Source organism: Artemia franciscana, chromosome 1 (genome assembly GCF_032884065.1).
Source record: "Artemia franciscana chromosome 1, ASM3288406v1, whole genome shotgun sequence".
In the NCBI taxonomy this organism is placed as follows: Eukaryota; Metazoa; Arthropoda; class Branchiopoda; order Anostraca; family Artemiidae; genus Artemia; species Artemia franciscana.
In genome coordinates this window covers 20,064,947-20,209,125 of record NC_088863.1, presented here as the reverse complement: position 1 = coordinate 20,209,125, position 144,179 = coordinate 20,064,947, and the positions used below count along the sequence as shown (strand labels likewise).

Here is a 144,179-nt window from a genome sequence, read left to right as displayed (position 1 = left end):
TGTTGTGGAATGGTGGGATAGGAACATTTTGGAAAGCCTTATGGCTATAATACTTCTTCCATAGAGAATTCTCTTCGTACAAAATACCCGCAGCAGAAAATGCGTCCTTTCTTCTCTACCCGAAAAATGTATGGATACTTCCTAAAATATTAATACTATACAAATGCTATACGTAAACATTGGACATCTTCTATTACTTTAAGACCTTTCCACAGGGGATGAGGAGGGTCAGGTTATTCCTAAGGCCATAGTTATTAGGCCTTTCAGTTGTGCTGAACGAAATTTCCATCTCAGAATTTTGATCGGACAGTTTTGGGGAAAAAAGTGGCACTGGAGGGAGCCTAGTTGCCCTACATTTTTGGGCCCCTTAAAAATGGAACCATAACTTTTAATTTCTGTTAAAATGAGCCCACACCTGATGTTTTACACCCACTGGGTCGTTACGATTACCCATGGAAAAAAAACACGCATCCGTGGTCTTTCTTCTGGTAAAAGGTACGAAATTCCACATTTTTTGCAGATATGAGCCTGAAACCTCTACAGTAGGGTTTTCTGATACGCTAAATCTGATGATGTGATTTTCATTAAGATTCTATAAATTTTAGGGGGTTTTTCCCTTTTTTGAAAATCAGCTGAATATCCTCAGGCTCGTAACCTTTGAGGAGTATAAATAAACTTAATAAGACTTATAAATTTTAAATCAGTATAAAAATTCAATTTTTCTGATGTATCCTCTGATTTCAAAATTACATTTTTTAGAGTTTCGGTTACTATTGAGCCGGGTCGCTCCTTACGTACAGTTCGTTACCACGAACTATTCGATGTACATATACATAAACATGTAACCAAATTTATCGCATTTTAGCGTCATCATTTTGTTTTTTATGTGTATATTCTATTGTCCTTTACTTGTTTTTTTTCTCTTCTGACTTGCAAACAAAACTTCCTGTTTTAATCCAGTTATGTGGCTTCATGATAAAGGATTTCCAACAAGCATACATATTTCTAAGAACTGTTGTAAAACGCTCATAAAAAGCATAGGTCGATTCGCTTCTTTAAACACTCTCAGCTGTCACATGAATCACAATGAGCCTTGGAAATGGGAAAGAAACTAGTCGCTTTTCTAAGCACGTTTCTTCATGTGACTTTGCAGCGGAAATAACAAGCATTCATTAGGATCATGGTTACATGCAAGCCTTTGACTTCATCAATATCTAAAAAATGACAGCCGAATTATGAGCTTTGAATGTCTATATTTGAAAGAAGTGTGAATAACAAATATGCCTAACAGATGTGACATATATCCATATTAATAATAAAAAAATATATAAATTATTACCACAGGCATTTTCTATCCGACCTATCGCGTGGAAATAACTCAAAGAAAAAAAAAATAACAACTAAGATTAACCAAGGGAAGGAGATAAAAACAAACATTTTTAGCCTAGGTTTAACGCCCGTTAGGAAAAAACTTCTTTGGGAGATCATATAAGACGGTCTATATCTCTCTCCAGAGACGTGCGTAGGAAAGGGAGGGAGAGAAGAGAGAAGTGTTAATAAGAAACATGCCTTACAGATTTGGCATATATCCATAATAAATATAATAATAAAAGAAATAAATTATTGCCACAGGTATTTTCTATCCAACCTCTTGCTTGCAAATAACTCAAAGAAAAGCAACAACTAAGATCAACCTAGGGTAGGAGATAAAAACAAACATTTTTAGCCTAGGTTTCTCAAAGGAATTTCTTTTTAACCTACGTTTGAGGGACTTCTTTGGGAGATCAGGTAAGACTGTCTATATCTCTCCCCAGGCACGTACGTAGGGGAGGAGAGGGGGAGAAATGTTGATAACAAATATGCCTAACAGATTTGACATATATCCATTATAGTAATAATAATAAGAAAATATAAATTACTGCCACAGGCATTTTCTATATGACCTTTTGCGTGGGAATAACTCAAAGAAAAAACAACAACTAAGATTAACCAAGAGGAAGGATTGGGAAGGAGATAAAAACAAACATTTTTAGCCTAGGTTTCTCAAAGGAATTTCTTTTTAACATACGTTTGAGGGACTTCTTTGGGAGATCAGGTAAGACTGTCTATATCTCTCCCCAGGCACGTACGTAGGGGAGGAGAGGGGGAGAAATGTTGATAACAAATATGCCTAACAGATTTGACATGTATCGATTATAGTAATAATAATAAGAAAATATAAATTACTGCCGCAGGCACTTTCTATATGACCTCTTGCGTGGGAATAACTCAAAGAAAAAACAACAACTAAGATTAACCGAGAGGAAGGAGTGGGAAGGAGATAAAAACAAACATTTTTAGCCTAGGTTTTTCAAAGGAATTTCTTTTTAACACACATTATGTAGAACCTTTTTTGGAAATCAGGCAAGACGGTCTACATCTCTCCCCAGGGACGTACATAGGAGAGGGAGGGGGAGAAATGTTAATAACAAATATGCCTAACAGATTTTATATACATCCATAATAATTATAAAAAAATATAAATTATTGCTACAGACATTTTCTATCTGATCTCTTGCGTTGAAATAACTCAAAGAAAAAACAACAACTAAGATTAACCTAGGGGAAGGAGACAAATCAATCATTTTTAGCCTAGGTTTTTCAAAGGAATTTCTTTTTTACACCCGTTATGAAGAACTTCCTTGGGAGATCAAGTAAGACGGTCTATATCTCTCTTCAGGGACGTACGTAGGGAGGAGAGGGAGATGATCATCGGCCAGACCTTTAAAATCCAAACTTCTCTAAATATAGAAGGCTTCTTTAAAAAGGCCGCTGGTTGCCAAGATCCTTTTCTATAACCAAAGATGAAAGAAAAATGTATCATGTTTAAGGGTCTATATAAGGCTTAGAATTGAATTTTCGAGTAAAACGACTATTATGTTCGAAAGAGCATAAAATATTACACAATCTGTAGTAATCCTTTGACTCGACCTCTATCTTTACTTAAACAGCGCTATTGCACTGACTATGTTTTCCGTTTCGACTTCATTTGACCCGTTGACATCAATGCTATTTATTAATATAAATTGTGATTCCGCAAACAAATCAGTTTGATAAAAATCATAAACAATAACTGTAGTACAACAAATTAAATATTACATAGACAAAATTCGTTCAAAATTATGAACAAATGAATAGCGCGATACCCAGGTTGTTTAGAATAGAGCCTGGTTCAATTCTAAGATTGAGCATCTTGTGCTGGACGTGGGGTTGTGGGAAGTGGATATGTACTGCAGTATTAGTTTTGAATCTGGCCGAAAAAGCCGAGTGTACTCGACATTTACCTTCGCCCACCGGAAAGCTTGTTTACGCTTTACTACTCTGCAGCAGCAGAGTCTGCAGCTAGTCTGCAGCAGCTTATTGCTATTATATTACTAGTCTGCAGCAGCTTATTGCTGAAAATTTTAGTAAAAGCCAAGCACTTATATTCATTACTTTTTGATAAGGGTTTATTGTTTATAATTTATTGCGCAATGTCTTAAAATTCACCAAGTATTATATTTGTGAAATAGTTACTTTTCTTCACTACCGCTTGAATAGCATCTACTTCAATAGCACTCCCTTTTGCCCCCTTCAATGAAAATACTATAACTGCGGTCCTGGTAACAAGTACAAAAGAAATTATATGTAATATAATTTGTTTTAGGAAAGCACCTAATATGCAGTAGGCGTGGAAAATGGGCAGCAACCAAACCATTGTTTGTAAAGAAAAATATAGGTTTCTTGAAAAGTCTTGGAAAGAGCTAATAGAATTAAACTGAATTCCTCTGATTTTTGGAACCAAATATCGCTAATACGTTTTTTGGGGAGTGGGCCATGGAAGGAGGACCAGAGGTTAATTCCCATGATTTTTGTAATAACATATCGTTAATTAGTCGTTAATTAGTTTGTTGCTTTTAATTCTTTGAGGGGAGAGGTCAGGCCATGGAGGGAAGGCCAGGGGTTAGTTCCAATGATACTTGTAATAAAAAATCATTGACAAGTTTTTTTGTGTGTAGGGGGATGTCGGCCCATCTGGGATATACAGGGGCCAGATCCGATGATTTATGGAATAAATGTCGTTAATAAATGGTTTTTTGGGAGGGGTTGGACCATAGAGGGAGGGCTAAAGGTCAGACTCCATTATTTTTGAAATAAAATACCATTAATAAGTCGTTGTTGTTTTCTGTTGTTTTTTTGGGGGGGCTTAGTAAATGGAGGGGGAACACGGGTCAGCTCCCATGATTTTGAAATAGGATATCTTTAATGTTTCTTTCTGGGGGAAGGAGCTAGGATATAGAGGGAGGGACAGGGGTTAGACCGATCGAATTTTTGATACAGCTTTTTCATTTATACAGCTATTTCATTTAAAATAGGCAAAAGATTATATAACAAAATTCAAGGGTTCACACAGCCCCCCAGATACCGGGAGCAAGTGTTGTAATTTATGCCCCGGGAGCATATAAAGTTTTTATGGAAGGGGTGTAGGTCGTACAAAAATTTGAAGAGGGCTTATTTATTGGAAATTTGAAGTTCTAGTTTCCCTTTTAGGAGTCAAAAGTGACAGGAGGGCAACTAGCCCCCTTCCCCACACCCTCTTTTCCTTCGAAGATCAGATAAGTCCGATCCCTATCCCAACAAAAAACTTACTAACGATATTTTATTCCAAAGCTTAAGGAAGCTGACCTTGCCCTCTCTCCATCATCTCCCCAACAAAAAAACTTTTTTGTTACATTCCAAAAATTAAAAGAAACCCCCCTTGACCTTCCATGACCTGACTCCCCCAAAAACACAACTTATTAATGATATTTTATTCCGAAACTTATGGAAGCTGACTCCTGGCCCTCCATGGCCTGATCCTTCTCCCCCAAAGAACCTTATCAATGATAGATCATCAGACCTGAATCCCGAAAACATTCGATTTCCAATTACTTGAGTCGCTTCCGGAGTTTATACGACCGACTCTTCCACAAAGACCTTATACGTCCCTGGGGCATAAGCTACAACCCTTTCCCGGGGCTCTGGGGGTATTATACCTTCTGATCACTTTTGACTCTTAAAAAAGTAACTATGAATTTCATGCTCAAATCAAATGGGCCCCATCCCCTGAAGTCTATACAACCACTCCTTACACCTGCCTATTTATTTGAACTATTTTTAGTAAAGTGGCTATCTGAAATTTTTATCAGATGTCTTTGAGAGAAAAAGGCTTTGGGGGGGGGGGGCTAGTTAAGTATGTTAGTAAGTGTAACGGCTCTAGACGACTAAGGTTCAAACCAGCGGGGCTGATATCATTTTTGTGGCCCTTCAGTCAGGAAGTAAAATTGGATGGGGCAGCCATCCTATGCTTTCACACATCTTTACTGCCTACCTTCCTTAGATTTCTCCAGGTACCCATTTAGATCTGAGTCGACTCTGGCTGAGCTTAAAGAGTCACGCCACCGACTTATGTCAAAATCCAAATAACCAGCCAGGCTAGGAATCGAACCATGGGAAAGAAAGTTTCGAGTGGATATTACACGGTAGATTTTACATGGGGAGGGAATGGGATTTCCTGTCAGTATAAGAAAAATGACTAAAACTTAAACCAATTTTTATTTTTATTTTTCTACTGAAAGTCAGGAGCAACGTCAAAACCTAAAAATTACAAAAACTATCCTGTATTGGGGGAGGCTAAACCTTCCCCAACCTTTGATTTTTACGCTAAAGTTTTAATTGTGTCAAAATTCCTTAATAAAGACAGCTCAAACACAAGGGCTGTTTAATTTGATTGAGGAGTATTTTTAAGGAAATTCAACACTTAGCGTAAACAGCAATGATTGAAGAAGGAGCGGCCCCCCTCATACATGAAATAGTTTTCGTCGTTTTTCAACCATTCGCGAATACTCAATTACTTCAAATTTTACCAGTATAAGCACTTCTGGTGACAGTGCAATAATAAAATATCACAATTACCCCTTTTATATATTCCCCCTTGCATAAACAGAATAAAATAAAAGGGTGATTGGGCAGAGCAAAACGTATAAAACTAACAGTATTATACAAGACTTGATAGCGCAATAACTTAATTTTTCTTGCGCACTTATTTGATTTAACTTAATTTTTCTTTACTCATTTTCCTCAACTTGCCTATTTTTTCATTTATGTATTTATAACTCAGATCAATATCTATGTTATGTAAATCCCTATTCATTTAGTGCCTCTTTTTGGCTTATATTCAAATATTCTTAAGCAAAAAAAAAAAAAATTACTTTTTAGTCGATTCCGAAAACGAGTTTTTTCAAAGATATTGAATTTTTTATATTTACTATTTACCAATAAAAGTAGCTGCACCCAATATAATTTATAGTAATACTCACAGTGCCGTTGGTAGCTGCATTATATACCAATAACACTGGTGATGATATAGTCTATTTGAAAGTAGTTTGTGGTAAACAGCAACGAGCAACTTTTGGTTATTATGGGCTGTAGTTTGCTCCTTACTAGATTGTAATTATTGTTGCAGCCATAATAGTCCCTAGATGGCTCAGACTAAACTATCTTAAGGGAGTTTTAATCATTTCAAAATAAGAAAAAAAATCAAATGGAAGTAAAGAACAATACAAAAACTTTAAACATTTAGAAATTCCTGCATATTAAGGAGGTTGCCCACTCCCCCCTTAATTCCTCACTGTTTAACCTAAAGTTTGAACTTTATCCCCCATAATGGAGAAACGAATGATCTAACACAAGAGCAAGCGGGTGAGATAAAAGTATTTTCCACGATACTTTAAGAATGGAAAGGCTTTACGTATTTATGTTTAATCAGAAAAATTTGGAGTTCTAATGCTTTCGGAGGATTCAACACTTCTGAAACAGTTCGTGGTAACGAACTGTAGTAAGGAGTGACCCGGCTCAATAGAAACCAGAACTCTAAAAAATATAATTTTGATACCAATAGTTACATCAAAAGAATTGCATTTTAATGCTGATTTTAAATATATAGGTTTCATGAAGTTTCGTCTTACGCATCAAAAGTTACGAGCCTGAGAAAATTTACCTTTTTTAGAAAATAGGGGGAAACATCATACAATATTAACGAAAATCACACGATCAGATTCAGCATATTGGAGAACTCTAATGTAGAAGTTTCAAGCTCGTATTCACAAAAATGTGGAATTTCGTATTTTTTGCCAGAAGACAGATCACGGATACGTGTTTGTTTGTTTTGTTGTTGTTGTTTTTTTTTATCCAGAGGTGATCGTATCGACTCATTGGTCCTAGAATGTCGCGAGGGTTCTCATTCTAACTGAAATTAAAAGTTCAAGTGCCCTTTTAAGTGACCAAAAAATTGGAGGGCACCTAGGCCCCCTCCGACGCTAATTTTTCCCCAAAGTCACAGGAGTCAAAAAATTCACCATAGTAAAAAAATCTAATAACTATGTCTTTGGGGACGACTTACTCCCCCACAGTCCCCGTGGTAGGGGCTGCAAGTTACTAACTTTAACCAGTGTTTGCATATAGTAATGGTTATTGGGAGGTCTACAGATGTATTCAGGAGAATTTTTTTGTTTGGGGGGAGGAGTTCAGGGGGGGGGGTACACGGGGGATCTTTTCCATGGAGAAACTTGTCATGGGGCTAGAAAATTTCAATGAAGGTGGCGCAGGATTTTGTAGGCAACTAGGCCTCCTACCCCGCTCCTTTTTCTCAAATCTTCCGATTAAAACTATGAGAAAGCCATTTAGCCAAAAAATTAATATGTAAATTTTGTTTTAATTATTCATGTGCGGAGAGCCAAAATCAAAACATACATTAATCCAAAAATGTTCATAAATTAAATAAAAAAACTAGGTTTTTTAATTAAAAGTAAAGAGTGATATTAGAACTTAAAACAAACAGAAATTACTCCGTATATGAAAAGGGCTTTTCCTCTTCAAAGCACCGCTCTTTACGCTAAAGTTTTTTGCTGTTATAAAACGTAGAGTTTAGAGAAAGAGTCAAACTTTAGCCTAAAGAGCGGGGCGTTGAGGAGGAAAAGCCCTTTTCATGTACGGATTAATTTTTGGTCGTTTTAAGCTTTAATATCGCTCCTTACTTTCAGTTAAAAATACCTGTTTTTTTTTATTTAGTCTGATAAAGACCGGCTATATTTACTGTAAGAACGAAATCGTATGAATGATTTTCAGCCATAGTAACCAAAAATTTATTAACGCTAAAAAAAAATGCTAGTGAAAGAAGAACTGACAAATGAAGTTTATTTAGGAATAGTAACTATGAATTTGATTAATCTTTATGGTAAAAATTTATTACGAAAACAGATTTATGGATATTTCGATAGATAATATAACAACAATAGAATATGGTGTTGGATCGAAACAGAAAGTGCACCATTGGAATTACTGTTCTCGAAAACCCCATTAAGGAGATTTTACATCCCCCCCCCTTGAAAAACAGGGAATATCACAACAAGGAAACAACAAGGAAAATCACAAGGAGTAAACCTGTAGAACAGCCTGATTCCAAATGACCAAGAAAATCTATGTTCTTGGGCCTAAAAAATCGTTGTTTATTAGAAGTCTGAGAGTCGTTTCAGAAAAATTTCCGATCTGCTCTAGGAGTCTGGACTGGGTGCATTTATATTTTCTAATCAAAATTTGACGACTGATGATTTTGCCGTAGAATAACTTCTCAAATTTATAAAATAATTATTCACAATATTTACTGAATATACTTTCTTTTTTGTATTGGACTTAGAAATCTTTGTTTCTAGTTTCTTTACTGGAAAACTTAAAATGTTTGAAACTTGCATTTGAATCAGGCAATTATTATAGCTGCAATGCAGGGAACATAGGTAACAGAAGATTTACAATTAGATTTCTGCTAGACAATTTCAATATTTTTATTTTTGTTGCTGCTGTCAAGTGTAATTGTAACTCTCATAAATAGTATAAACCTTGCATTAAAGTTTCAGCCATCTATAATAAAGGAAATATTCTGCTGATACTTTATGACTTTAAAATTATTTAAGGGTTTAAATGGATTTTATGTAGCAACAAAATGTGAGTGGATAAAGAACGGTAGAAATGTAGTTGTACACCATTAGGCATCTGATAGGCAGTGCACCAGTAGGCAGGGTTGCACTGATGTGTCTTCTTTTTCTTTTTTCTTCGCTACCAACGGGCACAGGAACATCATAGAAAGTTGCTTAAGGGCTCTTTGAAAGGACATTTTCTATGCATTTTGTAAGCATTATTTTAGTAAAGTAGGGACTGCATTTACCTTAAATAGCAAGGGATTATGGGAGAGGTCTTGCATATAAGGTCCTCGCTATATGGCGCTATTACGGTGGCAGCATTAGCTGCAACCTAGTAACGAGGAAACTAGGGCTCATTGCAAAGGAAAGCTTAAAGACGTGTTTTCTCAGAGACTGATTATTGACAAAACGTTTCCAATAAGCACCGCTTCAGAAATAAGAACGGTACTTGTCTTTATTTTAAGTGAGAAAAACTTCGATGTAGCTATACTTTAATTAAATATTTAATATACAGAGGTGGTTAGGGGTTAGGTATTTAATATAATGCGTTCTATGTGGTTTGGTTTCCATATTTCTTTGTCGTAGTTTCTATAATTTAGTTTTTAAAGTATTATATTATCATCATGTTTTTGGTGTACTTACTCACCTAATTTCACTCCACTCGTGTGTTCCGTTTGACAGAGAAGAACCACAAGAACTATTATTGAGATTCGACAGAAAATTAATTTGCGATTATGAAAACAAATTATTGGGAATTCGAAAGGGAGTCTGAAACCCCTCAAAAATGCCGTCAAATTGAATCATAATGTTAACTATTTAAATTGTGTTTTTTCAATCCCCATTCTAAACCCCATTCTAAACCACCCAGAGAAACATTGTGTTTTGCATTGATGGCAGTGATGCGCCTCCATATTTTCTATTTTAAACTAGTTTTAGCAGAGAAGATGGATTGTAGAGAGATGGTTAAATAGGAGGGTTAATGGGACGTACCATTTGCAAATTATTCTCATAGTACAATATTCTCACAGAATAAAGAGGCTTATGAGACCAATAATTACACTTTTGGTTTCATTTCCAAAATGGATAAAGCTAGAAAGCACAAAAATTGCAGTATTAAAATCACCATCTTTGAAAAGCCCTTAACTGTAGGTTTACATTTCCGAACAATGGTTGCAGCAATTACAGGAGCCTTGTAAAAAGCGCAATCCGTGACCAGTAATAACCCAATTTTTAAAGCAAATAATCGAACCCACCTTCGCGTGAAAAAAATTCAATTAACACTAAATCAGAAACAACTACTATTATACGCTTTCAACTGAACAATAGCTTTAATTAATTATTGAAAAAGAACGTAAAACATGATGTAAAACCAATTCGAAATAAAAACTGCAGTATTGAAATCCATATCGTTATCAACCCGTTTGCTAGAGCTTTGCTGTCCCCTACCTTAAAACACAAACACCATCTTGTTTTGAATATTTCCTTATGTTTATAAAAGTATGAAAAACTAGCGTTTTACTGAAAACAAACATCATACGTATGATAACACGCCCTTTTCGTTTCTACTGTACAAAAAGTCCATCATTATTTTGCGTTTTCGGTAACGCGCTACTTTTACATAATCCTTCAAACATAGGGAGGTATCATCGGTCGATTTATTTGCTCTAACTCTAGAAATATATCTTGCATAAGCTGCGAAACAATAATTTTTGTTTGTTTGAAGTTTTAAGTTTCCTCTTTAAATCCATTAAAAAAGTTTTATTTTTATTTTTGGTAAATGAACAGCGCCCTAAGAACTAACAGTCGACCACCGGACGGAGTTTATTATAAATATTCATTAAGTTTCCCAAGATAACTTGGATACTCCTGTTTGATAATTTAATATTTTTACGATCCGGACCAATTCTTATTCGATACACCTCTCCTTTCTCCTTTTTTTTTCTTTTTGAAGGAACAGATCAATCAAACTTACAATAGAAATAGTTCGGCAGGAAATTAATCAGTATTGGTTTCTTTAGTGTTTGAATTTTTTGACTTGAGGGCCAAAATATTAAGATAAATACTGATAAAAGCATTAAGATTACTATTGTTTGATATAGTCGGAAGTCCCAATTAATAAGTTACCCCCACAGTCCCAAAGGAAAAAAGCTGCAAAAAAAACAGAAATTGTAAAAAAATGACTCCCAATTATTATTTTTTTTACCTAGAAAAATATCATTTTTGTTATGTCTCAGTCAAGATGAAAGAGGTGCTTCAATAGCAGTTTTTTTAAGCCGCATACTTTTTGGGGGGATAGGAGGGGCTAGTGACAAAAACACAAGAAAGAAAATTTGTGACGAATACATAGGAAATTAAAGAAAGATTTAAACCAATATTAAGTTTTCAGTTAAATAACCTAAGGCCCATTTCCCTCCATGTGTTTTTGATATATTCCGAGCAATGGGCAGAAAAAAAATGGATTTTTTTTTTCTCTGTAACAATTAGGTTAGATATTTTAGACAAGCTACTATTTAAGGGTAGACAGGATTATCTTAAGGTACTTGGTCATTTTGTGTTTTTCTTATTGAACCTTTTTAGTTTCTCTTTATTCCTTTTGAGATGTAATTCTAACCATTTGACCTACCGCAGCTTGAGTTAACCTAAATAAGATTCTCTCACCCTGAGTAGATTTAAAGTTTCTATTTCTGGACTAAGGGATTTTCTTGCAAGTCTGTCAATAGATAAGCAAGTCGTTAATTTAATTTAAGGTAACGAGTTGAAGATAATTTATACTAATTTTAAACTGTCTGTAGTTTCATTTTGAACCTAAGCTCGAAAAGCAGTGTTTGTCTAATTTTTCATTTATCCGCTGAATTTGACGAACGGTTTCGAAACTTTTTCTTTCGGGCGAAGAATTTGAGTTTGAGCATATTTCGGTTTTTTAGCCAATGGTGCTGTTCCGTTGGTTTAAGGAAGGGAAACATTCAAATATAGAATTTTAAAATAATCGAATAAAAAACTTGTAGTATTTCATGAATGATGATATATTAAGCTCCAAACTATTAATTTCTGTGGCAAAATCAGTTTTCACACCATCTTTCAGTGTTGAAGTCTCTTTGCATTTTCTTTGTTTGCTAAGCATTTGTTTAGTAATTGGTGGTAGTTTTGTAAGTATATTTTTATGTTATTACTGGGAGTGCTCTTGCATTACCTTTGTAAAGAGTCGTAAAGCTTCAATCCGTTACTTTTTTCCCACGCACTTCTACGCAGGTCATAGAAGGTCCAGAGGGGGCTAATTTGATTGGGAAATGGAAGTTCTAGTACTATATTTTATAGCCAAAATTTATTGAAAGGCAAAAATGCCCTCTACTTAGAAAAATGGGGTCCAGAAAAGAGTCAATTTTAGAGGATAAATAACTTCAGAGGCAAAATCATCTTTAAAATATGGGTTGTATCGATTCGTGGAACCATGAAATGGGCCAAAAATTATTTTCTCCGTTCTGTATCGAAGTCTCAAGGTATGTAGATAGTCTCAAGAGGACCTTAGAGAGAACAATAAATTTACGAAGAAAAGTGCGGTTAGATCTATTCTTGGTGGAAACATCTTTTTTCTTTTTTTTTCAATACTCATATGCTTTATATCTGAAGGTCATATAGACAGGTCAATTAAAATTTCAGGACCGAGGGATTTTTAATTAAGAAAATAATGAATAGAGAAATAAATTTCATTGCAGTAATTTACGATGTCCTTTTTTTAAGACAACAAAACAGAACTCTCTTCGATAAGTGAATTCGAAATTTATTTATTTAAACATGTTCTTATTTAAATTGTATAAATTTTATCAATACATTTTTGGACTAAGAAACTTCTATTTTCAAATGTGCGTGAAGGATTGGGGACAGAATGGCTTCAGCGCAATGGAATACCAAATTTTTACAGACTTTCATTTCGTTTGAAAAATAGCCCCCCTCCCATCCCTGTTGAAATATTGACTGGATATTCCATTTTTGCAAAAAAATTAAATTACAATCCAACATTTGAATTCTTAAGCAGAAAATAACAAAAAAAAACAAAAAAAAACAATTTTACAAACATTCTTAATACTAACCAATAATAAACCAATTTCAATTAAAACTAAATGCAAATTAATTAAAAAAATTAAAAAGAAGCTTTTTAAAGGATTTGGAAAGAACGATATTAAAACTTAAGCCAAAAACGAAAGGAACTTGCTACCAATTAAAAATGAACGAACAGAAATTAAAATGAATAATCGCATCAAACATAAATATAACGGATGCTGTTTTATAATCTAATATAATAATATTATATAATCTTAAGACAAATATTAAGACAAACATAAATTAAAATGAATAATCCCGTTAAATTTAAAATAAACGAAAAGAACTTATAACAAACAGGCTAGGGGCTGGCGCAATTAAACCTACAAAAGGCCAGAGAATCATTTACATATTACTTAAAACAAATAAATATCAAATATTCAGTCTTTTATGACTATAAAATTGAGCAATCACAATTTCTGGAACTTCCTGAGATTGATACCATCATATATTATACAGTCAGTCTACTTTCATTAGTTCTTTCTTGTAATGCTGATTAATATGTCGTTTTTTGTTTTGTTTTTCTGTTGAAGCTTCTGGCAAACAAAAACCACACTAACACACTGTCCAAATGCATGTCTTTTTCAATAAAACTCAAATGACCCTAGAGCCAATTAGAGTTTGAAAGGGGGGAGGGGTTGATATCCCTCTTGGTTCTGAAGTGCAATTATTCTTGTGATATTTTTTCGTTTTGTCGTAGTTGATGTTATGAGAAGTAAAAAAACACACAGCTTGACATGCAAATTGTTTTGAGTATGATATTGTTTTGATATTGTTTTTGGTATTGTTATGATATTGTTTTGAGTACGATATGATATTGACTCTACATTGAGTCTCCAATGTCACACCCGAAAATTTTAAGAGAATTATTGAACCAGTAGAAGAGCTTGCTGAACGACAGGTATAAAAATAAATCGTAGCATATACTTCATTACGAGGACCAGGGAAATGGTAAGTCCTATTTTTCACCTTTTCCCCGAGCACAAGATTTGAAATCCCATTGTACCCTCCAAAAAACATACTTCTGTGAGTTATAATTCAATCCCCCCATTCGTGAGAAAAGACAGGGTGGATCCAAACTACGCATAAAACTTTTGACCAATGTAAATAAACCTACTAACTATGTGTAATAAGAAATACTCACTTGGCTTCAGGTGCCAATCGTACAATATCACCCCATCGTTTGCAGAGCTGAAGATTTATTATTGACTGGGAGTTATGGAAACTTATCAATTATATGCATAGATTACTATCTTATGTTTTGTAAATATATTTTGAACCAAAAGCTATGAAATATCCAGCAGAACTAAATCTACCTTTTTTAAATGACATTAATAAGGTTTCAATTACAAATCTTATAAACAATATTTTCTGAAACTTTATATCTGTCCCTGGATATCTGGTAAAGCCTCTATTTTCAACAACAGTTTCTAAAAGCTTTCTTTAATGATTAAGCATTGCAATTTAAATGAAGAGAAATTATTCCCCAGTTTCCAAAATTTCCAGATTCCGAATAGACTTTTGCTAGCAAGTACTGGTCTACTAAATTAAGGGAACGACATTGTGTTTAAAGAGCAAGTTTGTCGTATGCATGCTGTCAAGTATGCTGTCAATTGCAAAAAGCGTTTGGCATTTCTACAGAATTATACTAACATCACTGGTAGACACAGCATAAAGTTTAGGATAATTGTTATGTCGAAGTTTTGATACTATAGAAAAAATACTTCTGACACCTGAGTGTTTGAAAAAAATTTCGTGTGATTTTCACCAAATTTCTTTCAGTATCCTTAAGGTGGTTCTTAATAGAGAATTTTCACTTTTCTCGGCCCTTTTTTTGGTGGAATTCTTGTATTTAGTCTTTATATATTGGTTTATAACTAAAACTTTTGGCTACTAATGTAGCTTATAGCTGATTTTTGACGTATATTTCTATTTCTCTAAGATGAGATGTGCCGATTGCGTAGTGAATAAGTCAAATCTATTGAATGTACAGATTTCTTAAATTAATTGATCTTTAATACAGAAATGGGCATGTCAAATTTATTATGGATGATCCTTGTGTGTTTATTTGTGACCATTGTTTCAGGTTGATTCTTCCAGTAATGAAATTAGTTACACAAAAAATGAACTTGCAATAACAACTTCACTTTGGAGCAATATATATAGCATATATATATATATATATATATATATATATATATATATATATATATATATATATATATATATATATATATATATATATATATATATATATATATATATATATATATATATATATATATATATATATATATATATATATATATATCTATATATATAAAAATAAGTTGTCTGTCTGTGTGTCTGTCTGTCTGTCAGGTGACGTCATGGTTCTGTGTCGACTGACGTCATGAAGTTAGTTGTCGTCATTTTTGCTATGACGGTGACGTCATTAACGGTATTTAAGACATTTGTTCACGGAAAAATGTTTAATTGTAAAATGACTGAAGAACCTACAATGGCAACAGCCGAGGAAGCTGCTCAAAGAGTTTATGCCAAAAAACTTGCTGCTGATAGAGAAAGTAAGAAAAGAAAGCGTTCCGAGGAATCACAAGAACAGCAAGAAAACAGGCTTGCAGCTGATAGAGAAAGTAAGAAAAGAAAGCGTGCCGGGGAATCACAAGAACAGCAAGAAAACAGGCTTGCGGCTAAAGAACGCAAAACCGCGCAGTTAGATGAAAATCCACCTGGACAGCGAGAGTCAAAACATATCAAAACTGAAAATGATAGCGATGATGATTGGGTTTGGGATTTTGACTTGGATAAGGTCATCAATGCCTACCAGATTTAAGTTAAAAAAAAACAAAGGTTCGTCGATTTGTACTTCATAGTGACGCTGAAAAATAAAGAAGAAAAAGAAAACTGAAAAAAGAAAAAAGGTAAAAAACTAAAAAAAAACTAAAAAGAAAAAACACTCAAAGAGAAATTACAGACCGAGACACAAATGACGACCGAGACAGAGGGAATATAAGTGACGACCGGGAACCTCAAAGAGAAATTACAGACTGGGACACCCGGACACAAATCACGACCGGGACACAGGGAATATAAATGACGACCGGGACACAGGGAAACAACTACAACGGGGACGCCGGGGGCACAGGCGGGATATATAAATGACGACCGGGACACAGGGATTGTTCGAATAGAAATTACAGACCGAGACACCGGGACACAAATGACGACCGGGACACAAATGACGACCGGGACACCGGGACACAGGGAATATAAATAACGACCGGGACACTCAAAGAGAAATTACAAACTGGGACACCGGGACACAAATGACGACCGGGACACAGGGAATATAAATGACGACCGGGACACAGGGACACATCATTAGAATAATGAGGTATAGATCTGAATACGGATTGTTTTTCCCATGGACAATTATATGTTACATGTTCAAGAGTCAGTAAACCTGACAATCTATTTATATGCACAGACAATGGGACAGCGAAGAATGTTGTATATTCGCATGTTTTACGTAGTTAAAAACATATATTTATATCTATCTCTATTCACAGGTGGGACACAGGGATACAACTACAATGGCGCGTAACTAATATGGCGCGTAACGACTTACGCGCGCGGGGGGCTTGGGAGGGCGCGAAGCGCCCCACCAACTAGGTGTTGGGGTGGCGCGAAGCGCCACCCCAACAGCTAGTATATATATCTATATATATATAAAAATAAGTTGTCTGTCTGTCTGTCTGTGGATCAGGTGACGTCATGTTTCTGTGTCGGCTGACGTCATGAAATTAGTTGTCGTCATTTTTGCTTTGACGGTGACGTCATTTACCGGGACACAGGGAATATAAATGACGACCGGGACACTCAAAGAGAAATTACAAACTGGGACACCGGGACACAAATGACGACCGGGACACAGGGAATATAAATGACGACCGGGACACAGGGACACATCATTAGAATAATGAGGTATAGATCTGAATACGGATTGTTTTTCCCATGGACAATTATATGTTACATGTTCAAGAGTCAGTAAACCTGACAATCTATTTATATGCACAGACAATGGGACAGCGAAGAATGTTGTATATTCAAATGTTTTACGTAGTTAAAAACATATATTTATATCTATCTCTATTCACAGGTGGGACACAGGGACACAACTACAATGGCGCGTAACTAATATGGCGCGTAACGACTTACGCGCGCGGGGGGGCTCGGGGGGGCGCGAAGCGCCCCGCCAACTAGGTGTTGGGGTGGCGCGAAGGGCCACCCCAACAGCTAGTATATATATATATATATATATATATATATATATATATATATATATATATATATATATATATATATATAAGTTGTCTGTGTGTCTGTCGAATGACGTCATTTTTGTGTGTCTACTGGCGTCATGTTTGTCCACTGACGAAACTACAGACCGGGACATCGGGACACAAATGACGACCGGGACACCGGGACATAGGGAATATAAATGACGACCGGGACACTCAAAGAGAAAGCAACCGGGACACAAGGAATTTTCGATTAGCAATCACCATCAACAAAGTACCGGGACACAAATGACGCCCAGGACACAGGGAATATAAATGACGACCAGGACACTCAAAGAGAAATTACAGACCGGGACACAGGAACACAAATGACGACCTGGACAAAAATGACGACCGGGACACAGGGAATATAAATGACGACCGCGACACTCAAAGAGAAATTACAGACTGGGACACCGGGACACAAATGACGACCAGGACACTCAAAGAGAAATTACAGACCGGGACACAGGAACACAAATGACGACCTGGACAAAAATGACGACCGGGACACCGGGACACAGGGAATATAAATGACGACCGCGACACTCAAAGAGAAATTACAGACTGGGACACCGGGACAAAAATGACGACCGGGACACAGGGAAACAACAACAACGGGGACGCCGGGGAGACAGGGAATGTTTGATTAGCAATCACCATCAACAAAGCTCAAGGGCAATCATTAGAATAATGAGGTATAGATCTGAATACAGATTGTTTTTCCCATGGACAATTATATGTTGCATGTTCAAGAGTCGGTAAACCGAACAATCTATTTATATGCACAGACAATGGGACAGCCAAGAATGTTGTATATTCGCAAGTTTTACGTAGTTAAATATATATATATATATATATATATATATATATATATATATATATATATATATATATATATATATATATATATATATATATTCACAGGTGGGACACAGGGACACAACTACAATGGCACGTAACTAATATGGCGCGTAACGACTTACGCGGGCAGGGGGGCTTGGGGGGGCACGAAGCACCCCCACCAACTAGGTGTTGGGGTGGCGCTAAGCTCCACCCCAACAGCTAGTATATATATATATATATATATATATATATATATATATATATATATATATATATATATATATATATATATATATATATATATATATATATATAAATAAGTTGTATGTATGTTTGAGGACTGACGTCATTATAAGGATTGAGCATTATGCCGTCAGTTATGTATTTTGTATGTTTGTGTTTGACGTCATTATAAGTTGACGTCATTATAATTATATAAGGCTTTGTATATGATGTCATTATAAGTATATAAGGGTTGCGATTGAAAGATAATATTAAGTATAAATCCTACAATGGCAGAAGAAACAGCCGAGGAAGCTGCTGAAAGAGATAATGCCAAAAGGCTTGTGGCTAAAAGAGAAAGTAACAAAAGAAAGCGTGCCGAGGAATCACAAGAACAACGTGAAAACAAGCTTGCGTCTCAAAGAGAAATTACCAAAAAAAATCGTACCGAGGAATCACAAGAACAACGTGAAAACAGGCTCGTCGCTCAAAGACATAATGCCAAAAGAAAGCGTGCCGAGAAATCAAAGGAACAACGTGAAAACAGGCTTGAGGCTCAAAGAGATAATGCCAAAAGAATAAGTGCCGAGGAATCACCAAAGCAACCTGAAAATTATCACCTGGCATTCAGGTACAGCCCAGTCGATGATTATAGCTTGAGTAGATGTGTTCAAATCGGGACTATGTCTAAAATTTGTCCCTATTGCAAGGCCTTGAAATTTAATGGTGAAACAATGGGAATGTGTTGCACCTCAGGAAAAGTTAAACTTCCTCAACTGGCTGCACCACCAGAGCCATTGAAGACTTTGCTTGCTGGAACTACGGCAGAATTTAAGCGTTTTTTTTATCAAACATCAGTAAATATAACTCATGTTTCCAAATGACGTCGTTTGGTGCCCAAATCGAAAATCAAGATCAATTGATGCCTACTTTCAAAATAAAAGGGCAAATTTATCATAGAGCAGGGTCCCTTCTGCCATTCTTAGGTGAGAATCATAAATTTTTACAACTGTACTTCATCAGTGATAGTAATCCTGAATTGAATGCACGTTGCAAAATTTCTTCCGACGTTGAAATCACTATCGTTTCCCAATTGCAACCTCTTTTTCACGAAAATAACGATTTATTGCACCTGTTCAAAACAGCAATCGATTTGATGCCTACTGATACGCATAAAATTATTATTTCCGCTGACAAAACCCCTACTGGCAAACATGTGCGTAGATACAATGCTCCAACTATCGGCGAAGTGGCAATCGTTACGGTCGGTGATCAGTTTTTACCTCGAGATATTATTCTTCATAAGCGAAACGCTAAATTGGTAAGAATTGCTGAAACTCATCGATGCTATGATGCCCAACAATATCCTATCATTTTTTGGGATGGAGCCGATGGCTATCACTTTAATAATCAATTGATAGATCTATCCACTAACATACAAACGGATAAGAAATGTAATGCAATGAATTATTTTAAAATGCCGTCAATTTTTTCACCAATACATCGCTGATATGTATGCAAAGATTGAATCAGAACGTTTGCTATTTGTCCGTCTGAATCAGACCAAGCTCCGCTCTGAGCAATACATTCATTTGCGAGATGCAGTTGTAAATGACGGTACTACCACGTCGGAAGATTAACAATTGTACCTTAGTCATATGCTGGCAGTCCCCGTCACATGCATGAATATGCTCAAGATGCTATTGCGTATATTCGTTTCTATGGTCGTCCAGATTTATTTATTATATTTACATATAATCAATCTTGGGACGAGATAAAGCAGCTTTTACTTCAAGGACAATCGGCGGTTCATAGACATGACATTACGGCCGGTGTCTTCCGGCAAAAGTTGAAATCACTGATAAACTATATAGTAAAACTTAAAGTGTTTGGGTCAGTGCGATGCTGGATGTACTCAGTGGAATGGTAAAACCGAGGATTGCCCACACACATATTTTAATCTGGCTACATGATAAAATTACTTGTAATGAAATTGACGATGTAATTTCCACTGAAGAACCTGATGAAAATATCGATAAGGGCTTATATGATATTGTGGTAAAAAATATGATACATGGACCTTGCAGTGCACTGAATGAAAAATCACCATGCATGGCCAAAGGAAGGTGCACAAAGCAATATCCTCGACTTTTAGTACCCAACACAATTACCGGCAATGATGGTTAACCACAATATGGACGAAGATCTACTGTAGATGGCTATAAAACAGTAATAATAAAGAAGCATAACGGTACCACCATCGAAGTAGATAATCAGTGGGTTGTTCCGTATTCACCTTTATTATTAAAAACATTTAATGCACAGATAAACCTTGAATAGTGTAACTCCGTAAAGGCAGTCAAATATATATGTAAACACGTCAACAAAGGCAGCGACATGGCAGTTTTTGGCTTGCAGTCGGAAATCAGTGATATCCTTGAAATCGTAAAATATCAGGCTGGAAGATACATAAGCAGTAATGAAGCTGTTAGGAGAATTCTTTCATTTCCGATACATGAACGAAGTCCAGCTGTTGTTCACTTAGAGGTACATTTACAGAATGGACAACGTGTTTATTTTTTGGAATCCAACGTGCAACAAAGAGCCCTGAATCCACCGGATACAACGTTAACTGCTTTCTTTTCGTTATGTCAAAATGATTCTTTTTCAAAAACTGCTGTATACTGAAGTACCTTCGTATTACACGTGGAATGCTAGAATGAAATCATTTGAACGTCGAAAACAGGGTAAGTCAGTCGACGGCCAACCTACCATCCTTAAAGATACCGCTATAGGATGACTCTACACCATTCACCCCAATCAACATGAATGCTTCTTTCTCCGCCTGCTTTTGGTGAATGTACCCGGTCCGACGTCCTTTGAGTATTTGAGAACTGTAAACGGTACTCTACATGGCTCTTACTATAGTGCATGCCTTACCATAGTGCATGTCTAGGTCTGAATTTATTGGAGAATGATTAACACTTGGACAACTGCATCAATGACGCGTGCGAAACGTCAACTCCAAGTCAAATTCGTGCATTATTTGGAATCATACTAACAACTTGCTCTGCTTCAGCTTCTACAGAATTATGGGAGAAATATAAATTGAAAATGGCCGAGAAAATACTCCATCGAAAATGGGTAGAGACGTCAGATATGACCTTTGATTTTGTATCAGAAATTTATAACTACACTTTAGTTATTATTGAAGATTTGTGCGTATGTATGGCAAACAAACCTCCTCAGGATTTGGGAATGCCTTCACCTAATCGTAACGCTGCTGTTTCGACATGTGTAGAATTGTATCGAGAACAAAATTACAACACGAGTGATCTACTGTCGTATGTGCAAAATAATATTTCTAAGTTAAAGTTTGAGCCAAAAGACATTTATGATAAGATAATGCATTGTGTAGATAACAACGTTGGAGAAATCTTCTTTTTGTATGCGCCAGGAGGTACTGGTAAAACATTTGTGATAAAATTGATTCTGGTATCAATTCGATCAAAAAATGACATAGCGTTGGCAATTGCGTCGTCCGGAATAGCCGCAACGTTGCTGCCAGGTGGAAGAACTGCTCATTCCGCTTTGAAATTGCCTCTGAATATGCATTCTACAGAAACTCCCACGTGCAATATTTCCAAATTATCTGGGATGGGTAAAATATAGCAGCAATGCAAACTTATTATTTGGGACGAGTGCACAATGGCACACAAAAAATCGCTCGAGGCTCTGGAGCAATCATTACGAGATTTGCGAGGAAATTTGAAACCCTTTGGCAGCACATTAACATTGCTTGCGGGAGATTTCAGGCAAACATTACCTATAATACCTAGATCAACCCCTGCGGACGAAATGAATGCTTGCCTGAAAAATTTCAATTTATGGGCACACGTAAAGACATTAAAATTAACTATAAATATGCGTGTCCGATTGCAAAACGATGACTCTGGTGAAATATTTTCAGATTAATTGCTGGCAATTGGAAACGGAAAGCTCCCAGTAGACTCAATTTCAGAACGTATACAACTGCCTGCTGAATTCTGTAAGTTATTGACGTCCAAAAATGAATTGGTTGAAAAGGTATTTCCGAATATTCTAGCCAATTATAAAAATCATAAATGGCTCAGTGAACAAGCGATATTGGCAGCCAAGAATAAAGAATAAAAACAATAAAAACAATGGAAAACGTAATAGAGGCAACAATCTTGACAGGGCCTTTTGAGGGTAGGGCTGTTCTTATTCCTCGCATTCCCATGATTCCTACGGATCTGCCTTTTCAATTTAAAAGATTGCAATTCTCAATTCGATTAGCATTTGCAATCACCGTCAACAAAGCTCAAGAGAGATCATTAGAAAAATGCGGTATAGATCTTAATACAGATTGTTTTTCCCATAGAAAATAGTATGTTGCATGATCGAGGGTCGGTAAACCTGACAATCTATTTATATGCACAGACAATGGGACAGCGAAGAATGTTGTATATTCGCAAGTTTTACTTAGTTAATTTATAGTGTATATGTATATCTATCTATCTATCTATCTTTATAAAAATAAGTTGTATGTATGCATGTTTGTCTATTTGTAAAAAGAGGGTTTGCATATGACGTCATTATAAGTATATAAGGCTTTGTATATGCACAGACAATGGGACAGCGAAGAATGTTGTATATTCGCAAGTTTTATGTATTTAAAAACATATATATATATATATATATATATATATATATATATATATATATATATATATATATATATATATATATATATATATATATATTTATATATATATATAGCTAACTATATTCACAGGTGGGACACAGGGACACAACTACAATGGCACGTAACTAATATGGCGCGTAACGACTTACGTGCACGACGAGGGGCTTGGTGGGGGGAGGGGGGCACGAAGCGCCCCCATCAACTAGGTGTTGGTGTGACGCGAAGTGTCATACCAACAGCTAGTTATCTATATATAAATGTTATATACGTGTTTTTGTTTACTTTTTGTCGCCAGATGACTAATATTTTGTTTTAACTGAAATCTAAAAGGTAAATTTGATACCCTTCCTCTGTATCAGTCACAAAAAATACAAACTCCACCAAAATCATATACATTCTATGCGCAAGAGTAGACGGTAGCAAGGCGGATAATGATGATAGTAATGAAACCATTTTGGATCCCAAATTTTTTCTATTATTCTAAAAATATAACCTGGCTATGGAACAAAGGGTCCGTCAAGCATCAAATTTTATTCTAGCCTGAATCTGAAACTGTTGTCAGCTTGCTTACCAGCTTAAACGGAACTTTCCATTCGAAACCACAAACACAGCTCGAAGAAATTAAAGCTTGGAATAACAGGCTCGAGAAACAGCAGGGGTTAGATCCTCCCCTATATTAAAACAAAGCATGTGACATTAAAATAAATAGTAAAACAGTGCAAAACCAAAGGGTTGGCTCCCATAGCACCGACACTCTTACCATATATGTCTACCATTTATTCCATGTACCACTTAAATTCAATATAAACATTGCTTCATAGTTTGTGCTCTTTCATGAGCGGGAAAGCTGTTAAGTTTTTATAATATACTAGCTGTTGGGGTGGCGCTTCGCGCCACCCCAACACCTAGTTGGTAGGGGCCAACCCCCCCCAACTAGTTTTAGTTTTTTTAGTTTTTTTTTTACTTATGTCCTGGTCGTCATTTATACTCCCTGTGTCCCGGTGCTTTGTTGATTGCTAATCGAACATTCCTTTTGTCCCGGTCGCTTTCTCTTTGAGTGTCGTCATTTATTTTTTTCTTTTTTAGTTCTTACCTTTTTTAGTTTTTTTTAGTTTTTTAGATGAAAATTTTTTTTAGTTTTTTTCCTTTTCTTCTTTTTAGTTTTTTATTGGTTTTTACCTTCTTTTTTTTAGCTTTTTTAGTTTTTTTTTCGTTTTTTCTTTTTACTTTTTTTTTAGTTTTTATCTTTTTTTATTTTTATTCTTAATTTTATTAGTTTTCTTTTTCTCTTCTATTTTTCAGTTTTTTCCTTTTTTTTAGTTTTTTATTAGTTTTTAGTTTTTTTTGTAGTTTTTGCCTTTTTTTAGTTTTTTCAGTTTTTTTTTTAGTTTTTAGTTTTTTACCTTTTTTAGCCTAACCAGGATTTGAACCTGGGACCTTCATTCTCCGTTCTGACACCCTCTCTCACCGAGTGACTACTCCAGTATGTTCATTTTGGTGTTTTAAATGGTATATTATTAACCAAATTAATGTGTTTTACAATATACTAAGCATCGTCATAACAAAAATGACGACAACTAATTTCATGACGTCAGCCGACACAGAAACATGACGTCACCTGATCCACAGATCCACAGACAGACAACTTATTTTTATATATATATAGATTCAAATAAACACTTTTCCCGCAATTTACCAAAAGTCTTCCAGCCAGTGAAGATGGTAGCGAACTCTAAATAAAGGAAACAAACTCTATGGACAAGCACCGACAGGAATATATCGGTGTTAGGCTTCTTTCCCCCCACAGAAAGTCCCTCGGAAAATTTACCCCGCAAAAGTTCCCCCCAAAAATTCCTTCCCACACCTAAAATTTTCCTGGACAATTTTCCTCCATACTCCACCTTGATAATTTCGGATGCTCATTAAGGGAAATTGAAAGTTAAACTCACCTGTTTAAGTCATAGGCAATTCTATAGAATTGCCTATAGTAAACAGCCGTAAGACTTCAAGGCATTATTTATTTACCAGGGGCACTTCATTTGGAAGGAGTGGTTGCATAAACTCATAGGGGGCTCATTCGGTTTCGAATTAAAAGCTCTAGTGCCTTTTTTAAGAGTCAACAGCGATAGGAGGTCAATACCCTCCCCACGCCTGGTTTTCATCAAATGTATCCTATCAAAATTTTGAGATTGTCAGTTTATTCAAAATAGTCCAAAGGTCAAATAACTATACTTCTGCGGTTGACAACGCCCCCTCCTCCAATCTCCTTCGTTTTGTAATTTTCTCTTTCCTCCATTAGGTATATTCACAGAAAACCTCTGGACTTAAATCTCACCAATTTTTTTTTATTCTTTCCATAGTTTCTTACTATTTACAAACTACGATTACGAACTTGAGCGATTCTTTTGGGTACCCGTCGGACAGACCTTATTTCAAACAGTAAGCTGTATAAAAATGTAGTTCTGTCCCGCTTCCAAGTTAGTACAGTTGAGAGAACATTTGAGACGGCTAGGACACGTTCTGCGGAAGAAGGATGACAGGTTGTCAAACACCATCCTTTTCTGTCAACCGTATAGGGCCAAACGAAAAGCATATCGTCCCAAAATGGTTTGGCTGGAGGTCGTAAGGAAGGACTTAATGGAAATTAGCTTTGAATGGCTTGTTGCTGTACGTATATGTTAGCAGTAGCAGCAGCAGCCCAATGAAAATCATACCGTCAGGTTTAATCAAAGAACCCTACTGCAGAGGTTTCTAGCCCCTATACACAAAAATGTGAAATTTTGTATTTTTTGCCAGAAGAAAGATCATTGAGATGTGTTTATTTGTTGTTGATTTTTTTTTCGTTTTTTTTGTTTTCCCCATCGGTGATCATATTGAACCAGTCGTCCTAAAAGATCGGAAGAGGGCTTATTTTATAAGAAATCAAAACTTTTAGTGCCCTTTTAAGTGAAAAAAGATATTGAAGGGTAACTAGCCCTGTCCCACGTCCCTTTTCCCCAAAGTCGCCCGTTCAAATTTTTGGGATATCCATTTGGCTTAGCATAGTCGAAAGATCTAATAACTATGTATTTGAAGATGAATTGACCCCCCCCCACAGTCCTCGGAGGAAGGGCTGCAAGCTATGAGGGAAGTACACACATTTTTTGAGTAAGGGGGGAGTTTTTTGGAGGCGCGCTACGTGGAAGGTTTTTCTATTTAATCCATCATAGGCCCAGGCCGTCAGTATCAACCAGATCGGTTACGCCCTTTCCTCCCAATTTGATGATATTTTCTAATTACCTTTTAATCTATTCTTTCATACATAAAGATAATTAGTAGATTAAGTGCCTATTTTAAAGGGAAAAGGAAACATCCTTTTTAGCACCTACCTCGGTTGGGAACCATATTAGAGGTTGCAATCTATAGGATTAGAATAGATTAATAAGGCAAAACTAGTAAATGCTTTCATTACCCTTTTCTCCCCTGTTTTGCTACTTTTAAGTTCTTAACTCAAGGCGAATAGGGAATGCTGTTTTACAAAAACTTATAGAGACGGGGTGGAGGGTACCTTAAGGTCTATGTCATTACTTTGGCATGTAAAATAAATTACTAAGGGGCGTCAATTGTGGAAAGGGTAAAGTGGTTACCCTTTCTTCTAGATATTTTCACCCCCCCCCCTCCAAGGTCCTAAATATACCTTTTTGATATTTGGTATTTTCATTGAAAAATTAAAAAGAAATGCCTCTTCCATAGATTTTGACAAATGTATTTTGCCCTCCCTCCAACCCTACATTCCTGTAAAATGAAGCCACTGGATTCCTTAATTTGACAAACTCAAGCAAGGACAAATCGACTATTTGAGACATTCGTTCAATTTTTTAAGTTTGGTTTCGAGCTGATTATTTCCTTTCCTTAGACAGCCAATTTGTTACATGAAGAAAAACTTTGGAAAAGGAAGACAGTTCTTTCATAATCTTTCATATTCAAATGAAGGATCCATGATCATTGATTTTGTTGAGCTTCATTAGATTACTGCGAAGGGCTTACAACGAAAAGGAACTTTGAATACTTTTTTAAGGGTAATCTAATAAATGAGCCGTCAACATTAAAGGGTTAATGTGTCAGAAATCATTAGTCATGTAGATTATCTGTCTCTTTTTTTTCCTTTCTATTTCCGTAGGTAAATCATGATTTAGAATTTTATAGGAATCATTATAATAATTTAAACGGTAACAAAGGCGCGAATACTCTTTTAATAAAAGTTGATAAATCAAAAGGTAGCTGCCAATTGAAGATAGCTTCTAAAGTAGAAACATAAAAAAAAGTAGATAAATTGGGAAAAATTAAATAGTAATCGAAATAATGAAAAAGCCATTTTTGCCGTTTCTTCACGAAGAAAGCCGGAATATTCAATTTTCAGATAACTATAACTTTTCATAGAAGGGTTATGAATGAATTAAATCACAAATACGAATGTAATTTAACAAATTGTCAGCATGCATTTCAAAATTCATTAGTGTACAGGGTTTGGGTTTCCGAAAAAGTAGAGTTCAAGGTTCATAAAGAGTTTTTAAGTCTGACATACTTTCTATACAACTTTACAGAGTGTAGATACTGTTTTGGACAAAAAAGAGGAAAAAATGAAGAGTACTTGGATACAAAATATCATACCCTAACCCCGGGATAGTCCTCTCAAAGTATCTTCGGTCACATAAATACTTTTGAAAAGAACAAGAAAATAAAAAAGGAATTCGCTAGTACTAAAGGAGCCTGATTAATTTTCTAGAAAGTTTTGATCTAATATTTTATTTTATCTTGTGAACCAGGAGTAAATAAAGCATTCCTGTACAAGACTTGTTGAAACTAAACGCAACTACGCGGTATTTCACAAGTGTGTATCAATACCCATGGGTACAGCAGTGATTATTCTGATACGAGCATACTAGATTTTTCATACTTAAACTATTTCAGGGTAGTTAAAACTAGATGCGAAGAAGTTAATTTTGGTCGAAAAATGGATAATGTTGAAAGATTGTTGGAAATCTTTCTAACATTCAGAATACTTCAAATGGCAATGAATGAGAAGCAATAAATAACTTTTCGACCAGACGTATATGCAAATATCAATAGCGCAGTTATAAAAGACAAATTCGTTTTGCTGTTCAGCATTCCTACTCCTGTTGTGGTTGAAGTCACAAGCTGCGAAGGGTTTTTTAACCATACCTGTAAAGTATAACAGGCATTGAAGTGAAAAGTATCAGCTCTAGGCTTGATCAAGCCTATCAGTGTCTTTGCTTACAGTGGGTATGAAATCTTGGACATTTCTCCCTCATTTGAAGCAGTGTTGGGTCTGGAGTATTCCTGTCTCTTTTTTTAGCTAGACACCCATAAGGCTTGTAATTATTTACTTACCAACATTGCGTGCACAGTTTCAAGTACTTTTGAGAAAACCGAAAATTTTCAAACAGTTCGTGGTAACGAACTGTAGTAAGGAGCGACCCGGCTCAATAGTAAACGAAACTCTAAAAAACGGAATTTTGATGCTAAAAGAAACATCAAAAGAATCGGATTTTCATGCTGATTTTAAGTATATAAATTTCATCAAATTTAGTCTTTGTCATGAAAAGTTACGAGCCTGAGAAAATTTGCCTCATTTTGGAAAATAGGGGGAAACACCCCCTATAGTCATAGAATCTTAAGGAAAATTACACCATCACATTCAGCGTATGAGAGAGCCCTATAGCAAAAACCTGAAGCTCCTATCTACAAAAATGTGGAATTTCGTATTTTTTGCCAGAAGACAAGATCACGGGTGCGTGTTTATTTGTTTTTTGTTTTCTTTTTTTCCCCTGGGGTCATCATATCGACCAAATGGTCCTAGAATGTCGCAAGAGGGCTCATTTTAACGGAAATGAAAAGTTCTGGTGGCCTTTTTAAGTGACAAAAAAAATTGGAGGGAACCTAGGCCCCCTCCCATGCTTATTTTTTCCCAAAGTCAACGGATCAAAATTTTGAGATAGCCTTTTGTTCCGAATAGTCGAAAACCATAATAACTATGTCTTTGGGGATGACTTACTCCCCCACGGTCCCTGGGGGAGGGGCTGCAAATTACAAACTTTGACCAGTGTTTACATACAGTAATGGTTATTGGGAAGCGTACAGACGTTTTCAGTGGGATTTTTTTGGTTTGGGGGTGGGGTTGAGGGGAGGGGGCTATGTGTGAGGATCTTTCCTTGGAGGAATATGTCATGGGAGAAGAGAAACTCAATCAAAAGGGCGCGGGATCTTCTAGCATTACTATAAAAAAAAAACAATGAAAGTTTTTTCAATTGAAAGTAAGGAGTAGCATTAAAACTTAAAACGAACAGAGATTATTACGCATATGAGGGTTCTAAAAATAATTTAGCATAAAGAGCGAGGTATCTAGGAGAAGATAAATACCTTGCTCTTTATTCTAAAGTATTTTTAGTAATTTAAACTATTTATTCTACGGCCTTTCTGATTCAGGGGGTTATTCTTAAAGAATTGAGACAAAACTTAAGATTTAGTGTAAAGAGCGAGGTATTAACGAGGGGACAAACCCCCTCATAAACATAATAAAAATATAAGAATATAAAAGTTTGTTACGTAAGTTAATTCTTAAGTTAGGTATATTTTTTACTAATAAAAATGTTCGTTAAAAATTAAAAATTTTAGTTGCGTTTTTAAGTAACCGAAAAATTGGAGGGCAACAGGGCTCCTTCCCTACCCTTTATTTCTCAAAATCGTCTGATCAAAACTAAGAGAAAGCCATTTAGCCAAAAAAAGGATTAATATGCAAATTTTATTTTAATAATTTATGTGCGGAGAGCCAAAATCAAACATGCATTAATTCAAAAACGTTCAGAAATTAAATAAAAAAACTAATTTTTTTAACTGAAAGTAAGGAGCGACATTAAAACTTAAAACGAACAGAAATTACTCCGTATATGAAATGGGTTGTCCCCTCCGCAATCCCTCGCTCTTTACGCTAAAGTTTGACTCTTTGACACAGTTTTACTTTTTAAAACAATTAAAAGCTTCCGCGTAAAGAGCGAGGGATTGCGGAGGGGACGACCCATTTCATATACGGAGTAATTTCTGTTCGTTTTAAGTTTTAATGTCACTCCTTACTTTCATTTAAAAAAAACTGGTTTTTCCATTTAATCTTATAAAAGAAAGAGTCTGGGCACTCTTTTAGTATTTTTCTTCTGATTAACAAGAGTAAATAAGGATATAATAAGCATTGGATTAGCTATAATGTATGAGACTGTAAACCTTTCTGTTTTGTAACACTTTTTGCAAAGATAGGAATCAGGGAACATTGTTAAAGTTTGTCAGTTGTGACAAGGTAGTAACAAAGATGCTTTAGAATATACACCACGCCCGTATTCAGGACTCGGATTCCAATTAAGACGGACGTAGGCTATTCCCATTATATTTTTTTTTAATGTTTTTTTGGATCATAATGCCCAAAATTGTTTTTTATCATATTCAAAATCATATTTGAACGTGTGAAAACATTGATGCTTTTTGTGGAGGGGTGTGAACAAAATGAACAAACCTTAAAATGAGGGAAAATCACCAATGGTGGAAAAAATAACAAAAAGCTTATTATTTGTCTTACTTTTATTGCGATATTTCAGACAATATTTGCGAAATTTTAGTTAATAGCCTTTTGTTTGCGATTTATTCATTTGAAATTTTTTAAAAAAAGGACAGGCATTAGTGACACATAGTCAAAGGGTAGAACAATGTCTTCAATTTTTTCCTTCTTTTTTTTTGTTAAACAGTTAGTCAAAGTTGAAGCCATTTACTTATTTGAAAGTGTTTTGAACAGTACAATTTTAAGCTTTAAATTAGTAAAGTGATTGGTAAAAAATAAGAAGAAAGAAAAAAAAGCTTGCAAAATACAACTGGCTATATTCGTTGCTCTCTAAAATGCTTTCGGAAAACTACTAATCCACCTTTGGAGTAAATACTAGGGTTCCAGTTCCCATACATAAAGGGTATTTTCAGTTCGTTTAAAATTCTGATATGCCTCATTACTTTCATTTAAAAGGATCGATTAATTGAATTTGAGCAATTAAAAAAAATACTTTAAATAATTTCAGTTTACGATGGCTAAAGAAATCTTTTGAAACTGCTGAATAAATTTGATATTTCTATAACAAATATTAAAAAAAAAACATTTTGCTTTTATCAGCTTCATTCTTTTGAAATACCACGTATTATGAGACCAAGAATCGGTGGGCCAAAAGTCACTGACCCATTTCAATTTTAAATAACTTTTTTTTTATTTTAATCGTTATATGCATCAAATTTTAGCATCATAAAGTCAGGGCGATGGAAATTTATTTTCTATCACGTACATATACCGTATCACGCTATTTACCGTACGTTGTACGGTACTGAATTTCTCCATAATTAATTTCCAAGATCTGAAAAAAATTAAGAAAATAAAAAAAAATATTAAGAAATAAAAGAGGTATTCAAAAATAAAAACGGTCAGTGATTTTTGGCCCACCCTTTATTAGTGAATATGAGCTGAAACTTCCATTTATCTTCATGATTTGTCGCCGCAGGAAAAAAAAGAAGATCCAAAACTTCAACAAGGGGTGTACGGATAGGCTACGTACACACTACGTACACACAATGGAACACAATAGAGAATTCACAGCTCCAAACCTTTGTAATATCAAATCCTTTTTAACCTTAAGATGCCTTCAACCCTCAAAATACAACAATGGATATGGCACACAACTAGTTTGAAAGCCTTCCTTTCTAGAGCTTTTCAATGATGGGCAGCTTCAAGCTTCTGAGGCGTACTCAGTATTTATATCTTTTTATAATGGGATTACAAGACCTATAACTGGATCAGTTACTTGTTTTATTCCCCCCCCCCTTTTTTTAACCAAGATTTGGTGAACAAGAAAAGCTTCTAAAGTTCGATGAACTAGAGTGAACTTTCAGGATGACTTTACAGCCAAATTAGACACAATTTAGCCTAGTGTAACCTAACCATGCCCACGTCAATAAAGTTTATTGTTTTTACTTATTGTTAGTGTGCAAAATTAAGCTTGTACCCAAGTATCCATTTTATACCAAAAGTCAATGAAGTTGAATATTTTGCAACTTATTATATGAAAGACAGCCATTTTGTTCACCTAAACTAACAAAAGGATCAAAAAGCAATTACATTATTTCCTAATTACGACTCCTAAGCCGGAACTATTTTATAGTCCCTTTTACGGCGAGGCACTTTTCAGGGTCTAATTTAAATCCAGGCTGTCCATCATGACAACCTTAATCATAGGCTTACTTTGACAGGAAGAGCTGTAGGTGGAATTTTTTAGCAGGTCCTGCTGCTGCTTACAGCTGCGTTACCCGCTTTGATGGATGCTCCGAAAGTGCTCCAGCCGAAGAGGATTCCAGGATTCCTCGAGTTTAAGCTAGTAAGGTTTCAACACTTGAAGAATTGTTTCTCATTCGACATTTGAATATGGATACGACTGCAGTGTGTTTGTAGTGATGAGTGTGAAGAGTAAGTGTGACATGAATTTTTCTGTGATTGTTCAGTCGCTTACTAAGCACAGCGAGTAGATGCATGATTAAGTTGTTGCAAATTTGGATAAATAAACACGAGTTTATCATAACTCATTTTTGCCGAAAGCTACTCGAAAATTAAACCTAGGTGAACATGTTTTTATCACTTATCATGATTAATCATAAGTCATCCCAGAAAGTAAATTTTTGACCCCTTACTATTTGTACAGGAAGGTGGTGGAGGCGTGAATGTGTGACTAATATCGATAGAGAGGGGTCAAGGGTTCAACATTGTCAAAGTAGTGAGTAATTGGCTTGCTATATCGTAGATACTTTAGTTAAAGGTCGTTAATTGCGTTTTTTCCAACTTTTTTTTTGTTTAGTTCTAATTTCAGTGCCGGAAATTGTCTTTTTTGGCCAACCGTTCGGGGCTACATGGGAAGCAGGTCGTCCTCCTCCGGAGGGGGAGGATGTCATAAATAAAGATTTAAAGGAAATGGGAACTTCCTGGGAGAGTGTAAAGAGGGAGACCTCTAATAGATTGGATTCGAGGAGGAGCGTGCGTAGCTGTGTTGGCCTCGGGCGGCTTGGTGCTACGGTGAGTTATTATTAGTAGTAGTAGTATACCTGTTATACCAGTGATGAAATATAAGCTAGGTTATTGAAGAAAAACAGTTGTAGGGAGCAAAGAAGGGCTAGGGAATGTAGTCTTGACTGAATGCGCATCTGCAATTTTAAGGAATCTGCAATTATCATTTAAAAGGAGGTTATTTTTGTTGTTTCTCCAGGGAGGTTGAGTTTTTTTTTACTCTTCATCTTCTAGTTAAGAAATTGTCCTCTAGAATGAGAATTGATTGCTTAGAAAAGTAACAAATGTATTAAAAAGTTTTTGGTTGGTTATTTGGGTTAACGAGTAGGCTAGGCTATTTCCAGATTAATAAGCCTTAAAACATTTCTAAGCACTTTTAAAATAGGTATTCGAGCTTATATTTCAATGGAGATTAACACATTTTTAAATATTTTTTTTGTACACTTTTAAAGTTTATAAGAATTTCCAGCCAGGAGAAATTTATAATACTTATTATTCTTAAAATTACTGGCGAACATCCGAAAAGAATAGAAAACTTTAATCTGATTTATATCAATTAATAGCTTTGTTTTTATCAAGACAAAACTAAAAAGTTAATTTGCCTATAAATGACTGAAATCCATTTGTTTTGTTTTTGTTATTTTCAATGTTTCCACTTTCTCATTTTTTGAATCCCTAATAAGGAGCTGAAAAATCCCTAGAAATCTCCATCTTCAGTTCCAAAATCCCTAAAAATCTCCCATTTTCTAATTACTCCCTGAACCACTTCTCCCTATCTCATTTTACCCGTACCATTGAAAGGTAACATATTTTGGCTTCTTAGATTGAAGTCTAGCTATCACTACCATAATAGAATGTCTTGTCATGCCGTTTAAAGTGCTTTTTAATCATCAGCTAAATACAAATAGCTTCAAATATACTTCAAATAATATTAAGCAAATAGAAAAGAAAATGTAATACTGTAATGTAGATTAAAGTACAAGATGTTTAATACTGTTCAATCGTAACTTGTAAAACGTAATCAGACTCTATCTTCCCCTGATGTGTCTTCAGCATTTTTTGTATTATGGCTGAAGCTTTCACCGTTCTCGTGTGGTGAAGTAACTGATCATCTTCAAATTCCACACTTTCTTGAGCCCTTTTCATTCCATATTTTGTTTTTAGAATCCCCTGCAAAGTTTATGTTTTCAATTTATTCTGACGGTCAGTTTTTACTACTTTTACAGCACTGAAAAACCTCTCGACATAGACATTTGAAAATGGAACAGTGGAAACAAATAATACTGTCGGTTTCAGGCTAGGATACAAATTCTGTTCCGGTAGCATTTTTTTTTCACCAATACCAAACACCAGCAGGTCACGGCATCCATTGTTTTGACGTTTTCAATATCGATGAGGATCTGCCTCCTCCACTCCTGCTCGGTTTTGGTTCCGTCCCATGGGATCTGTCCATACTTCCTAACAAAAGGTAGCAGAGAGGCAGGCTGAAGTGATTGGGCTGACACTGGGTCAACCATTTCAGCATATTTGTAAATGTCGTCTTCGAAATGGAACCTTTTCTGTATCTGGCCTACTGCTTTGACATGGAACGCCTGTGCAGCTTTGAGAACTACTTCGATTGAATCAAGGATGACGGCGGTATCTGACCTTGACGTACAGAGGGAATCTTGTCCGTTCGGACCCAAGTAAACGCTTTCAAGGGAAAGTTAAAACTTCCGATTGTTCACATCGATTTCTAAAGCACTAGTTGATTCCACATAGTCCTTCTGCAGGAAGTTCAATGCTGAGACCAATGTTTTAAGCTTTGTCTATACCCCAAAACTAGAAATATTTTGGTTTCAAGAGCTCAAATTGTGCTTAAATTTGAATTTGCGACAGAAATGATTGTTATATTTGTAAAGAACGTAAAAAAAGACATCGAATGGTACTTTTATTGTAAGTAAAAAAAAAATGAACAACGAAAAATTTACCAGTTATAGTATGAAGGTTCATGATTTTCCCCTGGGTACGTAGGCTAGCCAAAAATACACAATCCATTTATTCCTACATGTGCCATTGTTTTTAAAAAATGGCTGTCAGTTTATTTGTCTATTAAAAACTAGGAGTAATGAAACGGTAAGAAAGGTGTTCGAATAGTTATAGCCTACCTCTATTATTCACATCAGTACTTATAAAGCTGGCTACAAGTTCGAGTTCAAGTTTTTTTGATTTTGCGCAAAAATCGTAAACATCATACAAGTACTGTGGAGAAAAAGAATCGTACATGCAATACTTTTCAAAAAAATTTACTACAGTAAGAACAGCAACGTACCCTATAAAACTATCAAAATATATTATAACTTTATTTATCTGACCTGTAAAAAAATGACTGGCTATCTACCAAATAATCTTATGAAAAAACAACCCAAAAATGACAAACCATATGACTCCATTAATCGAGAACAGTCCAAGCTGAAATTATTGTTTGAAGCCCGCATCAGCATGGAACTGTTTCAAATAGTTGTTTGTTGCTGGTTTGTTATTTAGGACTCCTGTACATCTCAAAATCTGTGTGGTGTTAAAATTTTTTAAGCAACTGAAGAAGTTCTTCTTTGTGATTCCAAGTTCAATTCGCAAGGAAACAGATCCTAAATCGAATTATCCTGCTTTTCTGATCAAGAATATGAAGATGATGAACAAATTAAAGGAAAACCCCTCAAAATTTCCCTAAAAGTCCATGGGAGAGGAAAAATCCCTAGAAAATCCCCAAATCCCTGAAAAAAAACTCTCGTCACTAAAAGACCAAAAAAATCCCCATTTTAGGGGGGAAATCCCCATAGTGGAAACACTGGTTATTTTGCTTTGATGTTCGACGGCAGAGTTCTTGTGACCAGTGCTTCCACAAAATCCGATTTTTTGTGTTTTTACCAAATTTCCCCGAAACAAAACTTGGCTCTCGGATATCCCACAGATAATTAATGATGATAAAAACTAAGAATTTGTACTTCTTAAAGACTTTGAATTTTTCAAGTTTGGCTTTTTGGTTAAGCTTCACGCATTTATGAACGTTAATTTTCTTGGGAAATTTTTTAGAAGCCATTTTTCTTCAGGGGTATGTTTGGGACCCCCCCCCCTCCCCCCAAAAAAAACAGTGTACTGGAAGCACAGCTTACGTTATGAAAAATTAGTAACAAATTTATTTATTGACCCAGAGGTACAAATCAGAGCGCAGAGTAACTCAATGAATAACTTGCATATTCATGTCTTGCATAGGTTATATTGCGTCTAGAAAAATGTGAAAATAAAAGACACAGAATGGATGAAAATGAATTTTTATTTTGAATTGTTGTGGCTGCTTTAACTTTGTTGCTGTTTGCGAAGTTAGCTAGATGCTGCACTTTGTCGCTACCGAAGTTATGCCAGCGTAAAAAGGAGATTAGGCTAGAACAGGAAGAAGCGAAAAAAAACTACAAAGAAGGTAAAAGCTTAGTCAAGGGAATATTTATCATCAAGATGTGTATTTTTATTTCATAAGTAAATACTAAAAATTAAAATAAAAAGAGAGATATTCTGTTGGAACTTTTGGTAGGACAAAGATGTCCCCCCCCTCCACTGTTTTTGTAAAACACCTAAAAGCCTGTCTAGGATAGCATAAAGTTTTTCACTGGACAAGGTAAATAATAACATAAAATTGAAGTGGAGCCTCAAGATAAAGGCTTGTGTCAGATATAAAAGTGGTGGAGGTTGGGACTCAAGCATATTTTTCCACCGAGACCTGAACATTTATACAATTTACCATATATATTCCTCTGAATTTATATAATTTCCTTTTTTTGTCAAACCGGCTTGTTTATTCCGTATATCTGTTGATTTTCTCGAAGAAACTTATATAGTTGCGTGTTTTCTCCTAAAACTGCCTAAGGTCATGTTTTGTTTTTTAAGAAAGTATCCCCTTGGAAATGCTATTTAAAATGTTAGATGTCTGCTTGACTTCAATTAAGCAAGCACTTCTTACGAATAAGCCATGCACATACACATCCAATTAATCAAAGGGAAACAAAATTAAGAAAATGGTATGCTAAAAAATGATAAGAGGGATAAAACTTAAGAAATATTGAGGTAACTAGATAAAAGTGCAAATAGAGTGGCGGTTAGAGAATTAATTTATCGGGAAGGTCATCAAAAAAAAAAGATCTCTATTGGCATTTTTCGCTCCATTAAGTAATTCAAATTTTGATCTTTTGGTGAGGACACATATCACTAACCCCTTCTTTTGGATCCACTCCTTAGTATTCTCTGTGTAATTTGACAAGGAATTAACGGTATGAGCCTAGAATTGGTGTTATTGAGAAGGAAACAATTCTTACTTTATAATACGCAGCATATTTGTAGTTAACAAATTTTGAAAGCGATTCAACTGTACGACACCTCCCCCCAACCCCTAATTTGCAAATATATACCCCAATTGTATATTTCTCATGCATTTTGCCTCGAATCACTCTTGTTTCAACCCTTGTACCCATCAGTTTAATCAACGCTGAAAACATCAAGAAACGGAAAAACACGGGAAATATGTAATGTGGGCTATGTATTTGCACATTAATGGGTTTGGGTGACGTATGGTGGAATTGCTTTCAAAATTTGTTACCTACTATTTTTCCGCATATTACGAAGTAAGAATTGTTTTCCTTCTCAATAGCTCCACTTCTAGGGGTATACCGAATTAACATATTGCTTAAAGATATTAAAATATTTAGATGAAGTCCGACTGAATGGTTGGAAATGATGCTGTGTATAATTATTATTATTTTTTTTTCAATTGAAGTTTTGATGTTTGACCTATAGACTGGTTAGTAATAGATAAAAGGCTAATTAAGGCGGTTAGAACATAAAAAGTCAAGAATTGAAAATGTTTGAATATGAACTAGCTTAGAATCCGTTACCAGTTTTTTAGAGCTCCTGTGATACTTTAAAAGCTGTTACCATCTAAAATTTAACGTCGAATTTAAATTCTTCCTTAAATTTTTGTACTCAGCATACTATCGATTGGTTCAATTCGTTTTCCTGTATATTGGCAGGCTCTAAAACACATAAGAGCAAGTGTCTTTTCTTTGGTATGCCATATCTCCTTGTGTCACTCTTAGAAATCGTTAGAAATTTAAGTTTTGTCATCAGAATAGTTTTGCCGTCAGTGAAAAAACAACAAACTTCGGTATAAGCATCTGTTTGTTGATAACAACAAAATAAATCTGAACTTATTTATTTATCTGAACTTATTTATCTTAAATTGTCAAAGCCGAGCTTCAGAATTTATCAGAGTATCGGGAACTAGAAATAGTGCAACTATTGCTTGCGTTAAAAAAAAGATAAAAATAAATAACGCCATCTAGCCTTTAGCATTGTTCATGAGTTTGGTGATTCTTTTGAGCTTAAAAACACCTTCCCACTGTATAATTTGACTTAAGGCCCCTTCCTGAACGCTTCCTTTCCAGCTCACCTAGGTTCCGACTTATTGAAATATTTTTCATTTGCAATTTTCCCCTAAAATGGTTTCAGAGCATGAATGTTTTGAGACGTATTCTGTCTTTTAAATAGTTAATTTAACTTAACTACCACAATCCTGTCTCTATTAGGCATTTAGAAATATGCAGTGGGATAAAACTTCAAATCTGGTCACCGGTTTTAATGCTGTAAGAGTACAGATTATTCTTGTCAGTTATCCAATTCTCTTTGAAATTTTCGACTTTTGATGAATTTGCCAGACTCTACAAAAACAGTGGTTTATACTAGTTTTGTTTTTCCTATCTTCCCATATTAAATGGCAGAGTATTCGAGCCTTATCAGGCTCCTATATGTTTTGAAACTAATTTTAAAATTCAGTTTTCTCGCGAAAAAGAAACAGGAAATGGATGCACAGAGCAAGTGGAAACGTTATTATCTGCATCATAGAGCAGCATGACAAAATATGATTGAGCTGCATAATCTTGGTATCTGTGATAATCTTCACGAAATCTTATCTAGAGCAAAAAATCGGCCAGCTGGTATTATACCAACCGAATTTACATGCTATAACGGAAAAACCCATCTTTTTTAAGTACTCTTAAGAGACAAAGAGGCCTGCGAATCGCTTACCTTTTACCATGCTGGCTGATGTATTTGACCTAGTTTTTGTTTTAAAAAAACAAGGAACAACAGTATTCAATCTGGGAAATATTTATAGAGAGCATTCGAGCTACTTTTGTATGTGGTATTCTTATATACGCCGTCCTGGTTGGGTAGTTGGCGCGCTGGCGTGGGAATTCTGTGTCCAAGGGGCACGGGTTCAATCCCAGTTGTGACCAGTTATTTAGTTTGGGACGGGGGTCAGTGGTGTTACTCTGTAAGCTGAGCCAGAGTCGACCCAACTCTAAATGGGTACCTGGAGAAATCTGGGGAAGGTAAGCAGGAAGGCTGTGCTAAAGCACAGGGTAATTGGCCCCCAGCCCCTCATTGCACTTCCTAGCTGAAGGGCCATGAAACATAGATCAGCACCGCAGGTTTGGACCTTAAGGGTCTAGTGCCATCTTACTTACTACTTTTTTACTTGTATACGCCGCCACTGTTGTTGAATATTTCAGATGCCGTTTAAAAAAAAATCAGTATGGAGTCATCAAAATGGTTTATTACTTTCGTTAATCATTAGGGTTACAACCCTTACAGGCAAACACTGGGAACTATTCTGGTTAAAAGCACCAGTTTCTCTTCCTTCACACCAAAGTATGGAAAATAGTTTTGAGGAGAATAACGGGGAGACCTTTAAAACGGCTCTAAAGGGTGATCTCCATTGCTCCCCTGTTTCTAATATATGATTAATATTTTTGAAAAATTAAAGGAGTAACTCTACTGCAATTTGAAGGCACATAATTTTCTTTTTTGGTACGTAAACTATGAATTTCCTCCACAGAGCAATTCCGCCACTTTCTACAATTCTTTGTTGAAAGTTTACTTCTACTGGAAAGGGCATAAATAAAGAATCTAATGGCACTACTTATATTTTATTAACACGCGGAGCCCTAAGTTCATATTTGCCATAGTCTTTGTAAACTCTACACTTTTTCTACTGTCAGCTCTGCATTGTTGCAGGGCTTGCCACCCCTAGTGATTTGTCACTATTTCTAGTGATTTTATATATTGCCTACAAAGAAAAATCACTAAATCAGCACATGAATCGCTAGATAAATGAATAAAATCATTAAAATAACCAAAAAATCACTAAAATTTAGTGATTTTTTTCACCGGGTGGCAACCCTGAGTGTTGCCAAGACTGTTATGACCACTAGTTGCCTAACCCTTGTTGCTTGATCCTTGACTCATTTTGAAGAGTACTGTTGCCTAACCCTTGACTCATTTTGAAGAGTCTACCCAACGTAGAAAGGCAACAATAATTTTGAAAGTAATAACATGCTGTGAGTGTATTTTTTATTGGGGGAAGGGGCTCTCACCTTTGAAATGCTTCCTTGTTTACAGCTTATGCCCGTATATCAATATTTTGTAAAAGTCCCTGATGTCACGCTGAATATAATTAGATAAAAAATAAATTTTAATAATTTGTTTTTAATTTTAATTCCCAAATTTGTCTTATTATCAACCAATCAATCAAATAAGTTGATGATTGATAATAAGACATATTTTGGAATTAAAGTTAAACGATAATTTATTAAAATGGAACACAAATAGAGAAAAAGGACTTATTTATTTAATAGTACAATTATGAAATTCTTTAGATGACAAAGTATGTAATAAAGCTAATTATGCTAATTTTCCATGCAGCAATAGACTTTAATTGCCATGTGCCTTTTTACTTAGGTTCTTTTTTATTATAGTAAACCGGTTTCATTTAATTCAAGTAAATTTTTCATCTCGGCTTAGCAATTTATTTAACACATTATATGCTTTTTATTAGTACCACAGTCGTAAATCATGAAGCTTCTTTTTGCGACGCCACTTGAGCGTAAGAAGATCTATCCACATGAGGCCAGTGAGGTTAAAAAAAATAGTCAGTGCATACACCCCCCCCCCCATTACGTACGTGCCGGAAGTTCAGAAGAGCTCAGTGATTGACTGAAATTGAAAACATTCCTTGTGTTTATGACATTTCATACGATCCGTATACTATCATATTTTTCGAGGCTGACCTTTGTTGACTTGTGCTAAACTGAGTATAGTAGTAGTTGTTGTAGTACAATATTGCAACAGTTATTAGTTGTGATATGGCATGCTAATTTTCCTCAAACTACTGAGAACAACTATTAAAAACTAAGTCTGGCTGATTATTTTTGAAAAAGTTGGAAAGAAGCATGATCCGCTTTTACTTTTTTCTGAATCCCCCCCGTAGTATTCTTCCCACAGGAAAAACTTAGATTCAGGTAGCTTGGTTCCGCAATGAGTTTTAATAGTAATAGCATTTTTGAGTTAACTGCATGCTGTTGCATTGTAAGACATTCAGGACTGCCACTTGAGCGCTAATCATTTTAAAATAACAACTTCAGACATCTATAATTTTAGTCTGTGACATATACAGTTAATATTTAAAACTTTTTGTGTTTAACTTGAGTCAGATTAAAAAAGGAGAACAGTCCCTTAAAAAAATATCTCGATTATGGAAGCGTTCCAAAACCCAATCATTAATAATAATTAATTACTGTTATAACTATCCCAAAAATTAACTTTATCCTAAAATGGCTCCTAAGTATAAACCCAGCCACTTTTATGTTCACCATTGGCCAAACGTTTTGATATTTTAGTTCTTTCTGTACTTATAATGCAAAGTTTTGACCAAATTGTTTTATTATCCAGAGTTTCGAACTAAATATGCCAGTCAGCTCCCTCCATATTACTCACAGCTGAGTTCTGAAACGCAAATAACAAATAATTAATTTTTATTAATTATAATTGCCTTTTGAAACTCACCTAAGTACATAAAACCTGGTTTAGACTTGAATAAAATACAATTTCCTTGTAAATGCTGATTAATTTGCTCGCCACTATTTTAGTCAAAGTGGGAATTTTGTAGAAAAAAATGGTGGTGACCTTGATTAACTCATAAATTTGAACATCCTCTATGCATTACCACCAGTTTTCGGTCCTAGTAGCCCATTTTCCTTTCTTAGCTATGTATATTGCTGTAAATTCCATAATATTCTTTTTCTAAGAAAGTTGGGTAACTCTTATCAACAGTAAATATCTGGATTTGTGACATGTTTATTCTCTTTTATTGCTCTTATTATCCCTCCCTTGCTGATGAAAAGCTATTAGGATAGTATTACAAGCAAGGATACATTCAGGGTGCTTTTCAAAATGAATAGGAAATAGAAAACTCACTTTGGTTTTTTCCTTTGCTGATTTTTCTGGAAAACCTTTTTACCAAATTGTATGTGCCACACTACGGAGGTATAATGAAAGAGTAGTCCCCGGATTGCACTAAGCTCTTAAAACATTGATAGTCCTTATTTTTTTCATATAAGTTGACATGGAATATAAAAATAGTTCTCACAAGAAGAGTAGCGCCCCCAGAGGAATTACAGTCAGGCCTGTCAGTAGCTCTAATCCGTCTCTATCACACTGGAATTAATTAAAACATTTGACCATATTCACTCTGAATAAGGAAATAAGTAGTTTTGACCATATTCAATCTGAATAAGGAAATAAATACTGCCGTGAGAAAAAAATTTCGGGTAATAAACATCAGTTTTTGCACCACTTTTTGTTCGTAATTTTCTCATAAAAAAACTGCTAATAACTCATAATGGCTTGAAAAAAGTTTCTGACCGATTTTAACAACTATTTTATACTAAATCATATCGTCAAATTATTGACAACTCAACTAACCACACGGTTCCTCCCTGCCATATGGTTTTGTGAAAGTGTATTCAGGTGCTAAGTTCTGTATATATGCTTTATCTAAGCACGAGCATATAAACTTATCTGTGGGGGGCATCAAATTCGTCAAAACAGTAAATCAAAATTCAATTTCAGGAAATTCTGGAAAAATTCTCTCAAAGTTTGAGATTTGAGGTTCATTCCCCGATACTTTTCCCCCTCGATTCATGTCTTAATACATGAGTTATAGAGGAATTCTTCTCTTGGGAAGGGGGGGGGAGTCCATTTTGTGTCACAATTTATTTCAAATCACCTAGGATTTTATAGGGGGAGGTTATAGGTACAGGCTTGTGAAGTGGGGTCTATTTATATTTATCTCGCTCAAATTTGCTAGTACTTTTGGAAAACATTCCTCGTTCCTCAATCAGTCTTTTGCGTGAAACGGTTTTTAGATTACTGACTGTTTTCTGTTATGATTCCGACCAAAGATATCTAAATTGGAGATTTCAATTATATCTATGGGGATAAAATTCCCCTTGGAAGCTTATCAGTTATGAAGTTTTGTAAGGTTCTCCTCCAAACTTGTTTATTTTATCGAAGTTTTTTTTTAAAAAAGATGATGGTTCTTTGAAAGTTTATGCATTAAAAGTTGGGCTCGCAGAAAGTTTTGATCACTGAGTGTTTTGTCTTTTTGAGCTTTTGAAAAATAGGGTAACATAAAGTGTCTTATTGACATTGCAGTGTCTTAGCATTTCAGTCCCCTTTGGCACGCAATATGTTCATCCCCTTACCTTTTGAGGCGTTTGGATGAAACTATGTCGTTAACTAGATTTCAAAACATGCTAATACGAGTAAAAAAGTAAAGTTTTCAATTGTTGGGTCTAGTAATAGGAACTGAAAGTTGTTCTAGTCAAGATCTGCAGAAGTACAAGTTTAGCAGTAAACTCATAAAATGTGTATTAATTGTAAGCTAAACCTAATAGTGTCAAAATAACAGTGTGTATTGTTGATGAACGGCAAATGCCACTCATTTTGTTCAATTGCTTTGGAACGAGTAAAAATGAAAAAGAAATACAAAAATTCAGGACGAATATTCAAAATAAGCACTTATGGAGGGTTGGGAATTCATGCCCGTGCTCCTTCTTCCAAAATTTTCAAGATCATTACGATTTGTCATAATAATCATTTCTTGTCGTTTGTGATCTTTTGAAAATTCCCCATTGACTGTTATTGGGTCTTTCCCAAGGTTTCACTTTTTCTTAAGAGTCCGGTATATATATATATATATATATATATATATATATATATATATATATATATATATATATATATATATATATATATATATATATATATTTATATATTTATATATCCCCCATTGACTGTTATTGGGTCTTTCCCAAGGTTTCACTTTTTCTTAAGAGTCCGGTATATATATATATATATATATATACATATATATATATATATATATATATATATATATATATATATATATATATATATATATATATATATATATATATATATATATATATATATATATATATACCTGATACCTGATTGCCAGGATATAAAATCCTGGCAATATACCTGATTTGAAATACAATTTTTTGGGTTAATAATTATGGATTAAACATGTAAATCTCAACAATTCTTTGACAAAGTGAGGGACTATCACATGTCTCTCAAAACTGGCTACACTCGGTCTTTTACATTGTCATGCTAGAAATTTGTTGCGGCGTTTAAGTGTATAAAATGGTCTAAAACGGGTCAGCTAAGGACAACCCCCCATTTAGAAACAGGTTAACTCACTGATGGATGTTATGAAAAACAGTTTGAATGGCTCAATATGAAACAAATATCAAAGTGACTTCTATAGCACCAAACGATTAACGACTAAATCATACATTGACAGTCAAAGAGTGGTGTAGCTACGAGGCAAGGGAGGGCAGCTATCCCCGTCTGCCTCCCTGTCCCGCAAACTCCGAGGGGATGTCAAACTGAGTTTTTTTTTTTTATTTAAACCGTAGTAGTGCTGGTGGGGGGAGCAAAAAAACTGGTATTGTCCGAGGGTGCTGAAAACCCATTCTATGCCTCTTTTGTATGCCTTTGCAATCAAGTTGCTTTAATTGAAAGTAACTTGGTTCCTATCCTCAGTGGACAGCAAAAACTAAGCATTATTTTTTTTTTGTTGCTACAAAAGTCACTTTAATTATAATACAGTTGCCAATTAGGTCCATCATAATGATTTACGTAGTAAACTTTAAACTTGTGACAAAACTTGTTTCCATAATTGGTGGATTATTTAACTAAATGTGTAAAACCTTATATAGGAAACCATTAAGAATATCAAATATTTTAATTGGAAACCTATCGATTTTTCTCTTTTTCAGAACCTTTCGCTAAAGATTCCAGCTCGATTTTCAATCCGTCCTTTTTTCATATTTGATTGCACAAAACGTCATTTTTCTTTCAGACTCCTGTCTATACGCATTTCCACTAATTGAAGACGTGGATAAATGATCCAGTTTTACCTGAACTCAATTTCAAACTCTTCTCTTGTTGATTTTTTCTTTTTTTTCTTCTTTTAGTGAAAGATACCGTATTAGGTGCGATAGCTCCCGCTAGGTGCTTTATTTCTTTTGTTGGATGAAAACTAGCAATTTATCCCAGCTGTTTGATCATGACATTACATGACGGATGACACCTTTTTGTCTGAGCTGCAACATGCGATTTGTCAGCGGCCAAAAAGATAGGAATAAGCCTCATGAATAAAATCTTTTGCCTATAGAATGAAATTTCGGTGGGACTCAGACGCTCTTGTGTCTGTGTGGGTGTTACCTATTGTGTATGCATAGATACAATCCATCATCTTTTCGTGTCACCTTTGTCTCTAGCAAAGGTTCCCTTGAAGGGGTTACGATAAGGTTTTGTTTTCCCTGCTGATGAACTGCTGGATATATTGCTAAACGAGTTCTCTTCATAACGCATAATTTGAAGATGAATTCTAGACTATGGAATAAAAATTTTGAATATAGAACTAGTAAAATTTCACAGTTTTAATATAGACTACTGGTACAATCCATCATATTTTTGTGTCATCTTTGTCTCAAACAAAGGTTCCCTCGTAGGGGTTACGATAAGGTTTGTTTTTTTCCTGTTGATGCATTACTGGAACGCTGGATATATTGCTAAACAAGTTCCCTTTTTTGATAACGAATTAAGTTGAAGATGAATTCCAGACTATTTGAATAGAGATTTTAATATAGAACCTGTCAAATTCTAATAATAAGATTCTGGTGAAAGAAATATGACAAGGTGAGCTTTTTTTCTGTCTTTGTTTAATATTAGAAAAGTGGAACAGTAAGCCGCTTTTCGAAAAAACATACGCTTTCTTCGAACAACCTCAGTCAACAACAAAATGTGGTTTGTTTTAAATCCCACCCTCCCATTCCAGGCTCTACCGTCGATAAATTTCAAAAAGCTTGTATTTAATCCCAAAACCTGATGTTCACATTACGATTCAATTCAATGTTTATGGTAATAAGCACTGCTCTATAGAGATTAATTTATTCATTTCATGCCATCTACAATAAACAAGAAGTATAGTTTCATATGATTCAAATAATTTTGTATGGTTAAGAATAGATCAGACATCTGCATTACTTCTATCGGCCCAATAATCCCAGGCCCTTTCCCTCCTATATTCGAAAACATTTCTGTAAGTAGCCTACGCGTGATCTCTTTCATCCAGAGAGCATAAATAACTAGATTTTTAAGCGGATTTCTCACTGTGTAGGGTATATAGTTTTCTATTCTAGGTGGTAAGTCGTATTACGTTAAGTGTAACCTTCCGTGCTTAAACATGTCTTTTCCCATTTGGCTAAAGTAAAAATCCACGTAACTCTTAGAATCAGCGTCTAAAATAACCACAATCATCATAAGCAAACTATTCAAAAGTTAAAGGTAAGAGTGTAAATGGAGATTCAAGTAGTGATCAAGCGTGAACTTTTCCAACAAGAGTTTACTAATTTATTATCAAAATATGTTAATTGCTTATCCAGAAATAACGTAAAAATCCAAGGAACCGCCATAGTCACTGTCTAACTAAATTATCACAATAATCATAGGCAAGCTATTCAAAAGCTAAAGGTGATGAGCAGAGATGTAGATTCAAGTTCTGATCTAGCCTAAAAGGCTTACTAGGAAGAATTTAATGATTTTTTATTAATTTCTTAATTGCAAAATTTACCTTCCAGAAATTGTTGCGCCTATAGACTTTTTCATACCGTAACATAAACAGACTCAAAACAAAATTTCTACGTAGAGTTTGATCACATACTCTAACGTAAAGTATTGAAGTTATGCTATTGTGAAAGGTTCAGCAGCATCAAACAGTTCGTGGTAACGAACTATAAGTAAGAAGTGTCCCGGCTCAATAGTAACCTAAACTCTAAAAACGGAATTTTGATACCAATAGATACATCAGAAGAATTGGATTTGTATGCTGAGTTCAAATATCTAAGTTTCATCAAGCTTAGTCTTACCCATCAAAAGTTACGAGTTGAGAATATTTGCCTTATTTTTGAAAAAACGAGGAAACGGCCCTAAAATTCATAAAATCATAACGAAAATCACACCATCAGATTCAGCATATCAGAGAACCCTACTTTAGAGGTTTCAAGCTCCTATCTGCAAAAATGTGGAATTTTGAATTTTTTGGCAGAAGAAAGATCAAGGATGCATGTTTATTTGTTTTCTTTTTTTCTTCTTCCCAGGGGTGATAGTATTGACCCAGTGGTCCTAGAATATCACAAGAGGGCTCATTCGAACGGAAATTAAAAGTTTGAGTACCCTTTTTAAGTGACAAAAGAATCGTAAGGTAACTAGGCCCCCTTCGGCGCTCATTTTTCCCACAAAGTCATCCAATCCAAATTTTGAGATATCCTTTTTGTTAAGCATAGTCGAAAAATCTAATATGTATATCTTTTAGGATGACTTAATCCCCCAAAGCCCCCGGGGGAAGGGCTGCACGTTGTGAACTTAGCCCATTGTTTTCATATAGTATTGGTTATTGGGAAGTATACAGACATTTTCAGAGGGGATATTTTCGGCTGGGGTGGTCACGGGAGAAGGTTACGTGGGAGGATCTTTCCCTGAGAAAATTTCCATAAAAAGAAGTTATTCAACTTAAAGTAAAGAGCAACATTAAAACTTAAAACAAACAAAAATTATTACGTATATGAGGGGGTTCGCCCCCTCGTCAATGCCTCGCTCTTTACGCTATTTTCTTAGTACTTTCAAAAGAGCTATTTATTCTAATTAAACCCTTTGTGATTCAGGGGGTATTCTTAAAGAATTGGAACAAAATCGTACTTTAGCGTAAAGAGAAAGGTATTGACGAGAGGCGAACCCCATCATTTACGTAATAATTTCTGTTCGTTTTAAGTTTTAATGTTGCTCCTTACTTTTAGTTGGAAAAAAACTTGTTTTTTTTATTTAAAAAAGCACTGTATGAAAGAACCACTACACTGACTGAATGTAATAATTGAACGCATTTATGTTTTATTCTACTATGAATGGGCACAAATTCATTTTACCTATATGACACACAAGTTGCCTTTTTGCTTGTGAATGGTTCGAGCTAATCATTTTGGGTTTGATCAGGTCCCTATATATGAAGAGTAAAAATTTAGCTTATTTGGTCATAAATATACATTCTTATATACTTAGTTAGGGGGTGGAGGGGAGACTTAGGCATCCAACCTATGGTGTGTCAAGAACTGATCTGACCAACAAGCCTCCTTATCTGAACCTGGCACCCGTGACATCTTTTATGCTTCTTCTATGCTTATAATCCATAGCTGTCCTTTCAAGTCCAGCAAATGAAGATATACATATCATTCAAGAAAAAAAAATGCAATGCAACTTCTATACAAATAGATAATTAGAATATGAACTAAATATAAGCGAATGACAGTTATTTGTTATATATTGTTATAATATGTACTTTGGCTCAAATATGAAAGTAAAAATTAGTAAGAGAATGACCTAATAAGTTTAAAATCTTTATATTTTTTGGAGTGTTCGGCTCATAGCCCCTCCCCCCTGCATTCGTGCTTACCTAATTGGAATCTAGAGAGCATTCTCACCAAAACTCAGACAGATGGGCCGAAATTTTTCGGGAGAGGGGGATATATCAGAGCAAATCCGACGAAATGACGAAAGTAGAATTGACCAGGACATTCTTGTACTGTGCACAGTCTTGGCTAGGCCACAACCTCTTAAAAAAAGCAAAACAATGGGAAACGGGGCAATAAATATTTCTTAACGATTCACCTGGCACAAATGTCATGTTTGTTTTTGAGGTGTTTGAACACACCTTGGGGTATTTTCAACAAGCTTATTCTATTGTTTGTTCTCACACCATTAAGCTTGTCCAAAAGAGAACGATCAACGCTGACATGATTGATTATTCATTTTCTCCAAGTATTCTGTAAGGCTGAAGAGTTCATTAGCCATATGCTAGGATTCGAAGCATTATTCTCTTTTCTGTCAGCTAAGAAGTTATAATTCTACTAACCCGCAGTATCTAGTAATTGCAACAAAGTAGAGTTTCCTACTTAATTAATTATAACTAATTTAGACTCATTTATTTCCAGAGACAGTTGTCCACCTAAGGTGTCATCCTGGAAGACCTGCATCTTGGAGATTCGTCCAAGAGAGCCCTTGTCAATTACAACCTGTCTCAGAGTAATCGAGTTCGTTAATCAGTAGCCATGATCACCCAGAGTCATTTGACTTTCTTTCATCTAGTTCTTATTGCAGTGACATTGACAAAAAGTGAGGATACCTGGAGGTTTGATTATAAAGAATATTGGGATAAATCTATTCGGGGATCTGATAAAGAGAATTTTAAAGGTGCCAATGTCAGGCATCATCATTCAAAACGAGCAAAAGACACACCAACACTCGCTCCCAGTATATCCTTTCATGATCTTGCTGTGTTATCTAGAGGAGAACGACCGAATCCTCTGGAGAAATCGATTGGTGCAATATTTAGTAAAGTTGCATTTGCTCCTCATGTTGCTAGATATGAAGAAGTTTTAACGTCATCAACGACTCCAATGTCAACAACACAAGCCTTCTTACCAAAATTTGTAACTCCAAAATTGGGAATCGACCTTGACAAATGGGGCTTCCCTGGTTTTAAGCCAAAAGATCCTTTTATAATTGAGCGAACAACGCTTATTTCGATAAGAAGTAGTACCAAAACTTCATTAACAACTCCTAAAACTACAACGATGATCGAAACCAGTACCACGAGTTCCGGTACTACAACAAGTTCCTCGGGTATGCCGACTACACCTCCTGTCACAGAGAAGCCGTTGATGAGAATAAATGTACCAAAGCCTGTTCATATAAAGGATAAGAATGAAATTAAGGATATCGAAGAATCCTTTTATGACCAAATAAATAACTCAAAAGAATTGCCGCTACAGCCGCCTCAAGTGTTAGAAGATATAAATGAAGATATCATTGATAGTAGAGAGGCTGCATTTCAAGTTCATATTTATACTGTCATAATACTTTATGCTCTACTGGGCATATATTCCATAGCAGCTTTTTTTCAATTGGCGGCATCCTTGGATTATGTTGGCCTTTTACCCCGAGCTGCATCAGTTGGGATTATCTTGTTTATGCTTTCTCTTGCGGTTGTGCGATTAGCACATCTGCTTCATGACCCTTACACTGTGGAGAAAAAGCTCCCGCCATATGGTGCTCTCCTTTTATTCGATGCTGGATTTCCTTGTTTATCATCAGCTTTGTCGTTGCTGTTTTGGTCCCTGATGCAAACCACCGAACTCCAGGTTGGTTCAAGTTTTCTAATTAAACCTAATACTTGGAATGTTTTCAATACTTCTACGGTTCCAGAACTTCTATTTTTTTTTTTTTTTTTTACACCCCGTTGAAAATTAAACTGAAATTGAAAAAAAAAAAACCTTGATTGAGAAATGGTGAGTACAGTCAAATCTGGGCTATGGCTTTTTCAATTATATTCTTTTTTATGTTTTCTAAGGTTAATTTTTTACTTTTTTGGTTAGCCTTAAGCCCGGGATAAAATATTCCTGAAAAATATTGGATCTGTGGGTTTTAGTCTGACTATACTCTCACACACAAAAAACTGCACATATCTAATTAAATAATTTTTGTCTCTAAACAAAAAAAAATTCATATGGCAAATTGACATAACATGTAAAGATGATGCAAAAGAATATAGTAAGAAACAAGGAATGGTACGTAGAAAAAATAGGTGTCATGTAATATTAGAAAGAATTCAAAAGGATTTGCGAAAATCCCATAAAGCAGGTATTTTTTAAAAGTGGGGCAAAGAGAGCCAATATTCGCGTTTAATCCTGTAGGTAGGTGACTTTTGTAAAAGAGTGGATAGCCATATGGTGAACAAATCTCATTCCAATCCCAGTATCACGAAAAATATTTTTAAGTTAATAATTTTAAATACTTGTTTTTTTTTGTGCTTTCGGTTACCCATGATGAAGTGATAAATTTCAGTCATTTTAGTAGTCATATTAATTTTTAAATTTAGCGAAATAGAAAGCCAAATTTAATTGAAGTAAGGGAAATTCTAGTGGGGAAGTAGGATGGTCACAACTTTTTCCAGTGTGTACTCGTGGAAGGGGTGAGTTTACTTTGAAAACAAAATTGCATTTTTCTCTCCTTTTTCGCTATCAATGAACAGTTTACGTAATTTGTCAGCTTAACAGCACCATAAAATCATTACCATTCGGCTCATGGACCAATAGCTATTACCCTGCCAAAAAGATATTCTGATTTCGGTCTTTTTATTCTTCTTTTACTATTTTCTATTGTGGGGAGGAGGAAGGTTTCTAGGAAGGTGGGTAAAGGTTCAAAATCTCTTATTCAACAATCCGGCGTAATGTTTAATTGTTTGTAAAGCTCCCTTCTTTTATTAGAATATGACACAATGAATTATCTGTAAAAAATATCATTAAAATCAAAATATGCGAGAAATAAGTTTTAATTAATTAAATACGCGTTGTTATCAATTGTTTTTCTATAGACTTTTCTTTATGTTTTTAAGTATAGGCCTACATTCTTCTAAAAAGTCTGTAACAAAAAGGATCTTTCTACCTTATGCAAATCCGATTTAGTTCCATTGTTAAAATCTGAAACCATAAAGTCTAAAAGTTAACGTGAAACTCAGTAAGAAAAGGAAAACATGATACCGTTAAAAATCATGCTCTGATTAAGTTTCATTTAGAAGGTTAGAAGTTCGCTTTAGTTGATACACAAGCGTAAACTATTTCGTAAACTATAAGCGTAAACAAGCGTTTCCAAACCGAGGGTTGGAAATTCCCAGGGTGTTTCGCAGCAGCATAAAAAGTATTTTATAGGTCAAAATTATATTTAAAAACTAACATGCGTAGACGTTAATTCGTACTTGAAGAAGACATGTTTATCATTTTCATCAGTAAATATTTGCATCTTATTTTATTGATTATTAGGATGTCAACACCAAGAGATGGTACATTTGGGGGAATAAAATTTGGGTTAACTTTTCCTTATACCCTCACCTTCTATATGATCGCCAGATTATTTTTATTTTTTTTTCATCTTCATATGAAATTAAAAAATAACATTACACCCCCCCCCCTTCGTACATTGTCAGGAATGTTTTTAAATTTATTTAATCCAGTAGCCACGTCAAAAGGCAGTACAGTCTGGTGCTGATGAAAACGAGGAAGAAAGACGTTATATTTACATTCAGATGACGCACCTTAAGTGTGAACGCTGCATAAAATCAAAGCCAAAACACTTCTCACTAAGTAGTGATGTCTCCCTCCCGACACTCAATCTTTCGTTCGATGCCAATGATAATAGTTAGGTTTATAAGGGAATTCCTTAAAAAGGGGAGTATAAATTTTTCAAGTTGTAGACAAACTTATAAAAGACTGAAGAATATTTGAATATCATGTAATTTCATATATTCAAGGCCCCTTGTTGGAGAGGTCACCCTGCCCCTTCCCTCACCTAGGCATACAGTCGTGACAAGACTAGCATAGCCTCAGCACAAATAATAAATAACAATTAAAAAGTTATATTATCAGGATCACGTTTCAAAACATTCATTTAGGACAATGATGAAAAAAATCACTAATCTATAATGTTTATCCATTCGTTTTTTGTTTTTTTTAGCTTTCTTCTGGTTTCAGTTACTGCCAGTTTAATTTTATTGAAACTTCTTTGTTCTTATTTCATTATCGTATGAAACTATCATTTTATAGAATATCAGGACGTTCTCTCAATCAGCTTAGTTTTCCGATTTCTTTCTCTTCACTAATATGGACGTCAGATCTGAGCAACCTCCATCAACCTGAAACCTATTTTTCTTTATTCTGTCCATTGATAAATGGCGTTTAATATTTCGATTTTTCTTTATAGAAATACTAATATCAATCACAATTCTATTGAGAAGTATTTCCTACTTTTATTAAGATTTCGGTAGTAAGACATAAGAAAATCATGGAATTTTTGTCTGTTTCTCCTTGTTATCCGTCTAATTACTTGCTATATATTTCACTTGAGCCCATGCTTCTTTTGTACTAATCTCATTAAAAATAAGAGGAAAAGAATAGTAATTTATCATGACTGAAGTCTCATTTTATATGTTCTTACTTTAATTAGCCCCTATTCATGTTGACTTTCGTATAAAAGAACCAGCAGCAAGAACTTCCCTTTTTTCATAGTTCCAAGAATCCGTGAAAATGTACTATTTCATCAATTTTCCTGTCCTTTTGTTTTGCAATTATCTTTCTTGTCTTAATTGGGACCTTCCGCTATGGGTTATGGGAAAAATACTAAAATGAAAGTGGCAAAAATAGTGTCGAAACTGTTTTACTCATCGGTTTCTGTCTAAATAGATCGGAAGTTGCTAAATTAACATGACTGGATTGTGATAGGGATTAAATCCTAACTTTCTGTTTGACTTTTGGCAACTAATGAAAGTGTCACAAAGTGCTAGTGTTATGGTCATCAGAGATCAATCCCCGATTATGAAGTAATTTTCGTGTATAAGCTTTATAACGTGAACACGAAGTGTAACTTTCTCTAAGTTGAACTCCACTATAATAGGCTATAACCTTTGCGCATTACTGGTAAAATATTAGGAAAAACAAAGTAGCCTACTCTTTTTAACAGTACAGGAATAGTTCCATACGCCCCGACACTTTAAAATTGGGCTGTGACCCTCAGTAGCTAAATTTGGCACCCCCGTACAATCCAGAACACACTCCAGAAGTTAAGTAGGGTTAATCATAATGAAACAGACCAAAACATGATGAAAATATAATACTTTAGTTTAATTAATAATGTAATTTGGGCTGTATATTTGGAAATACGGAAATTTCCATTGAATTGAATCCCAGTGTCTTGGAAAAAAAATCCCCTATTGTTTCTACTTTGTCTTTGTTTGATATGGAAAGGCAAAGTGGTCTTTGTCGTTATTTTTGACATTAGGGGGGTGGGGTAAAGTAACCTAACGTAATCTTACCCCCACCCGCACCCTAATGTGAAAATATAGAGTCCAGATTATACAAGTCTAATGCATTTTGTCACTTGTCTTCGTCGCTATGAAACCTGTTATCTTAGATCTTAGATTAAGCAAACTTCTCTTCTGAATTGAATGGGAGTGGCCCAAATTTTAACTGATTTTTCCCTGTTTTTTTACCCTCGTCCTGGGAAAAATCATATGACACCCCAAGGTTGGAACCCGCATGCACCTATGACTACATGCAGCCAGAACAAAAAATCATTACAGTATAATAAAATTATCCTTGCTCAAAAACAAGTAGTGGTTATTTATAAGGCAGGATTGACAGCCTGTGTTCCTTGGGTTGTGTACAAAAAAAAACTTCAAACTTCAGAATTCGAAACCAACAATGTTGTTCGCGTTATTTTTTCTGGTGAAATCAGCTAATGATTGTTTCTGAGACTTTTCGGTCTTGCGAATTTTACCCTCTAGAATGCGTAGCCCCTGTTAATCACAGATATAGACTACATCCCCACATGGACTGGACCTACCTTGCCCTATCAATGTCAAGTGTTACCCTGTCAGTGTGAACTGTTACAGATAATTTTGTTTGGCTTTGCCCACGCAAAATTAGTGGATTGAAGCGCTATCCATCTTTCTCTTAAGATTTATCCCCTGTATCCATTCAGATGATTTGAAACTTTGCCAATTACTAACTAGAAGAAACGACAACGTATACTTCTCCTGTATTTGAGGGTAGGTTAAATTATTACACATATGAGGGGGGAATTGGAGAATTTCCCTCTCCAAACTTGGACTTTAGTGTAAAGAGCAAGATGTTGAGGAGGGGGAAATCCCCCTCATATACGTAATAATTTCTGTCCGTTTTAAGTTTCAATATTGCTCCTTACTTTCAGTTGAAAAAACTTGTTTTTTTTTTTATTTAATTTCTGATCGTTTTAAATAACGCCAGGAAATTTGACTCCACCTCCACGGAAAAATCTCCCTCCCCACGGAAATATCCTCTAGGCAATTCAATCCTGGTGAAAACACTCTTAACACCTCCACGCGTAAAATTGAGTCGTCAGGAAAGCAAGACACGTGAAGAAACTTTATTTAAGAATTTTGGCGAATTCCCCGTTGATACAATTTTGCATGGAAAGTTCACCCCTGGAAAATTCACTCTCCATGGAAAATTATTCCCGTGCAAAGTCCCTCAGCAAAAATTCGTCCTCCCCTACCCACTGAAAAAATGTATGTATGCATACTTCCCTATAACGAATTCTATACGTAAGCAATGGGCATGTTTTATAACTTAAAACATTTCCCCAGGGGTTGTGGAGGGTCCTGTTATCTCCAAGGACAGGATTAGGCCTTTCTACTATGCTGGATAAAATAACAATCTCAGAATTTTGATCAGATGATTTTGGAAAATTTGTGACATGGGAGGGGGCCTAGTTGGCCTCCATTTTTTTGGTCACTTAGAGCTTTAATTAAAAAGGCACTTTAATTTTGTTCCTTCAAAGTTATTAGAACTTTTGATTTCCGTTAGAATGAGCCCTTTCCTGATGCTCTAGGCCCACTGGTTCGATACGGTTGCCCTTGGGTAAAAAAACCAACAACAAATAAACACGCATCCGTTATCTTTCTTCTGGCAAAAAGTACAAAATTTCACTTTTGCAGATAGGAACTTGAAACCTCTACAGTAAGATTTTCTGATACGCTGAATCTGATGGTGTGGTTTTCATTCAGATTCTATTAACTTTAGGGAGCGTTTTCTCTTTTTTTGAAAATCAGGTGAATTTTCTCAGGCTCGTAACCTTTGATGGTTTAGACCAAACTTAATGAAAGTTATATATTTAAAATCAGCATAAAAAATAAATTCTTGTAATATCTATTGGTATCAAAATCTTGTTTTTTAGAGTTTCGGCTACTATTGAGTCGCTCCTTACTTACAGTTCGGTACCACAAACCATTTGAAGCAAATGTCTATATTTGACTGTTTGGTCTTCAAATACATGTAGATTTATGGTACTATGTCTAAATAAAAGTAAAACTAATCAGTATGTGTGTGTGTGTGTATGCGTGTGTCTTTGTATAGATCAGAAATGACTTTTCACTTTTGGACCCCCCCCCCCCCTACTGTAGTACTTCGTACATTTTGACATTTTTGGCTTGTTTATAAGTGGTTGAAAAAAAGACCGGACAGGTCTGAACTTTTCAAGCACAGACACCTTTATGAATGCCATGATAAGTGAAAAGTATGCAGAACAGGAAACGAATACACATAGATCAGCAGTCAATCTACTTACACCAAATAAAGTTTCTTTTATGATCCGTGTCTCTTATTATATCACGAAATTAAAAAAGAGTGCATAAAACGAACACCCGGAAGCTCGAACACCCGTAACCATTCCGGAACCCCGGAATGGTTACATAGACTGCTATAGCCCACCCAGAATTTTTATTCGGAGGGCAGGGGGTGGATAGGACCTACTACCGTATTGAAAATATAAATAGCCGTTTTTGTGCAATGTTTTTGGGGGCAAGAGGGCGGTGTTAAAACACTATGCCTTATCCAGTGCGGTATTGCGGGTAGGATTTATCAGGTTTATTGGGACATGTGGAACAAAATAAATGCAAGTCGTTAATTTGTTATGATATGATATAAATAAAACCAGTAATGATAACAACAATAAAATAACAAAAATGTGCTAATAAGAACAGATATTGCACAATCTGCAGTATAAGCAAAAGACAAGAGGGAAGGTGGTTGAATCAAAAGACGAAAACGACAAAGATGGAAATAACAAAGCAATCCTGAGACAATACACTTAATGTAGTTGGGTACTATCATATAAGGTACGTGTGACTTGGCTTTGGTCTGGAACAATTCTTCCTGTGAAAAATATGATTTTTACTGTCACCCTTATATTTTCCTATAATTTTCTCATAAATCACCTGGTTTTTGGTCTTTTAACAAAGTTAATATGTCAAACAGTGGTCTGTTTTTGCAGCGGCTCCACCGTGAGACTGCAAAAACTTTTTAATCAACATCTTCCTGTTGATTGGATTTTTATTTGAATTATGGCTCTCAGAAATCCTTGTAGAATATGTGAAGCTTGTCACCCTGTAGCTTCCTGTGACACTCTTTGGCTAGAGTGCAGTGGCTTAATCTGTTTCTGAGGATGCTTGAATTATGTAGGCCTATCTTAGTTTTTTGATGAGATTTCTGGAGAAGTAAAAATTTAGCTGAAGGGAACTGGGGGGAGTTCCCCCTTCCCCATAGCAAATTATGCCCATATTTGAGTTTAATCTTGCTGAAACCTATCGTGGAAGCAGTAACTGGCACGAGACAATGACCAACATTTACATGGTACTAGTTATTGAGGAGCAAAATAAAAACCGAAAAGAAATATGCATCATCTTACAGATAAGGGATTGCCTCGAAACGAACACATAAGACTGGTACAAAACTTTAAGTGTCATAACATATTTATGGCCGACCTAGAATTTAAAGATCCGCTCTATCCAATAGAGGAGCACCCTCCCCCCTCTCTGTTAGATATTAGGTATATAGGACAAATATTTGAACCCTGAATCAGCTAAATTGAATTTCAAGATTCACCGACCAAATTCTCACTAAAAGCTGGTTCCAAAACTCATAAGCATTTTTTCCACTCTGAATTGGCGTTATGGTGCCTAAAGGTGTACTAAGCCTATAAAGCTGTATCTAAGCTCTCAAGGGAAATTCCATGGGGAATTCCTAAGGGGAAACTTGTCCAAAATATATCCAGAAATGTTAATGAGACCTTTAAGATGTAAATTAAGTATATTTCTGGTGGTGTACAAATTAATTGTGCTGGGATTCTAAACTTTGTAAGAGGTTACAGCACCATCGAGACAGCTTTAATACGAGTTTTGTGAAGCCAGTTAGTGTTGGGAACTCGCTTCTCAGAAGCTAGTTCGAATTAGTCTACGGTATGATGTCAATTCTCGTCATTGACTCTTAACTTTACACTATCAAAAATATGTGAAAATAAATAAGGGCCAATGCTAAAAAAGGACAAAAAATCTTAGGGAATGAAATAGTCATTATTTTGTAGGGTTCAACCTGGCCGAGCCCATCAAAATCTTTTATTTATGCCTGCTTGTTTTCTTTTTTTCTGGTGAAAACTGTCAGTTTTATTTGAAACGGTTGGTTCAACCTATTGCCATGAAAACTAATGGTTTTTTCCATATTTAAAAAATAGAGGAAATAGGAAAAATTATCAAAATATAAAACCTCCAAAATACTCTGTTTATTCCCTAAATTCAAACACACAAGCAAACACAAAAAATCAAGTGTGTTTTTCTTCACCAGGTGATTGGTTCATTAAATCGAGAACTACAAGTTTATTTTATTTACAAATTTTCTTTTTATTATCCCATATATTAATCAATTTGGCATCTAAACGCCTCAATTCACAATAGGAATATACTCATAAGTAACATTCGCCAGTAAAATTTTGTAAAAAGTTGAGGGGTAACTTTTGTAAAAGTTGAGGTTCAATGTTTATCTTTTAATTTTTTGTTGTATACACTTTAACTCTGCATCTAAATCTTAAATTACAGACAGGATTATTTGTTAACAGGGTTTCTCAATCCTAAAAACAAATAAACCGAAAAAAACTGGAATAGATAGAAATACTTGAAAAACGAAAATTACATTTAATTGCATGTCGGAATCCACTTTAATTGCAAATTCATGTTTTTCTTGAGTTATTACGTTTATTTAAAGTTTTATGTTTTCTTTGTAAGTCTGTTTCTCTGTGACTTTTATTAGTTTCTTTTTAGAAGCACTTATTTCAATTTGAGTTTTTTTCTTATGGAAAAGCTGTGTGGTCCATACAATTATTCGATTGTAATTTCCTGCAAGTAAATGACAATGAAACCATTTATTATCACGTCCTATTGAAGGTTCTCCTAGTCAAAGGATTAGAAAAACAGATTGACAATCATATGCTATTTAATTGAATTAACAAAAGGGAATAAATGAATAAACATAGGCAAAAATGACCAATAAGAACTCTGACTTTAAGCCCCAGCCCACTGTGCGTTTGGCCCAACTTTGTTCTCAAATCTGTTGACAAGCAAGCCATTTTGATGAAGATGTCACCACTTGCTAACAATTTTTATGTGCTTCAATTTATTACCGTCACATTTATTCGTTTGAACATTAGCCGCTAGTCTGGATATAAGACAGATAGCTAAGCTGGCTTCTCTAGCCAGCTCGTGAACAATGTCCTTTATACTATAGAACGTGGCGGGGAATAAAAACTCATTCAAAGTTTGACTATAAGTCTGCAAATTTTATTGCTAATTCTTATCCCGCGTTCAACATAGCTTATTGCAATAGTTTTTCGTCACCAACAGCCAATGGAAATGGTGCGATTTGAAAAAAAATGAATTTGATTGGCTGTCAGTTAAGACATTTAATTGAAATTGATTGCAATAAGCTATATTAAACATACTTTTAAATTTATCGAAAACATACGTACCTTATTAGTTCAGTTTCGGTTCATGGTTCTTTTTTAACAGCAATGGTGTCCATTTCGCTTCAAGCCATAGTGCTTGTTTGGTAATTCCAGTACCGAAGGGTTGATTGTGCCTTGTGTAGTGGCATCACAGATTGATGGCCAATAGGGCCATCGAAATTAACCGTAATTATTTGATTGAAATTAAAATATTTAGAAAATCATGTGGAGGTAGTTCAGAGTGAGGATTTCCTGCTGTTGGAATATATGAAGAGGCAGGGGATTATTGGGAAGTAAAATCATATGTACATGTAACGATTTTTACATAATAACTATTTTTTTAGTTTATTTATAAAATTTCATTTATAAATTTTATCGCCTGAAGCTATGTGTGATCCAAAAACGTATACATGCTGGCTGCTTGGATATTAATGTATTATTTCCTTGAGTGATGTCATTTATAAAATGGCGCTGCTCAAGTAGAGAAAATTTTCACCTAAAAGTCTTATAACTTTGTTATTTTGATTTGCCAAAATCTTATTTGATACATACAAAAACATGAGATCAAATAACAAGTAACTGTTATAAAACCCAAAGTACAAGAGAGCTTTTAATACTACCGTACATTAAGTCTCAAAAACATAGGTAAGGTGCTCCTGCCGTTTCAGTATCCTTACGTCTTTCAGGGGTTAAAGTCATCTTGAAAGTAACATTCTTTGATTTTTTGAATGACATCGAAAGACACTCCCAGCCAAAAAAAATTTGGCAGCCTTTTTCCTGCAGTTGCTCTTGCTGCAGTTTTTTGCTGGATTTAAATTAGGTCAGGCTCCACGTTGTAGATAAGCATCCAATCTCTCCCGTTTGCCTCTGGCTGAGTTTCTCCGAACTTGAACTGGATTGGGTTATGTTCACCCCGCCAAGGTTTACCTCTTGGAGTGTTACACGCTCGAAAACCATTGCTGGCCTTCCTGCTGCGCAGATCTGCCGAGATGTTGAAACTGCTGAGAATTTGTACCCAAAAATCATATCGACGATGTTATCATAATCCAGACACCTAAACTACTGCGAAAATACCAACCAAATACCTCCTTCATTATGTCATTGCTTTCCCTATCAGTCTGAGGTAAGTTGCCCTAAAAAAAGAAGTGAAAAAGAAACCAAGCTTCCTCTAATCAATCTGCTTATGGAAAAACGTTTTCCCCCTGAGAATCCGTGCGAATTTAGTGAGAATTTCTGTTCATTCACTACTGACTTCAGACTTCTGTTTTTATTTCCAATAAGAATATTGTTGTGAAAAGGCAGCCAAAGACCAGTTTGTGAGCGCAGACAGTTATATTTTGATTTTTTTTTAAGAGCATGAATCGTATTATGTTAACTTTGCTTACACACTTAAGCCTACACTTTGTTTACACACTTCAGCTTAAGAGGATTATCATTGCCTTCAGGGTAACGATATTCAATGTTTTTACGAGATCTAAAAATCCCTTGACCGCTTTATTTGCATCTTGTAGGTTGGGAAGATTTTGAAGTTCTTAAAGATGTTCTTTAAGTTCTAAAAAACATCCACCCGCGTCAAGGGAGGGGCATTTCCCCCCGGAGTTTTCCCCCTCCTCTGATAGATTGTGAGAATGGTTTTATTAGGGATTTTCGTTCACCCTGTTTTTTTTGTGTTTTCTTGGAATGATAAAAAAATTACATCCTAGATTTTGAAAAATACAGTCCTCCTCCTATATTTGTGGTATCAACATCCCTGGTGTCATCTCTACAAACACAAAAGCTTTGAAAATTAACAACCCTTTGAATATGAGGCCCAAGTTTAATAGGCTAGTTGAAATTGGGCCTACGATCACCGAGATTATAATCATATGTGTGTGTATATATTTACCTATACATATATATATATATATATATATATATATATATATATATATATATATATATATATATATATATATATATATATATATATATACATATATACATATATATATATCGCGTAGCAATTAACTGCATAAACACTCCTGAAGGCATCCCAAACTTAAAAAATAAAAGAAATAAAACCTATATAAATATTCCTAGAAGCATCATAAGAATTAAAAAAAAAAACAAACAAAGATAATCACCTTCGCCCAAACACCCTCAGGGTAACAACCACCATCCAAATACAACTCCATCTAAACCCATCCCTCCAACCTGCTTCTCCCTCCAGCCATCTAACCTACTCACATCCCCCTCCCCCACAAATATTTTATATTTACCCCCATATATATATATATATATATATATATATATATATATATATATATATATATATATATATATATATATATATATATGTATATATTATAAAAATAATAATATATGTTTAAATATATAAAGAAATTTAATTCATTTTCCCTTTTCAAGATTTGTTCAATATGCTTCACGTCTTTTTCTTGAAAATTTTCTGGCTGTAAATAAAATACGATTACTTCGTGACCATTAGGCTTGTCTCTTTTTGGGTCGTTAGGTTCCGAGGTGAACATGTATTTGAGGGAATGTCATGATAACAAATATCTTCTTTTTTCGTGCTTAAACATAAAGAATCAATAATAGTCAGGTCACGCTATTACTTGTGTGCATAAATGAATAAAGAATCAAACAATCTGAAAAGGAAAAGTAAAAATTGACAAACACTGAGGATTGGAATTGAAGGATTGAAAAACAAAACGAAATTAAAAAAAAAAAAAAATTAAGCAAATACTCTCAAAGATTTATTAGTGGTAGGCTATGACTCTTTCTAATTTTGTTTTTAACTATCATCTATAAAAATTTGATCTTCAATTACAAATGGGGAATAAGTAAATAATTTTAGAAAAGAAAGATAATATCACCTTTTTACTTCGAAATTTCGTTTAACTTAGACTGCTTAAAATAAAATCATGAATGTCTGGTATATTTTTAGGCATAATAGTAGGATTACTTAAGGTCATACTGTATTGATTTAATTTCTAAGAAATTCTAAACTGCTCTTTTTTTCCGTTGTGACTCCTCCCCCTTAGAAACAGTTGACTTCCGCATTCTCAATCAAAATCTTAGCCATACTTTTTTTTTATTTGACATCATTATTTGCACATTTCACCGCAATTTGGTCTTTGGTTACCTAGCACCAAGGTTTCATTAACTACGTATGATTACTTAAGGTGCTACGAGATTTAGTCACCTCCACTCTCTCAAATATGCAAATATAAAATTTCCTAGGAAATTTTAAACTGTCCTTTTATCAAAAGTTATCCCCCCCCACCAAAAAAAATTGACTTCCGCATCCTCAATAAAAATCTTGGCCACGCCATTTTTATTGGGCAGCATTAATTGCGCATTGCACCGCCCTCTGGTTTTTGGTTAACTAGCCCCAAGGTGTCAATAAAATAGTAGGATTACTTAAGGTACAACGGGATTTAGCCACCTCCACTCTCTCAAATGTGCAAATATGTGATGAATATATTAATTAGTGCTCCTAATCATTTAGTTCCTAAGAAATCCTTTACTGTCCTTTTTTCAAAAGTTAGTCCCCCCTCGAAAAAAATTGATGTCCACATCCTCAATAAAAATCATTGCCACACCTTTTTTATTGGGTAGTATTATTTGAACATTACACTGCCCTTTAGTTTTTGGCTAACTAGCCCCAGGGTTTCATTAAAATCGTAGTATTACTTAAGGTGCTACAGGATTTATCCACCTTCCCTCTGTCAAATGTGCAAATATATGATGAATGGGTTAATTAGCGCTCCTGACTATTTAGTTCTTTAGAAATCCTAAACTATCCTTTTTTCAAAATTTATTCCCCCTCCCCCCAAACAAATTGACTTCTACAATCTCAATAAAAATCTTGGCCACGCCTTTTTTATTTGGCAGCATTATTTTCCCATTACACCGCCCTTTGGTTTTTTTGTTAACTAGCCCCAAGGTTTCATTAATAGCTTCAGGAATTTAAATCACGATGAATTTTACGTTTAAGTTGATCTTGAATGTTGGGTGTTCTTTTAGCATAAGATCATGCTTATGGGTGTGATGTGTTCTTAGGTTAGCAGTCAAACTCATGACACTTATTTTGTCTGAATTGAAAAAAAAAAGTACTAGAATAGCCTATTGGTTCTTGTATGGTGTTAACTTAGTTTCAGCTTGTTGCTAAGCTTGCATCATAGCAAATAACCCCACTTTAAGTTCCTCTAAAGCTCCCTGGGGAATAATATTCCATCAAAGGATCAGATACAGGGGACAAATTTGGAGTGTCCTTACTTTAAACTAGGAACTTTGAATAATTGGAACTCATTCCGTTTTTGTATGTTACAGATATATTCTATACAAATGACTTTATTTCGTTTATTACAGATGTGGCTGTAGAAATGAACATAGAAGGAATTAATTTTTTTTTGTGTTCAAATAACCTTGAACAGGCTGTGGGCTAAATAATTTTTTATTGGATAGTGAGCCACAAGTAAGTCTGGCTTACGTGTTATAGCCCAGTGGATTGATCTATGCTTGGAAATATGGATTACGAGTTCGATTCCAGCTGCCACAGGATCAAGATGGATTAAACAAATTAATTCTAATAAAAGATATATGAATGACATGCACCACAGATGGCCCAGGAGGAGTTTAGTATTAACCTAGGCCCTAAGACTATTTAAATTACGTACAGACTTCTTAAATTATCTTAGAGCTATTGCATAATTACGATTGTTTTTATTAAGGAAATTAGGCTTATATTAAGTTAAAACGTTTCATTAAATTTCAAAAATGGAATGGACTGGCCCCTCAAAGTCAAAATCTCCAAAAGATCGGAATAAATTTCTTGCACATTATAGATATATTGATAATATCCAATGTAAGATGGAACTTTCAAAGAAAAATAATTAAAAAAAAGAGGTGTAAGCCTCTGGACTTCGTATAAGAAAAATGTTGTTGGGGATGTTTTGCCATTATAATCAACCAGGCAAAGTCGGCACGGATGATACATTTTAGACCCGTTTTTATTTCTTCATATTGTTTTTCTTTTTAATCTTGTCGTGGGTGATAAGTTCGGCCATTGGTCTTTTATGCATCAGAATGTTTTATCCATAAAATATTCTGCACTTGATCAGCTTTTCTAAAGAGATTTACATTTTCCTAAATATTTCTTTTCATATACTTCTAAGGGCTTTCGTCTTTAGCTCATTGTTAGCTCTCTTCCTCTTAAATTTACCAAAGAAAACAGTCGTGTGAACTTTTGCTTTATTTAAAGTAACAAGGCATTAAAATAATAACGCTTTTTGAACCCCTGGCACATCTTCAGTACATTCAAATATAAAACTGCTATTTTGTAGTGTTGCCAAGTTGAACCTTGAAAATAAATAAACAAAACTAATTAGTTAAATTTGACTACACTTTTCGTTCTTAAATATCCAAACATTAACAATCTGTTGATTTCAAAGGACACAAGGAGAGTTACAATGTCTTAAGCTGTTTTGTGTCATGTGCTTTTAGCCTTTTTTCGCTGAAGTTCACTTAAGCAAATTTTTTGCCAGCTAATACCAAAAATGGCACTTCTGCATATGGATGTCTTTCCATTATAAATTCAATCGCCGAGTTTTCCTGATTTTTTGAAGATGTATGCGGTAGTGTGAATTTTTACTTCAATAATATAATTACGACCAGCAACCGAAATCAAACAATCAGATTTTATTTTTAATGTCCTTGCTACTTCCTTTTTCTTGCGCAGATGCTGAACTCAGTCTGATTCGGAGTTATATTGTTAAATGCGACACAGAGAGATGTGCAAAAATTGAAAAGAAATAAACAACTGGATATGAAAAGGATTTTTTTTTTCAGATTTCCTTGGGAAAGCTTGGCTTCGATTATTCCTTTTTTCATATATCCAGCTTCTTTTGATTCGAAATCGTTATGTTCCTGGGATACCGATTAATGTCCTTCCTGTTAAAAAAGCTAGTAACCTATAGAATCTGTAATAATAAATAAAAAAATAGTATATCTTGTTTTATTTTTGCTGTTATGTTGCAAGAATTTCGCAAAAGAAAACTAATCTTTCTTAAAAAGAAAAAAAACCCATAGAAGTCGTAGTCAAGACCAGGCGAGGTTCCAGTGAGATAACAAAAATAAGACACAGCCAATGAATGATAATTGACTAAGATTCACCCACCCCCTGGTGGCCAGACAAAGTGGCTAAACCTGAAAAATCGACAATATAAGTGAGAAATATAAAGGCTCGTCAACCGTGACTTGTACTGTTCTGAATTCGTAACCATTAAACATCAAAATAGCTTCATGTTTCAAAAACCAACCTTTAAACTTTACTTGGGCCAATGTTATACTTATCAGCAATAAAATACACGTTGAGATGTGCATTATACGAAGTATGCTTGTTTCCGTACTGTCGGACATTTTCAGTGTCGGACAAATTATTTTTACTAAAATCTCTCATTCAGATCGCGTTAGACGAGGGTTTTTAAACGTTGGTTTTCATCATATTTTCCAAAACTAATGGGTTGAATTGATTTGGTCTATCAATTTTTCAGCATTTCATTTGCCTCTTGAAATATCTCCCGTTTTTTTTCTTTCGTGTTTTTTGTTGTTCTTGTATCAAACAGTTCGTGGTGACGAACTGTAGTAAGGAGCGACCCGGCTCAATAGTAACCAAAACTCTAAAAAATGGAATTTTGATACCAATAGCTACATCAAAAGAATCGCATTTTAATGCTTGTTTTAAATATATAAGTTTCATCAAGTTTAGTCTCACCCATCAAAAGTTACGAGCCTGAGAAAATTTGCGTTATTTTAGAAAATAGGGGGAAACGCCCCCTAAAAGTCATAGAATCTTAACGAAAATCACACCATCAGATTCAGCGTATCAGAGAACCCTACTGTAGAAGTTTCGAGCTCCTATCTACAAAAATGTGGAATTTTGCATTTTTTGCCAGAAGGCAGATCACGGATGCGTGTTTATTTGTTTTTTTTTTTTTTTTTTTTTTTTTTTTTGTTTTTTTTTTTGTTTTTTTTCCCAGGGGTGATCGTAAATACCCAGTTGTCCTAGAATGTTGCAAGAGGGCTCATTCTAACGGAAATGAAAAGTTCTAGTGCCCTTTTTAAGTGACCAAAAAAATTGGAGGGCACCTAGGCCCCCTCCCACGCTAATTATTTTCCCAAAGTCAACGGATCAAAATTCTGAGATAGCCATTTTATTCAGCGTAGTCGAAAAACCTTATAACTATATCTTTGGGACGACTTACTCCCCCACAGTCCCCGTGGGAGGGGCAACAAGTTACAAACTTTGACCTGTGCTTACATATAGTAATGGTTATTGGGAAGTATACAGGCGTTTTCAGGAGGATTTTTTTGGTTTGGGGGAGGGGTTGAGAAGAGGGGGATATGCTGGGGGAACTTTCCTTCGAGAATTTGTAATGGGAGAAGAAAATTTCCATGAAGGGAGAGCAGGATTTACTAGCATTATTTTAAAAAAAACAATTAAAAAATAAAAGTGAAAAAGCTTTTTCAGCTGGAAGTAAGGAACAGCAATAAAACTTAAAACAAACAGAAATTATTACCCATATGAGGGGCTCACCTCCTTCTAATACCTCGCTCTTTACGCTAAAGTATTTTCGGTAATTTCAACTACTTATTCTACGGCTTTTGTGATTCAGGGGGTCATTCTTAATGAATTGGGATACAATTTAAGCTTTAGTGTAAAGAGCGAGGTACTGACGATGGGGCGAATCCCCTCATATATGTAATAAAAACATGAGAATACAAAAGTTCTTTACGTAAGCTAATTTATAAGTTACGTAAATCTTTTACCAATAAAAAGATTCGTAAAAAATTAAAAGTTCTAGTTGCCTTTTTAATTAACCAAAAAATCGGGGGGCAACTAGGCTTCGTCCCCCGCTCTTTTTTTCTCAAAATCATTCGATCAAAATTATGAGAAAGCCATTGAGCCAAAAAAAATATATGCAAATTTCGTTTTGATTATTCCTCTGCGGAGAGCCAAAATCAAAACATGCATTGATTCAAAAACGTTCAGAAATTAAATAAAAAAAACAAGTTTTTTCAACTGAAAGTAAGGAGTGACATCAAAACTTAAAACGCACAGAAATTACTTCGTATATGAAAGAGGCTGCTTCCTCATCAACGCCCCGCTCTTTACGCTAAAGTTTTTTACTGTTTTAGAAAGAAGAATTGAGAGAAAGAGTCAAACTTTAGCGTAAAGAGCGGGGCGTTGATGAGGAAGCAGCCTCTTTCATATACGAAGTAATTTCTGTGCGTTTTAAGTTTTGATGTCACTCCTTACTTTCAGTTGAAAAAACTTGCTTTTTTTATTTAATCTACATACTTAGAAAGAAGACCCTTGATGATAAGATGGTCTTTGACACCTCTTGAAACCATATACAAACAAATATCAATAACTATAATATTAGTACCAGTATAAACATTAGTCTAATTTCTTGAGTAGAATTAATTAATGCTAGGAAATTATAATTATTAAAAATAGTACCCCTTCTTCTACTAACAACCCTTTAGTATCGAGCCACCTGGTACCGACACAACTGTGGATGTTCCTCCTCCACTCCAATCTATTCAGAGCTTCAATCTTTACCCCCTCCAATGAAATTCCAATTCCTTTAAATCTTTCCTTGTGATCTCCTCCTATCCCATTTGGGGACGACTTGTTTTTCGGTTGGCCCCTAGAGGGATGGCCAACAAGAATAGTCTTTGGCAATCTGTCATCCTGTATCCACAAAATGTGTCCTAGCCATATTAACCTTTCTCTCATTGTAGCGGGATAGAAATAGAAAGTAGGATAGAACTACATACTTTGTACTGCTTGCTCTTTCACATTCGATCAGGGTTGCCACCCGGTAAAAAAAGAAATAACTAGATTGTAGTGAGTTTTTTGTTGATTTTGGGATTTCGTTCCGTAATCTAGTAATTTATTTGCTGATTTAGCGCTACTTTGTTTAGGCAACATAAAAACTCACTAGAAATAGCGATAAACCACTAGGGGTGGCAACCCTGCATACGATCAGTCTAGCGGGTACTTAAAAACATCCGTATAAACTTCCTCTGGGAAACGTCTAACAGAAAACGTTATTAAGAATAGAAAACTAGAAAGTTTTTTTTTTACCTTTAACAGAATTTTATGAGCGGATATTTTGCATCAATTTTGGTCATACTTAAATAACATGTTTTGACTTATTTTTGCTATACTTCTTTTAAAAACGAAAATCCGTTGCTTAAAGCTAAATATATTGGCTACACTGTGCACTATGTATTCTTTCATTTTTCGTGACTTTTGTTAGGACAATCATAACTAAATTCTTTAGTTTCCTGTCATTTTTGTGGTTTATGGTAATATATACTTACGCTACAAACTACACAATATAATCGTGATTTCACACCGACTAAGTTTATACATATCTCACTAGCCTGCATAAGGGCTGTAAGAATATGAACTCTTTCCGATTTGCTGAATAATTTTAGCTAATCAATCAGTGAAAATTTTACTTGGTGTAAGCGAAATGTGGATAAACTAAAGAAAGTGAGGTTTAAATTTGGCAAGGAACCAAGAAACCATCAGCGCCACCTAAGAATTCTCTGATTGTGTGGGACGGCAACTCTGATGAGTCTTGCTTTACCAGGATTTAAATGAGAGCATTTATCTTTTTTCCCTTTTGACACTTTTCCAACGTCTTTTTTTCCCAGGGGCGATCGTCCCCTTCCCTGGTGGTGCCCATGCAAAGTGCTATTTTGTTGTATGATAGTTGAAGCTAAGCTCGAATTCATTTAAATATTTGTGCTACAAGGTCTGAGGGAAAAAAAAAACTTTAGAGATCAGTGTTTCCTTGTATACGCATAAATGTTGCAAGTTATAAAGGTTAGTCAGTTTTTTCTCTCTACTGGTTAAAATATTTCATCCCTTCATCAAACATTGATTTCCTCTTTATCTTTGTTTCTTAATAGACATTTGAAAATATTTATTGGAAATAATAGGGTTTTCTATTTTGTGGAGTAGTCATTTTGAATCGCGATTACACTAACAAGAAAGCTGAAAAACAGATGATTTTTACCAAGTCTTGAAGGGGAGAAAACAGTTCTACCAGTTCTGGAAAAAAAAACAATAAAAAGATTATTTTCTAAAACATACTAACAAATGAAGCATTAAAATATTGTTTTGGAAGTTTTTTTTAAATTATTTCATATCTTTTCTAGATGTATTTTTTCCAATAAATGAAGAACATGATTTATAACTTCTGCCCAAGCTCAATATTTTTGCACTGAGAAGTTTCTCTGTTTCTTTCTTGGTAAATAAAACTATCACCAACTGCTTCTGTAAGATGAAACCATCCATAAACTCTGACAGAGACAACCAAACTAATGGATTTTCAACTAACCCCTAAGACCATTTGTTCAGATGACATGCAAGATGCTAATTAAATTTCCCACCACGAAGAACACCTCTGTCCATTTCTTTTAACACCAATATTTTTTTTTTCTTGGGATGAAACACATTTTCTAATTTCGTATTTAAAATGCGTGAGAATCTTTTCATGTTCCTGCATCAGACCTCTAACAAAGTTGTCATACTAATTATCTCAAGGTATTCAATTACTCTACAGCTAATAAGCCATTTCTTCATTATATTGAATATAATCACATTCACAATTTGATATCCTATATAAGGTTAGATATTGCTTTTTTTTCTTTGTCAGCTGAAAGACTTAATTAATACTGCAAGCAGATGGTGCGCTAAGTTAAGTACAGGCTCGTCTTCTATCTAATAAACAGTTCAATTATATACTACAGTGAATGAGATCCTCCCAAAATATTTGGGACCCAAATTTGTTCCCAAAACATACAAAATTTTATGAATATGTTATCACACTTGCAGGCTGATTTAGAGAAGGATACAGCTTATAACCAGCCACAACAAATGGAAAATACAAGGAAGTATGTGTAAGCTGGGCTTCATCTGATTAAAATATTGGGGAAGGGGGACTAAGATTTGTTTTCTTTTTCTAATGAAGATACAAAAATAGTGTGTTTTGATATGTGAAGGGGTGGGCAGTTTTGTTGTTCTTGTTAGTGAAAATGCCAAAAAAGACAATTTTCAAAATCTAAGAAGCTCATGGAAATTTACCCCCCCCCCTTCCATTGACTGCCCTATTTATAAGTGCCCAATTTGAATCTCCCAAAGGATATGTTATTTAGGCAGAAAAACAAAGAGCAGGAAATTATTTTTTAAGGATTTAAAGATTTAATATTTATTCTGAAACATTTTTAAAAAAGGACAAAAATATACAAACGAAAATTGGCAAATTATAATATAAAAGTCAATTAAAGTCTTTTGATTTGAAACAATATTGTCCTGTTACAATTCTCGAGAAGAAACAAAAATGGATCGTAGACATTAATACTTCACACTGTCTTTCCCCAGAAGCACTTCTATTCCTTTCTCTTACTCCATAGAAATTGAATTCCAATCTCCTTAGAGATGTAGCCTAGTAGCTACATTTGCAAGAAATTAGCGATACTTAGTTTCCTGTAGCAAACAAGTCAACTTATTCAACATCCGTATAAACACAAGAAAAACCTTGTTTCCTTATTTGCAAGGGCAAAGATGTCCTCTTTCACTTGGTTACAATAAAATATTGTCCCAAGGCAATAAAGGGGGAACATCAATTAATTATTAGGGAGGGACGTTGAAGTGATTTCTAGTGGTAGAATTTCATCTGATATGTAATTACTAATTCTAAGAAACTTTACCTTTGTTGACTGTAAGTTTTGAGGTCCCCAAAGGTACCTTGTCTGTTAAATTGGATGTAATAGCACCGGAGTTCGATAGATTCCCAAGTAGTGCTTATATAATTCAGTTGTCAAAAGTGTCTTAATCAGAATCAGTTCTGTTCTTAGAGTCTTTTAAAGGTAAAAATCTAAAGACTATACTTTTATTATTTTTAATATATTAATTTGCTATGTCTGTAAACTCCAGTTTCATGTGACGTCATATACTGGACATGTGAAGCTATTACCTGCCAAACGAATTTTCGTCCCCTGGTTGCCTTCAGCCTACGTTATATTAAAACTATGACAATGTTTAGTAACATAACAGAGACTCTAAAAAAACAGAATTGTGATACCAATAGATACATCAAAGGAATCGGATTTTTATACTGATTTTAAATATATAAGTTTAGTCCTACCCATCAAAAGTTACGAGCCTGAGAAAATTTGCCTTATTTTCAAAAAATGGGGGGAATTTCAAAAATAAAAATTTGCTTTATTTTCATATTTTGACGTATGTTTATACATATATATATATATATATATATATATATATATATATATATATATATATATATATATATATATTCCGGTGATGTGCTGAAAACGGCCCCTGGACGTAGGGTCGAAATATTCACTGAATTGAATTCCACTGTCTTGAATATTTCCCCATTGTTTCTATGTTGTGCTTGTTTGATATGAGGCAGTGTGATCTTAGTCGCTATTTATTGCTACAAGTTGTAAATTTTGTTCATTCTTTACACTTATTATTGGTTATTAGGAAGTATTCAGACGTTTCAGGAGGTATTTTTCTTGTGGGGGGGTTAGGGCAAAGGGTTACGTGGGAGGATCTTTCCATTGAGGAATTTTTAATGAGGTAAGAGAATTTCCATGAGCATTATTTTTCAAAACAGTTAGAAATTAAATTAAAAAAACAAGTTTTTTCAACTGAAAGTAAGGAGCAACATTAAAACTTAAAACGAACAGAAATTAATACGTATGAGGTTGGTCTCCACGTCAATACTTCACTCTTTACTCTAAAGTAATTATAGTAATTTCAAAAGAGCTATTTATTCGAATTAAACGGCTTTTGTGATTCAGGGGACATTCTTAAAAATTGGAACAAAATTTGGACTCTAGCGTAAAGCAAGGTACTGACGAAGGGGTGAACCCTCTCATATACGTAATAATTTTTGTTCATTTTAAGTTTTAATGTTGCTACTTACTTTCAGTTGAAAAAACTTGTTTTTTTAAATTTAATAGCATAATAAGCCCATTAAGTGTTTGTTTCTAAATTTTAAATTTATGCATACATATATTTTTTTTAATTGTCTGAGATATGTACGCATAAAACGAGCAAGTTGAAAAATGGCATAAGGAAATTTTAAAAGTTAAAGTAATGCTAAAAGAAAAAGACAAGTTGAGGGCTGAATATCCGAGTGAGCGGTGGAAGGCAACAAGAAGCCCGCAAAACTTTGCTTTTGCATTTGCTTTTTCTTGAGGCCTACGAAGCGATCCTCCTGGCTACATAACCAAAATTAGAGAGGATTCAATTCAAAAATATTTACGGGGGAGGGCAAAATGCATTTTCAGTATCTTGGGGGGAGGAATTTGTCCTTTTTCCAATTTGTTCCATGAAAATACCAAAACAAGGCATTTATTGATGAAAATAACCCCCGAAAAGGTATTTTACAAAATCCAGGTGAGGGCAAAATATATAGGAGGATTAAGGTAGGAGGATCTAGATGATAACGTCCCCCAATTGAAGCAACGGGTGAATTGTCTAAATATAAATTATTAAACCATTTTAATCTTAGATAATTTCGAAGACCACACTGCCTTTCTATGACGATAAATAACGGTTCGAATATTGGTAAATCCTTTTATTAGACAGTGAAAAAACAGTAAAAAAATACACCTGATATTTTGATCAATCGTACGTTGATCTTCATCAGCAGAAAAACTCAAATTTCAGCAAATTTTGCGATTTTTTATATATTTTTATTTTTTTTTTATTTTTTTTTACCGTTTAATAAAAGGGTCTATACTTATTCGAACTGTTATTTATCCTTTTAATCTTAATAATTAAGGAAGTTAGAAATGAAAATAAACTTTTGATTTTGGAAATTTCAACATCCATGAAACAATTAAATATATTTAAAGGTCCTTTCGTTATCTCGATCGAAATAAAAGTTAATATAAGTCATTCAAAGCATTTATTCGTGATTTTCCTGAACAATGAGAAACGCATATCCATACTTTTACCTTTTGGACAACTGTACAATGAAGATGATCTTCTTCTTCTTCTTCCAGCTTTGTGCAACTTGTGTGGTCAGGGAGATGTTTGGCCAGTTTTATGATCATATAAAACAATGTAAAATTTGTTTTGCTTTTAAAGTCACAGACAATGCTTTGGAATTTATGGGCTGGATGGGAGTGTGAGATCTCATATGCTTGGTGGTTAGGTTATTTTCAGAGTATCAGCCCAGGCTAATCAAATATTTCGGAAAAGATGTGGGTGCTTGTGTATTATTCAGAACACACTCAATAAGTGAGGTTAAGTTAGGTACCTGTGTATTATTCAGAACACACTCAATAAGTGAGGTTAGGTTAGGTATCATCTATCACTATGCGTTCCTTCTCGTAATGTTCCTGTATAAAGTCATGTTGTGTCCATTGACGCACTGTTTTGTTATGGACGACAACCCCTTATTACAGCTTAGACTGTCAATCGATCTTATTAAAATAATTACATTTTTTTTCTCTCGATTTTATAGATAATGCCCAAGCGTTTACAGAACTTCACGTCCTTGGTGGTCATTTTGGCTTTTCATTATACATTCTTATTTGCTGCAGACATCTTTGGAGCGATTGCCAACATTCCGCCTCTGTATTTAGCCAATCAAGCCCTTTTCATACTTTGGATGTTGACTCTGTGTCTTGGCTATTTTGCCGCTTTTGGCCCCATCTCAAAAGCTTCCAAAGAACTTCAGGTGAGCTTAATTTGAGCTTTTATTTTCTAGGCTTCAATTTTCTAAGGGCTTCACACTTTTTACAAAAGAAAAGCTTATCTAGCGGAAATATATTTAAACAGCATCTTCGTTATACACAAGAAAAAAAAACATATACTTAGAAATGAATCGTTAGCAGTGGTAGCTTTTGGGCTTGTGCTCCCCTAAAACATTGTATTTTTTGCAAGCCCCCCCCCCTTCATGTGTTGTATTTCTTCTAAAAGGATTCTTCATTAAACAACTAATTTCTTCTATTTACCTTCCTTAGGAAGGGTCAGGACCTATCCATGTTCTAGAATATACGTAAGAAAGAGCTTTTTTATTAGGGGCGGGGGTTCAGGGAGATAGGGTACAACATCGAAACAAAGTTGAATTTTTCTGGAAATATATGAATACTCAGAACAAATGCTAAACATTTAAAGTTTTGATAGGTGACAGCCGTGAACACCTCAATCCCTTCCGCGTTCTCATCTAGTGAATAAACAGGAAAACATAATTATAGCTGATGAAATCCGATTGTCTTTAGTCTCTGTAGAACATTTACCCGGGGGGATATGTACAGGGACCCTGTGTCCCTTCCAAAAACTCATCACTTTCAGATGAGCAAATAATTTATTTTTGTCTTTTCTGATTCGTGCCTTTAGCACTTTTGACACCCTCCTTAAAATACCATTCTCGCTACGGTTGTCCTTTTCTTTACATTTAGTTTTTATTTGTTCCTCGCCTATTCATCATGATAATTTATCCTAAAAAGGTTTTGTTTGACTAAAATAGTGTATTAGAACTTATACAGTACCTGCTTTGAATTTGTCCTTTTCAAAGGAAAAATGATCAGTGGCTATTTATAAAACATATTTGCTATTATGTATTTGTTGTTATCGTGTTTTGTTTACTATTCTACAAAAACAAAAGCAGGCAGTATATAATAATTGGCTTGCTTATTTTATCTTCAAAGAGGGAAGATTTGATTTTAAATTTCATTATTTATATAGTCCTTTTTTTGGTTGAAGTGCAGACCCTTGTAAATGTCACCAGGACAAAGGATATTGTAAATTGTTTGCATTAACTCAACTGACTTACCCTTACATTTTCGAGGTTTACTTTTCCATTGCTTTTCTTTACTGCAGTAAGAACAAGACTTTGCTTGAGCTGCTTCAGTTTAGAATTCTAAGCTCGTTTTTCTACAGAATTTCTCGTTACTTCTACTTCAATACTGGAATGATCAATCAGAAAGCAATTTAGTTTTCCAACTGTGTTGCTGTTGGGAACAATATTTTCTTTCATAACTGCAGTATTGGTATTGATTTTGATGCTATTTGTTATAAACTGTATCTATTTGGAATTTTTAACGTTAAACAGCTATTTTTGTCATTTGAATTTTATGTTCGGATTCATTGATAGTGACCTGGTCCTTGTGTAAAAGAAGGAGGGGGTTTGGGTAGGGAAGCCAACTGGAGAGTAACAATACTATAATATGCAAAAAAAGGAACGTTATAAGAAAGTCAAGGCCTAGGGAACTAAATCCTATCTATTTTCTAATATTTCAATTCGTTGGTCGATCTTACGTTTCTGAGATATCAACTTTTACAAAATAGTATCAATGAAAATACTTTTCTATTAAAACAAATTGTTTGAGTAGAAATAAATATATTATCGAACCAGAGTTCTTAACTAAAATATATTAATTTTGTCTTGAAATTAGATCGCCTATATCCAAGATTTCCAGCGTTGTCATTGTGGAATAATAACTTAAGTTTCAGGGCGTATGAATTCTCACCTTATAATTACTTTTCAGCATTATTTATTAAAGCTATGAATCATTTTCCCTTGCTTATATGTAACTAGTTTTTATTAATTGTAAGAAAAATGCCAGTTTAAATCGCGCTTACCATACTCACCATGTGCACCTGCTTCACTTGAGCTATTTAAAAATTTAGACCTTGGCTTATAGTTTATAGAAGAAAATTTAGACCTGGGCATATAATTTATAGAATTTTTACAAAATAATTTAGACTTAGGCTTATAATTTATCTTAATCTTACAATAATAATTCATGTTTAGGCTTATAATTTATAGAGATTTTTCAAATTATTACGTTTAGCTGAAAATGCTACTTGGCTTTAAGAACCTCAAGAAATTGCTCCTGGTGACGTTAATATTTTTAAATTCTCCATTAATAGGTAAAACTTACTGCTACTAAAACACATGTTTGCAAGCGGGTGGGAGGTCGTCAAAGACTGCCCTCTTCTATAAAACCAAAGGTATAATCAAATCGTAAAACATTCCAGCATGAAGTAAAAAGAACGCTTTCTGGCAAAGTCACTTTCAGTAAGGGGTCTTTGGGGATTTTTTAGTCGACCTTTATACTAAATACTACACATATTACACACTAGGAAAAACAAATAAAAACAAAATAAGAAAATGCATAGATGTTCAGTAAGAAAGAAGAGCTAATAGTTCTTCAAGGGTAATTTAGAATAGCTATTTTCACCCTCAGTCCTAAACTGGCTTTTGGTATTAAGTTGCAGATTAAAAAAAAATGATTGAATCTTGAATATTTTGGTAATAATATTTTAAATCCAAAAGAAAAACAAGAAAATTTCCATGATATATGGATATTCTTTATCTCTGGGTCATTTTTGTTCGTCGAAGCTGTTACATGTCATCATTCATCAAGTCTGGAGCCTCTGCTTTGAAGTTTTTCTTCCAGAACCAGAACCTATTAAGAGGACCGGTTTCAAGTTCATGGTGAATGCTACGCACTTCGACTGTCGGTGTTTTGGCAAACAGTAAACTTGATTGCAATAGTTTAACCGACAATTGGAAAAAGGCACTGATTTTTGTGAAAAATGGCGTTGGTTGGCTCCCATTTTATGGTATTTGTGCATCTACTCTTGGATCTCACCCAATTTAGCCATGTTTAGTCCGGTTCCGTTTCTTATTTTTACAACAAATGTTTACAAGAAGACTTTTAAATGGACTCCATAAGGCTTCATGGCCCGTAATATGAAGGCTATTCAAAATACGTCTCGATGATTTTTTTGTCACAAGCATATATCCACTTCGCCCAGCCAGACTAAGTGTCTAGTCTAATCGATTATCAAATATTTCATTTAGCTCTCAACGTGCCTAGTTGTTTGGGGTTTTCCTAGATGTCATTTCTTCTTTTCTCGCTTCTGGGCAGGGTTGAAAAATTAAGTGTTTAGTACCCAAAATACTTTGGCGATATATAAAAGACCGGTTCAAACTAGTGATCACAAATATCAGAAAATAAACTACAAGCGTTTATCTCCAATTTTTTTTTCTTTTTCGTAAAAGCTGTCTGTAAAGAGTCAAAATTTACCTTCTTACTTACTCTTTACATTTATATTTCTTGCGCTTAAGTATTAGTTATCTATTTATATTACTATAAATCTTACATTCAGTGTCTATTTAGTAAGATATTTTGTAGCGATATTAAATGGCCGCCATAGAGTAATGCAAAGTACAACTACTACTACTAACGTCTTATTAAAGCACCCGAGTCTCAAACAGCTGCATCCGCTCCTCCTCCATCCCAATTCAAAGTTCGCTCTTTGCCCCTTCCATAAAAGTTCCAATTCCCTTTTAATCCTTTCTTATAACCTCTTTCCACCCCACTTGGAGGCGATCTGCGTTTTTGTTGACACCCAAGATGGATGGCAAAACTGCAAAATCTTGGATATTCTGTAATCCTTCATCCATAGAACGCAACCTAGTCTTCTTAATTTTTCGTTTCATTATAGCCCTAGAAAGTCGGATGGTACATTATTCGTACAGCTTTCTATTAAACGAGTATAGAAAACTATCTTTAAAATATTCCTCTGAAAAACATTTAGCTATTCCTATTTAGGCTTTTGAAGGGCCACATTTTAGGCTCTTTCTTGACCGCTATTGTTACTGTAGCTTCCAATATTCTAACCTTATTCCGCAGGCTTATCTTCTTGTTCTTCCAAACTTTCTTCAACTGCGAAAAAACAGTCTTCGTCTTGGCTATTCTACTTTTAATGTCTTCACTTTTCTAATAATGCTAGGAGTGACACCAATTTTAGGGGGAGGGCAAAATTTTTCACTTCCCCGTTATCAATAATATCGTTTTGGTGTCTTCATTAAAAATTGCCCTTTTTGCTACTTTCATTGAAAAATGTAGAAAAACAGTCCCCCTAGATTTAATTTTTTTTTATTTTACCCCCTTTCGGAATTTTTGCAAATGGGTGCAACTAATTACTACCCAGGTAAGTGGACCTATCCATTTGAATGGTTCTTCTGTTACCAAATATCACCTCTTCACCCTCAATTTTTGTCGTCCAATCGACTTACAATTCTTAACATAAATTTTCAAACCTATTTTTTGCCCCTGAAATAAAATGGCTAAAGATGAAAAGATTTGCCTCCGCCCTCTAAAAAAATTCTGAATATGTGTCATGAATTACTCTACTACACGTTTTAGTCTAGCTTTTATTGTTCTATTTTGAAGATGCGGTTGTTCAATACAAAGAATAGCATCTTGCATATGTGTAATTGCAAAAGATTTAATGTTTACGGGCCTATATTGTCAGCGGCATGTCAAAATGGTAATTTGATATGTTTATTTTTACAATACTGCCAAGGGCATGTATAATTTAAGCCTAAAACCTATGGAACAATAACTAGACTGTTACATACTTTGGGCAAGACCTTTGATAATAGGATTATTGTTGTATTTTCGAGTTCCTGTTCAGCGTTTTTGAACACTACAAAACAATATGGATAAGCGAAGGACGAAGAGTATTAGATATTTAATAGTTAAGATACACAACAAAATTTATAATTCGGCATTATTTAGTCGATCTGATGCAATTGGAATTTACAAAGAAAAATGCTAAGAACAGTTTTAAGTTAGTTTAATAGTTTTTGTTGGATAATTACATATGGAGTCTTGCTGCTATTTCATATCTGACTAAAGCAGGTTCAATAAGTAAACTTTTCCTCAGGCCGGCCTGTAAGTCTCTGGGTCTATATACTGGAAGAACCCTTTTAATGGGGATAAAATATTATTAGGAAGTGAAGCCATGTGAGCTTGGTACTAGTTTTGATTGTGTAAAGTCACCTATTTTGATCAGTACTGTGAGCGCTCCACCACAATCATGGGAAGAAACCGGTTGATTTCTGAACTTTTGAAGCAAAACTACTACCTTGGAATCGACCAAACCCAGGCCCTCTCAAAACATGTTTATATGACTGGCGTGTATATATGCTACAGTTAAAGACCGAAATGTGCCGAATGTTGACATTCACCGGTAAATGTCCAAAATTCTTTTTTTTCACCGGTGAATGCCAACATTCTTCAATATCGGTCTTTCACCGTAACATATATGCTAAATAAAAAGGCCTGCTTCACGGCCTCTTTGTCAAGCAAAAGGCGTGCTCCGCTGGCTTCTTGATGGTCCTCACTTTGCTCGGGCAAGATCGTAAGCAGCTAAGTCTTTGACCCTCGTAAACGTCATGTCATAAACCGAAAATGGATTTCATCACTTTGATGGGAATTTAAGTTTTTCCTTTCTAATTTTTTTTACAAAAACACTCATGGGTCCACTTTTCTTATGGCGTCGTTTCTGGGGACAGGGAAGGGGAAGTCGCCCCCTCTCCAATAATTTGGTGAAAAAATTAATAAAGCCCATGCCCCTTGACTCACCGGATGGAGACTCCTCTAGCACCTCCCCAATAAAAATGCTGGGCTGTAACGGCCCTGGTGTTAAATACAGTACATGGTTTAAAAATTCATAATATTTCGTCCGTTCGTTTAAAAGAGAAAACACGAAAGTTGTGAATCAGAAAGACATTGTTAGTGCCTTGTGATGAAGGAAGCTATAAGATAACAAAATTCGAATGGTAAGATTAGAGCTTATTTCGAGCTCATTCAAGGATACTAACCTTTTTCTATAAGCGAAAAGATTGAAGGCTAAGAAAACATTTAATCAATCATAAAAGGAGTCTACGGGATTTTGCCCACTCTTGTGGTACCCCAACAATAGAAAGAATTTGTTGGAAAAGACGCTTTACGACTGCCAGGGGATATGTCCCTGGATCCTTCGAAGTAGTTCTGATTTTACCAGTGCAATTCAAGCTCTTTTACGGGCAACAGTGAAATTCACTGACAGATTATCTATGCAACTTTACACTTCGAAAAGGTTTGAGATTTTGAATATTTTGATTCTTAATTGAAGACGTTCCAACTTTCTTGAGGATGAAATCAATCATATATGTCCATGATCTGACGCTTCTAAGTTCCATCTCATTTGTATATTGTACTTCCCGCTGTAGTTGAATATTTAAAATGTTTTTTAAAAAATATATGTGTTTGGCATTTAATGACAGAAACGCTTTTGGCAAGCTGTTTACAGGTTTCTTTGGCATATTATTAGTGCAAGCTGTTCTGGCGGTTTACCTTTGAAGCTAACTGCCAAAGTTCGTATTTTTTTTTTCGCTGGTGAACATAGATATACGGTGGTATGCACGGAACTTCGACCTTGGACCATTAATTTGCAGGTCGATTATATTATTCGAATGAATCGTTCCACATCGAGCTGATTTTTTTCTCTTTTTTAAAACTCATCGTTGTTGCAATCCCGGTATGAGTGTGACTTTTCATAGTTTATGTTGCTAATATTTGCAATTAGGGGTTAATTCCCAAATAATTACAGAATTTATAGCAAAGGAGGGAGAGGGGTGGGGGGAGAGAATAAAGTAAATTTATTTTCCACTCAAGTGGGATGCTTTAGGATATTCTATTATAGTTTTAGACGGAGCCCAACACGTCAAAAGGTACGTTGCGTTGGCAAATGCCCAGATTTATCGTGATTTACGGGTTTATTCATACGTTTTTCTTCAAATAATGATCCTTGGCTTATTAAGCAGTTGGTTGTAAGGACGATTCAAGAAATGATTTTTAAGTAGCTGCGGTAGATGGCATCAGTTAATGATTCGTACCTAAAAGCTTAAATGTCTTGAAAGAAATTCATTAAACCTTATTCTTTGATATAAAAGTGATGGGTTTTTTTAAGCTTGTATTTTGTCTTATAAGGAGTGCGCTTGAATGCCTGGGGGGGGGGACGTTTAAACTCTAACATGTCTAAGCTTCATTAAGAAAATGAGCTTATTTTTGGGAGGAACATTGCCATGCATACCAGCAGTCATGATGCTTTAAGCTGCCGTGTTGTAATGGCTGGTCTTGCATGCTTCTCAAAAATTTCTATGGAGGTTTTCTTCTTCTTTTCGAATTCTTCTTCTTTTCGAAAAAAACTTCTTCTTTTCGAATGAATATCAAATATTAAGTAAAGTCAGGCTGTTATATTAACACCATTGAATACTAAACCAGCCCCTTGAATTCAAACCATAGGACTGGGCCCAATTAAAAATTGAAGAAAGTTCTTACGTCCAAAACCATATAATATAGTTCCGCTAATTCAAACCGAAGCAGGTGTCTGTTCGTTGATAATTTTCAAAATCTTAAAGAAACAGATGAGACAGAGGCTAGCGTAACGGATTCTCTCATTGTTTTTCTATAAACAGAGAAAATACTTCCGACGTTTTCCCAGATTAAGCTCCACATAACTGCTTAATCTTTTTGGCTTGTTACTTTATTTTTTCCTGGAATTGTGGCCAACTTTTGAGCTCTTGCAGTAATTTTTCTTATCTGCAAAATGCTCTGTCTGTCAAGCGCGTCCAACCAGTCAAGTGGTTTTCCGAGATCTTCGTTATGCCTTGTCAGGATTAGAGATAAGGGATTTATGACTTGGATTGGTGAATTGTCCGCATTCAGACAAGCATCACGTTCTGTGAGAGTTGATTTTTCCCATTTTATTATTATCATAATCAATTCTCTTCTGTCTTTAATTTAAAGTGAATGGTGGATGGAGGTTGGAAGCAAATCTTCTAGTTTTCATTTAGTTGTTAACGACTAAACCTTAGACGAGATCAGAGCCGCCACTTATAGATAGATAAGGATGAGTCTCCAATATCCCCATTGTGATCAATATTTAACAAATTTTCAAATACAATATTTTAAAACTGTTTGTATAAGACTCAGAGGGGAATTTTCCTAGATAACACTGGAAGGGAGTTTGGCATAATTTTGGGGGATTTGTAGAAATTTTTAATGCAGCGATAATTCAGTGGATTGATGTTCTGCTTGACAATATGAGCTCCGTGGTTCGATTCCAGCTACCACGTGGGTGGGCTATGGGCTTATTACTTGTCTCTTTAAACAAATCCGTAGACTGAAAATGTCTGGAAGATCTTTATTCTCTTATGTAGGAGTTTGCTGATTCTTGGGGGAGGAGAATGGGCCAAGAGCACGCTCGTACAAAGAAACTGGAGTATGGTATCTCCAACAAAGAAGTTGAAGGTATGGTTTTGAAGGAAATGTGTAAAAAAATTCTCAAGAGAGGCTCACCACTGAAGACTGCGCATACATGACCTTGCTTTTAACAGCTATATTTGGCATGCACTTAAAAACCCAAATTAAGATTAATCGAAATTCATTGATTATGCGTCAGTCAAAAACTGGTTTCCATCGTCGATTATGTATAAAACATTCTCAATACTTTACATTATTTGATCAATTGCTATGGTCACTCACTATTCAGTATGCTATGATGTTGATGGATGGGCTGGAAGTATATGGGCATAAAGCCTGGGACAAATTACTGTATCTTTGCATGCATAAATGTGGTGGTGATTACAAATTACTTTATGAAACGGCGAAACGATCATTCTGCTGAAGATTGGATCCTTCGATTGTGCTGTCAAGGAGGAAGGTGCGGACGAAAATTATGATATATTGACAGATATTTTTTGAAGACCATAGGTCGAAATATTTTTTCAAACAAGAAGTATTTGTAAATAAGCTAAACTTAATATCTCCTCATTTTCTATTCTTTCAGCAAATTAATGCTGTTATAGCCACTGGCGGATCTAGGGGGGCTGGAGGAACTCTGCCCCCTCCAGATTTGTTCGTCCTCATTCCATGTTTTTTCTGTTTTTCACCTTTTTTTTAAATAAACTTGTCAATTTGGTAAATTATTAGCGCTCTTGTCACATTCCCCCCCCCAACATTTTTCCTAAGATACACCCTTGATTATGATGAAGATGACATATATATATATATATATATATATATATATATATATATATATATATATATATATATATATATATATATATATATATATATATATATATATATACATATATATATATATATATATATATATATATATATATATATATATATATATATATATATATATATATATATATATATATATATATATATATATATATATATATATATATATATATATATATATATCTGCTCTTGTCCCTTTACATTTTGCTGGATTTCTCGATATAAAATTAATGATTATAATTGCGGAAATTTAAACTAAGTTTTAGCAGGAACAGATTTCACAAAATACTACCTTACATAAGAAAAGATGTAAGGGTCTAGAAATAGATATTTGTTTCAAGACCATAGGTCAAAATATTTTTTCAAGCAAGAAATATTTGTAAATAAGCTAAACTTAATTTCTACTCTCTATATTTTTATAATAGAGAAATTCCTATAATTTCTATTCTTTCAGCAAAAGAACTTTGTTGCAGTCACTGGCAGATCCAGGGCGGGGACCCTGCCCCACTCCAGATTTTTCTGGCGTCCTCATTCCGTGTTTTTTCTGTTTTCACTATTTTTTTTTTTTAATAAACTAGTCAATTTGGTAAATTATTAGCGCTCTTGTCCCATCCCCCCCAGCATGTTTCCCTAGATACATCGTTGATTATGCCCCACTCCAGATTTTTCTGGCGTCCTCATTCCGTATTTTTTCTGTTTTCACTATGAACAAATGAACTTGCTTATGGGGCTCAAAATAATATTCAAGTAGAATTCCGGTTCTTGATCACCATGAGCAGCTCTATTTGTATCAAGCTTATGATTTAGTTGAACGAAACTATATTGTCTTGGTGGATCGTTTAAAAATCTCTTCTAAGTAGGTCAAATTTCAAACTGCTTATCAGTAGCATCAGTTCGAGCGAGGGGTGTTTGCCCTTCGAAGGGATAGATATACCTAATAGATGGAAAACTGAACTTACATCAACAGTAGCACGGTTTTGCCACAATAAAAAACACTTTGGATAGTTTTAGATGTTATATCAATATTTTTTTCCTACAATCAATCAATCAATTTATCAAAACTAAAAAAAACTACTCTCTGTGGGATGTGATCATATCCCATAGTTCCGGAAAGTTTAAAAAGGATCAAGTCACATCGAAATTATCACATTCAATTAAATTGAAATACTTCCAAGTATAACAACTTCCGCTGTCTTAAATGAGGTCAAATAGGTCAGAGGCCAACTGCGAGGAATTCAATAAAAGATAGTTCCTGCGTTTCGTGATTTCTATGTGCAAAACAGATGGAAATATGTTTCAATTGACGTCCCACACTGACGTCTGATTCCCTTTGGATAGACAATGGCCCGACAGACTTTCTATTTGATGAGAATTAAAGAAGCGTCACCTAACGATTGAAAACAAGAAGTAATTTGTAACGCAGGATATTTGATGCTAGTAAAGAGTTTTATGCCAGAAGCACAAAGTCGAAAAAAATATAGAACTTTTATGCTAACTTCAGTTTATTCAACTTATTTGAAATTTGCCAGGCTAAGGTAAATTTTAACCATCACACTTTTTATAAATAAATCAGTTCAGAATAGTTCTTAAAAAACAGAGGAGAAACTGAATGTGACGCAGAATTTGCAAATATTTTGTCATGGAGGGTTAAAAGGGAATTGTATGCACGGGTAAGCTGTATGAGTATGAGTAAAACTTCCTTTGGGGATTCCAACTACCTATATTTCTTTAAGTTTAAAGCTACCCATCAAAAGCTACGAGCCAGAGTAAATTCACCCAATCTTCGAAAAATGAGGAAAACAACCAAAAAGAGGCAGTAATATTGATAAAAATTTACTGTCAAATACAAGACAGAGTCCATACCTACAAAAATATGAAATTGTTTTATTTCTTTCTAGAAATTCACAAAATCCTAGAATATCAGAAGGGAATTCATTCTACAAAAAATTAAAAGTTCTAGCTCCCTTATTAGATGAAAAAGAGATTGCATCTCAGCAAAAGGGCTTAGTAAGCTCAGGGAAACTGGAAAAACAGTCCATAAATTATAAATTTTGAACCGCATAATAACATGGCAGTGTCTCAAAACAATCCTTCCGCGACAATTCAAAAGTTCGTTTGGAGCTGGATCATTCATGAATAATGTGTAATATGTCGGTTTGCACCTTTCGACTATCAGTAGTAAGTCACTTCATCTGGTAAGCCATTTTTTCATGCACTTAGAAGTGCTGGGAGAAAGAGTTCCTTTAGACATAATAACCCCTAATCCGTCCAACAGGTTCTTGAACAAATATCTACTTGTATTTACTTTCCAATTAAACACCTTTGAAGCCCCCATCTCTGCTGTTTATCACGAAAACTGCAAAATGCTGTTCTTTTTGTTTTCTTTTCAGTTGTCTTATTTCCAGCACACAAATAATGATGACGGTAATAGTATGTTTCAACCACATAAACCTAGTGACATCTTCTTAGAATTGTATTGTTTCAACTGTACTGTATTATAACTGTTGTTCCAACCACATAAACCTGGTAACATTTTTTTTAGAACAGTTCAGTGATGACTCTCTTAGCAATTCATCTTCTAGGCAACCGATTGACGGGTTAAGCTATCTTTATCTGTGTACACCAATTTTCTGGTGTAGTTACAAGTTTTCTGATAGAATTTTAGTTCACACAGTGTACTCACCGTTTTGTTTAATATGATAGAAGGCTATAATCAACACGATACTATATTTCTATATTTAAATTTTCTGTTCTAAGCTTTTTTGCTCGTTTAGCCAGAGCTTCATATTTTTCGATCCTTGTAATTTTACTTTTTTATTAGCGTATAAGCTATATTATCATGCAATTAAATAATTGTCTTGTCATGTTTTATGCTTTCCTTCAAGGTGGCTTGCTTTGTGGCGTAGATGGTATTGTTGTTTTACATTTTAGTATATTTGTCTTTACTTCTAGTTTTTCCTCATTATTATCATTAATCGATTAAATTTGATAGTAAAGATCAAACCACAAACGACTACACCATAGAATGAAAAAAACACACCTGAGGCTAATGCAGCAGCTAGAGGGGAGTCTAGGGAGGGAGTAATTGTAATTGCAGGTGTCAATTTCTCTCTTGTTATCATTTTTCTGCTATTCCAAATTTATGAGATGCAGCCTTAATCCGATGTAATTTTTTAAGTAAAACTAGCAAGGCTTTTTAAATATTTGTTTATATATTTGCATTTCGCTATTATATGTATTTGTAATACAACTTATTATTATCTTTTGTTAACATTCATTGATTTGAACTACTTTAAATGGATAGAATAACATCCTTATGCAGAATCACGAATTTGTGAGAGACAATAACGGCTCTCAGATTTCGATGTTTTGCTCAGTAGAAATCACGTCATTTCTAAGCAATCTCAGCAATGGTGTGGCCGTAGAGGCGCCAGAAAAAGCCAAAGAAATCAAATTGGATAACATTAGAATTAATTTTACTTCTTTGCTGTAGACTGAGTGAATAATAGTGATTAACTTGCAAGAAAATGTGTTTTTTAGTCAATTCTGGCAAAGGATTAGTTTAATTAACCTTGCAGAATAATTGAGCCTAGAAGCTTATCTTAATTTATAGTACCATATTTTAAAACAAAACTAAAAAAGATGTTGTTTCTTGCAGGCAAGAAAAACTTTTCTGGGTATGAACTAATAGGAAGATTATAGGTTACTCTTAGACCCTTTTAGTAGATAATTAAATAAAAAAAAACTAATTTTTTTAGCTGAAAGTAAGGAGCGACATTAAAACTTAAAACGAATAGAAATTACTCCGTATATGAAATGGGTTTTCCCTCCGCAATCCCTCGCTCTTTGCGCTAAAGTTTTTAATTGTTTTAAAAAGTAGAATTGTGGCAAAGAGCCAAACTTTAGCGTAAAGAGCGAGGGATTGCGGAGGGGACAACCCATTTCATATACGGAGTAATTTCTGTTCGTTTTAAGTTTTAATGTCGCTCCTTACTTTCAGTTAAAAAAACTCGTTTTTTTTATTTAATTTAAACAAGAAGCGCCAAAACAGTGGCGTCAATTGGGGAAGGGAAGAAGGATATGTGCTCCTAATTCTTTGTTCACCTCTTTGATTTTGAAAATTGCCTTTTGGGAGGGGGGGGGGCTATTTTTTGAATTTTTTATTTTTTATTTTTCTGAAATTATTGAAAAAACACAAATTTATTCCCTAGACATTGGAAAAAAATTACCTCCCCTTCCATATTTTTCTGAATTGACGCAACTGTCGAAAATTAGGTTAAATTGAAGATTCTTGGAAGATTCCTGTGTCAAGTGCATGGTTGAGCCAAAATTTCGGGTAAAGTTTTTTTTTATTTAATTTCTGAACATTTTTGAATTAATGCATGTTTGATTTTGGCTCTCCACACATAAATTATTAAAATGAAATTTGTATATTAATTCTTTTTTTGGCTAAATGGCTTTCTCTTAGTTTTGTTCAGACGATTTTGAGAAATAAGGGGTGGAGAAGGAGGTCTAGTTGCCCTCTAATTTTTCGGTTACTTAAAAAGGCAACTAGAACTTTTAATTTTAACGAACGTTTTTATTAATAAAAAATATACGTAACTTAAGAATTAACTTACGTAACAAACTTTCATAACTTATATTTTTATTATGTATACGAGGGGGTTTGTACCCTCGTTAATACCTCCCTCTTTACACTAAATCGTAAGTTTTGTCCCAATTCTTTAAGAATGACCCCTGAATCAGAAAGGCCGTAGAATCAAACAGTTCGTGGTAACGAACTGTAGTAAGGAGCGACCCGGCTCAATAGTAACCAAAACTCTAAAAAATTGAATTTTGGTATCAATAGCTACATCAAAAGAATCGCATTTTAATGCTGATTTTAAATATATAAGTTTCATCAAGTTTAGTCTTACCCATCAAAAGTTACGAGCCTAAGAAAATTTGCCTTAATTAAGAAAATAGGGGGAAACACCCCGTAAAAGTAGTAGAATCTTAACGAAAATGACACCATCAGATTCAGCGTATCAGAGAACCATACTGTAGAAGTTTCAAGCTCCTATCTACAAAAATGTGGAATTTTGTATTTTTTGCCAGAAGACAAATCACGGGTGCGTGTTTATTTGTTGGTTTGTTTGTTTTTTTTTCTTTTTCCCAGGGGTCATCGTATCGACCAAGTGATCCTAGAATGCCGCAAGAGAGCTCATTCTAACGGAAATGAAAAGTTCTAGTGCCCTTTTTAATTGACCAAAAAAATTGGAGGGCATCTAGGCCCCCTCCCACGCTCATTTTTTTCTCAAAGTCACCGGATCAAAATTTTGAGATAGCCATTTTGTTCAGCATAGTCGAAAACCATAATAACTATGTATTTAGGGATGATTTACTCCCCCACAATCCCTGGGGGAGGGGCTGCAAGTTACAAACTTTGGCCAGTGTTTACATATAGTAATGGTTATTGGGAACTGTACAGACGTTTTCAGGGGGATTTTATTTTGTTTGGGGGGTGGGGATGAGGGGAGGGGGCTATGTTGAAGGATCTTTCCTCGGAGGAATCTGTCATGGGGGAAGAAAAATTCAAGGAAAAGGGCGTATGACTTTCTAGCATTACTATAAGAAAACAATGAAAAATAAACATGAAAACGTTTTTTCAAATGAAAGGAAGGAGTAGCATTGAAACTTAAAACGAACAGAGATTATTACGCATATGAGGGGTTCTAGAAATACTTTAGAATAAAGAGCGAGGTATTTAGGAGGAGATAAATACCTCGCTCTTTATGCTAAAGTATTTTTAGTAATTTCAACTATTTATTAAATAAAAAAAAAACTTTTTACTAAATAAAGTAAATAGAGAGGGGGACGGGGGTTGAGACAAATCTAGTATAGACCAAACGAATCTCAAACAGATAGTGGTTTAAAATCAAATGAGCTGTTTAACATACTGTAAATAAGGAGCACTCGGGCCAACTGTAATAAAAATCAAAAAACAAGAGCTTTGGTAACATGTGCATTAGAAGAACTAGCTCGTTATTATGATTCAAAACATTTAATATCCGTTAAGTTTAAAGCTACCCCTCAAATCTTATGAGCTTTAGAAAATTTACCCAATTCTCAAAAAGGAGGAAAATATCCGTAAAACGAATGTGATCTTAATAAATTATTTTATCAAATTGAGCGTATCAGAAAACCTTGTTGCTGTGGTTTCATGCCCCAATCTATAAAAGTGCGAAATTGTTTACTCTCCGGGAAGGAGGTCAAGGATGCTTGTTTTATTTCCATGGGGTTATTGAATCGGAAAAAAATAGCTTTGAATATAGGGAAGGGAACCGTTGGAATGGAAATTGGAAGACCCGGAATGGAGTTGGAAAGACTGTGCCATGTAAAGTGGCATTTAAATAAGTGTACATTTCGGACAAATGACATAAAGAAGAATGAAAAAGAAGAAACTACATATACTGTCGAAATAATTTACGAACCTGACATATGTCAACAGCTATAGAACTGTCAACAGCCGATGGTTTCCAGACCTTTGAATCTTACCCAGCTTGATCCTGCCATGACAATGTTACAACCATTGTCACATTTTCTTTGGAAAAAAGAGAAAAAATAATAAAGCCGTATCTCACCAGCTGTCTGGCATTAATAACCCACTGAAATACGTTGCTTTACGATTTTTATCTTCTTTAGCCCTTATTAAATAATGCGTACTATGCTTTCAAAACAGCTCTGTTCTGTGGGTAGCTACAAGCTATAGTACGGAATATAGTGACTAAGAATAAGAATTTAAATAAATCAGCCATTATTTATGGCCTTGTCGGGGGCGTGGTCTCAAAATCTCCGGATTCCTCCCAGGAGACCTCAGTTTGATCCTCGTTTTAGAAAATAAATCTTACCGAAAATATCGATCTGAATGAATAATTCGTAGCCCAGGAACCATTTTCTTTTCTCGAGGATGCATTTTAGCTTTCAATATTATTTTTACGTTGATTATCTTCCGTCCTGCATCATTTAAAGTATAATAATTGTCCCAATAGTTTGTCGCATAAATACGACTGAAAACACGCCTGCGTTTTCATTGTCACCTTTATTGCTGCTACTGATCATCTTCTGAATACTGTTAAATAAAACAAAAAAACAAGTTTTTTAACTGCAAGTAAGGAGCGACATTAAAACTTAAAACGAACAGAAATTATTCCGTATATGAAAGGGGTTGTCCTCTCCACAACGCCCCGCTTTTTACGCTAACGTTTGACTCTTTGTCACAACTCTACTTTTAAAAACTATAAAAAAAACTTTAATGTAAAGAGTGAGGCGTTGCGGAGGGAACAACCCCTTTCATATACGGAATAAATTTCCGTTCGTTTTAAGTTTCAATGTCGCTCCTTACTTGCAGTTAAAAAACTTGTTCGTTTTTATTTAATTTCTGAACGTTTTTGAATGAATGCATGTTTTGATTTTGGCTCACCGCTCATGAATAATTAAAACGAAATTTGTATATTAATTCTTTTTTGCTAAATGGCTTCCTCATAGTTTGATTGGACGATTTTGATAAAAAAAGGGTGGAGGAGGAGGCCTAGTTGCCCTCCAATTTTCGGTTACTTAAAATGCAAATAGATTTTCTTATTTTTTGTACGAACATTTTTTTGTTAGTAATAAACATACGTATCTTACGAATTAACTTACGTAACGAACTTCTAAATTTGTGCATTTTTATTATGTAAATGAGGGGGTTTGTCCCCTCGTTCTTTACACTAAAGCTTGAATTTTATCCCATATCTTTAAGAATGACCCCTGAATCACAAAGGTCGTAGAATAAATAGTTGAAATTACTGAAAATACTTTAGTTTAAAAAGTAAGGTATTGTGGAGGAGACGAACCCCCTTATATACGTAATATTTTATGTCCGTTTTAAGTTTTAATGCTACTCATTACTTCCAGGTGAATTTTTTTCTCGTTGTTTTTTTAAATAATGCTAGAAAATACTGCGCCCCCTTCATGGAAATTATTTTTCCTCATGATAAATTCCACCATGGAAAGGTCCTCCTATGTTTCTCCCACGTAACGCCCTCCCCCCGACCCACCCCCACCCCAACGCGAAAAAGTCCCCCTGAAAACGTCTATACACTTCATAATAACCATTGCTATATGTAAACAATGGTCAAAGTTTGTAACTTGCAGCCCCTTCCCCTGGGACTGCGGGGGATTAAGTCGTCCCCAAAGACATAGTTATTAGGTTTTCGAATCTCAAAATTTTGATCAAGTGACTTTGGGAAAAAATGTTCGTAGGAGGGGGCCTAGGTACCCTCCAATTTTTCTGTCACTTAAAAAGGGCACTAGAACTTTTAATTTCCATTAGAATGAGCCCACTCGCAAAATTCTAGTACACTGGGTCGATGCGATCACCCCTGAGAAAAAAAACAAAAACAAACAAATAAACACGTATCCGCGATCTGTCTTCTGGCAAAAAATACAAAATTCCATATTTTTGTTGATAGGAGCTTGAAACTTCTCAATCAGAGTTCTCTCATTCGCTGAATCTGATGGTGTAATTTTCGTTAAGATTCTATAACTTTTAGGGCGTGTTTCCTCCGATTATCTAAAATAAGGTAAGTTTTCTCAGGATCGTAACTTTTGGTGGGTAAGACTAAACTTGATGAAACTTGTATAAATAAAATCAGCATTAAAATGCGATTCTTTTGATATATTCGCCTCCAATGAAATCTTCCCTATCTTCGATTTATTTCATGCTATATCCTTCCGTCGTTAGTTAGGGCGTACAATCATTTTGCTGGAATCCTTACGACCTCTTATCTTTCTTATCACCTTTTTTATAACCTTGAAAACTGAATATAACCTGCAACTGAATAGCCCGAGAAAAAACCTTGAAAAATTTGTAGCACTTCATCAAAAAACGATAAAAATAAAAGAGCTTCCCCCCTCTCGAATACAAAATGTTTAGATAACTCCTCTCTCCCCGCACGAAAATCATGGATACAAACCTGTTCCTGGCGCTTACAGTATCTTCACACAATCCCCTTGTAGCTCGTTCAGAAGCAACTCCCTAAGTCGTTTTGGCAAAAAGAAAAAATTCCATTTGTCAATTTTAGATGAATTAATCTAAAATCTAACTGAACAGATAGGAGTATCACCAAATCTGATAATCTAAAATGAGATTATGGGGCACGATCAAACGGAGTTACGATGTTTAATAACACGCCCGGTACATTGATAACCGGAGTACGGAGTTACGGAAACGTATGTGTTCTACCACTTTCTTGACCTTTTACACTTTTTAATATTTTATTTAACACACATATGTACTTATGCATACATATTTATTCATATTCGTTTACGTTAAAATAATAATTATAGTTCTAAATCTTAGAATCGTTCCAAGCTTCAAACTTGTCATTTCCTTGTCACTTCAATCTCTGATAATTTTTTTTCTTAATAGGTTATGATCTTTCTGTGTTCAACCATCTGTTGGGATTTTTTTTTCTGTCTCTTTACGACTCAACATATCTTGTTAAATTTTATTGTGAGATTTTTATGAGCTGTGAAAAGCCAGAAGGACGTCGAGTGTAAAAATTTGATTTCTTTTAAGACACTAAGCAATAATATTTGGACTGAAAATAGTTTTATTTTTGGGATCCATGGTAGAAAATATCATCTATTGCAAATTTATCGAATTCTGTTAAATATAAATTAATTTACTAAGTAAATAAATCAATAAGTAAATAAAAACTAAATAAATCAATTAGACCTCACAAATGTGCGGATTAACGAGAATATGGCTGGGGGAAGGATTTGTTTATGACTATAGTAGAAAAATGGGTACTTTTAAAAATTTATGGTAAGATTTTTTTTTTGATTTGATTAATGAAAAATGCGCCAAAGGTAGAGTTTTCAAAACCTAGAAAGGCAATTACCCCCTCCCAATTTCTACACCTGGGACCACACCCTGTATATTACAGAAAAGCCTTATACAATTTTTCTTCTTAAAATCTCCTTCTCAATCTACTGTGCGACGTCTGTCCTCCTACCAACGTTCCAACATCCCCTTATCAACCCCAAGGGAAAAAGAACGCAGTGGCTTTACAACTTCCTTGGACACTCCATTCTAGTGCCTTTTTAAAACACCCGCAATCATACTACAGACTTCCTTATGAGTAGACCTTTTGGCTACTCAAAAACATTGTGTATGTGTGTTTGCACCTCTGAATACTATTTGACTACTACTACTGACTTCTTTATGATACCCTTTTGGCTACTCAAAAACATTGTGTTTGTGTGTTTGCACCTCTGAATACTATTTAACTACTACTACTGACTTCTTTATGATACCCCTTTGGCTACTCAAATTCATTGTGTTTGTGTGATTACAAATAGTAGACCACGCTGTTTTTCCATCATAAAAGAACAAAATAGTTCCGAAAAATAAAGAAAATTACAAATAAGACGGAGTTAGGCTAGCTAAATAATAGAAAATTTACTTTCAAAACATGTTATTAGTACTGGCTAATACACATTAATATGTTAATTAATACAACAAATTTAGAATCTTTTCTATTTTGCTGAGGACGGCTTTTGATTATAGCGAAAGTTGTATATACATTACTTAACCTGTCTCTTAAAGTTGACATAAAGTCCCCCATCTCTAAGAAAAACTTTGTTCTTGTGATTTTGGACTTAAAAAGAATGAAATTCCAAGGTTTTACTAATAATTATAATTTTAGTCATGAAATGGTGCAAGATTATATAGATTTAATGTCACACATGTAATTTAGTAATAGTATACTAGAGTGGTAAGTCTTGAATCCTAATCAAGGTATTTATTAAATGATATAATAAGAAACGCTTAACTCTACCCAAAAAAAATCGGAAAAAAATAACACAAATTAATAACAAAAAGAAGAAGTATGAAGGAGAGGCAAAACTGCAAAAGTAAAATAAATAAGCGTAGAGATGAAAGTGATGTAGAAAAGAGGATACGGTCTGAAGGTCTGAAAGTTCACCCAATAAAAAAAAATACCAGTGCAAAATGAACAATATCAAGGTTGTATATCCAGGGTTTGGGTGTACGGGGTTTGAACCCCCTTAAAAAAATTTTTACACTCGTAAAAACGTAACAAAAATGCACATAAACAGATTTTTGACGTGTTTTTTATTTTCTTTCCATGGAAATCCACCCACTAAAAATTTCTCCATAGAAATTTCCATTCACGTAAAATCCTTTTCCTTGAGAAATAACCCCGGACAATTCCATCCTCGCTGTAAATTTCCCCAGGAAATTATCTTGCGGGCGATTCTGCCTAGACAATACTCCTCAGCGTACTTTCATTTAAGAAAAGACTTGCTTTTTATTTAATTTCTGATCGTTAATCAGGTCATGACAGAATCTCCTTGTGTGGAAAATTGTTCCTGGAAATCCCCCGTCCCAAATGGATATTGTCTCCCACGGAAAATTTCCTCTCGGAGAAGTTTTCCTGGTGATAATTCCCCCGTGTGGAACCCCCTCCCCCACGTAAAAATCCTCCGGAAAGTTCCAACTCTGCTGAAAATTTCCTTTGGGCAATTCCTCAAAAGAATCTCCTTGGACTCTACAGGGACTGTGGGGGGGGGGTCGTGTCATCCCCTAAACAGTTTTTGCCTTCCAATTTTTTGATAACTTAAAAAGGGCGCTATAAATTTTAATTTTCGTTCAAATAAGCCCTCTTCGAATTTTATAGCACCATTGCTCGGACAGCGATCACCACTGGGAAGAACAAAGAAAAAGAAAGAATAAAAAATGAACAAAAACAGTTATCTTTCTTCCGGCAAAAACACAAAATTCCGTATTTTTAAAGACGGGAGCTTTACAGTAGAAAAAAAACTTTACAATAGTGTTCTTTGATATGGTGCCTGCTGATGGTGCAATTTTCAATAAGATTCCTTGACTTTTGGGGGATGCCCCCCCCCTTTGAAAATCAGGCTTTTGCCGTTAGCTTTTGCTGGGTAAAATCAAACTTAATGATTTATATATATTTGGAACCAGCATGAAAAGCCAATTCTTTTGATGCATGTATTTTTAACAAAATTCTGTTTTTAGAATTTCGGTTACCATTGGGCCGAGTCGCTCCTTACTTACAGTCCGTTACCACGAATTGTTTGATTATGATCAATATTGACACTACTGAGCCAACGCTGAATCGATAATTGATATTAACCAATCCAGTCTTCAAATGAAGCATTTTACTTTTTAAGGATAATTTTGAGAGTACCTGAATAGGCAAGGAGGGAATTTGCCCCTCTTCCTAAATTTGGAAAAATATTTTTTTTGGTATTTTCATTTAAAAAAGTTGAAGAATACATCCCCCCACTACATTTTCATGAATTGACGCTAGTACAAGGAGATCAACTTATTAACCAAAGTGTATTTGCAATCAAAGGTGTGGTACATCTTAAAGAGAAACAAGAAAGTTATCAAACTCGATGCAACTTACGATAATGAGAGTTCTTATGATATCTGCCCGGTCTAAAGTTGGGTTTTGATCTACTAAAACATTTCAGCAGGAATTGGAAGTATATTCATTCATGATATGTGTGTTGACTAAAAAGGAGCAAAGCAAAAACCACTAGATAATTTAATATACCAAGGAAAAAATATACGGATACAGCTATTGTCATATTCTTTAACATCAGAGGCTAGGAATATATATTTCCATTCCATGAAGCCTAACAGCACATACAAGGGTAACAAGCAAACTCCTAGATTATGTTGAACAATTCATGCATAGCTCTATAGGCTATGTCCAGTGCGTTATAAATACACAAAAGAACCTCTTTTTCAGTATTAAGTTTAGTTGAATTTACTTTTTGAAAAAAAAAATTGTGCTCTTTTTTTAGTCTTCCTTAAATTAGTCCTATTTTTCAGATTGAGCTTGAGCATTATGCATCCGCAAGAACTGTTGTTGTACGTGGTCTCGTAGCAGCAGCACGTGGAGCTCTCGCTGTATCGGTGGTATCGCTTGGACTGGTAATAACTCAACTGTGTAGTTTTTTCAGCTCCTTCAGTATTCCATGGAACATCCAGGAAGATATTTTTCTAAAAGACAACTACTGGTCATGGTGGACGTTCCAACTTATATCTAGGCTAATTGAAATTTCTGCTGGAACGCTTTTAGTTACAATTGTGAGTCAGCCCCAAAATTGGAGGGTGAAAAAACCGGATTCCTCCCCTAGTAATGCGAGTGATATGTATAGCCGAAAGATAGTTGATTTTAACTATCAAAGCTCATGTGGTAGCTGTCGAGGTCTTAAACCTTGCGGTGTTCGAACAAAAGAGTATATTGTAGTACCTGTCACTGAGCGATCTTTTGGGTCAAGCACAAATTCTAGTGTAATACCTCCTAGTGTGACATATGAGTGTGCCTATGGATGCCCAGCATATCAAAGACCACATGATCGTGTTGATCAACAATATGAAAGCATTGATGAAATTTCAAAGACAGTGAGATATAAAAACAACTGTGGTTTATATGGTGATAAGGTACATTTACATGGTACAGGCCGCTGTCACGCCTGTGAAGTAGCCTACAAATATCAAACTGGTGAATTGACTTATGCTAATGAAAGAAGCCCGACGGAGAACCCAAGTGAACAAAGACAATTAACCGAACGAGTGTTGATGGACAATTATGCTAAGTTTTTAGTCGCGGCTCAAAGTGAACATAAGGTCTATAGAAGTAGTCTAACAGTGCCAGATAATATACAAAAGGATTCAAAAAATGGACCGAGGGGGTTGCTTCATGCAGTGCACCAAGGAGGCAGCCCCCAGTTCTCGTTTGACTCATCTTGCTCATCAGACGGCAAGTCTTTAATTAGTAATAGCAGTTCTTCAGACTCAATGTGTCATAAACCTGGTGGTGAGCAAAGTGTTAAAATTGAATTTGTATGAGAACAAATGTCAACCTTAGTTCCTTCTATTCTGTGAGAAAATGGTGCTACTATAACTCTGCGTCACTACCATATGACGTTAAGTGGCAATTTCTCACACTGGATTATTCTAGTCAAATGAGCTGCAATTATTTCCAGAGTGAAATCCCTTCCTGCAACTATGACTCTTCGTTTCCCAGGTAACGGATATATTTCACGATTATTAAAGCTTATCTCGTTCTAGGCTGGTAAGGGAGGTTGAAATGTCTGTTGTTGGATCTACGGATAAGAACCTATTAATTTGTGATTCCCTAGCGTGCTTCTGAATATTACTCTGAAATACACATAAAAGCTTTATGTCCAGTTAAAACTAGACCCTAGTGCAGTCTCTAGTGAAGACAAAAATAATTCCAAGTAAGGTATTATAAGTAAGTATTTTAGGGTATTTACATCTTTTTGAGGTGGTTTTATCATAAATGAGAACAGACAATAAATCAAGAGAGAAAATTGAAAATTGGATTTAAATGTAGCATAATCAATGTACTTTTGTTACAAGGCTCAACTAGAAAGTTCCTTGAAAATGTATTTTAGTTTACTTGTCTGCTTAAAAATTGTGAATCACGGACAATCTATTTAGTTTTAAACAAAATTATACTCTTTCTTACGGACATTATTGTTTTAGATTTAAACATGCATAGGCCTTTACTTCAGTTAGTAACATCCAAATGTGACTGAGTCATGTTGGAATGTTCCAAAGTTCCACCATATATGTCAGCTGCTCAGCTTCAAAGAGTTTATTCTTTTTTGCTTTTTGCGAAGATGCTTCTTCCCCTAAAAATATTTAGGATCCCTACGAGAATTCTTCTTATACGAAGCCTTCATAGCATATACTGATGATCATTGCTGTTGACAGGAATATACCCACGATTTTGTGGTCTGTTTTTATTTTGTGGTGTGGGAGGGAATTCACAGCTTCAAAAAAAAAAAATGCAAAAATGATGAATTATATGGAAAATTTGAGAAGCTAGGGAAAATTGTCAGAATACTGAGAATTAGGAGAAGAATCCATGGATCTGAAGGGATCCATGGATTCATGGATAATCCATTTGGAGGGATCCATGAATTCAAAATTTGTTTGCTGCGCGTCCTGATTTGTTTATGATTCCATGCAGCTATAGCCAGTCTTTTAATAGGAATAGTCCCAACTATTTTGATTCTATAATCATCTCGATGAATTAAGACTAAAATTGAGAGATCCTGTTTTAGGTTCGTGAAAATATTTTTTTTCGGCAGCACTCTTTTGTTCATATAATTCATTTGCTGATCCATTTCGTTTAGTGCACTTCTTTCGAAACTCTAACAACACATTTATAACATCTGCCATTTATGTTAAATCGCTATTGAAATGTGCTTCTAAGTGCTTTTGTTTTTACAATGTTCTCGGTTGTTTCATCATCTCTTGTATTTTATGTTAGTTTTAGAGAGAGGAAAGAGAGGAAAAGAGAGGAAATCTCTCTAAAGAGATCTTCAAAAGAGAGGAAAGTCTTCCATCATTGTTATTCTACACAAAGGACATCCCTAAAAGCATATAAATCAGCCACCATCATTCTACAAAATTCCCTTTATCAACTCCTTCTGAATCCTGAACGACCCTAAGCTAAACGTTTTCAGATTTGTTTTTATTTTTCCCCGAAGGAAGATTCTTCAACTCTATCGGGAATTCTTATCTGCTTCTTATAACAGGAAAACTGCCGACGCTTTTTAATCATATCTGTCTCGACGATTTCCAGTAGAAAAACATATAGCTGCAGAATAAGAATTTGCATGATTAGAAAATATGCCTTTCCAACCACGAGATTGACGGCAGAACTTTGTGTTGTACTTAAGCTCTCTCAAGGGCTCATTCTTCACTCCGAGTAGAAGCTCTCATAAGACTTTCTAGTATAGTAGAGGAAGAGTTCAAGTGGTCATGACAGGCCCTAAAAAGCCGTTCAAAATGTATGAGTTTCTATGTATAGACCCCACTTCAGATTTAAGCAATGATATTTTTGCAAAAGCAAAGTTTTATAAGCTCCAAATAAATGAAGAAGTTAAAAATGTCTAATACGATGCATCTGCTTTAAAAAGAAGGAAGTGTTATTCAGAATTTGATCTAGCTCATTTTTGAAACTATCTCTTCCAATTAATTATAATAAGCAACTTAATTATTTTACTAATATTCATTTTATTAAGTTTAACCAAATGTGAATCTAACATATCTGGCAGATAATGTGGTCGGGTGGCCAGCAGGTAACAGGAGTGTCGAACTGACACAATTGTTTTTTTTTTGTATATTTTTGTTTCAGTTGTAAATTAAAGGCAGTGTGGTCGAAGATACTGTTGATGTATTGTATAATCAAAATTTTCAAAATGCAAATTTTTGGCCTTCAAATTAATCTTCTCACCAAGCAGCAGCGTTGTGTATCTCGGTGTATATCTTTCTGTTAAATCATCTTGTTTCATGAAATAAAAAACTTGCTTTGAAATATAACTGATGCTGCTGCTATATATATATATATATATATATATATATATATATATATATATATATATATATATATATATATATATATATATATATATATATATATATATATATATATATATATATATATATTGTATTTATTTACACTCCAGCACCAGTCACGGAGAAAGCCTTTATATTACGATTCGATAAGGGTACAACTTAAAGGAAAACCTAACTAGAGTGCACTTCATTTTCTTACTGAAATATACTGATAATGTTACAGCAGTGGTGTCAATTGCATCAAATCAGGAAGAAAACAAATTTATAGTTTATTTATTACTTATAATCTGGTACTGAAAATTAAATTTATAAGCAATATTTCGCTACTACAGAACACAAAAATATTTTCAAAAATAATTCTAGCAACAATGTAGAATGAATGCGAATTTGACAGATAACCAATATGACATTGAAAGCAAAGTTTTTTTTTTATTTTATCGATAAAATAGCTGCTATTGACAGCAAATAGAATTCAGAAGTAGAGATCCTTATGAAAGACAGAAATAACGTTATCGTTTTTATCTTAAAGCAAAAAAAACTCTTTATTTAGTTTTCGTTTTGGAAAAGCTACGTCATTTTCCTTTGCATTAAAAGCAACATTAAAAATTAAAACGAGCATAAATTATTACTTATATGAGGGGCGTGCCACATCCTCAACACCTCGCTCTTCACGCTGAAGTCTTTTTAGTACTTCTAAAAAAGCTTATTATTGTTCTAATTAAACGACCCTTGTGTTTCAGGATTCATTCTTAAAGAGTCGGGAAAATATTAAGACTTTAGTGTAAAGAGTGAGTTGTCGAGGAGGGGGCAATCCCCATCATATACGTAATAATTTATGTCCGTTTTAAGTTTTATTGTTGCTCTTTACCTTCATTTAAAAAAAACATGTTTTTTTATATTTAATTTCTGATCATTTTTTTAATGCAAGAAAATCTGGCTCCAGCTCCACGAAAAAATTCCCTCTCCACACGAATTATTCTCAGTACAATTGATTCCCGCTGAAAATTTATTCCGAAAAATTACCCTTAACATCTCCACGCGTAAAATTGAGTCGGCAAAGAGAAAGCAAGACATAAAAATAGTTTTGTATAGGAATTCTGGCAATTTCCCTCAGTGTAAATATTCTCCTGAAAAGTTCACCCCCTGGAAGCTTCTCTCCCCGTGGAAAATCCCCAGCAGAAAATTTGTCTTTCTCCCACCCGAATAAACGTATACTTATCAATAAAAACTATATTACGTAAACAATGGAGAAATTTATAACTTAAACACCTTTCCCCATGTTCTTTGGGAGGGTCCTGTTATAATCAAAGGCATAGCTATTGGGCCTTTCAACTATGCTGAATAAAATGGCTATCTCAAAGTTTTGATCTGATGATTCTGGGAAAAAATGGGGTGGGGGCCTGGTTGCCTTCCAATCTTTTTGGTCACTTAAAAAGGACACTAGAACCTTGGATTTCCGATCGAATGAGCCCTATTCCGATATGTTAGGACCACTGGGCCGATACGATCACCCCTAGAAAAAAAAACAAAAAACACGCTGCCGTGATCTTTTTTCTCCAAAAAAATACAGAATTCCAAATTTTGGCAGATAGGAGCGAAACCTCTACAGTTAGGTTCTGTGATACACTGAATCTGATGATGTTAATTTTCATTTAGATTCTTTAACGGTTGAGGGATGTTTTCCCCCTTTTTCAAAAGTTGGGCAAACTTTCTCAGACTCCTAGCCTTTGATGGTTGAAACTGAACTGAGTGAAACTTATATATTTGGAATTCAATTCCAAATGGCTTATTTTGAAATAGGCCAATTCTGTTTATATAAATTCCGTCCTTTAGAGTTTCGGTTACTATTGAGCTGCGTCACTCCTTACTTACAGTTCGTCACCACGATATCTCTGACCAGTGTTTTATGCTCCATTACAGGAAACATGGCGCATTTAAGGGATTAAATAAAAAAAAAACTAGTTTTTTTAACTGAAAGTAAGGAGCGACATTAAAACTTAAAACGCACCGAAATTACTCCGTGTATGAAATGGGTTGTCCCCTCCGCAGTCCCTCGCTCTTTACGCTAAAGTTTTTAATTGTTTTAAAAAGTAGAATTGTGGCAAAGAGTCAAACTTTAGCGTAAAGAGCGAGGGACTGCCGAGAGGACAACCCATTTCATATACGGAGTAATTTCTGTTCGTTTTAAGTTTTAATGTCGCTCCTTACTTTCAGTTAGAAAAACTAGTTTTTTTAATTTAATTTCTGAACGTTTTTGAATTAATGCATGTTTGATTTTGGCTCTCCGCACATAAATCATTGAAATGAAATTAGTATATTAATTTTTTTTTGGCTAAATGGCTTTCTCTTAGTTTTGATCAGACGATTTTGAGAAATAAGGGGTGGGGAAGGAGGCCTAGCTGCCCTCCAATTTTTCGGTTACTTAAAAAGGCTACTAGAACTTTTAATTTTCAACGAACGTTTTTATTAGTAAAAAATATACGTAACTTAAGAATCAACTTACGTAACAAACTTTTATATTCTTATATTTTTATTATGTGTACGAGGGGGTTTGTACCCTCGTTAATACCTCGCTCTTTACACTAAATCGTAAGTTTTGTCCCAATTCTTTAAGAATGACCCCTGAATCAAAAAGGCCGTAGAATAAATAGTTGGAATTACTAAAAATATTTTAGCATAAAGAGCGAGGTATTTATCTCCTCCTAAATACCTCGCTCTTTATGCTAAAGTATTTTTAGAACCCCTCATATGCGTAATAATCTCTGTTCGTTTTAAATTTCAATGCTATTCCTTACTTTCATTTGAAAAAACGTTTTCATGTTTATTATTTCATTGTTTTTTTATAGTAATGCTAGAAAATCCTGCGCCCTTTTCATTGAATTTTTCTTCCCCCATGACATATTCCTCAAAGGAAAGATCCTCCCACAAAGCCCTCTCCCATCAACCCCACGCCCCCCCCAAACCAAAAAATCCCCCTGAAAACGTCTGTACACTTCCCAATAACCATTACTATATGTAGACACTGGTCAAAGTTTGTAACTTGCAGCCCCTCCCCCAGCGATTGTGGGGGAGTAAGTCATTCCCAAAGACATAGTTATTATGGTTTTCGACTATGTGGAACAAAATGACTATCTCAAAATTTTAATCTGTTGACTTTTTGAAAAACATTAGCGTGGGAGGGGGCCTATTTGCCCTCCAATTTTTTTCTCACTTAAAAAGGGCAGTAGAACTTTTCATTTCCGTAAGAATGAGCCCTCTTGCGACACTCTAAGACCACTTGGTCGATACGATGACCCCTGGGGAAAAGAAAAAAAAACAACAAACAAACAAATAAACACGCACCCGTGATTTGTCTTCTGGCAAAAAATATGAAATTCCACTTTTTTTTAGATAGGAACTTGAAATTTTTGCTATAGAGTTCTCTGATATGCCGAATGCGATAGTGTGATTTTCGTTAAGATTCTATGTCTTTTAGGGGATGTTCCCCCTTTTTTCGAAAATAGGGCAAATTTTCTCAGGCTCGTAACTTTTGATGACAAAGACTAAATTAATTGAAACTTATATATTTAGAATCAGCGTAAAAATTCGATTCTTTTGATGTATCTTTTAGCATCAAAATTCCGTTTTTTAGAGTTCCGTTTACTATTGAGCCGGGTCGCTCCTTACTACAGTTCTTTACCACGAACTGTTTGAAAAGAAAATAATTCGGTGTTTCGGGGCTTCTGATATTATTGCTCCTTTGCGGAAGTTAGGCTCAAAATTGGAAAAGGATTATATTTTTTCTCTGGGCCCCTTCCACCTCTTAGTTCGGTTATTTTCCTGTTAGTTTTCACCTGTTTTCGCTTTATAGTTGTGTTATCTCTTAGCAATTCTTTCGTTAGTTGATTTATGGTTGTGGTATATATGTTTTATCGCTCGTATAGTTGTGTTATTTTCAAATTATACTCCATAATAGAGAGGCTCCGAACACCCAACATTGTATATTAAGCTCTGAATTTGACGTTTTTTTCTAACGTGACCAGATTCGTCCTGCGCCCTTTTCATTGAATTTTTTTCCCCATGACATATTTCTCCAAGGAAAGATCCTTCCACATAGCCCCCTCCCTCAACCCTACCCCCAAAACCAAAAAATCCCCCTGAAAACGTCTGTACACTTCCCAATAACCATTATTATATGTAAACACTGTTTGAAGTTTGTAACTTGCAGCCCCTCCCCCAGGGACTGTGGGAGAGTAAGTCATCCCCAATTACATAGTTATTATGATTTTCGACTATGCTGAACAAAATGGCTATCTCAAAATTTTGATCCGTTGACTTTGGGAAAAAAATGAGCGTGGGAGGGGGCCTAGATGCCCTCCAATTTTTTTGGTCACTTAAAAAGGGCACTAGAACTTTTCATTTCCGTTAGAATGAGCCCTCTTGCGACATTCTAGGACCACTTGGTCGATACGATGACCCCTGGGAAAAAAAACAAACAAATAAACACGCACCCGTGATTTGTCTTCTGGCAAAAAATGCAAAATTCCACATTTTTGTAGATAGGAGCTTGAAACTTCTACAGTACGGTTCTCTGGTACGCTGAATCTGATGGTGTCATTTTCGTTAAGATCCTACGACCTTTAGGGGGTGTTTCCTCTTATTTTCCTAAATAAGGCAAATTTTCTCAGGCTCGTAACTTTTGATGGGTAAGATTAAACTTGATGAAACTTATGTATTTAAAATCAGCATTAAAATGCGATTCTTTTGAAGTAGCTATTTATATCAAAATTCAATTTTTTAGAGTTTTGGTTACTATTGAGCCGGATCGCTCCTTACTACAGTTCGTTACCACGAACTGTTTGATTATTCACTGTCGGCTGGATCTGGATTAGACTTTTACCCCTAATTCTGGTGTCAGCCTCCCTCCTGTGCCTACCTACCATGCCTCTAAGCCAATATTCGGCAATAAATCCTATCCTCTAATGTTGCCTTAGTGTCAACGTATCTGTAATGTATGTGAAATAAACTATTGTGTAGCTCCTTTGGTTCAACCAAAATTGGTAGAATTATTGTTATCTAAAGTAGCTCTCGTTGATAGTCAATTACAAGTAAAATCGAATGAAATTGCCCAGGGTAATTTTGCTCAGCTATGGTTCGTGTATAGTAATTTCGTATGCAAAAATAAACATGAATCTATAATCCCCACAAAAGGAAAGAAAAACTATTTTATTTCTTAAATGATAGCATACGGCGAAATCGATCAGTAAGTACTAGGTATTCGTTTAAGTAATTGGCCTTGATGGTCTGAACCCTGATATTTAAAGACATCTATTGCTACCATAGTTTACGTGTACTTTTCGTACGGACAAGCTCCACTCATCAGTTACTTTTCCCCTTTATGATAAACATAGAAAATTTTTCTACTGCTGTCATACTAAATACTAAACTTGGAATCTATGCGAAATTTAATAGCTATTCTAAGTCTAAAACATTTGATCTTAATTAAAAGAGAACACCAAATATTATTTTATTTTCTAACCATACCCTTATTCGTTTATAAACACCATCAAAAAATCATATATATATATAGTTTGACATTCTATAGTAATAATGAAAGAAATGTATAATGAAGATCAAACATAATGTTAGGTAATAGGAATTCTAATTCTGTAGCTAAACGAAAAAGCAATTAAATATGCAATGCCACGTGATCCTGGCCTCTATCAAGGGTACAGATTGTTGGTAAGTGATGTTTACTGTTAGTTGTATTTACGTCTTGCTTAGTTAAAAGCATGAGGTGGCATCAATTCACAAATATTTAGGAGGGTACAAAAGGCTTTTAAGGCGTGGGGTATTTTTTTTTTGTATTTTTACAATATTTAATACTAACGAAGGATTCTCAATGAAAATGTTCCAAAAGCGTATTTTCAAATCTAGAAGGGACACATGCCTTTCCCAATTGACACCACTGCCAAAAACTTTATCTTTTAGTATGTTCTTTATTTTCTGGAAAAATCAAGGGTGTTTTTGGTCTACCCCAGAAGGAAAAAAATTAGCAAAATGGCTCCTTATCTTATTCACTTCATTGATTCAAGCCATATATCCTCTAATGGGAATTTGGTTGGTTTCATTGGCTTCCCCCATCGGCATAATCACGAGGAATCAGGTAAGCAAGATAAGCTTAGGAAAATTTGACTACTTCGTTGAAAAGGTCCTTAGGCTAGTCGAATTCTGAACTTTTCCTAACCTTGATTACGGAAATTTATCCCTCCGGGTTTTACAAAGTGGGCTGAAGGAACATTCAAAGAAAACAATGTTCTTTAAAAATTAGAAAAAAATATTCTTGTATTAACGAGCAAAAAATAAACTCTTCCATCTCTAATGATTTCTTTTCTTTTCTAGATGTTCGAATTCATCTCGTTGGAAAAAAAGAAGTCTTTATTTTATGTGACAAATGTGATGATTACATTTTTTCGAGCGAAAAATTAAAATTACACGATTTAAATGAAAATTTGTTTGATGTATAACCTATTGTGCAGAAATAGGATTGTTTAGAAATTATGACAAAACCCATCGCCGTTTCTAGAATGTTTGGTTTAATGAATAAAATCAGACTGAAGGTAGATCCTTGAGCACCATTGTTAGCCTTTCACGGCCCAGTGTGATAATAATACAATAATCGAAAGAGAACCAACTTTTCCTTAGCTGTCTTCAAGAGAGTTCTGACTTTTTATTATAGTTGGTACCTACTCTTATGACTTTCTTACTTCGTTTTGTATATGAAGATTTAGATTTTGGTCTAAAATTGTTTTTCATTTTTAACATTATGTTTCGGTACTTACAAAAAAACATAGATACAACAATTTCCTTTCAAATCAGTCGTTTAACAGCTCTCTCTGGTGTTCTAGTCCTGCTTGGAGTGAAAAAAGAAAAAAAAGGGGGAAGAGGATAAATCTGTGCTACCTTTGCACAAAAGTGATTCAAGCCAAGGAACTGTAAGTCGCCTTTGCAGGGCTTTCGGTAATCGTGAATCCAATGGTGAACTTTTTTCCGATCCGTAGCCATTTATGAGGGGTTTAAGGCTAATTTTCAAAATTCTCAACAATATGTTTTGGAACTAAGTTTTACTATTAAGACTAATTGAGATAATAGTTACCATCCCTGAATCAGCTAAGAATGGCAATTTCTTCTTAAAACACGTTAAGTTTTTGGTTACTATGGGTCGTGGCTTGCTCTTTACCAGGTTGCAGCTGTTGCTGTAACTATGATAGGTCAGATTAGATAGCTTGACAGTATGAAATTCTAGTTGTACCATTTTAAGCAGTTTTTTGTTGCAACACTTTAAGGATAGAGACCATGGAAATAGTACGGAATTTCTCACAACAAGGTTGGTTTTGAAAGATTAAATAAAAAAGATAAGTTTTTTTCTACTGATAGTAAGGAGTAACATTAAAACTTAAAACTAACAACAATTAGTCTGTATATGAATGGGACTGTCCCCTCCTCAACGCCCCGCTCTTTAGGCTAAAGTTTTTTATTGTTTTAAAAAACAGAGCTGTGAGAAATAGTCAAACTCACCCCTGGGAAAAAAAATAACAAATAAACACGCATCCGTGATCTTTCTTCTGGCAAAAATAAAAAATTCAACATTTTTGCAGATAGGAGCTTGAAACCTGTATAAAAGGGTTTTGAGATTGGCTGAATCTGATGGTGTGTTTTTCATTAAGATCACTTGACTTTTTTTCAAAAATCTGGACAATTTTCTCCGACTCGTAACCTTTGATGGGTAAGACGAAACTTAATGAAATTTATATATTTGAAATAAGCATAAAAAGCCAATTCTTTTAATATATCTATTGGTACCATTTTTTTAACCGTTATCAGAGTCTCGGTTACTATTGAGCCGGATCGCTCCTTACTTGCAGTTCGTTACCTCAAACTGTTTGAACTGCAATTTTCTCAGGTTTTTCTTTTGGTTGTTATTTCGTATATGAGGGAAAATTCCCCCTCCTCAGTACCTCGCTCTTTACGCTAAAATGTATTTGAATTTGTAAAAAGCATATTATAATAATTAAACGGTTCTCGTGTGTCAGGAGTCATTCTTGAACAATTGGAACAAAAGTCAAACGTTAACGTAAAGAGTGAGATACTGAGAAGGGGGTAACCCCTCATATACTTAATAATTTCTGTTCTTTTTAAGTTTTAATGTTGACGTAATAATTTCTGTTCTTTTTAATTTTTAATGTTGTTCCTTACTTTCAGTTGGAAAAAAACTTACAGTATTTTTTTCTGATACGCTGAATATGATGGTGTGATTTTCATCAAGACTCTATGACTCTTAGGGGGTGTTTCCCCCTTTTTTCGAAAACAAGGCAAATTTTCTCAGGCTCATAATTTTTGACTTGTAAAACTAAGCCTGATGAAACTTACATCTTGAAAATCAGCATGAAATACGATTCTTTTGATGTATCTATTTGTATCTATATTCCGTTTTTTAGAGTTTTGGTTACTATTGAGCCGGGTCGCTCCTTACTTGCTTTTCTTTACCACGATCTGTTTCACACTTTTGAAGTAAAGTCTCGTACTTCTTAATTTTAGCAGAGCGAAACGGTAAATTTAAATTTTTGAAATATCAGTTTTAGCCCTAGTGGTTCTCCATTGAGAGGGCAACAACTCAAAATACAACAATGGTCTTAGATGGGACAAAATTATCGCAGATTGAGGATGTTACGCTTAAACACATCCTAGGCAACTTCTAAGTTTGGGAACGGGCACGAAAGTATTGCAGGCTATGTCCTTACAAACATTGAAAAGAGGAGGGAAAATGGGCTATTTGACAGGGGCTAGTTGTTCAAGTAAAAGTGACATTGAAGAGGTAACGCAATTGTGGGTTTTGGAAAAGTTTGTGAATTGAATTCTAGGCTGATCTATTGTCGTTTCTCTCTTTTTACTTTCTTTCTCAAGTGTTCTTTTATTTGTGCGTGTATATCACTTCTATCCTCGAATCATAAAAACGGGTACTTGAATAGCAATTGCCTCGACTAAAGTTTTGTGGACACCTTACTTAAAAACCATACGAAATATGCAAACCAGAGGAAAAATTAATGTGAATTAGTGTGATATATGTAGATGTAATGTAGATTGTAGGTTGATTGATATAATAATTGCACATCTACATCTACATTGATTGACGTAGATGTAGTGCAGATTGTAGATTGATTGTAGATATGTGTTGATTGATGTAGATGCAGTGATATAGATGTAGTGATGTAGATGATGTTGATATAGGTATGTGTGATATATGTTGTAGTGTATCTTTCAAACACTAGATGAAGATCATTCAGTAGTGACAAAGGAGCTGATTATAACCCAGTCCCTTCTATCTGTGAGGCACCAAGGATTTAGATAATAATTTTAAGCCAATAAATCTGAAGTTGCACATAAAAGTACTTCAATCATGATAAACAGATTGAAAACAGCTTATACTGACCAGAAGAAAATATTAAGGAGAAAATACCTGTTGTGACTGCTAAAGAAAGGAAGATATAGGGGTCTTTACAATAAAGGGAATCACAAGCTACAATTATGACTTCAAAATTTATCAGGAAAAACACACCTTGAAAGAGAGCAGTGAGAACTTTGGATTAGGAGGCAGTGTTGCTCTACATTTATTGGGGTAGCTTTCAGAAAGTAAAAACTTCAGTGAAGTTGAAAAACCGGTTTTCCAGCATCTCGTGGTCGGTTAAAAGAGAAAAACTACCTCAGTATTGTCACTGCAAAGAAAGTATGATTGAGAAGCTGTTCCTTAGAACCAGATGAACTGATGCAAAGAAAACTTGAAGCAACTTGAATTACAGAATCAGTCAACTATGAAGAATGTCTAAAGTTAGGGGACTCAACAATAACACCTTCTACTTAGATTTTATATTTGTTGCCGTTAGTCCTTATGGTACCTGTCAAATGTGAGACGCTAAGATAAAGAAAATAATAACTATAGCAAGGTCAGCCATAGTTTGTTAGTAAGATACGCGGGTAGGTGAGGGTTGACCTAGCTGAATGCTAATAAAAAAAAATTGCACATCTTTGTTCGAGAAAAAAGCCCGTGTGCATACTAGTGCTCCGGAATTCAGCCATATAGCTACCCCCCATGGCTACCCCCATCTGCAAAGAGAGACAGAGAGGGAGAAAGAAGCTGGAATTTAGCGTCCTCTTAAATAATCTTGACTAATGCGTAAAGACAGAATATTTTCTCATGAACAGAACAGCTCAACCTCGGCAATAAAGTACTTAACACAATTTGATGAGAAACGGAGAGAGAAGGAACGGCAGAGAAAGAAAGTCCGCTGAACTCTACCGTATACTGGAACAGTTTTGGGAAATTCTTAGAGATAGCAAATCGTCCTTACTTTCTTACGAACAGAATAACTTATGCTCAGAGATATGATACATAATACTAGTGTAAGAAACAGTGATATATATACATACATACATATATATATATATATATATATATATATATATATATATATATATATATATATATATATATATATATATATATATATATATATATATATTTCTAGTGAACTCTTTCTAATGAATTATTTTTTCTAATGAGCAAAATCACTCTCGAAAAGAAGCAAGGTATTTATACAAGTTCTGGAGAGAGAAGAGGAAATTAGAAAGAAAATTGTAAGAGAGAACAAAGAGCGAGAAAGAGAAAGTTTGCTGTTAGAAGCGACTTTTTTTCCTTTTTTTCTTTTTTTTTGCTTGCAAAAACAACAGCTTACGATCAATAGTGCGTTTTTTTAATTTATATTGGATTAACCTTTCAGAACTGGTAAAGGCAGTGACTTATATTTGTTTTAAACTAATCGAACAGCTCGTTTCCAGCAGTGTGGCTCTTATCACAAGCCTAAGAGAAATAGGGAGCGAGAGAGAAGCTTGTTGGAATTTATCATCTTCCGAAGTTAATTCAGAGTGTAAATTGTCTTTATTTATTGGGAAAGAGAACAGCTTAAAGAAACCTCTCAGCTTACTACACATTAAAGAAGGAACGAGAGAGAGGGAGAGAGAGTGAGAGAGAGAGAGAGAGAGAGGGAGAGAGAGTGAGAGAGAGAGGAAATGGTTCAGTGTTAGAGAGTTAGTTCGTGATAATAATTTGCGTATAGTTTTTATAAGTTTAATTTTTATAAAGTTGCAGAGACAAATAAATCACATTTGTGAAAACAAAGCAGCTCAAGGCCGAGTAGTTACAATTAAACCAATATTAGCTAGAGAAAGTTGGAAATGTTACCAAAACTTTTTTAGACTATTTACATTAAGAAAATTACACTTTTTTTTAAACTTTTATGAAGCCCAAACGACAAATTCTTAAAAACTTAAGATGAGTAGAGTCGAGGCATACCAACTGAAAAAAGAAACTTACAAAATGACAAACATACAAGAGTGGAGAAAGAAGGGATGAAAAAACAACAAAGTTCAAATAAAACTATTACAAAATGACAAATTTTTTTTTCAAGATGTGAGACTTAATTTATCCGTTGAAATCTCCCCACTGAGACAAAAGTCATAAATCATCTGGATGTTTCTTCTAATCAGACTAAATTAGTCTTCTAATGGTTTAGTTATGCAATGGCTTACTAAACGTACTAATTCCTTAGGAAATGAGATAATATGTGAAGTTCATTTTCAAGCACGAAACCTCTTTGCCCAGTGTTTGTGTCAAGATATTTGACATAATTTAGGATTTCGAGGAGGGGCAAACCCAGAGCAAGGGTCCCGTAAGTACCTCCATGCTCTTAGATCGTTGCAGTACTATTATGTTTCATATAAGACCATACTCATTCGCTTTCATTGCTTCATCCGATTAATTACTCATCACAGCGGACTTGCAAAGCATTCCAAAGAAGAGAATAAACAAGCATGATGGTTTGTCATTTATAAAGCTATTGAAAATGTCATCAAACAGTTCTCGGTAACGAACTGTAAATAAGGAGTGACTCGGCTTAATAGTAACCGCAATTCTAAAAGACGGAACTTTGGTATCAATAGATATATCTGAACAATTGACTTTTTGTGTTGATTCCAAAGATACAAGATTATTAACTTTTCTGCTATCCATCTAAAACTATGAGCCTGAGAAAATATGCCCGATGTTTGACAAAAAGTCAAGGAAACTTAATGAAATCATACCGTAAGATTAAGCGTATCAGAGCACTCTACTGCAGAGGTTTCAAGATGACATCTTCAAAAATGAGGAATTCTATATTTTTGCCAGAAGAAAGATCACGGATGCGTGTTTATTTGTTTTTTGTTTGTTTTCGCCATGGGTGATCGTATCGATTCAAGGGTCCTAGAATATCGGGAAAGTACTCATTCTAACCGAAATTGAAAGTTCTAGTGCCCATTTTAACTGCACAAAAAGATTCGAGGGCAACTAGCCCCTCTCCCATGCCACTTTGTTCTCCGAAGTCGTCCGATTAAAATTTTGAGATGGCCATTGTGTACAGCATAGTTTAAAAAGTCTAATAATTATGCCTTCAAGGATTTAATCACCCCCAAAAACCCCTGGGGAAAGGGCTGTAACCTCTGACATTGTTCCATAGTTTGCGCATTCTAAGCTATTTGTCATTGAGGAGTATAAAAACTGTTTTTGCGGGGGGATTTTTGCTTGAGGGTAAATTTTCCATGAGATGTGGAGTTTAAGGGTGTGAATTTTCCATGGACAATTTTACAGTGAAGATATTGCCAGATTTACTATACGAAATTCCTTTTTTGTCTTACTTTCTCTTTGCCGACACAATTTGATATGTGGAGAGCTTCTGGGGGAATTGTTAGGGGGAAATTTTCAGCGAGATTGGAATTTTCTGGAATATTTTTTCGTGGGTGGTCAGATTTTCCTCGGGAAAATTTCTCCATAGGGGGGGGGGATCTTGCGTTGGAGGATCTCTCCATTGAATATTTTTTCATGGAAAGGAAATTTCCCACAGAAGTGGAGTCAGATTTCCTGCCATTATTTAAAAAATGACTAGAATTTAAATTAAAAACACGTTTTTTCAACTGAAAATAAGAAGCAACATTGAAACTTAAAGCGGACAGAAATTATTTCTTAAATGAGGGGATTGTCCCCTCGTAAAAAGACCGTTCTGTACACTAACGCTTGAATTTTTCTCCCAATTCTTTAAGAACGACTCTTGAAACACAGGACTCTTTTAGAAGTACTAGGAAACTTCAGCTTGAAGGACAAGGCATTGAGGAGGGGACATCTCCCCGCATATACAGAATAATTTCTGCTCATTTTAATTTTCACAGTTGCTCCTTACTTTAAGTTGAAACAACTTGTTTTTTTTATTTAGTATTAAAAAGAATCAGCTGAATCACATGTTGTATGCAGGAAAACAATAATATTCAAACTATAATCCTATAGATGTTTGTGGCTGTTCAAAAGAAAAGCACACGTAGGGGCAAAAACAATGAAAATAGATTTTTGAATATCTTTTCATATTCTCATTCTCATTGCCCGTTAAGCTGGTCACCCAAATAGTCTGATGTCCAGTTCCACGGCAAACCTTTATTTAAACTTCGGACAGTTCCATAAAGTCAAACAGTTCGTGGTAAGGAGCGACCCGGCTCATTAGTAACCAAAACTCTAAAAAATGGAATTTTGATACCAATACCTACATCAAAAGAATCGCATTTTAATGCTGATTTTAAATATATAAGTTTCATCAAGTTTAGTTTTACCCATCAAAAGTTACGAGCCTGAGAAAATTTGCGTTATTTTAGAAAATAGGGGGAAACGCCCCCTAGAAGTCATAGAATCTTAACGAAAATCACACCATCAGATTCAACGTATCAGAGAACCCTACTGTAGAAGTTTCAAGCTCCTCTCTAGAAAAATGTGGAATTTTGTATTTTTTGCCAGAAGGCAGATCACGGATGCGTGTTTATTTGTTTTTTTTTTCCCAGGGGTGATCGTATCGACCCAGTCGTCCTAGAATGTTGCAAGAGGGCTCATTCTAACGGAAATGAAAATTTCTAGTGCCCTTTTTAAGTGACCAAAAAAATTGGAGGGCACCTAGGCCCCCTCCCACGCTAATTATTTTACCAAAGTCAACGGATCAAAATTCTGAGATAGCGATTTTATTCAACGTAGTCGAAAAACCTTATAACTATGTCTTTGGGGACGACTTACTCCCCCACAGTCCCCATGGGAGGGGCAACAAGTTACAAACTTTGACCAATGCTTACGTATAGTAATGGTTATTGGGAAGTGTACAGGCGTTTTCAGGAGGATTTTTTTGGTTGGGGGAGGGGTTGAGAAGAGGGGGATATGCTGGGGGAACTTTCCATCGATAATTTGTCATGGGGGAAGAAAATCTCCATGAAGGGAGCGCAGGATTTACTGGCATTATTTAAAAACACAATGAAAAAATAAATATGAAAAAGTTCTTTCAGCTGGAAGTAAGGAACAGCATTAAAACTTAAAAAAAAACAGAAATTATTACCCATTTGAGGGGCTCACCTCCTCCTAATACCTCGCTCTTTACGTTAAAGTATTTTTAGTGATTTCAACTATTTATTCTACGGCTTTTGTGATTCTGGGGTCATTCTTAATGAATTGGGACAAAATTTAAGCTTTAGTGTAAAGCGAGGATCTGACAAGGGGGCGAACCCCCTCATATATGTAATAAAAATATGAGAATACAAAAGTTCTTTACGTAAGCTAATTTATAAGTTACGTTAATCTTTTACTAATAAAAATATTCGTAAAAAATTAAAAGTTCTAGTTGCCTTTTTAATTGACCAAAAAATCGGAGGGCAACTAGGCTTCCTCCCCCGCTCTTTTTTTCTCAAAATCATTCGATCAAAATTATGAGAAAGCCATTTAGCCAAAAAAAATACAAATTTCGTTTTAATTATTCCTCTGCGGAGAGCCAAAATCAAAACATGCATTGATTCAAAAACGTTCAGAAATTAAATAAAAAAACAAGTTTTTTTAACTGAAAGTAAGGAGCGACATTAAAACTTAAAACGAACAGAAATTGCTTCGTATATGAAAGAGGCTGCTTCCTCATCAACGCCCCGCTCTTTACGCTAAAGTTTTTTACTGTTTTAAAAAGAAGAATTGAGAGACAGAGTCAAACTTTAGCGTAAAGAGCGGGGCGTTGATGAGGAAGCAGCCTCTTTCATATACGAAGCAATTTCTGTTTGTTTTAAGTTTTAATTTTGCTCCTTACTTTCAGTTAAAAAAAACTTGTTTTTTTTTTATTTAATAACTATCTAGTTCAACATTGTAATGTTGAACTAGAATTTACTGGAATTTACCTCAGTTTTAGCTACTTGTTAACTAACTTTCTTACAATTTTCTTTTCTTGTATGCTATACCTTATATGAGAATTAATTTCCATGAGAGTGCTCTTCGTGACACATGGTTATCACGCAATTGGGAGAAAACTACTTATTAGACAGCACTCTGGAATAGGTATTTCCCATAAGAACTGTTCCTTGACAATTTGTTGGAACCATAAAACGGTCTCTTCAGCTTATCTGATTTTTCCCCTTCTGCCGGTACAAAACTTTAAGATATATTTCCCTTCTAAATATTTGTGATATTCTAGATGATGGTCACTATGTTTTTATTTTCCCAGTAAGTTTTTATGGGTTATGTGGAATTTCTTTGAAAATTATTCAAGAGGGCTTTGCCTCCAAGAGGCATTTTGAGCGCAGCTCTTAAGGGGGCCCTAGACGGTCAATCGTTTTGATCAAAAGCTTCCGTCAATCGATTGATTCAAGCATGATTGTCGTCTAGGAACCTGTTTGACGGTTGAGTCAAGCGTTGACGGTGACCGGTAGAAAGTTTGAATAACTCAATCATTTGGGTCAAAAGCAGTTTGTTAGATTAGCTTTGATCAAGATTGAAGGGTTGATTAAAGGGTCGATTGAAGATTGATTAAAGCACACGTCAATCGATTGACGGAAACTTTTGATTTGACTCTCTAGGGCCTCTTTTACACACTAGGCTTTGCCAAAATTGGCTGTTATCCAATAGATCGTAGATTGAACCTGCGGGGCTATTCATGCTTTTTGGCCAGGGAGAACCTCATCTAAATACATTTAAAAATAAAGTGGGAATTCCATGAAGAGATCGATTAACAGGGACTTTTCCACCACATAAGGGTTAGAAACTTATAAACTATGGGCAGAAAAGAAAGATGTCTTTTCAAGTCAATTTAAAAATAGGTTTTTTTTTTGATTTTTTTTAGTTCAATTGTCTCTATATAGGAACTTCGTGGCTCTTTTCTCCCTGAACAACACGTGAAAATTACTTCTATATACAGCAGTCCAGAAGCAAAAAGAAGTCTTCAATTCATCTTCCCTGAGAATCAAACAGTTCGTTTTAACGAACGTAAAGAGTGACTCGGCTCAATAGCAGGTGAAATTCGAAAAATGAAATTTTAATATCAATAGATACATCTAAGAAATGTGCTTATTACGCTGATTCCGAACATATATCATTCATGAACTTCAGTGTTGCCCATCAAGAGTTACGAGCCTAAGTAAATTTGCCATATTTTGAAGTAGGGGGAAAACACCCCCTGAAATTCAAGGAATTTTAATTAAAATCTTGCCATCTTATTCAGCGTACCAGTGAGCCCTACTGTCGAATTTTCATGCTCCTATCTTCAAAAATGTGAAATTTTTCTAATTTTGCCAGAAGACGGATCACGGATGCGTATTTATTTATTTTTTTTCCAGGGATGATCGTATTTAAATAATGATCCTAGAAGATTGGAAGAGGATGCACTTGAACAGAAATTAAAATTTTAAGTGCCCTCATTCAGTGACTAGAAAGATTATAGGGCAACTGGGCCCCCTCCCACGTCCATTTTTTACCCAAAGTTATCTGATCAAAATTTTGAGATTGCCATTCTGATCAGTATAGTTGAAAGATCAAATAACTAGGTCTTTAGGCGTAAAATGATCCCTACAGTCCGTGGGAAGAGGCCTGTAAGTTACGAAATTTGCCCATTTTTACGTTTAGTATTTATTATTGGGACGTATACAGACATTGCTTGGGGTGGATTTCGCTAGAGAGAATCTTCCTTGGGGAGGGAAATTTCTGGGGGATTCATTTTCCAGGGAAAATGTTACACTGAGGGGTGGGGATTTGACGTAATTCGTATACTAAATTCTTTTTAGTTTTCTTACACTCTCTTTGCCAAATCTTTCATGTGGAGATCTTTTGGGGGAATTATCAGGAGGCTATTTTCTGTGTGTTTTGATTTCTAGGAAAAAATTTCCACGAAAGGGGGCGTTTCTGATGTGACCGAGAAACCGATTAGAGAACATCTTCTTGTTCAGATGAAAGGATACTAAGGAGATTTTTTCAGACTGAGTCTTCCGCGGGAGAAGGAATTCTCAGTGAGGATGGAATTTGACGGGGAGGAGTGCGCTTTACGTTGGATGAAATTTCCACGGAGAAGTTTTCTGTGAGAGGGCGGGGTATATTCCATAGAGGGCGAGCAAGATTTACCGGCATTATTTGGAAAACGAACAGAGATTGTTCAGTATATGAAGGGTTACCTCCTCTTCAACACCTTGCTCTTTACGCTAAAGTCTTACTGTTTGTCCCAACTTTTTAAGAGTGGCTACTGAAGTTAGAATAGGAAACATTTTTAAAAGTGCTTACTGCTTTAGCGTAAAGAAGAAGGTTTTGAGGAGGGTGCAGCCCTTCCTATACGGAGTAAATCTGCCAAAATTAACATGCAAATTTCGTTTTAATTTTTCGTGCACGGTGAGCCAAATTTGAACCTCTATTAGGTGAAAAACGTTCAGACATTAATTTAAAAAAAATATTTTTTTAACTGAAGTAAGGAGCGACATTAAAACTTGAAACGAACAGAAACTACTCCGTATAAGAAATGGGCTGTCCCTTTTGCAACGCCTCACTATTTACGCTAAAGTTCCACTCTTTGTCAAAACTCTGTTTTTTAAAGCAATAAAAACTTTAGCGTAAAGAGTGAGGCATTGAGGAGGGGACAGTCCCTTTCTTACACGGAATAATGTCTGTTCATTTTAAATTTTAATGGTGCTCCTTATTTTCAGTTAAAAAAATAACTTCCTTTTTAATAAGAAGAAAAGAGATTTTAGAGAACAACGGTCAATCTAGATTAGGCCAGACTCTATATTCAAACAGTTTGCGGCACCGAACTGTAAGAAAAGAGAAACTCGTGCTAATAGTAATGAAAAGTACAAAAGGTTAAATTTCAATAGTTATAAATACTTAAGACAAATTGCCATCTTATGATGATTCTAAATTTTTAAAATTTGTTAGATTCTAAATTTACCATCAAAGATATGAATCTGAGAAAATCTCTTTAATTTTAGAATAAGTGGTGTAATAAGGGGTATAATACTAAAAAAAGGGAGAGCTATTTATGAAAAACAAAATTGTCGAATATTACGTTTCAGCAGGGCCGATTGTTCAGATTTGAAGCCCATACCTTCACAAACGTGACATCTATTTTATTTTATTCTTTTTAGAATGGTGGTCACCGATTCGTGTTTATCGATTTTTTTTTCCATTGTTGATAGTATCGAATCAGTAACCATAGAATTTAAGGGGCTGATCAGGTGTAATTTGAAGTCTTAGCTACTTTTCAGAGCAGACGAAGACATCATTTGACCACAAACCGAAGTTTTCTTGCCATTTTGTGGCATAGAACAACAATGATAAAATATAAAATGCTATCCAGTGACAACTCTAAGACAGACAATAAATTTATTATTATCGAAACGGTGTTTATTCGGCCTCCCAGTTTTAGAGGTCCAAAAGCCGTGCGGTGGCGCTTATTTTTTAAAGAAACATGGAGTTCTTATACAACAAAAAGTTAAAATAGAAAAATCATTTTTAAACTTCATATAAATGAGTTGATTAATGTGAGACTTCACAAAATTATGTGCAGTGATGTTACTGCACATTAGTTACTGGGGTGGGTAAGAGGGTTGGGGTATATACTCAATGAATCATTCTTTTCTGGGGGCTGCCTGAAACCTCAAAAAGCTCGTTATAGACCCAAATCTTCTAAATTTCAAGGAGTTTTCAGATAAACATAGAAGACGAGAGGAGACAAGGGGGTAGAATATACGCTTATTCTTGTTTAATTCTGAAGAATATCTCTGAGCTAATGCTCTAACATGTCTTTTGTGTGGTGACAAATTCCTTCTTGCTGAAGAATTATTTTGAGTATGATAAAAGACTAAATTCTTGTGCTTACGTGCACATTATAGACAGGGTATTGGACATTTTTTTCCGAAAAGACTTTTTGGACGATTTCCCCTTAGTAACCTTGAAAATTCTGGCCTAAAGCTTATTATTTGATTTTCAGCCCTTCCCCCCGCTCTTACAAACAATTGAAAGGATGTATATTCTTAAAAATTCTTATCACTCAGGAATGATCGAAACACTATTATATTGACGTATAAAGTTTAATTTTAAAAGAAGGGCTAAAGAGGGGAGGGGCGGCAGCCACTTTTAATTTTCCCCTGAATCAATCTTTTTAGTAACAAACTATAAGTAAATCGTAACCCCTTATCCAGCCAGTGTGTCCCTGATTTTGTCGTTACATGAAGCTATTTTAAAGCTGAAGAAGAAACATTCCCGACGAACTGTGCGTGCTAAACCTGCTACACGGTACTACTATGCTTATTGAATATCTGACGCTGCTATTCTAGATTATTTTCACCACTGGTATAGTGCCTGACTCTTTTTGTGTCGGTTTGCTCTCGCCCATCCTTAAAAAAGGGAAACCAACAGACCAATGCTCTTCGTACAGGCCAATCACTGTTGCTCCATTGCTCTGTAAAGTTCTAGAGATCTTAGTCTAAAAAGAAATTCAATATTCGTGCCGAATGCCTGACAACCAGTTCGGTTTCCGACCAAGTCTGGGTTGTGCTCACGCTCTCTTCAGTCTTGCCGCTATTCTAGCAGATTCTCACGAATCTGGTGACCCTATAGTGACTGGTGATTTTGATGTGAGTAGAGCGTTTGATTCGTCGATTCACGCTCAGGCCCTTTTAGCCGCTTACCAGCAAGGTGTAAACCACCGTTTCACTAGCTTACTGTACGATATGTATTGCCGTTTAAAAGCGCGTATAAAAATAGGTAACCGCATCACATCAGTGGTTGTTCCAGTAAAGAAAGGTTCATTATAATCCCCAAGTTTGTACAATAATAGTGTTTTAAATGCCCAGACATGTGTAAATGTTTCATGTATCTCCAAGAAAATAAATGTGTCACTACTTACATACGCGGACGATCTATTGAATCAAAGTCGGTCCTTTAGGGGCCTGCAATCGAATTTCTCGATCCTGCGTGATGAATACCGAAAAATCGGCCTGGCTTTCAATACTTCTAAATCTGCAGTTCTTTTTTTTCAACGATAGTCCTTCTCAGCCTGAATACCTCCTGCTGGGTAGCGAGTCAATTACCGTTTCATCTCACGTCGTGTATCTGGGTTTACCAATAGGCCGTAACCTTAACGAAACTCGTCTACTGCTCGTCAAACACGTCGAGAAAAAACTCCGCACCGCGTATGGGTCTATCGTCACCAACAGACTCCTCTTATGCCGAAAGTATCTCACGAATATGTATAACGCTGTCCCACTGCCGTATATTCTATATATCGCGCCATTTTGGGATTTATTAACTGACGCCCAAAAACGCAAGCTCCGGTCCCTTTATTTTAGGTTCGCGAAGTTCCTGCTGCGATGCCCTTGTGGACGAGAAATACTTATATGATTGATAAACACAGGATTGCAGACCCCAGTATCGCGGTAAACCGGTTGAATTCTAATTTCCAGGCAAAATGGAACCACCCCTGGCTTAAAGATTTCTACACTTCTTGATTATGTATTTTTCCATGTTGTGTTTTAAATTTCTCTCCGTTTTTCTTCTCTTTTCTTTTTCTTTTTTTTCATTGTACTCCGTTTTGTTCCATGTGAAAAATACGGGTAATGAATATTTTACTTACTTACTTACTTACTTACCTATCAATAGAAATGAAAATTCTTCGAAAGAAGGGTTACAAGATTCTTCGATTATGCAAAAAAAATTTCGATTGCAGTATACATATCAACAGAAAATACTACGTGTATTGACTCTAATTATTCAGAATTCATTAAGTTTAAATTTCTCCTCACAATATAAACGGTGGATACATTGTTTTTTATTTTTATTTACCCGAAATTTTGGCTCAACCATGCACTTGACACAGGAATCTTCCAAGAATCTTCAATTTAACCTAATTTTCGACTGTTGCGTCAATTCAGAAAAATATGGAAGGGGAGGTAATTTTTTTCCAATGTCTAGGGAATAAATTTGTGTTTTTTCAATAATTTCAGTAAATAAAAAATAAAAAATTCAAAAAATAGCCCCCCCCTCCCAAAAGGCAATTCTCAAAATCAAAGAGGTGAACAAAGAATTAGGAGCACATATCCTTCTTCCCTTCCCCAATTGACGCCACTGTTTTGGCGCTTCTTGTTTAAATTAAATAAAAAAAAACGAGTTTTTTTTTAACTGAAAGTAAGGAGCGACATTAAAACTTAAAACGCACAGAAATTACTTCGTATATGAAAGAGGCTGCTTCCTCATCAACACCCCGCTCTTTACGCTAAAGTTTGACTCTTTCTCTCAATTCTTCTTTTTAAAACAGTAAAAAACTTTAGCATAAAGAGCGGGGCGTTGATGAGGAAGCAGCCTCTTTCATATACGAAGTAATTTCTGTGCGTTTTAAGTTTTAATGTCGCTCCTTACTTTCAGTTAAAAAAACTCGTTTTTTTTATTTAATTTCTGAACGTTTTTGAATCAATGCATGTTTTGATTTTGGCTCTCCGCAGAGGAATAATCAAAACGAAATTTGCATATTTTTTTTTTTGGGGGGGGGGGGCTAAATGGCTTTCTCATAATTTTGATCGCATGATTTTGAGAAAAAAAGAGCGGGGGCGAAGCCTAGTTGCCCTCCGATTTTTTGGTTAATTAAAAAGGCAACTAGAACTTTTAATTTTTTACGAATCTTTTTATTGGTAAAAGATTTACGTAACTTATAAATTAGCTTACGTAAAGAACTTTTGTATTCTCATGTTTTTATTACATATATGAGGGGATTCGCCCCATCGTCAGTACCTCGCTCTTTACACTAAAGCTTAAATTTTATCCCAATTCATTAAGAATGACCCCTGAAACACAAAAGCCGTAGAATAAATAGTTGAAATTACTAAAAATACTTTAGAGTAAAGAGCTAGGTATCACAAGGAGGTGAGCCCCTTATATGGGTAATAATTTCTGTTTGTTTTAAGTTTTATTGCTGTTCCTTACTTCCAGCTGAAAAAGCTTTTTCACATTTATTTCTTTATTTTTTTTTAAATAATGCTAGTAAATCCTGCTCTCCCTTCATGGAAGTTTTCTTCTCCCATGACAAATTGTCGATGGAAAGTTCCCCCAGCATATCCCCCTCTTCTCAACCCCTCCCCCAACCAAAAAAATCCTCCTGAAAACGCCTGTATACTTCCCAATAACCATTACTATATGTAAGCACAGGTCAAAGTTTGTAACTTGTTACCCCTCCCACGGGGACTGTGGGGGAGTAAGTCGTCCCCAAAGACGTAGTTATAAGATTTTTCGACTACGCTGAATAAAATGGCTATCTCAGAATTTTGATCCGTTGACCTTGGGAAAATAATTAGCGTGGGAGGGGGCCTAGGTGCCCTCCAATTTTTTTGGTCACTTAAAAAGGGCACTAGAACTTTTCATTTCCGTTACAATGAGCCCTCTTGCAACATTCTAGGACAACTGGGTCGATACGATCACCCCTGGAAAAAAAAAACAAAAAAACAAAAAAACAAATAAACACGCATCCGTGATCTGCCTTCTGGCAAAAAATGCAAAATTCCACATTTTTGTAGATAGGAGCTCGAAACTTCTACAATAGGGTTCTCTGACACGCTGAATCTGATAGTGTGATTTTCGTTAAGATTCTATGACTTTTAGGGGGTGTTTCCCCCTATTTTCTAAAATAACGCAAATTTTCTCAGGCTCGTAACTTTTGATGGGTAAGACTAAACTTGATGAAACTTATATATTTAAAACCAGCATTAAAATGCGATTCTTTTGATATAGCTATTGGTATCAAAATTCCATTTTTTAGAGTTTTGGTTACTATTGAGCCGGGTCGCTCCTTACTACAGTTCGTTACCACGAACTGTTTGATATTGGTTGCTGTTTTTCATTGTTGCTCGCTCACCCGCTGAAAAAGCTTCTGTGTAGGCTCGCGGCTCAAACGGTTGTCGAACAAGTGACAAAAAAAACAACCTAGGCTAGTTTAAATAGTCTAAAATTCTTATTTCCAGCTGAAAAACTATTTTAAGACTAATATTGAAACTGTGCTTCATCTGCTTGTGCTGTTTAGTGGCAAATGTTTCGGAAGTCATGAATTTGAAAAATCCTCGCATATTTATTGGCCAAATAAAAGCAATCTTTGTGTTGTCGATGGGAATCCCAACTATCCACTTATAGACGACAGGCTGTAATTAATAGCTGACGCGAAGAGGTCACATGGTGAGATTTGGTTTGAATATGCTGCCGTATGATGTGTTGCGTTCGAATGATGAGAAGGTGCGGAATGAAGAAAATTAAGCTTCATTGATGTCTGGAAAAGAGGATGGTAATTTTGATGGAAGTCGGGAAATAAGCCTAAATGAATCTTGAAAGATCAATGGTTGGAGTCTACTTGGGAGGACTTCAATTCTAATTAAGTAAGCGACTTTAGTCCAAATTCATTCTTACGCTTACAGATATTTTATTTGACTAAGATTAGACAAAGCGGCAAAACATGTTTTTTTTTTATTTAGAAAAAAGAATTTCCAAAGTGTTTACTTTTCTTCTAGAACACTAGATTTTAAATATAAAAGTTTCATCAAGCTTAGTCTTACCCATCAAAAGTTACGAACCTGAGAAAATTTACCTTATTTTAGAAAAAAGGGGAAACTCCCTCTAAAAGGTATAGAAACTTAAATGAAAATAACACCATCAAATTCAGCATATCAGAGAACCCTGCTGTAGAGGTTCCAACCTCATATATGCACAAATGTGGAAGCTGTACTTTTTGCCAGAAGAAAGATCACGGATGCGTGTTTATTTACTTATTTTTTTTTTCAGTGGTGATCATATCAACCAGTGGTCCAAGAATTTCACGAAAGGGCTTTTTTGAACGAAAATTAAAAGTTCTAGTGCCCTTAAGTGACTAAAATTGGAGGGCAACTAGGCCCCCTCCCACGCTTATTTTTTCCCAAAGTCACTGGAAAACTACAAGAAAGCTATTTTGTTCAGTATAGTTGAAATATCTAATAACAATGTCTTAGAGGACGACTTATTTCCCCATAGTCCGTGGGAGAATGGCTGCAAGTTATGAGCTTTGCCTATCGTTTACATATAGCCTATTATTGATTATTGGGAAGCATAGAGACGTTTTCAGGGGGATTTTTCTGGTGGGGAGGGGTCTTGGGTGAAAGTGACCTAGGAGTATCTTTCCATGAAGGAATTTTTCATGGGGAAAGAGTTTTTCCATGAATAGGGTACTGGATCTCCCAGTATTATTTAAAAACAATCAGAAATTGAATAAAAAACAAGTTTTTTCAACTGATGGTAAGGAGTAACATTAAAACTTAAAACGAACAAAAATTATTACGCGTATGAGGGTGGTTCCTCCCCTCTTCAATGCCTAACTCTTGACGCTAAATTATTTTTAGTAATTTTAAAAGAGCTATTTATTCTAACCAAATGGCTTTTGTGATTCAGGGATAATTCTTAAAGAATTGGAATAACATTCGAACTTTAGCGTAAAGAGCAAGGTATTATCGAGGGGATAAACCACCTCTTATTATGCATATGAGAAAGTTCACCACCTCCTTAATACTTTGCTATTTACGCTAAAGTTTGAATTTTGTTACATAATGGCCGATATAAGCAAGAATCTGTTAGTGTTATTTTCCAGCCAATCTTAGCATTTAATTTTGCCTTAAGCAACGAACACAAATTATTACGTATAGCTTTAAGATATCTTTTCTATAATTCATTTCGGTAATTTGAAAATTCCTCAATTTGTGACTTTCATTTTCATGAAAATAGTCTTGACCTCTTTGGCCATTTTGTTACTATGTCTTACAAAATTAGTTCCCAAATATCGCTAATTTAAGTTACGTGGGAGAATCTTTTCATGGAGAAATTTCTCGTGGGGGAAAAGAATTTTTCTGGGAGGGGGAGCTGGGTTTCCCGACATTATTTAAAAACGATCAGCAATTAAATAGAAACAAGTTTTTTCAACTGAATGTAAGAAGCAACATTAAAACTTAAAACCAACAGAAAATATTACGTATATGAGATGAGTTGTCTCCCCTCAATATCTCGCTCTTACGCTAATTTTTTCTTTACTTTTAAAATAGGTAATTATTCTATTTGAACAGTCTTTTTGATTCAGGAGTCATTCTTAAACAACTGGAACAAAAATCAAGCTTGGGTTATTGTAAGGTAATTATTAGGTTAAAAATAGTAAAATTAAAATGAAAATTTTATTTTAATTATTCATGTTTGGTGAGCTGAATTGAAAACCTACATTAATTCAGAAACGTTCAGAAATTAAATAAAAAAACGAATTTTTTTAACGAAAGTAAGGAGCAACATTAAAACTTAAAACGAACAGAAATTATTCCATATATGAAAGGTTCTGTCCCCTCCTCAACGCGCCGCTCTTTATGCTAAAGTTTTTATTGTTTTATAAAGTAAAATTATGAGAAAGAGTCAAACTTTAGCGTAAAGAGCGGGGCGTTGAGGAAGGGATAGCCCATTTCATACACAGAATAATTTCTGTTCGTTTTAAGTTTTAATTTCGCTCCTTACTTTCAGTTAAAAAGACTTGTCTTTTTTTTTAATTAATTGATAACTGGATCCACGTGGAAGGTTTGCACAAAAAAATGAAATAACTTAGTAAATTACTCTCACCACTAGAAAAAGTTATGAATTGGGCCTACTTTAAAGCTTTTATGAACAGTATTCACATGTACTATTTTTCACATGTACTATTTTTTGGAGGGGGGAGACACATAAATGTGGAAATTCTTAGCAAAAGTTAAAGAAGCATATGGAAACGCCGATTTGTGTAAATTTGACTCTAAAAAGAATAAAATTGTTCTGAGACTAGAAACAAGGGTAACTATATATATATAGATATATTATCTCCAATTAATTTGTTTCAATGCCTTTAATTTTTAATCTTGCATTATTGATGAGATCGTTTAAAGTATTCTGGAGAAACTTAGTAAATGCTAAGCATTTTCTTTAAGAATATTCATTAGTTTTAATTCATATCATCACGCATCACAATATATTTTTGATTTTCGAAGGACCAATTGGTCGGCATTATTGTTTTTGAGACTCAATAAAAGATGGGGCTTTAGTTTGGTATCCGAAATTTATTGTATGTTTTGCCTCTTCAGCGTGTCCTGTAAAACTACTTTTTATACTTGAAGTAAAGGGACAAGACAATGAAAACATTTCTTGCCCCCTCTATCTTAGGTACTATTCATAACTGAAAACTGAGATTTTCTACGAGTTTTCTTTTTGCTGTTGCCAAATTATTAATATTTTTTTTGATTATGTATAGTTTATCCTTGTTGCCACACTGAATATTGAAAAGAAACAAGTGGGGACCTTTCCTGTTAACACAAAAAGCCAAACTGAACAATTGTGCCGAACAATTTACCTGAATCTTAAAGTCTAGCGTTACAAAAATCGATCAGGCGCTACAACCCTTTGTCTATTGAACAAATATAATTTGGCTTTAAAACACATTTATCTATCATATATATATATATATATATATATATAATTTGGCTTTAAAACACATTTATCTATCTATCTAGAGGATAGTAGGAATTTGACAGAATTAAGCAAGAAAATTTTGATTTTTCGAATCAAAAGAAAGTAAGAATTCTATTGATAAGTCAATAGGTGACTAAAAGGATAAATACAACGAAATAGGATAGCTTAATTAGTATATCTAAAAATATATTCCTGTAGATAAGTCAATTAAATAATAACTTGAAATGTTTAATTTTGAAGGATTTTAGTAATAAATTTTCCCATTTTGATCAAAATTTTCACTCTGATTTGGTTAATCTTGCTCATATTGAGTCAAGAGGAGGGTCTTGTTATTAATTATTATTCGGTTACCACCAACCCTAGGAACGGCTCTGACAAGAAGTTAGGGTTATATACTTAAATAATTTTAGTCATTTAATCACTGTTTTTAAAACTCAGTTTACTGTTAATTAAGGGCAGTGTTTGTCTTTTATTAAAGTAATCAGGAAAGTAACAATTTCTAGAACCCCATGATGATATATTCTTCTGTTTATTTTCTGCTGGTCTTTAACACGTGTTCTTTATTTTTAAACTTGACACCCACCAAGAGTTAAAACTGCATAACTGCATCGAAGACTTTTGCATGAAAAATTAAGTTCCTGGGTTTTAAAATGTATTAAACAAAAAAAAACAAGTTTTTTTTAAATGAAAGTAAGGGGCGACATTAAAACTTAAAACGAACAAAAATTACTCCGTATATGAAAGGGGCTTTTCCTCCTCAACGCCCCGCTCTTTACGCTAAAGTTTAACTCTTTCTCTTAACTCTACATTTTAAAACAGTAAAAAACTTTAACTGTTTAACAGTAAAAAAAACAGTAAAGCGAAGACAAGGGAGAACATAGAGTTTTGGCTAATAAAGTTTAAATTGAGTAACATCAGATGTTGCTGTGAAAAATCTTTTGATGAAGGATTTGGTGTTCGAGCCTCATTAAAACACAATTTTGTTTGGTAGAAAAATAGTTATCAATAGTTCGCTTACTTATAAATTGAAATATTAATATTTGAAACATTTTGAAAACTTGTTTGTTTTACTGTAATTTTTTTTTATTGTCAAATAGTTCGTAGTAACGAACTGTAAATAAGGAGCAGCGTGGCTAAAAAGGGAATTTTTGATATTAGATATATGAAAAGAATCGGCTTATTGTGTTGATTCCCACTATATAATATTAATTAAGTTCTGTGTTACCCACCAAAGGTTAAAAGTGATTGAGAAAAGGAGGAAACGCTCCCTAAAGTCAAAAAATATATGAGGCCCTATCTGCAAAAATGTGGTATTTCGTATATTTTTGCCAGAAGAAAGATCACAGATGCATGTTTAGTTGATTTCTTTTTCGCAGGGGGATCATATTGAACCAATGGGCCTAGAATATCTCGGAAGGTCTGATTCGAATAAAACTTAAAAGTTCTAGTGTCCTTTTTGAGTGAACAATTAAATTAAGAGGACAACTAGCCCCACCTCCAACCACGCATTTCCCCACAAAAATTTGAGATAGCCAATTTGTTCAGCATAGCTGAAAGGTGCAATCTTATCCCGGATTTTTTTTGGTGAGGGGGTTAAAAGACGATTTTTCAGGGGGGAGGGGTTACAAAAACATTAAAAATGCACTAAAAATTGGTTTATATTCATTTATGTCATGTTTTTAGGAATCCGGCAAAAATTAAGTTAATTCTAGTTAGGAAACAAACTAGAATGAATATTTCGGCCCTGTGTCCAAGGGCCGTCCTCAGAATACAAATAAGACAAAACAACTTACGAGAGGATAAAATCTATAAAACTAAAATGAACAGTTTTTCAAAATAGTCCCAGCATCCTTACCTCAGCGAAGTTCAACCACGACTGAAAAATAAATTGTTATGAAACGAGGCAATTCAATGAAATGAAAGAAAATTATTTAAAAACAGGTTTTTAATGCCAGACTAGCTTTTTTCGCTGCTGATCTTATAGGTCTATTTGTGACAGGTTCTGTGTTAATATCTATTGGTTTTTTAAAATATTTTGTTTAATTTTTAATTAAATTTGTGTATAAAGCATTCTGTGAATATTCTCCTGAATCCCTATTCAAGGAAGTATTATTATTATTCTTTTGATTTCCGCTCAAGAGTCGTCTTTGCACAAATTTTATTCATCTATTTCCACCCCAGACGAAGTTAGGGCTTGTCTTATTGATACACTTTACAATAATAAAAATTGGGCTAATCCTCTCGCCAATACAAAAACAGATAATTTGCGTGACCTAAGAATTCTATCCAATCTCCGCAAAGATCCGTCCATTATTACAACTAAAGCAGGTAAAAGCAATTCTTTGGTTGTCATGGATACGAAAGATTACGACACAAAAATTTATGCACATCTAAATGACAAAACTACACATTAAACTATAACCCACGACCATACTGATCAGTTTGCTAACAAAATTATAAAAGAATTAAAAGATCTAAAACAAAATGGTAAAATTACTCCACAATTATATAATAAATTTTTCCCCCGAGGCCGCTTTTGTCCAAAATTTTATGGTCTACCAAAATTACATAAGCAAGGCATTCCTTTAAGGCCAATTGTAGCTTGTACGAAAGCCCCCGCCTCCAACATTGGAAAATGGTTATGTACAGCCTTCAAACCTTTGCTTTATTTTCAAAAATCTTATATATGTAATTCGATTGATTTAGTTGAAAAACTCAAAAATGTAAATATTTCAGAAAACACAATTATCAGTAGCTTTGACCTTGTGTCTATGTATACAAATATTAATGTAGCAGAATCCGAGAAATTATTAGAAAATAAAATAAATGAAAACTATGATTTAACAGAAGTTTCAGCAACAGGATTAGATTTCGACGTTTTAATGACCTTGGTTAAACTTTGTAACAAGTATTCAATGTATTTCCAATTCCGTAATTCTTTCTACCAATGAATAAATGGCTTACCCATGGGTGTGCCTCTTTCCGGGTTACTGACGAATATTTATGTAGAGCATATTGAAAATTGGGCATTAAATTCATATTTTTTAATCATATCTTTTGAGGACATTACATAGATGACGTAATTGCACTTTGGAACTATGGGGAAAATGAACTTAGGGGTATTTTGGATCACCTTAACGCATATCATACGAATTTACAGTTTACCTTAGAAATTGAAATCGCAAATAAAATCTCATTCCTAAATGTTCTAATTATTCGTAACTTAGATGAACTAAACTTTACTATTTACAGAAAACCAACACAAAACAATAGATATTTACATTTTGAATCAAAACATCCCCCACAAGTTAAAAGAGGTGTCGTAATACCTCTTGTAGATCATGCCCTGAATATTCGTTCTGAATCCTACATCAAAGCTGAACTAGATTTTATCAGGGACATACTTTTTGGAAATGGGTATCATCTTTTATTTATTAAAAATACAATTAACCGAAGAGCGAAAAGACACTCCCATAAAATCACCGATAATTTACCATGTGAAAATCTCGATAAGCCTCAAAACATAATTTACCTCCCATATATCCCAAAAATCATTAGAAATTTTAAAAAAGTATGCACACAAAATAATCGGTATGTCGTATTTACCAACAATTTGAAAATCATAAATCTCCTAAATTCTGGTAAAGATAAGACTCCAGTTACTCGCCAAAGTTACCCACCAGAATTTCGAGAAACGCCTACAACAACATAAAGATGATATCACCAAAACTCTGAATTCTAATAATATTACTTCTGTTTCTTTTGATTCTCCTTTAAGTAGCCATGTTTTCGAAAATCCTAGCCACAAAATACTTTTTGAAGAATCCGCCATTATTAGCAATGATCATGACACAAAGCATGTAGTTCGAAAAGCAATTGAAATCAGACTTAAGATTAATAATAATACTTCCTTAAATAGGGATTTAGGAGAATATTCACTGAATGCTTCATGCACAAATTTAATCACAAATGACCTTACAAAATATTAAAAAAAAAAAACAATAGATATTAACACAGAACCTGTCACAAATAGACCTATAAGATCAGCAGCGAAAAAAGCTAGGCTGGCATTAAAAACTTGGTTTTAAATCATTTTCTTTCATTTCATTGAATTGCCTCGTTTCACAACAATTTATTTTTCAGTCCTGGTTGAACTTCGCTGAGGTAAGGATGCTGGAATGTTTTGAAAAATTGTTCATTTTAGCTTTATAGATTTTATCCTCTCGTAAGTTGTTTTGTCTTATTTGTATTCTGAGGACAGCCCTTGGACATAGGGGCGAAATATTCATTCTAATTTGTTTCCCACTGCCTTAAAAAATTCCCTATTGTTCTTCTTGTTTTTGGTGTTTGTGGTATAGTATTTGTTATAGTATCTGTTGTATAGCGACACATTTCAGGGCTGGGAGAGACTTTCTGGGGATGGATTTTCTATGGGGAGAACTTTCCATTGGGATAAAAGTTTCCAGGGGTAAACCTTCCAGGGGAATTTTACACAGGAGAATTTTCCAGAATTCATATACGAAAATTGTTTTATTTGTCTTACTTTCGTGTTGGCGACCCCATTTTACATATGAAGATATTTTGGGAAATTATCTGGGGAAATTTTCAGCGGAGTTGGAATTCTCTGGGTGATTTTTGGTTGGGGAGGGATTTCCCACCGTAGACATTCGCCGTGGGGGAATTATCACCGGAAGAAATTTTCTATGGGAAAATTTTCTTTGGAGGCTGGGGACTTCCAGGAAGTAAATCCCACACATAGAAAATTTCCCCATGATTTTAAAAAGGATCAGAAACTAAGTAAAAACAAGTCTTTCTTCAAATGAAAATATGCTAGAGTATTTTTCAGGCGAAATCCTAAACAAAAATTTTCTGGGGGAATTTGCAGCGAGGATGGGATTGTCCAGGGGTAAGTTCCCAGCTGAGGATGTTTACGTGAGAGGAACTTTCTATGGAGGAATTTCTCGTGGGCATGATTTTCCACGGAGTGTGGGAGGGGGGCCAGGTTTCCTGCGATTATTTGAAAAACGACCAGAAAAAAAGACAAGTATTTTATACTGAAAGTAAGGAGCAACATTAAAACTGAAATTGAACCGAAGTTATTCCTTATATTAGAGGAGCTGCCCCCTCCTGAATGTTTCACTCTTTGAACTAAAGTTCGACCTTTTGTATTAATTCTTTAAGAACGACTCCTGAAACACAGGGACAATATAATTAGAATCAGAGCCTTTTTAAAAGTTCCTAAGAAACTATAGTATAAAAAGACGGTTTTGAGGATGGGGTAGCCATACTCATATACGGATTAATTTCTGTTCGTCTGGATCTTATGGAGATCCTTACTTTGAGTAGATTCTTTTTTGTTTTTGAAGAAGAAATTTATTTGTTCTAGTTTTTATTAAAGAATTAAAAATAGCAGAATAAACCTTTTCATAATTGACGGAGACACTGTGATTTATTTACAGTGAAGCAAATTGCGCAATAGAGGTCATTGTGCTAATATTTGGATTATTTATATTGCTGGTCTCAGAGTAAAAATAGTTCCATAAATATTAAAGACGGTCATTGTAGCATATTATTTGCTATATAAGGAGGACTGCCCCTTCCTTGACGATCGCTCTCTACGCTAAAGTCTTAGTTTTCATTAAAAATGACTCCCATACAAACTCAATGGGTCTTGTGTTTGAGCAGGCTTTCTTAACAAATTGTGACGCAAAGTCAAATTTTAGCGTAAAAGTCGAAGCTTAGGAAGGGACGCCCCTCATATACAGAATAATTTCTGATGTTTTTAAGTTTTAATGTTGCTCCTGCTTATAATTGAATTCTTTTTTTTTAATGTCTAACCGTTTTTTTTTCAAATCAGACCATTAAATCCCCTTCCCTCCCCCACTCCCCAGGTCAAATTTTTCATTGAAAATTCCCCCTTGAGATTTCCTTCCCCTCACAAATTTCTCCCCGTGGACCCCCCCCCACCCTCTAGGAAATCCCCACACCCACCCAAAAAATTCTGTATATTTCCCAACAACAAATAGTGTATGTAATCCATGGGGCGAATTGCGCAAATTATAGTCCTTTCCGTGGGGACAATTTGATGGAATGGCTTTGAGAAAAAGGGGGTAGGGGAGTGGGGCTAGTTGTCCTTCAATCTTTTTGGTCAGGTAAAAACGGCACTAGAGCTTTTATGTTCTTTCGAACGAGCCCTTTTGCAAGTCTTCTAAGACTGTTAGTTCGGTACGGTTATCCCTGAAAAAAAAAACACACATTCGTGATCTTTCTTCTGGCCAACCCCCCCCCCCAACAAAAAACTTCTACATTTTTTGTAGATGGGAGCCTGGCAACTCTATAGTAGAGTTCCCTCATACACTGAACCGATTTTTGTAACTTGTATTAAGATCACAAAAGTTTTTGCAAGTCTTTCACCCCTTTTCGAAAATCAGACAGTTTTTTCAGGATTGTAGCTCCCGGTGGGTAACATGGAACTTACTGAACTTTATAAATTTGGAATCAGAATAAAGAGCCAATTCCTTTTTTGTGTCTATTGTAATCAAAATGCTGTTTATTTCAGTTTTGGTTAGAATTGGGATTTACCACAAGGTGTTTGAAACATTATGCCCATTAGTATTAACTATTCTAATTATTTGGTATATAAACGTACTTAATACTGAGATATCATTTTAACAATAATTAGCACGTATCATTTTAACAACTTGGCTGCCAGTAGTATCTTTTAATTTAACTCAACATTCTTCATCAACTTTCAACATTCTTCGAAAGTTTCAACTCAATATTACCCTTAACTATTCTTGAGATATTGCACCCACCAATTTAACAACATGGTTGATCATAGTATCTATTCATCTAGTTCAACATCCCTCTCAGTATTCCCTTAAAGTTTCAATTAAATGTCCTTAACTGTTCCTGAGATATTGCAGGCACGTCATTTTGACAACCTGGATGCATATGGCGTCTTTTGATTTAGTTCAATGTCCCCTCAACATTCTCTGAATGTTTCAACTTACACCCATCCTTGACTTTTCTTGAGATATTGAACATATTTCGTTTTGACATCTTGATACACATAGTATTTTTTTTATTTTTGTTTAACGTACCCCTCAATATTCACTGAATTTTTCAGCTTAATAACCTTAACCATTCCTCTTGTATTACCGATAAGTCCTGTTTACAATCTAGATGCACTATATCATTATGACAAGCAGAGTGTAGTAGTAGTAGTAGCAGTCACAATCGCAATCGTAGTAGCAGTTGTATTATTAGTAATCACAATCGCAAGTAGTAGCAGTTGCAGTCACAAATATTCGCTTTTGCAGTTGCAAATAGTCACAGCTGCAGTCGCAAGTAGTCGGAGTTGCAAGTAATTACGGTCTCAAGCAGTCGTGCTTGTAGTCACAGTCGTAAGTAGTCGAGATTACAGTCAAAAGTAGTCGCAGTCGCAAGTTGTAGTAGTCACAAGCAGTCACATTGGCAATCGTGAGTAACCCTAGTCTCACTGGCAGTTGTAACCACAGGGAGCCCCAGTCACTAGTAGTCGTAGTTGCTAACAGTCCAAGTCACAAACAGTTGCAATTGCAAGTTGTCAAAGTGGCAGGTAGTTGCATTCGCAGATAAAAGTAGTCGTAATCATAGTCAGAGGTACTCACAAGCAAATGCAAGTAGATGCGGTCTCAAGTAGTCATAACCATAGTCACAAGTGTTCGTAGTCACAGTTGAACTCAGTCGCAGTCAAAAGTTATTGCAGTCAAAAGTAGTTGCAGCCGTAGTCACTGGTGATTGCAATCGCATTGGAAGTAGTCACAGTTGCAGTAAAAAGTTGTCACGAACAGTCGCAAATAGTCTTTATTGAAGTTAGAAGTTGTCACAGTTGTAAAGAGTCACATGTAGTCATTTTCGCAAGTAGTCGCAGTCGAATTAAGTCACGGTTCGATTCGCAGTAGTAGAAGAAGTAGTATATGCCCTGAAAGTTTCAAGCTAATTCCCTTAGCCGCTCCGAAAATGTTGCAAATACAACCATTTGATAACCTGGATGTAAATAGGATGCCTAGATCAAGCATTCTTCCTTCTCCCAATAATAAATCCCTTATGTAAACAATGAGCAAATTGGTTCTGATATTCCTCGAGGCAAAGCTAGTAGATTGTTTTTTACTATTTAAAAAATTAGCGATTTGGAAATTTTGATCAGTTCAGACAGTGGCAGCTAAAAGTGAGAGTGGGGCTGTTCACCCTCCAATCTCCTTTCAGTTTGCCCTGGAGGTTTAACCTTGATACCCTTAGCCGGTCGTCATATATTACTGATACGTCCTTCCGAAAACCTTTATGCACTTAATGTGCTTTGATTTTCCTCAACAGCCCTCTCAACATTTCCTGAAAGCAGTTGCAAGTAGAATTAGTCACAGTCGTAGTTACCAGTCGCAGTGACAGTGTGCTTAGTGTTTTTACTTCAACATTCCCCTCAACATTCTCTGAAGTTTAATTTTGATGCTCTTTGCCTTTTCAAACACACCCAGGATCAAACTTCCCTCATCTTTCGGAGGATAAATCCTGTATGTTAACAACGGACAAATTGCATCATTGACAACCCTTGCCTTGGTAGCTGGGTGGCATGGCATCCCTAGAGGCATAGTTATTAGGCCTTTTGAATATTTTAAATAAAATGGCTTTTAAAAATTTTGATTGTTGAGAAGGGGCATCTAAAAAAGGCGTAGGAAAAGGGTTGACTGTCCTCTGATCACTTTTCAGCATACCCATAAACATGCCCTGCAAGTTTCACCTTAACACGCTAAGCCTTTTTGAGATCCAGGATAAAATATAAGAAAATGTCTAAGTTATATGATATACGTCAAATTATCTAACCATAACATTATATTTGTGATTGTTTTATTATTTATTCGATTTAAAAATTAAAAACTTAATAATTTTCAATATTAAAGTAAAAAGTGGTATTATAACTTTAAGCATTAATTTACTGAATATCATTTATTCATGAATGAATAAATGAAAGAAACAGATAGCTTTTTTTAACGATAAATTCAAGCCTGAAAAAAACGACAATTACCAAAAATAAGATTTGGGTGGCCACCACCTCAAATGCGACTAAAAGATAGGGGTGTAACTCAATCCTTACTAAAAACAAAACATTTGATTCAAAACTGCCATTTAGCCATAAGTTTTCATTACTTTTTAACGAAACGGAATTAAATCGAAAAGTAGTAACACCTAAAAAGTTATGTTTAGTGAGGTGTTTATATGAGTACGTTTTATGAAAATTATTCACTAAACATACCAGATAATCAGTTGCTAAGTTGATGTGTAGCATTTTGGATGGATTCTAATCTTTTTGGCATTATTCTTTGTGACAAGTGTCTGCAATATGTAGCGATCCGAAATCTAATTATTATCAATATGTTCATCATTTACAACTGATCCAATAGTGTTTGCTCTTTTTTATGGCATGGAACTTCAAAGGTTTTTATTTATTCACTCAATCATTACCAACATATCTGGACGATATACATATCATTCATTCAATCATTCAAACATATCATTCACTCAATCATTACGTTGACCCTGTGGTAGGTGGTATTTGAACAATGGGTCACGTTTTTCCAGACAAAGAAAATCAAAAAGATCTCAAAGGACAGCACGTTGTAAGATTCAGTTGTGAATATTTGCGAAGACTTTCAGCCCAAAAATAGACATCAAGTTGTTTCGGTTTGTTATTATCAAGTCACCGTAAACTTCGTTATCCGCGAGAATAATCCTACCATAATCTATAATAGATTTAGTTTTTATGCACATACTTAAAAATCAAAATGAGAAAATGAAAGAGGATTTAAAGAAGCAGTCCATTCATGATTAAAATTATATGCATATTAAAGATTCCAAAATTATAATCTTGACAAAATGATTGACGGCTCAATAGCAAGCAGGATAGCATCAGACTGCTTTTTTTTTGTTTTTGTTTTTTTGCACAAACCAATACCAATTTAAGAAACTTGAAAGGTTCTTGCTGCTCGTTCTCGACTGTGTCATCGCGACACATGATGAGCTGAATGAATAAGATCAAAGAGAGATTGAACGTGGGTTATTGTCAACCTGTTCTTCTACTGACTGATGCAGTAATTCATCTGACTACTACGGATTAGAAAAACGGGTTGGCTGTACGTATATAATTTGGAGGAGGATGAAGCAAAAAGTTTTACCATTAAGTGGGTATCAGGTATTACCTGTAAGTTTAATCAAGACATGATATGCGGTTCGAGTAGAATAATTTTGATCCTAAAAAAGTTCTTCAGACCATTACTGCTCTGTATGTTATGGACAGGAATGATATTTGAAGTTACTGCTATTGGGCTATCATCCAGGAGTGGGCTGACTGAAGTGGGCTATTATTCTTCTTTATTTTAAAAACATTTTGATATCAATAGCTACATCAAAATAATTGCATTTTAATGCTGATTTTAAATATATAAGTTTAATCAAGTTTAGTCTTACCCATCAAAAGTTACGAGCCTGAAAAAATTTGCCTTATTTAAGAAAACAGGGGGAAACACCCCCTAAAAGTCGTAGAATCTTAACGAAAATGACACCATCAGATTCAGCGTATCAGAAAACCCTACTGTAGAAGTTTCAAGCTCCTATCAACAAAAATGGGGAATTTCGTATTTTTTGCCAAAAGACAAATCACGGGTGCGTGTTTATTTGTTTGTTGTTTTTTTTTCTTTTTTCTTTTTCCCAGGGGTCATCGTATCGACCAAGTAGTCCTAGAATGTCGCAAGAGGGCTCATTCTAACGGAAATGAAAAGTTCTACTGCCCTTTTTAAGTTATCAAAAAAATGGAGGGCATCTAGGCCCCCTCCCACGCTCATTTTTTTTCCAAAAGTCAACAAATCGAAATTTTCAGATAGCCATTTTGTTCAGCATAGTCGAAAACCATAATAACTATGTCTTTGGAGATGACTAACTCCCCCACAATCCCTGTGGGAGGGGGCTGCAAGTTACAAACTTTGACCAGTGTTTACATATAGTAATGGTTATTGGAAAGTGTACAGACGTTTTCAGGGGGATTTTATTTTGTTTGGGGGTGGGGCTGAGGGGAGGGGGATATGTTGGAGGATCTTTCCTTGGAGGAATCTGTCATGGGGGAAGAAAAATTCAATGAAAAGGGCGCAGGATTTTCTAGCATTACTATAAGAAAACAATGAAAAATAAATATGAAAAGTTTTTTTCAAATGAAAGGAAGGGGTAACATTGAAAATTAAAACGGACAGAGATTATTACGCAAACGAGGGGTTCTAAAAATACTTTAGCATAAAGGGCGAGGTATTTAGGAGGAGATAAATACCTCACTCTTTATGCTAAAGTATTTTTAGTAATTTAAACTATTTATTCTACGGCCTATCTGAATCAGGGGTCATTCTTAAGGAATTGGGACAAAACTTACGATTTAGTATAAAGAGCGAGGTATTAACGAGGGTACAAACCCCCTCGTATACATAATAAAAATATAAGATTATGAAAGTTTGTTACGTAAGTTAATTCTTAAGTTACGTATATTTTTTACTAATAAAAACATTCGTTAAAAATTAAAAGTTCTAGTTGTATTCTTAAGTAACCGAAACATTGGAGGGCAACTAGACCTCCTTCTCCACCCTTTATTTCTCAAAATCGTCTGATCGAAACTAAGAGAAAGCCATTTACCCAAAAAAAGAATTAATATACAAATTTCATTTTAATAATTTATGTGAGGAAAGCCAAAACCAAATATGCATTAATTCAAAAACGTTCAGAAATTAAATAAAAAAAAACTATTTTTTTTTAGCTGAAAGTAAGGAGCGACATTAAAACTTAAAACGAACAGAAATTACTCCGTATATGAAATGGGCTGTCCCCTCCGCAATCCCTCGCTCTTTACGCTAAAGTTTGACTCTTTGCCACAATTATATTTTCTAAAACAATTTAAAACTTTAGCGTAAAGAGCGAGGGATTGCGGAGGGGACAACCCATTTCATATACGGAGTAATTTCTGTTCGTTTAAGTTTTAATGTCGCTCCTTACTTTCAGCTAAAAAAATTAGTTTTTTTATTTAATTACGAGTAAGGCTGGAACTAATATTCAATCGTATTAACAACATATCATCCCCTCCTCCAAAGGGGGTATTTACTCTGCTTAAGTGTTACCAGGCGACAGTCTTGAACATTAAATACTATTAGTACTTAAAGTATCTTTTTACTGGCCCCAAAAATTTCACTTCCAACCTTCCATGAAATTATCATCTACTCTAATTTCACGTGTTGTCCATTCTGGAGCTTGGCGACAAGCCTGTCCCAAGCCAGTAAATAAGGGGGTTGGATGACTTCTCAAGTATGCCTAAGGCTATTCTTATAAATCCTATGTTCTTAATTATACAGGTTCACATAAGGGCAGCCATGAGGCCCGTCTTCTAATAAATTTCCATGTTTCCTCAATCTCTCCTATGATTTTACACGTTTTATCGGGCCGTTTCTTCGCTCTTGAAATTTCTCTTCACCCCCAAATGCCATTCCCCCAACAGTCTATTCCCGAGAAGAAGTCTATTGATTACCCATTTATTCTTAGCAGATTGGTTCCTTTTCAGAAATTACTGCAGGGTTTACTGGGGACACCAATTCATGAAAATATAGGGAGGATCAGGGATTTTTTCTATTTATTTTTAAATAAAGATCCATGAAAGTATTTTTAACACCTAGCTGGGGGGCACACGAATAAGGAAGGATTGCCCCTTACCCCCTCCCAATTGGCGCCGTGATATTTACTACAGTATGTACACATAGATAGATGCTACTTTATAATAATGAAGTCTAAGGCGTTACTGTTTCTCTGGTAATAATCAGTTTTCTATTTTGTCAAATTTTAGGGTATATAAAATTTATATATTTAAAAGTCAAAGTTTGATATATTCTTGCGGCTGATTCATAACTTGATATTAAATTTTGTTGGAAGAGCAGATATGCTTAACGCAGTCATATGTTTCGTTAGTGATTGCTAGAGCATAAAAAAAAGACTGTATTAATTTTGGCTTAATGAATGAAATTATTAAGCAATTATCTTACAGAGCATTTAACTGAACCAACCATTCATAAATTACAAAAACTAACGATAAACTGTAAACCCCCCAAAAAAGCAAAAAAAAAAACACTAAGCAAGTACTATTCTAGTTTAAAACTCTTAATTTTCAATTTAAAATTAATTCTGGATCTTATTGTAAAAAATCCGTATCTTAATGACTAATCTCAATTGTCCTTCTCGTGTAGTTTCGTGGACTAACACTAGATTAATGATTATGCAGATGAATACCCAATGGGTGGGATAAGTGGTATTAAAATTGATAATATCCAAACATGGAACGGATGAATAAAAATGGTTATGCTATTTTAAGTTAACAGTGCTTATAGGTGTACATAACCATTAACAATATTTTATGATCAGAATTTCTTACATCAAACTATCTACGCTTTAGTTGATAAAATAACTTACAACGGTAAGCTATTGGCTGGTATTAATCTCGATAACCAGTTGTTGTGTTTTTGTTTTAACAATTATGGTAGGGTTTTTCTTCCGTTTATTTTCTTCTTTCTTCAGTAATATTTTTTTTTTTGCAAAATTCTATCCTGTAAAATTCGTATCGTATTTGGTGGTGACATTAAATTAACGATATCCAATCTTGGACTATGTTATTTTGTCTGGAACTATCAAATAAGTCACGCATCAAATAAATGTTCTAGAAAGGGCTGGGTATGATCATTGTAGCTTGATAAAAAAAAAAATGCAATGTCTTTGCACTGTCCCAGTCTTACGAGCTCTGCTCTCTTTTGGGGCATAATATTGTTTTTGCATTTTTTTTTTTTAAGTTGAATAAAAAAAAGTTGAAAAGTTGAAAACTTGAAGTTATTTTAAATTGAAGAGGGTTTTGGGCTGGGTATGTTCATTGTAGCCTGATTTAAAAAAATGCAATGCTTTTGCACTGTCCCAGCCTTACGAGCTCTTCTCTCCGTTGCGGCATAATATTGTTTTTGAATTTTTTAAGTTGAATAAGGAAAAAGTTGAAAAGTTGAAGTTATTTTAAAGTAAAGAGGGTTTTGGGCTGGGTATGTTCATTGTAGCTTGCTTTGTAAAGTTTTCTTATGTCAAACTAGCATGCCTGGAGCAGGAGAGACTCTTTTCAATCATCACACATCAGATAATTTAAAAATTGTTTTAGAAAGGTATTGTTTCCACGAAATGTGCTAAACACCTGTTTACGAGAGGAATGCCTGTGAACATTGGATCCTCTGGTGTCTCTGGAGACAACAAGAGCGTTTAAAATGATTGTCTGGTCACCTCGAAGATATAATGATGCCTAATTTTCCTGCAGATTCGGTAGAATTGGGTCTTACAGAATTTCAAGCCTTTTTTAAAGAGAACTTTGACATGGCTACATAGGGATATCTGTGGATTATATCAGATTCCGTCGGAAGACATGTAGAATAAGCAAAAAGAATTCTACCAATTTGTAACTGTACATGCGACTACTTGGGACTGCGACAACTTGTGACTGCGATTATGACTACTCGAAACTAATTTTAAGTGTGACCTGCGGCGGGAAAAATTTTATCTTCTACTGCTACTCCTTGTGACTCTGACTAAAGCAACTTGAGATTGTATTTGTGACTATTCGCGACTGCGGCCGCTGGTAATTTTAACCACTTGGGACTCTGACAACTTACGACTATGATTACTTGCGACTACTTCCACTCACGCCTGTTATTTTTATTACTATAGGGATTTATTTTTTATTGTTGTTAATGTTTTGAAAAATAAAAGCGCACTGTTCAAAATACATATAGTTTTCAATAGATTTATTCTGTTCGTTTAATATTCAGTTCATTTTAGTTTTCATTTATTCTTTAATAGTATTTTCTGGTTGTTTGGATTTTGAATTATTAAAGGAATTTATTTATGCTGGTCTTATGCTTAATATGACTCCTCATTTTCCTTTGAAAAAAGATAAGTTTTCACTTTCCTTTGTGCTTTTTCAGAATTGATTTTTGCGTCCATTTCTCTAAAAGAAGATCAGACAGACACAACCCCAGGAAAAAAAAAAGAACTAGTGGTATATCAGGACCATAGTTTTGTCGGCTTTTGTGTAAAAAAGGATTTCATTATGATAAGGTCATAAAAAGGTCGAACAAGGTTGATTAGGACATGTTCATCATATCATCTTTTATTACCTTCCTGAACGACGGGTGTCCTTGGGGGACCTAATAGGGTTTTTTACGCATTCCTTGGGCTATTAACAGGTGTAATTAATTAAGCTAAGGGTATTGAAGCAATGTTCAAGATACATATAGTTTTCAATAGATTTATTCTGTTCGTTTAATATTCAGTTTGTTTTAGTTTTCATTTATTCTTTAATAGTATTTTCTGGTTGTTTGGAGTTTGAATTATTAACGGAATTTATTTATGCTGGTCTTATGCTTAATATGACTTCACTTTCCTTTGAAAAAAGAAAAGTTTTCACTTTCCTTTGTGCTTTTTCAGAATTGATTTTTGCATCCATTTTCTAAAAGAAGATCGGACAGACACAACCCAAGGAAAAGAAACATGTAAAAAAAGGACTAGTGGTATATCAGGACCATAGTTTTTGGCGGCTTTTGTGCCAAAAAGGATTTCATTATGATAAGCTCATAAAAAGGTCGAACAAGGTTGATTAGGATATGTTCATCATATCATCTTTTATTGCCTTCCTGAACAACGGGTGTCCTTGGGGGACCTAATAGGGTTTTTTACGCAATCCTTGGGCTATTATCAGGTGTAATTAATTAAGCTAAGGGTATTGAAGCAATACGTGGAGTCCTCCAGCAAATTTTTATCCGCAAGTATTTTGGAGCAACGTGGGATTTTTTTTTAACAAAAATGCACTTTAAAATTTAATGTTAGTTCATGGCCTCATCTATTTTGCACAATGTTTCCCAGCTAAAAGTGATGTTATTGTATTTATTTTTAAGCTGAAAGATTGAAATTAAACCAAAACTATTCGCAGTTTAGTCCGTGGTGCACATCTTCTGGTGGGCCTGTACGCAGGAGGGGTGCCTTTGCATCCACGTGCCTTCGAATCTTCCTTGGGTCTTAGTCGTTTAATAATTTTCACTATCAAGTTTTTTTTAGTCGGCGTATAGATGGATAGATGAGTGTATTTCTAAAGCCCATGGGATATATAGACACAAAAATATAAATAAATAGCAAAAAAGCAGGAAAATTAAACAACAGTACAAATTACAAACACGCGCAAAAACAGAATACAACGCCAAAATACCTAATCTAACAACAAAAGAAATTAATCATATAAACTTTTTCTTCTTACTAAGGAATTATCTATATACACTCTCACTCGAAATATTGGGGTTGGGTTACTATTTTGCAGAA

The 144,179-nt window shown here is 34.8% G+C and overlaps 1 protein-coding gene across 2 annotated transcripts; it reads left to right on the top strand.

Annotated features, from left to right (window-relative positions):
- Positions 1 to 32,648: 32,648 nt before the first annotated feature.
- Positions 32,649 to 107,300, top strand: LOC136026692 (uncharacterized). Of its 2 annotated transcripts, none has more exons than XM_065703453.1 (5): positions 32,649 to 32,805; positions 49,899 to 51,107; positions 74,913 to 75,128; positions 97,244 to 98,444; positions 107,192 to 107,300. In XM_065703453.1, the coding sequence occupies exons 2-4, from the start codon at positions 50,016 to 50,018 to the stop codon at positions 98,264 to 98,266; spliced, it is 2,331 nt and encodes a 776-aa protein (XP_065559525.1). In that variant the 5' UTR covers positions 32,649 to 32,805; positions 49,899 to 50,015; the 3' UTR covers positions 98,267 to 98,444; positions 107,192 to 107,300. The 2 variants fall into 2 exon arrangements, with proteins under 2 accessions (XP_065559525.1, XP_065559516.1); XM_065703444.1 differs by having other exon boundaries at positions 32,710 to 32,955.
- Positions 107,301 to 144,179: the final 36,879 nt, after the last annotated feature.

Coding starts and splice junctions, on each gene's coding strand:
- LOC136026692 (XM_065703453.1), top strand. CDS start 50,016: ATGATCACCCAGAGTCATTTGACTTTCTTTCATCTAGTTCTTATTGCA. Junction 51,108..74,912: donor TGCAAACCACCGAACTCCAG/GTTGGTTCAAGT, acceptor TCGATTTTATAG/ATAATGCCCAAGCGTTTACA. Junction 75,129..97,243: donor AAGCTTCCAAAGAACTTCAG/GTGAGCTTAATT, acceptor CCTATTTTTCAG/ATTGAGCTTGAGCATTATGC.